The 141,402-nt window shown below is 51.7% G+C and overlaps 3 protein-coding genes across 5 annotated transcripts in view; 2 read left to right on the top strand and 1 right to left on the bottom strand.

Moving 5' to 3' along the window:
- Positions 1-21,352, top strand: part of Vav2 (vav guanine nucleotide exchange factor 2) — a 185,033-nt gene extending 163,681 nt beyond the window's left edge. Inside the window, exons 16-27 of one of the 3 annotated variants that reach the window (XM_050154926.1) lie at positions 971-1,072; positions 1,443-1,531; positions 4,985-5,109; positions 5,677-5,698; positions 6,822-6,949; positions 8,144-8,218; positions 9,787-9,839; positions 11,532-11,648; positions 13,102-13,189; positions 14,264-14,387; positions 16,156-16,310; positions 19,355-21,352. In XM_050154926.1, the coding sequence (XP_050010883.1) occupies positions 971-1,072; positions 1,443-1,531; positions 4,985-5,109; positions 5,677-5,698; positions 6,822-6,949; positions 8,144-8,218; positions 9,787-9,839; positions 11,532-11,648; positions 13,102-13,189; positions 14,264-14,387; positions 16,156-16,310; positions 19,355-19,402 (1,126 nt within the window). In that variant the 3' untranslated portion in view covers positions 19,403-21,352. Of the gene's footprint in view, positions 1-970; positions 1,073-1,442; positions 1,532-4,984; positions 5,110-5,676; positions 5,699-6,821; positions 6,950-8,143; positions 8,219-9,786; positions 9,840-10,618; positions 11,344-11,531; positions 11,649-13,101; positions 13,190-14,263; positions 14,388-16,155; positions 16,311-19,354 lie in introns of those variants that run through there. The other 2 variants (XM_050154927.1, XM_050154928.1) reach the window with 2 other exon arrangements.
- A 20,706-nt stretch (positions 21,353-42,058) lies between these two features.
- Sardh (sarcosine dehydrogenase) lies at positions 42,059-101,104 on the top strand. Its single transcript, XM_050154924.1, has 21 exons — positions 42,059-42,676; positions 44,608-44,962; positions 46,180-46,358; positions 47,418-47,597; positions 48,987-49,110; positions 49,254-49,354; positions 52,933-53,037; positions 54,092-54,221; positions 58,293-58,379; positions 58,573-58,663; positions 60,670-60,811; positions 62,021-62,104; positions 63,092-63,205; positions 67,560-67,698; positions 69,305-69,418; positions 73,658-73,805; positions 78,208-78,301; positions 92,971-93,133; positions 93,900-94,068; positions 97,524-97,659; positions 99,771-101,104. The coding sequence occupies exons 2-21, from the start codon at positions 44,629-44,631 to the stop codon at positions 99,894-99,896; spliced, it is 2,760 nt and encodes a 919-aa protein (XP_050010881.1). The 5' UTR covers positions 42,059-42,676; positions 44,608-44,628; the 3' UTR covers positions 99,897-101,104.
- Positions 101,105-105,573: 4,469 nt separating this feature from the next.
- Dbh (dopamine beta-hydroxylase) lies at positions 105,574-124,161 on the bottom strand. Its single transcript, XM_050155423.1, is given in 12 exon segments — positions 105,574-106,783; positions 107,867-108,026; positions 108,415-108,542; positions 111,318-111,377; positions 111,845-111,883; positions 112,136-112,279; positions 114,817-114,983; positions 117,169-117,271; positions 118,305-118,481; positions 119,222-119,479; positions 121,376-121,522; positions 123,811-124,161. Coding segments are annotated over 12 exon segments (1,866 nt in total). The 3' UTR covers positions 105,574-106,651.
- Between the last annotated feature and the right edge of the window lie 17,241 nt (positions 124,162-141,402).

The raw sequence follows: 141,402 nt of genomic DNA, 5'->3' as shown, positions 1-141,402 counted from the left end.
GGGGAAGTATTGAAGCAGTCTCAAGTATTCACAGAAGTTGAAGAATGCCTCTTAGCACCCTCCTCGTGCACGCCTCTCCCTTCTTGTCTGTCTGTCTGTCCTGCCTTCTCAAGTCTGATGGTGGAGAGGATACAGTGAATGTGGCCTTGGGGTGTGATCATGAGCTAGTCATTAGTTCCACGTTTGTGCAAATAGGCACTTACACTGGGAAGTGTAAACCTGAGTGTATTTACCCTGCCATCCGTGGGGCACAGTCCAGGACCACCACCAAGTGCCTGAAACCAAAGTAGCACCAAGCCTTATGGGTACACAATGTTGTCGGTGTGCAGACCCATGGTAGGATGCATTGCGTACATCAGTACAGCTAAGAACTGAGAACCGGTTATTAGACCCTTATACACCCGGTTATAATGAAATCACTGTGCTTGCACAGGGACCAGTGGTGAGTAGAATACAGTGACTGCAAGTCCTGTGTGTTTGTGACAGTTGATTTGCTACCAGACGGTCACCAACTAACAGGTAGATAGCTCCCACGGCACGGATGCAGTGGCAGAGGATAGCCCATGTCCTGGGTTAGAGAGATTTTCTCATGTTACTCACAACAGGAGCAAAAACTCGTGAACTGCTTGGTTCTGGAATTTTCCATCTAAGGTTTTCAGTCCACATTGGATTGTGGGTAAAACCTCAGAGAGGAAAATAGTGGACAAGGAGGGCAGCGATGCAAGCTAAGTTTGACTCTCCAGGGCCATTTTCAATACCCTTCTGCCTCACCCGGCAGGCACTCTTGGGCCAGCATGGTGTAGTTAAGAGCCCCGCTCCCCACCCCCTCATACCTTCCTACCCTTTCCCCTGACGTGTGTGGGGAGACCCCGGCTGCTGGTGTGTGCAGCCTGGGTCCTCAAGTGGTTGTCCTTGTATTCATGGGCTCAGGCAGCCTGGGCATGGAGTGCCTACTCTCTCCTTCCACCAGGTCAAACATCAAGCCGGACAAAGCCAATGCCAATCACCACAGCTTCCAGATGTACACGTTTGATAAGACCACTAACTGCAAAGCCTGCAGGATGTTCCTCAGGTGGGTCTCTTCTGCCCATCTACCCACAGCCTCCCTGGCCTGCAGGGCACTCTGCTGAGCTGCCCCGTGACACCATGACACCTGACCGCTCCCCTTAGCCCCATAGGATGCCTCCAAGAACCAGGGAGGTAATCAGAAGGGGTCAGCAACCAGGGCTGTTGGAGTATTGGGTCCAGCAGAGGGTTTGCCCCTGCTGGGGACTGTGGAGCGAGGGGCCAGGCTGAGGTGGTCGGGGATAGCAGGTGCTTTGGGGATGTGGATGCTCCAGAGCAGATCTCCAGGTAGACTGATAGGTTTTGACCAGGGTGATGACTGGCTGAGGGAGCAGAGAGCTGCACCCCCACCTTACCTACCACCTTCCCCCACACAGGGGTACCTTCTACCAGGGTTACCTGTGCACCAGATGTGGCGTCGGCGCACACAAGGAGTGCCTGGAGGTGATGCCCCCCTGCAAGATCAGTGAGTATCCACCCATGCATGGGCACGTGCCCCACTGACAGTGCCCTGATCGCGGGGACCCCTTGCTCACACTGCCTTTCACCCTGTGACGGTTCTGTGCCTTAGGAGGGGGGGTCAAATGAGGCCAAGATGTGAAGCTACTTGGCTGGGGGGTGGTTATCAAAAGCCATAGCTGGGCGTGGTTCCTTTCCAAACCTCTTGTGACTTTTTCCCTGCACCTACTGCACCTCTGGTCCATCCCGGAAGTAAGTTCATGGTCCCTTTGACCCACATCCTCAAAAGGCACAGGACGTTCTCAGCAGGAATGTGGGGATTCCCACCATAAATCCCCATCATAACTGGCTCTCACTCCTGGTTCTTTCTCCGGGAGTGTCCTGGCCATCACAGCTTGGTTAGTGTACGGCTGAATACACGCCTCACCGAGCAGTGGGTCCAGATGGGACCAGCAAGCTTAGGCATTTGTTGTATTTTTCTCTGATGCTGGAGTGAAATCTGCCTTGGGGTCTCAGGCATGCTAGAAGTGTTCTCTGCCAACCCCCAAACTTCCTCTGGCAGGAAGTTGGCATGTTGGCAGCATGCCCCAGTGACAGCCCTGCACAGGTAGTGGCACCTGCTAAGTGCCAGGCTCCATCCTCTGTGCTTCACATGGGAGCCCCATCCTCGCCATTCGCAGGGGAGGTCCTGTTGTATCAGGCTGTGCAAACACAGGAACCACATACAGGAGGCTAACTTGCTCTCAGTCCCAGGGCTGAGAAGTGCCTGGATTTTCTTCTAGCGGGACAACCCTGCACCTGCCCTCCTTGTGGTGGAAAACCAATCCTCTTGTGTTTGACCGGGTCCTGGGGGTCACTGTCTTACTGAGCATGTCTCCTTGGTCTCTGGGTTAGTAGGTACCACCTCCAGATCAGCCCTAGAAAAGCCTTGGCAATGTCAATGTCGCCCTCTTGTGGCCATAAGCCCCTCATGCACGGCAACTGCCCTAATTATACAGTGTGTGTGTGTGTGTGTGTGTGTGTGTGTGTGTGTGTGTGTGTGAGATTCTATTCTAAAAGTTAATAAACTTAATTATAGAAAAAAATGGGGACACTAGGGCGGGCGGTGGTGGTGCACACCTTTAATCCCAGCACTCAGGAGGCAGAGACAGACGTATCTCTAAGAGGCCAGCCAAAACTACATCGTGAAATTCTGTCTCAACAAAAGAGAAGAAACATGGCTAATGAACTTACCAAGATAAAGGCGTGGGTTGTGTGTGTGTGTAGCTCAGTTGGTAAAGTACCCTCAGGAGAATCAGGACAAAAACATCCTTGGTTCTAGAGAGAATTTGGGGTCGGCCTGGGCTACATGAGACCCTGTCTCAACATAAACGAAAGCCCTAGAAAGAGCTGAAGACTATGTTTTCTCACATTTTAAGTTTTCCTTTTTTTGGAAACCCATTTTTAGAGTTACCCTCCCCCACCTCTTAATTATTAGATACTTGTTGCTTAGAAACGTTTAAAATGTAAAGAAGTGTGAAGAAAAGGAAAGAAAACCCCTAGTCCTAGTTCCTTCAGGCACCCGCAGCCCTGTGGGCGTTTCCTTCCTTTTGCATCCCTGGGTGCCAGGTCCTAGTCTCCCGGGGCTTTTGTTCTATCTGGCATCAGTGGGGTCCTTCCAGAGACCATATCCTGTCATCACGGCCCCTGGCTGGCATCTGACTCCCCTCGGGTGGAGCCCATGGTCCCCTCGCTCCTCTGCGAGGGGATGCTGCTTTCCCTCTGATTGGCTCTGATGCTTTGGTCAGTGCTCCTCTGGCATTGGTCAGTTTAACGAGCCATTTCCTGCCCCACCAGCCAGCTCCCAAATAACAACACGGAAACGGCTTATTAATTATGAAGGCCTGGCCGTTAGCTTAGGCTTGTCCCACCAGCTCTTATCACTTACATTAACCCATAATTTTATTAATCTACATCCTACCACGTGGCTTTTTTTTACTTTTATTGGGGTTCCACATATATTTATACCAAGATTTCATTGATTTATAATTTTTTAAAAATTTATTTATTTATTAAAGATTTCTGCCTCCTCCCCGCCACTGCCTCCCATTTCCCTCCCCCCTCCCCCACCCAAGCCCCCCCCCCCCCTCCAAGCCCCCTTCGCCTCATCCCCAAGAGCAATCAGGGTTCCCTGACCTGTGGGAAGTCCGAGGACCACCCACCTCAATCCAGGTCTAGTAAGGTGAGCATCCAAACTGCCTAGGCTCCCACAAAGCCAGTACATGCAATAGGATCAAAAACCCATTGCCATTGTTCTTGAGTTCTCAGTAGTCCTCATTGTCCACTATGTTCAGCAAGTCCGGTTTTATCCCATGCTTTTTCAGACCCGGGCCAGCTGGCCTTGATGAGTTCCCTACCACGTGGCTTTTACCTCTCTTCCATTCTGTGTGTTCTACGTCTCTATGGCATCCTCTCCGCGCCTGTTTTCTTCTTCCCCATTTCTCTCCCTCTGCCCGAAAGTTCCACCTATACCTCCTGCCTAGCTATTGACTGTTCAGCTTTTTATTACACCAATCACAACAATACACCTTTGCACCCTGTACAAATATCCCACAACAGGTCAGCTTTCCCCTGTGAGCAATGAGAGTACCACCACCAAAGGAGATGGACTTTGTAACCCGTGTGGGAGCCATGCTACTCCTAGGGAGATGCCAGCCCCTCCTGAGAGCCATGGAGATCCTCTCTGGGCAGGGCAGTAGCTGTGCTGCCCTCCTGTGGGACATGGCTACCCACTTTCGTGTTCCAAGGGTCTGTAAAAGAGTCAAACGTTCCCAGAGGAGTCTGTAGCCACCATAGTTGGGGGTATTGAGGTCCCATCAGCCGCACACCCTTGCTGTCATAGCCCTCGTTTTGACTCCTGCTGAGGTAGAAGCCCAGCCTAGCCATGGCTGGGTGATGTCCTCCCTCCCACGTGACGACTGCATGACCAGTGTCCGACTTCAGGGTCTTAGAGGAGGAGGGAAACAGGAGCCTTTGCACACCCACCTGTGTATCACACACCCATGGCCGGTATCACCAACCAGGTGTAGAAATTGCCCCCTGAGAGGGCTGCAGAGATGGCTCAGAGGTTAAGAACACTGACTGCTCTTCCAGAGGTCCTGAGTTCAATTCCCAGCAACCACATGGTGGCTCACAACCATCTGTAATGAGATCTGGCACCCTCTTTGGCCTGCAGGGATACACACAGACAGAACACTGTATAATAAAACAAACAAACAAATAAATAAATAGAAATTGCCCCCTGAACCCAGTTGCCACCATTCAGAGTTGGCCCAGGCAGAAAAGCCTAGGCTATCTCAGGTATGACTTCCAGTCTGAGTTCCCCACGGCTCCCTAGAGCCAGAACTCAGAGCTTGCTGTCAAGGTGACCTTCATGGATGTGAGGCTGAGTCTCTGTGCGCTCTGTACTTGGGCTCTGAAGGGAGCTCCTTGCAGTTCAGCCAGCCACTCCTGTGCTGTGAGCATGCACTGTGGAGGCCACCTTTCTGTCGAGACTTCCACTTTGACCCCTGCTTTGCTTCCTTTGCAGGTTCTTCTGCAGACTCGGTGAGTGCTCCCAACTCCTCCCACTCTTTGGGGCTGTGCCAGCACAGAAGTGTGTCTGTCCGCTCCCTCCTGGGGTGTATCCAACAGCTCACCTGCTCTAACTCCCTAGGGATCTCCAGCTGTAGCTACACCTCTGCAACACAGCATGCTTGCCCACAGGGACAGGTCACTAAAGTCATTATAGTGCATGAGCCATGTCTCCAGCAAGCTGTGAGTCCAGCCCTGTTATCCAACCTTGAATGGATGCTCACCAGGCCCTGCAAGGGGATAGAGCTGGCTCCATCACGTAGCACTTGGTTGTTTTTCCAAAGGCGTGTCCAGAACAGACACTGGAGGATAGTCAGGGAGGCTTGCAGGGGAGGCGGGAGTTGGTGGTATGTAACAGTGTTGGGGTGCACAGGATAGGGTATGGCTAATGTTGGGAGAGGAAATAGTGTTGCAGACCTTCACTGGAGGTTAGGACATGACCCTGTTCTCCTGCTTCCTGCCTTGACCCTCCTGTGGGTAGTGCTATGTGGGGACTAAGGGTGGAGCACCTTCCCTAACCCTCTGTCCTTGTCCTCACAGGATGCTTCTGGAGCCGCCCCAGGTGAGTGCGCTGGGCTCATCCGCCTTTGCAGTCTGTATGGGCGTGTGGTAGCTGCTTAGCACAGCCGTTCTTTTTCTTTCTTTCTTTCTTTCTTTCTTTCTTTCTTTCTTTCCTTCCTTCCTTCCTTCCTTCCTTCCTTCTTTCTTTCTTTCTTTCTTTTTTCTTTCTTTTCATTTTAATTTCAAGACAGGGTTTCTCTGTGTAACAGTCTTGGCTGTCCTGGAACTCACTCTGTAGACCAGATTGGCCTGGAACTCACAGAGATCTGCCTGCCTCTGCTTCCCAAGTGCTGGGATTAAAGGCATATGCCACTACCACCACCCAGCTAGCACAGTCATTCTTGGCCCTGGACTCTCTGGCTGCCTCCCCAGGATGACTTGGGTTCTGATAGGGTGGGAAAGGGTCAGCCTGCAGAGAGGCAAGGACCTTCCACCCCAGCTCAGAGAGCTGCCAAACTGCTGGCCCAGAACCTGAGTGGGCAGGAAGTCCAGGGACCACTGCCATTTTTCTCTGCCCCTGGTTTGGGCTGCCCAGGCTGTTAAAACAGGCGGGCCTGACGGCTTCACAACTTGGATGAAGTCTGAGCTTCCTTAGAGGAAACTTAATCCCTTCCCAGATGTTGCCAGTGCTGGGCCATGGTGACCTGGACCAGGCCCAGCAGGACAGTTCTGTGACATCTTTGAACATCTGGGGTGAGACTGGGGCACAACGGGACTCCATCTGAGGATAACCTCAGGCCCTTAGAGGCTCAGGCTCCATCTCCATTGCAGTCTCTCAGGCCTGCCTTTGACCAGTGCTGTGGCCCCCTCATCTCTAACATGGGATCCCACCCCAACTTTACACTGCAGATCCCAGTTCAGTGGTGTCTGGAGGAGACCATAAAACACCATCTAAAAATAAATATCGTTCATTGAACTCTTCTGGCATCTGTTTCATTGAGTAGATTATCTACTTAGGATGTTTCCCAAAAAGATGCGGGAGTAAAGGGGTAGTGAGGCGCCTCTGTGTTGGGGAGCGGTTTCACCATAGGGTTCCCCAGACCAGAAAGGGTCTGTGATGGGGTGAGCTGCTAGCAGACACAAGGTCACCAGTGAGCCATCCTCCTCTACCTTGTCATCCATAGGTCCCAAGATGGTTGCTGTGCAGAATTACCATGGTAACCCAGCCCCTCCGGGAAAGCCAGTGTTGACCTTCCAGACAGGGGACGTGATAGAGCTGCTCCGGGGTGACCCCGATTCTCCTTGGTGGGAGGTAAGTTCTGGGCCCTGGAGGGGAGTCATGCAGCATTTCTTCTCCCTGCCCATCCCCCAAGGCCAAAGCAGGGAGGTTTGGGGGTGACGCCATGCTACACAGGTAGGGGTGCGGCGTGTTTCCACAGAGACTCTTGTTTGCTCTGTCCTTCCTGCCTCAGTGGACCCCACAGGCCCCCACTGGGTTCTGTCCAAACCATGTTGTGCCTCGTCTCCAATGTCCCCATTCCGGTTGACAGCCCCTCACAGTGTTGGAGATTGGTCCCAGGGCCCTGTGTGGTAGGAGCAAGACAAACATGGTACCCATCTTGATATTCTTGTGGGCTAGTTTACAGTTCTGAGCTGGAGTGTATTACATCTTTAGCATCCTTTCTTTTGAGCCCCAACACCTAAGGAACCCTGAGACTCCATGGCCAGCTTGGAGTACGGAGTTTGAAGGTTGGTGATATCTGTACTCTCTTGCTTCCCCAAGGACACCATCAGTAGCTGAGTCCAGACCATTGAGCCAGACTAGACAGTCACATGACATGAGACTCAAGGATGCTCTGCATCCCAGGTGTTAACGGTTTCATTCTGTAGCTGCGACAAGATACCCCGACAGAAAGCAATCCGGGAGAAAGGGTTTATTTAGCTCATGTCTCCAGGTTCCAGTCCATCACTGCAGGGGAGTCAGGCAGGAGCTTGAAACTGTCTGTCACATCCACAGTCAAAAGCGGGGAGAAGGAAGGCACGCTTGGTGCTTAGCGCAGCTTCTCCCCCAAGACCCAGCCCAGAAAGTGGTACTGCCCCTTTAAGGCTGCCTCTTCTCACCTCACTTAACCCCCCACAAAGACCGACCAGCCAGATGTAATCAGTTCCTTACTGAAAATTTTAGGAGATGGGTCTGGATAAAGAGGAGGACACTGGTAACTGGCTCTCAATGTTAGCATTTTTCTCTGGTCCCCCCCCCCCCCCCCCCCCCCCCCCCCCCCCCGGTGTCACCCGTCTCTTAGGTGGACTTGCAGAAACACTTGGCTGTTGTGTTGTCGGTGTTTATCTGTAAAGTGGGACCATCCTCACCGCTCTGCTCCAAGTGGTGGTGAGGTGGACTAAGTCACAGCAGAGAGGTGACACTCTTGTCGGGCCTGGGGTTTGTGTCTGTCTAGAAACAGGCACCCAAGGGTCCTTCATGCCTCCTGGTTGCTTCTTTCTCCAGGGGCGACTGGTTCAAACCCGGAAGTCAGGGTATTTTCCCAGCTCCTCTGTGAAGCCCTGCCCAGTGGATGGAAGGGTGAGTCTTTTTTCCTGCAGCTTCTCCATCACAGGGTCCAAAATGCAGAGTTCTAGGGCCAAGGAGTCAGGTTGTCCTTGCTGGATGGCCACAGTAAGCCTTATCTGGGGCAGAGCAGTTCATCTCAGGGTGGGCAGGGGTGCTATTGCCTGTTGAAGTTTTGGGGGCTGAGCTTGAGCGACCTGTGGATGTCTTAATCTGTTGCTGTGAAGAGACCCATGACCAGGGAAACTCTTAGGAAAGAAAGCATTTCATTGGGGGCTTGCTTACAGATTCAGAGGCTTAGCCCGTTATCATCATGGTGGGGAGCATGGCGGGTGCATAGGGACGTGCATGGCTCTAGAACAGTAGCTGAGAGCTGCATCCTGCAGCAGACAGAAACAAGGGTCCTGGCGTGGGCTCTTTGAAACCTCTAGTCCCATCCCTAATGACACACTTAACTCCAACGGGGCCACACCTTCTATCCCTTCTCAAATAGTTCCCTTCTCTTTGAGCCTAGGGGTCCATTCTTATTCTAACGCCACAGTGGGCATCCACCCAGTTGAAACTGCCCTCCCCTGTGGAGAAGGCTCTTTATGCCTCCTCATAGCTGGGAGAAGAGGAAGCTTCCCAGACACAAGGCCTGAGAGCTGGATCTTGTTAGGAACAACAAACAAGGCTGTTCTTGGCTCTGAGGTCCAAAGCAGCAAGGAGCTGGCCTGGAATAACCTGACCCCTCTCCCCGCGAGGACAGCTGAAAGCGAAAGAGACACTTCCTTCTCCCTGAAAGAGCTGGGACAGGAAGCGTCCCCGCTCACCCCAGACCTATGGTTCCTCTGCTGCTTGAAGGAAATATTAAACACTAAGAACTCTTTGGATAGACCTGGGGAACCCATAGCAGAGGAGGACAGGGGTCAGGGATGGGGGACACAGTACCTCCTGAATGTGGTCACCTCTTGCCCACTGTTGGGGATTTCTTGTGGCCTCCAGCCTTTCCCTCCCAGGAATGAAGTTTGCTGTTGATTCCTTATTCATTCAGGCCTTGTGAAAATCATTTCATTCATTCAGGCCTTCCGGGCAAGTCAGTCAGTCATTTCATTCATTCAGGCCTTCTGGGAAAGTCAGTCATTTCATTCATTCATTCACACCTTCCGGGAAAGTCAGTCATTTCATTCATTCAGGCCTTCCGGGAAAGTCAGTCATTTCATTCATTCATTCACGCCTTCCGGGAAAGTCAGTCATTTCATTCATTCAGGCCTTCTGGGAAAGTCAGTCATTTCATTCATTCATTCACACCTTCCGGGAAAGTCAGTCATTTCATTCATTCAGGCCTTCTGGGAAAGTCAGTCATTTCATTCATTCATTCACGCCTTCCTGGAAAGTCAGTCATTCTCTCATTCAATGTCCTGAACGTCTACTCAGAGGAAACTGGAAGTGCCCCTGGGATGTCACAGTTCAGGGGTGCTGGGCTAAGTTCACCTGAAATTATTGCCCAGTATAGACTGCTGGTCCCAGGGTTGAATTTCTCATAAACTTCCCCTCTACTGCATGCCCCAGGGGACATTAATGCACCTGTGTTCTGTCCCTAGCCACCTATTGGCCGCCCGCCATCCCGGGAGATTGATTACACTGCATACCCCTGGTAAGTGGATTGTGGGCAGCAGACTCGGGCATTTGGAGGCCCCTGTGCCATAGGGTGTGGCCCTGTAAGCCTGTGAGCGGGGGGGAAACTGAGCCCTACCTTGGCTCTCTCCCTGTCTCTAAAGCAGACACGTAGGCTCCAGTGTTTGTGGTCATGAGCCCTTTCCTATGCAGGCTTCACTGGGCTTCTTTATGTAAGCTGTAGAGCTGATGTATCTGTGGTTTGTAATCATGCCTTTGGTGAGAAGAGAAGCTGGGTTACATGGGAGGATAAAGGTGGATGTTTGGGTATGGTCACAGGTCACGTGAGTCTTGGCCTATTGACTCTGTCCCTGCTGTGTCCAGTGCCTAGAACTACTCCTCAAAGACGCATAGCCCCGCATGGCAGCACACACTTCTAACCCCAGAAGGGGCTCATTCCCCATTCGGTCCTCTGTCCCCAGACCTCATGTGTCTGCACAGCTTCCTGTGTCTTTGTCCCCTCCCAGCCCCTCACTGTTGTCTGTCTATTGCATCTCTCTAGGAAGCCCACTGGGCCTGTGGGTGCATGCCCACCCTGCCCTGCCCTGCAGGTAGCGAATGATGGATGTCATAGAGATCATGGGGCTTTCCCTCGATGGAGTCTTTATTTGTTTTACTGTGCAAACTACCTGGCACAACCACTTAAGGAAGGAAAGGGTTATTTAGTTCCGGGGTACAGTACGCCATGGGGAAGCAGCCATGATCAGGAAGCAGAGCGATGAGCAAATGCTGGCTCAGCTTGCTTTTCTTTTTATTCAGCCTGAGAACCCATCCCCTGGGACTGTGCCCCACCCGCACGGAGCCTGGGGCTTCCCACCTCAATTAGCTTAATGGAGACCACCCCTGAGACCTCAGAGACTTGTTCCCACGGTGGTGACTCGCGCTGACACTCAAGAATATCCACCACAGTTGCTTCGGTGTCTGAGTTATGTTTTCATTCTCTGACAATCTCAGACGTGTCTGGTGAATTCTAGTCATGTTACCTCCCCCACTCCTCGGCTCCCCAGCGTCTCCCCAGCTGGCACCTCCCACTTTCATAGTGTGTGCGACCCTCGGAGTTTATAACCAGAGTGTGGGCAACCTTTCAGTGGCTACTACTAAAGAAAGTGACCCCTCTCCCCGACCCCCCCCAAGAGATTTGATTTATTAGCCGCAGATCTACCTTGGTTGTTCAGCATTGCTGAACACTAGGCGCATGGTGTCACATTGTGGGAGCATGGGATTGCTTTGCTGAGGTGACCAACCTGACCACCTTTTTTTGATGGTGGGAACGGCCTGGTTTTGCTCAGATCTCATTCTGCATGGACGCTGGCCGTCTCCAGAGTGTCTCCCCAAGATGCCACGTCATTACTTCAAGTAGTGAAAACAATTTAGAAAAAGGGGGTCTGGTAGAAGTTTGTGCTTCGAACAGTCCCCCTGCCTGGCTGTGGCACTTTTGTCTCTCTCCCCAGTGACATCTTTCTCAGATATCCTTGTATTCTTGACCTAAGGTGCTGTTCCCCACATTGTGCTCTGGTCAGGACATGGCCACAAACTCCTCATCAGTCGCGTATCTCCTCACCTCAAAGGTTAAAGTTCAGACAAGGAGTAAAGTCCGAGACAGGTGACAATGTACACACCAAGGCCACCACCTCCTCAGCAATGTGTCACAGCTCTGATTTCCCGACCCCAGGTTTGCTGGCAACATGGAACGGCAGCAGACGGACAACCTGCTCAAGTCTCATCCCAGCGGGACCTACCTCATCAGAGAGCGTCCAGCCGAGGCTGAGCGCTTCGCCATCAGCATCAAGTAAGCCTAGGACTGTCCGTCTGTCTCCCCCCCCCCCCCCCCCCCTGTTATTGAGGGGATGGAGTGGGTCTTCTCCAATGTTCAGGCTAGAAAATCTTGGGCGAGGGAGCGGCAGAGAACACATGCTAGCCGTCGGGACTCCTTGCATGTGCTGGCTACACTAGACACAACTCCATGGCCACGTGGGTCGCGGAGGGAGAGTTTTTCAGACACAGGCGAACTGGTGGGACACTAGGAGGTGTTGCCAAGGATGTACTGGCTGCCTGTCCAGGGAGTCTTAGGTAGGATGCATGTACCCATCATGTTCTTTTGTGGCATCTGGGGACCCTTGGAGAACTCCAGCAGTGACCATGACAGCCTTGTAGCTTAGACCACAGGCCCTTGTTCTGGGCATCTTTCCTCAGATAAACAAAATGAAATAAAAAAAAAACCTGGCAGTTCATTTTCCTCAGCACAGGACACCCAGGGGCACAAGTTATTAGGTGTTACAGGGTTAAGACATGCATAGCCAACCCCACGTAATGACCTGGTAGACGTCACACCCACCTCATAGGAGTGTCCACTGTGTCTTGTGTATGCCTGGCCTTCAGGACAGCACTGTGGGGATCCTATTGATGAGGCTCACAGCACACATTCAGTCCAGGTGACACAGCTAGGTGCCTGCAAAGGCCCGGTGGAGTGGGAGACTGGTTACCCGGCAGCTTGATTACTCATTAGTCAGTTTTTGCTCTAGCTGATTGCAGGGTATTGAACCAACCTTGTATTCCTAGACATTCCTGGAATGTTTCTTCAGCCCTCAGCCCTGGCCAAGGTGCCTAGTCCGTGTTACATGTTCCGTTTCTGAACAGATAGATATACACGGGATGGGGAGATGGGTTCTCTTGCTTCACTGACTGCCTTCCTACACCCACAGTCATCGGGATACTGGCTCCAGTTTTCTGTCCGTGTGATGTCTTTGGCCATGATGCCTGACATGGCTTGGGGTGACTTTCAGAAGAGCCTCCCCCAAGGCTCTCTAGGTTGGGAACACTTGAACTAAAGACAGTGATGGATGAGGGCGGGGTCCGCTGTCTTTGAGCCATAGTGGACTTGCACTCTGTGCTTCTGGAGCAGCCTGGAGGATGTTAGAGACTGAGATCAGGGCAGTGTGCGCTGCTTCCAGGGAGAAGGGGGATCTCCTGGTGTCCAAAGCCAGTGAGCCAAAGCCCTAGCCTGGAGGCAGCAGAAACCTGCAGAGGGTGGTGGGAAGGGAGGAGAGGAGTGAGTTGGTAGTGGGGACTCTGGAGTATGGACTTCAAGCAGTCAGGGAGAGCGCTGGGCTAGGTCCCAGATCTGCCCCGATGGAGTGCTGGAGAAACGGCTGGCCTGGAGTGACTGCAGAGGTGGCACAGAGGTTTGGGCCAGGATTCCCCTGGAACAGATCTGGAGTAACCACTGGGCCGTGTCCGTCCAGGTTCAATGACGAGGTGAAGCACATCAAGGTGGTGGAGAAGGACAACTGGATCCACATCACCGAAGCCAAGAAGTTTGAGAGCCTCCTGGTACGTGTGCCCGGCACTCCTGCTGCCCCGGCCCCTGGCCGCGGAGGCCACAACGCCTCTCCACTCCACAGCCGTTCTGCTCCCCTATGGCCCATTCTCTCTACCTAGGGAGGGATGATTCTCAGCAGCGTGGGGGCAAAATTTAGGGGAACTTGATCGGGTACCTTGGGACAGCTGGGAGAATGTTGTACCTGAGTCGGGACACTCCAAAGCCTTCCCTAGGTCACGTGACAGAGCAGAAACCAAGGCCCAGGGAGGCTTCTCACCCAACAGGAGACTATAAGCAACCTCAACCCTAGTCTCTCCACCTCTTTGAGCCCCGCCATAATGAAGTGGAAGGCGTAGTGTTCCTTACAGTGACATGATAATGTTTCTGGTATTCCTTCCCTCCACCCCATCCCCTTTTCGGTACCAATGTGGAGCCCAGGGCCTCACACACTTTAGGCAATTGCCCTACAATTGGGCCCAACCTCAACCTCAGCTCTTTCTCTTTGTTTTTGGAGGTAAGGCTGCCCTTAAACTCAAAGATCCGCCTGCCTCTGCCTTCCTAATGCTGGGATTAAAGGCCTGCGCCACCACACCTGGCCCTAGATTTCTTTTAATCAAAAACACTGTCCTCTGGTAGGACGCTGGAGCTTTCCTTTCCCCTCTGTGGCCCATGGGAAAACGCAAAGTTAAACAGAAGGTGCCTAAAATCCCATTCTCAACCCAAAGCCAACATGTACCGTCAGGTGAGGCTCTAGGTGCCTCTCCCGGGGCAGCCAGGCCACTGTTGATGGGACTCTTACAAAGGCACGATGCCTCTCTTCATGTGGCCATCATTCATGGTTGCCCAGTCCTCTCCCTGGTACTGTCCTCATAGCATTGACCTGCAGGTGTGCCTGCACTCAGCAGTTTGTCCTCCAACCTTGGCATTCCTTCCAGAGCATTTGGGATCACTAAAGCTGAGGGAGAAGTCTTTGAGGCACTGACCATCCTAGCTGGACTGGGCTGGAGTGAGGGGCTCTCTGAGGAGCCCAGGAGGTGGGAGGGCTCCTGATTCTCCAGCCGTTGGTGAGCGTGCACCCCCTGCAGGAGCTGGTGGAGTATTATCAGTGCCACTCACTCAAAGAAAGCTTCAAGCAGTTGGACACTACGCTCAAGTTCCCCTACAAGTCTCGGGAGCGCGCCACCACCAGGACCTCAAGCCGGTCTTCAGGTAATGTCTGGGCCCAGGGTTATTCAGCCAGGCCACTTCCCAGGGCCAAGATGCTCCCTGTCCATCTGGGTCGAGAGTTGTTGCCCCCATCCCTGAGCGTGGACCCGGCCTACCTCGTCTGTCACTGCTGCTGGCCCATGCCCCTTCCCATTTCGTGTAGCAGATGGGGCCTGCACTGCCCCTCTGGCTCCTGATGCCTGTGCTTGGAGCTGACAGTAGTGAGAAGCAGTAGGGTGGGATCTGAGCAGATCCCTCCCAGGGTGCCCTGGGGCCTGGGATGTGCGAGCCAGCTATCTGCCTAAAGTGGGGACTCCAAAGCAGAAGACAGGGGCACAACCTGGACCTTGGGACAGACAGAGGGCCAGAGCATTTGGCTTCCAGCTCAGAGCTCTTTGCCTTAAGTAAGCCAAGTCTCTGGTCTACAGGGACCTGCAGAGCCCTGAGACCTCTCCTCCCCTACTCCAGACAGAGCAGACAATCAGAGGGTTGCCAGCCTCTATGGCAGTGGGCCCCATTGTCTTTTCTTTTTTAAAGATTTATTTATTTATTATGTATACAACATTCTGCCTCCATGTATGCCCACATGCCAGAGGAGGGCGCTAGATCTCATTATAGATGGTTGTGAACCACCATGTGGTTGCTGGGAATTGAACTCAGGTCCTCTGGAAGAGCAGCCAGTGCTCTTAACCACTGAGCCATCTCTCCAGCCACCCCCCACCCCCCAATTGTCTTTTCAAGACATAGGTGAAGAGCAAGCAGTGGTCTAGCTGTGCCTATGCTAGGTCCCTGCCCTTCCTGGTGCCCTCCTGAGGTAGAGCCTGGCATCCCCTGTGCTCCGCGGCCATCAGCGTCCTGCCTTCTGTCTTATGCTTTCTCTTGCCTCTTTGCAGCTTCCTGCGCCTCCTACAACTTTTCTTTTCTCAGTCCTCAGGGCCTCAGCTTTGCCCCTCAGGGCCCCTCCGCTCCCTTCTGGTCAGGTACCTCTACTGCTCAGGGCCCAGCCTGATGGGTCCCCCTGGCTGTGCAGCCCGGTGCTGGGTGGGGAGGGGGCTGGGAATCAGGGCCACCGAGGCTGCTGCACAGGAGGACACTTTAGGCAGGGCTCTTTCCTGGTCACGCTGATAGCTACTTCCCTGCCTCCTCAGCTGTTACCCTTCACAGCCATTGGGAGCTTTGCCTCTGGTTGTGGGAAATAGGATGGGCGGAGCTGGCAACTGCTCTGTGTCCTTGACAGCTGCCGTAGGAATGGAATGGGTGCAGAAGAAGGGGCTGCGGTCAGCCTTGGTACAGCATGCGTTCTGCTGCCAGAGTCAAAGCCCTGCTGTGTGTGGCTGTGTCCCCTCACTCGCTGCCATTGTCAACCTGTTCCACGGGACTTTCTGGGTTCTGGGCCAAACCAGTTCAGGGGGCTTCCAGTCTAGTTTGGAGATCTAGGATGGGGGAACCACAGGCTGTAGTGGTCAAGATGTGGGTGCCTGCTCTGTTCAACAGTGACATGCCTGTTGCCTGTGATAGCTGCCCAGCATGGGTGGTGATAGCTCCAACCCTTTCTAGTGCATGCACGGGTGTCTATATACCCAAAGCCACCAAGGTTTGAAGGGCTCTGAACTGGAGGCTAATGTGTCCCTCCAAAGACCTTCTTCTGGCTGTGGGTACAAAGCCAGACTCTATGTACTTGGGACGAGACCTAGCTCGGTCCGAGGGCCTCTGAGCCCTGACTGAGCAGCTCCTGCGGTTGTGTGATGTCCCACCCTGTCTGCCCCAATAGTGTTCACGCCGCGGGTCATTGGCACAGCTGTGGCCAGGTACAACTTCGCTGCACGGGACATGCGGGAGCTGTCGCTGAGGGAAGGCGACGTGGTAAAGATCTACAGCCGAATCGGCGGGGACCAGGGCTGGTGGAAAGGCGAGACAAACGGACGGGTGAGTAACTTGCCTGGCCAGAGGGCTTCGTGAAGAGGCCCAGTGCCTCCTCTGACCCAGTTGGACTCAGACAAGCTATTCTAGAGCCTCGACCATGCTTAGCCTTGTTCTAGGCACACTGTGTCTGAGCTCTCTCCCTGATGTCACAGGGGTCGGGGGGAGGACTGCGAATCCAGATGTTCACTGTGATCCAGACCCCATAGACCCTGTACTATGTCTGACCCTGTTTCTCTGCCTTTATGGTCACTCAGGAACAGGTTTTATATACAGTCTTCTGGTCACTTGCAGGTAGAGAAGCAACAGGGACCCATCAGGTCCTATCCACCTTATCCCTTCCTCCTGTTGCCAATGACTGCCAGGTGGTTCCCTCAGACTCTTTCCCCTAGAGACCTGCAAAAAGCCCTCTCTATCCCAAGACCCATCTAGAGCCACTGGCTTTGACCCAGGTCTCTGAGCAACCTTTTGGAAAGGCAGAGAGTTCCATGTGCCACCAGTAGGAAAACTGAGTGTTTTTGGGATTGCAGGTACCCACAGACAAATGTACTTGTCTGCAGAGAGCTGGGCAGCCTCGGCTCCCCTGCTGAACGTTCTGCAGCTGGTAGCAGTAGCCATTCTGTTACCTCTGAGCTTGGCATCTGTGTTGCAGGCCCCAGATGTGTTCACTTATACCCAGTTGCCCTTCAAAAGAGTGAAGGCAATTAAGTCATAGCAGCGACTTTGAGGGCTGGCTCTGAAAGCAGGCCCATGCCGGTTGTCTTGGAAGCAGCTGGGGCCCTCACCAGGTCCAGGCAATTCCTTAGCACAATTTGAAAATAACTAGTTTGAGCTTTTGTGAGTAGCTCTTGTTGAGTTAACCTGCTGTCATTGTGGAATGCCCCTTTATTTCTGGCAGTTTTACTGCTGAACCTATCTTTTGACAGAGGAGGCAGCAGTTTTCCTTGAGTGGGTGCTTTTCTAACCACCTCCCCACACTCTTTCCTATTATGGTTGATTTTTCTCTTTCCTAGTACTTGAGATAAGTTTCTTTCTTTCTTTCTTTCTTTCTTTCTTTCTTTCTTTCTTTCTTTCTTTCTTTCTTTCTTTCTTTCTTGAGATAAGTTTCTTATAACCAGTTGGAATTCTCAAAGTGGATCTAATGTGGCAGTCTTTGCCCTTTAGTAGGCCTATGTAGTCCATTTACATTTAGTATAAATAGTGGGCTATTCATTTGTAAGACCAACATCTTGTTGCTTATTGTCGGTCAGTCGTTCCCCTCTCCTTTCTGAGCAACTTTTGGGTTAACCCATATATTTTCTATTTCATTTCCCCTCCTCATGATGGGTGTTTTAGTTATATACCCTTTTACCACATGCGCTAATATCCTGGTGGTTGCAGGTGCTCTTGGACTATATAGAGTCCCTGCGGTGATGACTTTTACCGCTGGGAAAGTGTGAATTTTTAATTCACAGCCTTGAATTATAAATTATTTTCCTCCCAGTTTTTGTATGGTGTTGTCATGTATCTTATACTTTTTAGTATTTGAAAGTAATTGCCCAAATGACATTTTTTTACTCATTAATATTTCCTGAAGTCAAGGCCTTTCTCCTTTGACATAATACAGTTCTCTGATCTGTAGTCAAATTTTCTAATTTCACTGAATTTCTCAATTACCTTTCTTCTTGCTGTTGTTTCCTGGATACATGGACTACTCGCCATGGCCATCATCTTAATTGAACCGTTCCTCAGTTTCTCTTGGTCATATATGGCTTGTAACATTTCTTGAAGAGAAGACAGTTACTTTACCCCATTGTTAGGTTTTCTGTTTCTACAGAGGCTGCACCTTCATGGTGGTGCACACAGGACTGTCATTCACCAATGTCAGTCACAGCACCTGTCCTGTGCTTCTGCAGCTGTGATAAAACACTGACCAAAACCAGCTTAGGGGAGGAAAGGGCTTCTTTGATCTTACCTGTCTCAGGATGCCCTGCCTAGGGGATGGTGTTGCCCACAGTGGGCGGAACTCTCCTACATCAACTAGCAATCCAGACAGTCCCGCGGACACATCTGTCTGGTCTGGAAACTGCCTTAACCAAGGCTTGTCCTCTGAGATCTAGCTAGGATGGGTTCTGATTGGAGTGTCCAGGTCCAGGTTCTCATTATCTGTGGAATTAACTTTGAACTTGATTGAGAGTCCATCTGCCAGGTTCCTCTCTTTCCTTTTCCATCTGCATTCTATCCTGGATTAACCTATTGTTAGTCCTGCTGCTCCCTGTCTAACCTGTTGTTACTCCTTTCAGAGTCTTTCTAGTCATTGTATCTTTTGATTCTAGGGTTTTTCCCCTCTTTTTCCCTTCTTCCTATTTTGTCTATTGGTTAGTTTTGTTTTATTTTTGAAGCCAGGGTCTCACTGAAAAGGCATGGCTGGCCTTGAACTCAGGGCGATCCTTAGTCTGAATGCTGGGGTTGTGGATGGGCGTCACCGCATCCAGCTTCTGGCCTAGGGCTTCTTTGTTGACTCCTGTTTTCTGGAAGGAATGTCTGCCCTCTCACCAGTTTCCTAACTATATGGGGTAGCTCTTACTAACTGTATGGGGTAGTTCTTACTAACTATATGGGGTAGTTCTTACTAACTATATGGGGTAGCTCTTACTAACTATACGGGGTAGCTCTTACTAACTATATGGGGTAGCTCTTACTAACTATACGGGGTAGCTCTTACTAACTATATGGGGTAGCTCTTTCCATTCTGGCCCAGGACTCCTATCTGCTACCTGTGTTTGTTTTTGATTTTCATAACACTCATGGCGGAAAGCCAGGTTGTGTCTCAAGAGATGTGGGGAGATTCAATGTTCTCAGTAGGGTCTGACATCTTTCTCATAGGTAGATCATGAATTAGGTCCAGGCTCTCAGTCTCTCTTCAAGGCTCACTGAGACCTGGTTAAGATCTCTGGCTTTTAGGGGGGGGGGTTCTCATCTCCCTAAGCACTTCCTGTCCCTGCCCTAACACACACCTTCTTGCCATGTGCACACACATGCAGACATGACATCACTGCCCTCTCTTTCAGATTGGTTGGTTTCCTTCGACATACGTGGAAGAGGAGGGCGTCCAGTGAGGGCAAGACCTGGCCAGGACTCACGGATGTTCTTGGGAATCACCCCAGCTCTGAAGTCCACCTCTGGCTTCTCCATGGTTCTGGGAACTGCCTGCTAAGCCTGCAGCTGTTATGGCCCACAGGGATGGGGAAGGTGTTCCACCGTCACCTGCCCGGGGTGGCCCGTCCCTGGGTACATTCCTTGTACATAGAGGAAACCTGTGCTGGCCACACCCAGAGCACCAAGGAGAGGGGAACTTGGGGCCGCTGTGGCCAGGTGGGTGTGGATGACAGCCAAGGTCAGAAGACACGGCCTGCCCCTCTGGTTTAGGTGTTCAGGTGTGCCAGGGAGAGCTGGGGACAGCAGAGGGGGCCCTTCCCAGCCCCGTCTGCTCGGCCCTGCACTGATCTGCCTGTCTTTGCTGCTGCTCTCTAGAGTGGGTGTCAGGTCTCAGGAGGCAGGCAGGACCAGACCATGCTGTAGCACACACTAGGCCCATCTGGGGTGCAGGGTCAGAGAGTTTGCACAGGGGCCACCGGGTCATGCTGGCTCTGCAGATTTCTCTGACTGCCTCCCTTCCCCACAAGTCAGGGTCCTGCTGGGTGCTATCTGGGCAGGGTCCCTCTTTCAGGAGGGGCCTTTGGAAAGATGACATTGCTGACCCACCCCCATCCCACCCCGAATCAGTGGTACTGCTCTTTGCTCCGAAGCCTCTTTCCTGAGGTCTTCCCTGCCCTGCTGCCAGGGGACACATCAGTGAACCCCAAAGGGCAGGGGAGAGAACCAGGATCTCCTCCTCCAACTGCCTCTTTTCTCTCCAGGAGGCACTCTTGCTTCTTCTGCATTCCAAACCATGGTCCCTAGGGGTCTGCTGGCCTTTGCACTAGCCCTCACCAGGTGTCCCCACAAAGATCCTGCAGCCCACACACTGGGCTTGAGGCCAACCCAAAATAAGTGCTCTTGGGGTGTCTCCACCCTTTTCCCCTCCTCTCTCCTGGTGCTTCCTAGCCATTGACTCCCGTTTTCTCCCTCCATCTTGCTGCACAATCCTGGATGAGGAGAACCAAGGCTAGGGTTTGAGACATTGTCTCTGCTGGAATGGGGCCGGGACCTGCACCTGGGGCTATTTTCCAGCGTTGGCCTCGTGGCCTCCAGCTTCGTGCCCACACACAGCTTGCTGGGATGTGGAGGGAGGCACCTAGGAACTCAGAAGACGGGGAGCAACAGAGAGTGAGACACCCTGGAAAGGCTCGGGCCATGAGAAGCTGGTGTGGGAGCAGGGGGCTTGCAGAGAGTCGGGGGCACAGGCCACTTTGCCCGGCTCCTCGGCCCAGCCTGCCCGGTGCCAGCGCAGGCTGTGGGGAGGACTCTGCCAGCCCCTTCCATATGAATGCCCTCAGAACACCCTTGTGCTTTAGTTTTTTTCTGGTTTTTGTTTGTTTGTTGTTGTTTTTGTCCTATTATGTTTTGTTTTGCCTGTTTGTGTTTTAAAGGGGAGGGGAAAGTTGTAATTATTTCATCGAAATCTCCCATTATATATCTGTGAATAAGAGATTCTATAATAGCAAAATGATGTATATTTTAGTTTGTCATGATATAAGTCATGATAATGAAGGACACTGAGAAAAAGAGTAATCTAGAGCCCTGGTTTTGTGAGTGTTTTGTGTTTGTTTTGACGTTTGTGTTTGGTTTAGTTTTTTTTTTGTTTTTGCGCCACACTGGGCAGGGTGATGGGAAGGCTGGGCAAGCTGGTACACAGGTGCCTCTGCAGGAGACTGGACACCATTTGAGGGCTGAGGGCTGGGGGCCTGAGATCAGCTGTGAACATTTGCAGTACAATGCATGCAAGTCAGGGATGAGGGGGTCCCACAGTCAGCAGCACCCCCAATGGAACAATTGTACATTTGCCAATGGGTTTTCCTCCCCAGACTACGGTTTTTACTACAAATAAACCTACGTTCTATTCTGCAGCCGTGGTTAAACTTTTGTGCCTGGGAGGGACTAGCTGGCGTCCTAAAGTTCAGCAGGGTTTATCCTACCCAAAGACTGACTGCCAGATGGTCCCTGCTGCCTGGCTGGTACAGCATCCAGCAAGGTCCAGCGGGTGGTCTTAGAGCAAGAGCCTCGGTCTTCAGCAATAAAAACAGCACTTTCTTCTCTAGGGTGAATCCTGTGTCCTTTGATATAGAAAACCTAAATGATCAAGTGTTGTCTGTCCCCATGAGTCCCTACAGACAAAAGCAGCCTTAGGATCCCAGTCTCCTATCCCCAGCCTATACTTTCCTCTTCATGGTCGCCTGGCCACCCAGTGTGACTCCTGAGGTTCCTAATGGTATAACTGGAAGGAAGCAGAGGCCCTGTCAGCTCTGTAGCCAGCACCTTGTTGCGGGGCCACTCGTGGCTACAGTGGTGCTTGGAAGCACACAGAGTGTTTGGCACATACTCACCTGGAGAATGTGGTGCCCTGTTACCAAGGAGATGGATCAATGCCAGCTGGCTGCCCTTGACATTGGTGCACTTTGTGGGTCCCTGTGAATGTTACACGAGACTAGGGAGCACTTGGCTAGTGTGGTTTCTTGTTACAATTGTGGCCTGAGGCTATGGTCACACTACTGAGAGTGGAGGAGCCCACACCACCCCATAATAGCCCTAGCACTCTGTGTGTCTAGGACTATGATTATGTGTCCTTCCCATGTGCCCAGGCCAGAAGCAGGTGGACATGAGGATTTATGTCATCCTGTCTTTATCATCCTGTGCACGCTCAGACCCTTGTCCCAACACGCCTCCACCGCAGTTGGGTGTTTGGACACGTTCTTACCAGCCTATGATAGCTTCGGCCACTGCAGTCTGCCATGGGTTTTGTAACCAGAAGCTATTGGGAAGTAGAGGACAGACCACAGGGACTTCAGCCACCCACCAGCTCCTCCTGATTATGTCCAGGCCTTGCCACCATCACCTCCTCTGGGTCTCTTGCCTTGGTGGCGTAAGTCCCCCCATGTGGGCAGCAGGTAGAAGAAGCAGCTCCCTCAACCCTGTAGCCCTTTCTGGGATATTCTTGGGTCCAACACTGTCCCCCTTGGGCCACAGTCCCCTGGTTCCCTGTGGGCTCTGTGCCTTTCTCTTCTTGGATGATCTCCCTCGCCTCTACTGTGAGAAAAGTGGAAGACCGAAGATATGGGTACGGAAGCAGCCCCCCCCCCCATATCCCTGTGGTCCCAGACCTCAAGGCCAAGGCCTGATGATTTTTTTTTTTCTGAAGATTTCCTCCTTGGCTTGCAGTGGAAGCCTCCTGCTATGGTCTCTGGTGGCCTTTCCTTGGCACACATGTTTCTTTCTTTTCTCATGAGACCCCTAGCTTTGTTGGGTTAGGAGCCAGCGAGGACCTTGCTAACTTTGCCTCTTATAATAAGACCCATCTCTGACAGGTCCCCGGAGCCCTGAGGTGCCCTGGGAACCAGAGCTCACAAGTTTCCATTACATGGCTCATCCCCAGCCCTATCCACATCACTGTTATTGAACATGCACGTCCTCTGGTTGCCTGTAGAAGGAAATGCAGTCATGACCCGGTGGCCAGCCTACTTGGCACACTGAAGCATAGCGCATCAAGCTCCCTGAATTCTGAAGTTGCGTGAGTAGCAGGTAGCTGGCCTGTGGATGAGTCTGCACACCTCTGCATCTCCTTTAATGCGCTTCTTCCACATAGGGTGTATTCACACCTGGTGGTGTGAGCATTTCGGTTTCCAGTCCGAGGTAACGTGCTAACCTATCACAGTTAGAGGTTTCTACTATGTAAGTGGTTGTTCACGTGCCTTAAAGCAGACGCTGTTCCCTGACTGTCTCTGGAGTGGTTTATCTCCAAGCCCTTTACCGATCCACACACATTGCTATTCTATCAGGGGATGCTGGGGTCACAGCGGCAGTCACCCACTGTCCTTTCGCTGGGTGACGTGCCTTCCAGGATGACAGAGCCCAACCTCCCTGTGCTGGCTTTATGTCAATTTGACACAAGCTACAGTCATTCTGGAAGAAGGAACCTCAGTTGAGAAAATTCCCTCACCAGATTTACCTGTGGGCAACTTAGCGGTACATTTTCTTGATTGATGAAGGATGTGGAAGAGCCCAGCTTGCTGTGAGCGGTGCTGCCCTGGGTTGGTGGTCCCGAGCGCTGGTGGAAGGCAGCTGAGCAAGCCACTAAGCAGCGCCCTCCTGGGCCTCTGCATCAGTTCTTGCCTTGAGGTTTCGGAGCTGTATCAGTTCCTGTCCCGACGTCCCTCAGTGATGGATTGTGCTGTGGAAGTGTAAATTGAAATAAACCCCTTCCTCCCCAAGTTGTGTCTGTTGTGGTCTTTTATCACAGCAATAGAAGCCCTAACTAAGAGAGCCTCATTCCAGATAGTTCCATAGAGAGAGACTTTGTCCTCTCTTGCTGGGGACAGTAGCTGTCTCTCTGCCCCCTAAGCTGGTGTGTCGACAAATGGTGTGTCCACCTACATCCATGAACTGGAAAGAAGATTGTGGCCCGGGATGGGCTGGGAGCCACAGGTGAGGCAGGCCCCAGGACCACCTAGAAATGCTGTCCCTTGAGCTGAGTTGGAAGTGATAATGGCCCAGGAGTGAGTGAACCATACAGAATGAAACAGGCCAGAGGAACCCCTCTGTGGTGTGGCTTACTGCCCTGCGCCAGGCCTGCCAGGGTCCACCCTGGCCCTCTTGTTCTGTGTGACTCATTGATACTTCCCCTTTCTGGGCCAGCTGGAGGTACCTGGCTCCTGAGTCTTGCTGAAGGAGTTGTATTTGAATTAAGGAAGGTCTCAGAGGCCAGCAGAAAATCCACTAACTCTACAGGTACTAGTAAGCACTCAACATGTTTTAGACCCTAGAATGTGCTGGGGCGTGGCAGAAAGTCAGAGGAAAATGCCGCTATGGTTCTTTCCCCTCCCTCCACCTCAGGGTGGGATACAACTTCCCATAGGAATAAAAATTCCTTCTAGCTGCCCTTTAGGGGTGTTCTTCAAAACCTGTTACTTTGTATATAATTGGATATCCCTGTATACAGTATCAAAACTATACTGTGGATAGACAGATACATTTTGATCAATTAGACCTCAGTAAAGCTAAATGATATAAAGTTACAATGTAGAATAGCATTGTATCTACAACACACCTTTCCCCCCCTTGCCCTCGTGTTTCTGCAAACTCATATTTACACAGGGGCGCTCTATGGGGCAGTACTCATCCGGGCTCCTGATACTAGCCCACACCTCACATGCTGTCCTGATGGGGGTTGTCCCCCTTCAGCTCCATATGAAGGCCAATCTGGTTGGTTGGGATTATTGTCCTATTGAGAAGGGCCACAGACAACCCAGCAGACAAGAACTGCATTACTTATGACCAAGGTAGCATCTAGGGCTAGGTCTGGGCTCTGTGATGCAGGGAATTGTCTCTTTCTTATTGTTTGGTTCTCAGGGTGCCCTCCTGTCAATGCTAGTTATCACCTTGATGGGATCTAGAGTCACTTAGGAGACAAACCCTAGGGCGTGTCTGGGAGGGAGTTTCTAGACTGGGTTAACTGGGATGGGAGTACCTGCCTCGAGTGTGGGCAATACCATCCCATGGGTTGGGATCCTACACAGAGGAAGTAAGCTGAGCACCAGGATTCATCTCGGAGTCTCCACTTCCTGACTGAACACAATGTGGCCAGCTCCTGCTGCCATGCCTTCTCACCGTGGTGAACTATGAGCCCAAATAAACTTCCTTCAGTGGCCTTTGTCAGGTATTCTGTCATAGCGCTGAGAGAGGAGCTCATCTACCTCAGGAATGAGGGTCTCTTTAGGGCAACTTTCCGGAAGTCTCACCCACCACCTTTCATAGTCTAAACTTGGTCATCTAGGGAGACCGGGTCTTGTTGCCATAGACGATGAAAGAATGGATGGGGTGGGGGACATGAGCCACAAGACTAGGTGACCTGGTGGGGTCCACAGGACAGAATGGGGGAACAATCTCGTGGAGTCATGTCTCGAGACAGAGAGCCTTAGCCCTCTGAGAACATGTGTCTTGTTGGGCTGTCTCTCCAAGATCCAGCCTGCTTCATATATGAAAGCTGTGCCCGTGAGTGGCCGTGGTTCCCTCTCACCATGCCCCTTAGTCTGACTAGCTTTTGATTCAAACCAGGGAGTAGCATCGTTTTTTCTTTTTCTTTTCTTTTTTTTCAAGCCAGCTGTTCTTGTTGGGAGGACAGGTTTTAACAGACCCAGTCAGTGCCTTTTGAGCCTGGGGTTTTGTGGAAGAGGTCAGTCAGCTTGGTGGCCTCGTTTCTAAGCCCCAGGTTCTTATCCCAGCATGCCTAAGCGCACACAGCCACTTTTGTTCATCCCTTTGATGAGTTGACTGTATTTACTAGAAGAGTCACAAATCAATGTCATCCCAGGGATGAGACAGGTGTCAAAGACAGGTGGGCCAGAGGGATGATAAGCCTCCAGTTCTATTCAGCCAACCTATGTGGGGAGCTTTTATCACTAACCATAGAAGACCTCAGCGGAGTACCACACTTAAATATGGGCACGAGACCTGGTACCACAGAGGCACTGAAAGCAGATGTGTGGAAAGAAAACTCAGCAGGCAGGTGTCAATAGGAGTTGGTACTGTATCAGCAGGTAGCCACTGTGGCTGTGCCCCAGGACAAAGTATTCTACAGGGACACAAAGAATTGCTCAGGCTAGCCCACAGAACTGTGTCCTTGCATCCACAGTCAGCCGTGGCCTGTCCTCCCCCCGCTGTAAAGTTGACTTCAAGTGGGAAGATTTACACTGTGGAAATAGAATCAGGTCAGAGCCTGAGGCAGGCAGCAGCCCTCACCTCCTACTGGATTCAGAAGTTCGTTATTAAATATGAACAAAGGCTGAGAGAACAATAGATAGTGATAACTCAGGACCGTAGTACATACCACACCCTAGCCTGGAATGTGTGCAGTACAACAGAGGGAATTCTGGCATACTGGACGAGTCTCCAGTGGTCCAGGGGTGTCTGACTTTTCTCTCCCTCTGGTAGAACTGAGGGAGGTGAGCAAGGAGATGGGCCCCCTGCTTTCCCTCTCCCCTCCCATTGGTCCTTTCTCTGTTTTGTTTGGTGGACAGGACTTCTTAAAGTGGTGACTGGTAGGTAGAGTCTGCAGGGCTATATGAAAGGCCAGGCTAACAGTCCAGTGGACGGTCAGTCCTGTCTACCCGTGGCTCCAGTTCCCTGGCCAGGGTTCAGCTCTCTCAGGATGTAGAACTCACAAACAACCACCAGGGTGCAGTATTTCCTGCTGCAATGGTTGACCCCTGGGGTGACCAGAGCCCTAACCCTTTGTGCCTCTGACCTTTTCTAGGAACCCGGGGGCATTTGAACCTAGCACAGAAAGAACTTTATGTTTCTGTTTCTGCTCTTCCTTCCCTGTGAGGTAGTTTCCTGTCTGCCTGGGCCCCCAAGGGATGTTCAGAGGTATCTATGCCCTGGGGATGTTCTTCAGAGGTACTTATGCCCTGGGTGCTTATTGAGAAAGCAGCCCCAGAATCCCGGGCAACAGTTGAGAAGGCAAAGCTCCCCAGGCTTGTGGAAAATGTAAGAGGACAAAATGATGGGTGGCTGTGGTAGTCAGGGTGACGATTGTGATACAGCATGACCAAAGCAACTTGGAGAGGAAAGGGTTTATTCAGCTTGTTTCCACATCATAGTTAATCACCAAAGGAATTCAAACAGGGCTTCCCTGGAAACTGATACAGAAGCCATAGAAGGGTGCTGCTTATTGACTTAATCTTCTTGACTTGCATAGTCTGTTTTCTTATAGAACCCAAGACACAGCTGGGTTCTCCTCCATCAATCACTAATTAAGAAATGTCCTGCGAGCCGGGCAGTGGTGGTGCACGCCTTTAATCCCAGCACTCGGGAGGCAAAGGCAGGTGGATCTCTGGGAGTTCGAGGCCTGCCTGATCTACAAGAGCTAGTTCCAGGACAGGCACCAAAGCTACAGAGAAACCCTGTCTCGAAAAACCAAAAAAAAGAAAGAAAGAAAGAAATGTCCTGCAGTGTGTGGTGGTGGAGCACACCTTTAATACCAATACTCAGGAGGCAGAGGCAGGTGGATCTCTGTGAGTTCAAGGCCAACCTGGTCTACAAAGATCCAGGACAGCTAGGACTGTTCCACACAGAAACCCTGACAAAAACAAAAAGAAAAACAAAACAAACAAAAAAAAAAAGTCCTACAGGCTTGCCTACAATCTGATCTTAGAGAGGCATTTCTCAACTGAAGCTCCCTCTTCTCTGACGAATCTAACTTGTGTCAAGTTGACTTAAAACTAGTCAGTACAGGGACTCTGGCCAGCTGGACTAAATATACCCATCTAAATGTGTCTGACAGGCACATGGGGGTGGGGTTGGGGGGGCAGAGTGGCTACTGTTAGATCTTAAAGAAACCTGGCACCAATAGCTAACTGAGGTGCTATATTAACTTATCAAAGTAGCCTGGCGGTCAGTCTCTTTCCACATCTCAAGTACCTGTTACAGAGTCTCGGCTCTTCTCAGCACTCAAGCCCACCCCTGCTCCCTACCCTAAATCTCTTCATCCCCTGAGTTTTGCTTCCTTTCCCCCAGCTTCTGATCCCTATATGACCCAGCCATTTTGGCCATGTGCTGTATTGGTTCTCTTTGCCCTCTTGATCTTTTGGTTTCTCTCCCTCTCCTGGTCCCCTCTCTTGCCCCTCTCTCTTTTTTTTCCTCTCTCACTGTCTCTCACCTCCTCTCTTATGGCCTGATCTATTCTGCTGGCCATGTTCAGTCTGGACCCCCTCAGATACCTCTGACTGTTCCTTCCCTCATATCTACAATAAAAACCTTCTCTTCAACCACACCTGGGAGCAGCCAATGTCCTCATTCTCCCTCAGCTACCGTGTCCCAGCTTTTCAAGGGAAGTTTGGGAATTTGTTTGTAAGGAATCTTCAAGAAACACAGGAAGGTGTGAAGCCCAATGTCAGTCACACCAGGAGCTGCTCCTGTCCTGTTTTCTGTCCTGAGAAGCCACTGTGAGCATACTGGATGGTTTGGCTGAGTATCCAAGGGGTCTGGGCAGTGCTCGTAGGGTCTCATGCCTTGCTGAGACCACATTTTACCTGTAACTATTCTTTCTTCCAAACATCAACAAAGAGAGGGGTCTTGGCCAGGGCCTGAGGCTAGCCCTCAGCCAACCCACCACCTCCATAGCATGGGACATGCTAGCACTTTTACGATCTGGCGGGGTGGTAGAAGCAATTTGCAAAGTGAGTACAGTGCTTGCCTGACATAGGCTCAACCACAGGGAGGAACTATCTCTCCACCATGTTTATTTCACAAATTGCCGAGAAGCCATGGATCCTCTGGGAGGTGCAGTGCTCACACCCACTGTGGCAAGGCCAGGGAAATGCTCAGCATCCTTCTCTGGAATGCCTGGACCGTGAGGGGCTTCGGCTGTCCTGGGAGAGCTGCCACTTGCTCCTTGGGAAGTTCTGATGTTAGGGCTTTGCAGGGATCAGAGGGCCAAGGAGTGCCACCAAGATCACACCATCCAACAGACCTCACTCAAGAGGTTTATTGGTGTGTGTGTGTGTGTGTGTGTGTGTGTGTGTGTGTGTGTAAGGCTGCCTTTGAGTAGGGATAAGAGAGCAAGGGAGAGAGAGAGATACAGAAAGAGAAAGAGAAAAAGAGTCATGGTAGTGAGGGCTTTTTAATGGGTATGTTTTGAAGTCTAGAGAGGGAAAGAAATCTGAAACATTTTTCATTTTTACATATTTACATTTAAAGCAAGCTTCAGGTAGAGTTTGTCTGTGCCCCATCATCTTCTTTGGAGACCTTGGGGTCACTGCGAGGAGTTGGGGTCTCCATCATACTGTCATAGTAAGTTTTTTCCACTAAACTTTTTTTTTTTGAGGCAGTGTTTCTCTGTAGCTTTGGTGCTTGTCCTGGTACTAGCTCTGTAGACCAGGCTGGCCTCAAACCCACAGCGATCCACCTGCCTCTGCCTCCCAAGTACTGGAATTAAAGGCATGTGCCACTGACACCCAGCCCATGAAACATCACTTTAAATGCTGTATACCCCAGATCTCTAAATAATTTTGAGAACCATTATTTATTGAGTATATCTAAACTAAGCAAACGTTACTAGTTTTAGATACTTGTTTTAGGCTTAGCTTTGGAAGCATATATAGGAGGCTAAATAAATCTTATTCCTGTACTTAATAACATTTGTACTTAGCATGGCTACAAGTACAGTTCTGAACGCATTAAAGACTTTGATCATTTATCAGGTGACTGAGTGTTAACTTGTTGTCTTAATTATCTTCAACAGTTTACAATAAGTTAATAGTTTACAGTAAGATTAGGATTTTATAGCTCTATACTTGTTATATTTGAGCCTTAAATTTTTGAGTTGAAGATCCATTAACATCAAAATAAACCATCAGTTCAACAAAGAGACTGAAACTTTACTGATCTTATGTAGTGTACTTGTTAGGAATTTTTCCCAATGTGAGCTCTCTGCCGATGCAAAAATCCCAATCAAGCCAAATCACAACAAGCCAAATTAAGAAATATCCAAGTTTAATGGGATTCATGTGCTCTAGGGTGGCCCCATGGGGGGGGGACGGAAAGAAAAAGACCACATGTTCCTCTTCTGGGAGCTCTTAAATACCCTGTGGGAGTGGTCCTGACCCTTCCCTGGCATAGACTTGCATGCTGGGATTTGGAGTCCAGACCAATACAATTCTCAGGCCTACAGGCTGCGATAGATGCGAGGGGCAGGGGTCTACGCTCCCAACTTAACGTTCCAGACTCTTTGGATATAGGGATGACAGGAAATTGAAGTGATAATTGTGACCAACAATTTGGGCTCTCTAGGAAAAGGGGGCATTGACTGAAGTTTGGCTACTTCCTGCGGGTATGGGGTGACGTGGGGAAGAAGAGAGCAAGGTGTCCATGTTCAGCGAGAGGTGTGGCTGGAGAGGCATCTCATGTACTGTCGTTCCAGAGACACCAGGCATCTATTCCTTGGGGGAGATGAGAAGGCAGGTGTCTAGGAAGAAAATATTGTTATTACCAAAGATGAGTGTGCCAGGATGAGGAGCAGGTAGGCCCTTCATTGTGGCATCCTGGAAAACCGGAGGGTGGAAGGTCCTGTCTGCTAGACAGACCAAGCGTCCTGAGTAAGTGCCCGCTTGAGCCTGGAGAGATGGTACCCAGCATGGGTGTTCCAGCTGAGGGGGTGGTGAGGATTACCGTTTGAGGTCCTCTCCATTGAGGTTTGAGAGATCTAGGAGTTAACTGTTTGAGGAGTACTCTGTCCCCTGGGGAGAGTGGGGCAGGTTTAGGGGCATTAGGGTCCACTGGTGTGGTGTTAGAGAGACAACTGTCAGCGTGTGAATGGAGAAGGGACCTTAAAGGGGAGAGGTAGGCTAGGTACCCCACCAGTGGAGAAGTTTGGACTGGGAGGTGATGGTTAAGGAGAAAGGGCCTGCCGTGCATAAAGCAGCTCAAAAGGGCTCAGGCCCATAGGGGAGCGTGGGGTGGCCCTGAGGCAAGTAAAGTCAATGGGGAGAAGGGAGGGCCAAGATAACCTGAGATCAATGGAGAGCTTGGTTAGTTGTTGTTTGATGAGTCCATTGGCCCTCTCCACCTTTCCCGAGGATTGTGGATGGTAGGAGGTATGGAATTTCTGACATGAACTCCGTGACCCTGAGCCACCACATCTGCTGTTTCCCTGGAGACCGGGAAGGCTTCTATCCCTCCTGCAAAAGTTTCCACAAGTGTTAAGAGATAAGGGAGTTTTTCATGAGTAGGCATATAAGTGAAATCAACCTGCCAATCTTAGCCCGGTTGGTGTCCGCCAAACTGGTGTAGAGACTGACATATGTGGAGAGCCCCTTGTGGGGTGACCTGGGCACACGTCTGGCAAGAGGAGTGAACCTGTAAAATATGATCTTTGAGATGGGTGGGGTCAAAAGGGGGCTCTAAGAAGCAGAACAAAGCTTTGGGGGAAGTGGCTAAGGATATCTTGATCCAGTAAAGATGCCGGGCAAGCAGGTATCACTAAGAAAGAGTGAGAGAAAAATTGTCCTGCAAGAATGCAGGGCAGTGGCAATGTTTTAAGTGGGGAGGAATGTGTTCTGTCTACCCCCATAACTGAAATTGGTGAGGGAAACTTAAGGCCCAAGTGAGTACAAGTAATGGACTTACCCGCCATCTGCAGCTTTTCCCTAGGCTCAGATAGGGTTACAGGATAAACCAAGTCTGTGCAGCGTCAATCCTCTGCAAGGCCGAGACGTTTGAAGACTGGCACAGTTTCACTTGCCGATGTTGGTGAAGCTGGACCTCTGAGCATGGCATAGAGGACAAGTCTGCATGGGGGCATTGTGATTTCCAGTGTCCAGGTTGCTGGCAGATAGGGCATAACCTCGAAGGAGTCATAGTGCAATATCATGCCACATGACCATTTAGGCCACACTTGAAACAGCTTATCTGTGAGGTTGACTTAGGCTGGGCTCCACCAGGATAGAGCCTTGTGGTTGGCTTCCCTTGTCCCTATTCCTGTGACCATAGTGCAGCTGCTAAGACCTGGGCCTGTAGATTGTTGTAACTTTGTCTGTCGGGAAGACTCAGCTTCTTGGGCATTAAAACTTTAAAGGCCATTTTCACCAATTCTCGTATAGGAGTTTGGGGGACCCTCCTCAACCTTTCTTAACTTTTTCCTAATATCTGGTGCTGACTGAGAAATAAAATTGGTAAGCAGAAGGATTAGTAGAAAAGGAACCTAGCCGCTTTTCCATCTGAGAGAGATCTGGAAGAGAAATGGGAACATGACCTTTCATAAGGCCATTGACTCCCATCACCTCCTGGAGAAGACAGAGAAGGGCAGAGCTATAGTGGGATCTGGTATGGGAGGAGACGGGAGGGACTAGCCCAGTGCACAGAGGGGGCCCAAGGGTGTGGAGATGAGGTAGGAGGGGAGGAGGAGAGGAAGGTGAGTAAGGTAGAAGTTGATCTTGAACCTCTGGATTGGGAAGGAAGGGGGTAGATGGGGAAGGAGAGGAATGTGGAGAACGTTGCTCCGCAGGAGGTGGTTGGGTAGTGTGGGCTTGAGGGAGTGGGGGAGGGCCAGTGCCTCTGGCTGCATGGTGCTGGGAGACCCTGGCTACTAAGGGAAGGGAGGGAGTGCAGAGCCCAAAAACCATGGACATATGTAAGCTCTGTCCATTTGTCTTCATGGCGGCAAAAAGTTTCTAGGTCCCAGAGGATGGTAAGCTCAAGACTTCCTTCTGGTGGCCATCACATCCCATTGTCAAGATCGTATTGAGGCCAAATCTTAGTGCATAGGGAAATTAGCTGTCCAGGACAGATTGTGTCAGACAAACCCGATTTATAAAGATTTTGTAAGAGGCATCCCAGGGGAGACAGCGGATCTGACTTTGAACTGTAAGTGCCCATTTTAAAGTTTATGCCCAACCAAAGGGCCTAAGTCTATTACAGCTCTTAGTCCTAACGGGGTTGTGGGAGATTGAATGCTAGGCATCCTTGGAGCAAACTAAGTTCACCTAAGCTAGGCCCTGTCTTGCCGGTCTAGTCACTGCTGAGATCAAACTCTTGGTATGAGCTCATGGCTTCAACAAGAGTCAGATAATCAACAAAAATAAGTATGAATGGGTCCCCCCAAAACCCTATAGCATCGACAAGGAAAAGGGACTCACCAAGATGCAGCCACTATAGCCCAGGAGCCGGTTTTAGTGTGGTGTGGAGAGCTCAGATTGTAGACTTGGGGGCTTTCGATGCCACACGGAAAGACCACCCTATCTCGGTGGAACCTCCAGATATTAGGAATTTTCCCTAATGTGAGCTCTCTGCTGATGCAAAAATCCCAATCAAGCCAAATCACAAGCCAAATTAAGAACTATCCAAGTTTAATGGGAATTCTGCACTCTTGGGTGGCCCCAAGGGGGAACCAGGAGGCCACGAGTGTGACCATGGGTGGGGGGGTCAGGACCTGGCATGCTGGGATTTGGAGTCCAGACCAAAGCAACTCCCAGGTCAGGGAGCCTGGGATGGATGCTAGGGGCTGGAGACTATGCCCCCAACTTAACAGTACTATTATAGAATATCATATTTTTTGTATGACTCAGTTTATCCAAATAGATAAAGCTTAACAAAGTTACCAAGACAAAGAAGCTAGACAAATATTACTTGAACCTTAGTAGACTTAGGAATTTGTAAATCTAATTTACCAAATATGTCACTTATTTATCAAACATGTTGTTACTTATCTAAATTTTCTAGAAGCTTGGTGTTGAACAATTAGCAAAGACATAAGTAGTTACACAGACATCTTAAATCAGTTTTTGTTAGTGGGGCAGTGGTGGGGCACACCTTTAATCCCAGCACTCAGGAGGCAAAGACAGGAGGATCTCTGTAAATTCAAGGCCATCCTGGTCTACAGAGTAAGTTCCAGGACAGCCAGGGCTGCACAGAGAAACCCTGTCTTCTTGAAAAACAAACAAACAAACAAAATCAGCTTTTGTTAATCTGAGTAGACTTTTGTAACCTTAAATTTTTATCATTATATACAGTATGTTCTAAACCAGGGCTGAATCATATATATAGTATGTTGTAGCAAATATAACCTTAAATTTTTATCATACAGAAATCCATACTAATCCAAAATATTTTGGAGACTTGTTGCTTCCTTAATTAAAAGGAGATACAAAGATAAGCAGAGAGTTCATTAGGACTAAGAAGTCTATGCAGGCTCTAAGTGTGCAACTTGTGACAACGAGTCACACTGGGTTGCTTGTGATGACGTGGCTGCTGGTGCCAGATCACTGAGGGCAGGCTGGGGGAGCACCTAGTTCTGGAATGTGGGTTTACCAACACCTGATTTACCCTGCACCTTCTTTTCTGAAACAGGGTCTTATTGGCCTTGAACTCACCAAATACGTGAGGCAGACTGGCTAGCAACCTCTGGTCTCCACCTGTGCAGTGCTGGGATTACAAGCATGCACGACTGTGTCTAGTTTTTGGTGTTTCATTTTGTTTTACATGGATATTGGGGATCAAACTCTGGGGCTTGTGTTGGAATTACAAGCACATGCCACTGCACCTGGCCTCTTTTTTTTTCCTTTTACATGAAATTTGGGGACCAGACTCAGAGGCTTAAGCAAGGGCACTCTGCTGATTGAGTCCTCCTTCAGGCCTTTTGCTTTATGTTCTTGAAAAAACTAAATATCGGGGACACAAACAAAGCATCTAACAATGTCCTAGAAATGTCTTGGGGGCCTGTGACCATCTGGCACCCAGAGCTGTGTTCTGCCTCGGACAGAGGCTATTGCTTGCCTCTGAGTGAAGAGTCCGAGAATAAGAAAATAGAAATGTAGATTCCAGAAATAGGAATGAATGTAGAAATAAAGAAATATAAAGTTGTAAGCCTAGAAGAATGAGAGCAGACTGTCATCGGCTTTCTCAGTAGCTCAAGGATTAACTATTAACAGTGGGCTACTCTGCTTTACAACCGATAGCTCTATTCACAAGGCGAAGCATCTCTCTGCAAACTGAGAGCTAGCCTACGGGTATGAGCTGAGTCAACATTTAGGAAATAGATATATGACCTCTGGGTTATGCATTATGCCTGCTATGTGAAACTGGCAGCATCAAAGGGGAGAGCACATGGCTTCAGTAAACACTGCCTGAAAGTACCAGGGAAGACAATAGATTAAGTGCAAACACTAGTTTAACTGAGAAACTCTGTTAATGGAAATTAAGCAAGGCAATCTGTATCTGAGATTTACCTTGAGATTGTAAAAACTCCTTTGTTCAGAACTAATGCTTGGTGCCCCTACTATAAAAAGATGAGTTCAGAAACTGGCCTCTGACACAGCCTAATAAAATCCATCTCTGGCTGTGGTCTCAGCTAGCTGACAAGCTCTTTGTGCTCCCATGGATATCTTTTATTTTATTTTCCTGGATTCTAGTTTCTGGAATAAAGTTTGCTTCTGAAGGTTTATTAGACTTTAGTGGTCTGTCCCCATCTTTGCGTGACCCCCCCTGGACCCAACACTCAGATGTCAAATATACAGTTGCATGCTGACTGGCCCCTGTTGGTCCTCCACACCATCACTGCCCAGAGTGACTGCAGCTGAGCACCCAGGCTCCTGTGCACCTGTTCCTTGTCGGGTCCAAAGAAGACTCCATTTCCCCAAATTTCAAAAGCCAGAAGGGTCAAATTTTGGTGTTCATTAGCGTATCAAAGTTCATGCTGGCCTCCAGGCTCCTTCAGTATCACAAGAACCAGTTACACATTTCAAACTCCTTACCTTGTCCCTACCCTAAACTTTCCTCCCGCTCATGGGCTTCTCTTCCGTCAGTGACTCATTCTCCATAGAACTCTGCTACGTGTCCTCCACTCCCCCCTCCATTTTCCTGCTCCTCTCATGGCCAGGTCCAGTCTGCTGGCCATGTTCAGTCTTTCTCTCTCTGCTCTGGATTCTCCCAGGGCCACACGTGGAGCTTGGCAGGAGACCCTCCCTCCAACACCTTCCTGCTAGGGGACTTCTACCCAGATGGGGTGGTATCCACCCTTCTGCCCTGGAAAGCTGACCAGCAGTGGGAACCCACCCCGGTTTGAAGGAAAGTCTTAGGGTCTTGAGGACGGGGAAGGCCAGTCTGCCACAGTTCTTGTTTGAGCTTGTGCAGGGGAAGAGTCATGGCCTGGAGATAATCCCCCACCCCAGGGAAGGGGATCAACAGTGACCCCTGCTTGTACTGTGGTCTCCTTCATAGTGTGCTAGTGTAAGGTCCAATGGAAACCCCAATTCCCCAAGTTCAAATGCAGTTCAAATGTCCAGAAATGTGTTCAACTTGGAGTATAGGAGGATTTCTGGTGGGTAAAAGCCAGCATTCCTAGGGGAACTTGTGAAACTGCTCCCCACTTCCCATTTCTCTATCTCTGGCAAAAGGGATGTGTGGTTCTCCCAGTAACATAAGTGTGCCTGTGCTACCTATCAGCTTATCAAAGTCCATTCCAGCCTCAGGCTCCCTCTGCCCCTACTCACAAATACACAAATACTCCTTACACACTTCAAAGCCCTTCTCCAGCTCCTAGACTCCTCTTCTTCCAGAAACCCATTCTTATTACCTTCCAGATTTTTCCCTCTTGCTTCTCTCTACTCTCTCCAAGACAGCTTTGGCAGTTTGGAATAAACCTTGCCCTTTTCTACCCATGGGGCTACTATTTTGTTTTACCATGCCCCTTGCATATACCAGGAGAGTCAAAATACTCAGAGAAATTTCTAAGGCTGCTGTGAAGTTGGCAGCCTGGTGTGGGTGGAGTAAGGAGGAATGAGGTGTAGGGGTGGGGTGGGATGGAGGTTGGATAGGGTAGGGGTAGACCACAATTCTGCTTGGTGGTGGGAGACGTGAGGAGAGCAGCCTGTGTGGCGTGTGTCATCAGGACCCTTGCCCTTGAGTCCCTGCTGTGAGCTATGCTCTCCAGCACTTGGACACAGCCTTGACCTGAGCGGTGCCGTGCTGGGGTCAACAACAACTCCTACAATGCTGACCAGCCACCAGGCCCAGACTCCAGCCACCACCCCTATCCAAAGTCCAGGAGAATACTTTGTCCTCTTGCCTCAGGACAGCTTTGAAACTGCCAGTGCCAGTCTAGAGTGTGAGCCTGGCCCAGCCACCGCCCCCAGGGCTGTATTAACCAGGTGTTCCTCCTTCACACACCACTGGGGCTGGGACTCAAAGAGACTTGGGCCACTTTCCTGCTTCCTTCTCTTCACCCGGTCTGTCACCCTGTCTAGTGAACACAGCCTGGCTTCAGTTTTTTAGGACAAGCTACATCTGGAAGGACCAGGTGGTAGCTCTCTTCCCTGTCTCAGTATCCCATAGTGTCGCAGAGAAGCCTCAAGCTGGTGGGGCCAACCAGCCCTCAAGGCATAGACTGAGACCTGAGGCTAGTCAGAGAGTCCCTGCCACCTCCTCTGGAATGTTCTGCTTCAAAGCAACTTTCCAGTCAGTCGTGTGGGGGCCTCTCCCCTTCCTGTTTGCTTCCTGTATCCCAAGTCCCTCTAAGCCAGGCTTGGGACTTAGGTATTTCTGGGTCCCCAGCAATTTCTTTGTATGCAGTAGGGGCTCAGTAAACGTACCTGAGAGACAAGCTGGCTGCAAGGCAGATAGTTGATCAGTTTCATGTGAGTAAGAATACAAGGGTCCAGTTGTGAATTCCAGCACCCAACACCCTGTCCCTTCCTCTGTGCTGAGTGTTAAGTTGGGAGCATAGACCCAAGCCCCTAGGCCTGAAAGTTGTATTGGTCTGGACTCTAAATCCCAGCATGCCAGGTCCTAACTCCTCCCTTGGGGGGTCAGGACCACTCCCAGGAGGAAAGAGAGGAGAGTCTCTTTCCTCTCCCGCCAATGGTTGCATTTGCGACCTCCCAGTTCCCCCTTGGGACCACCTGAGAGCACAGGAATCCCATTAAACCTGGATATTTCTTAATTTGGCTTGTTGTGATTTGGCTTGATTGGGATTTTGTGTGAGCAGAGAGCTCACGTTAGGAAAAATTCCTAACATCTGGAGGTCCCACCAGGTAGGGCCGCCTTTCCGTGTGGCCCTAGGCCACGTGTTGAAAGCCCCCTAGTCTACAATCTGAGCTCTCCACACCACGCTAAAACTGGCTCCTGTGCTATGGTTTCTTGTTGATGCTATAGGGTTTTGGGGGAACCCATTCATATTTATTTTTGTCCATTATCAAACTCTTGTTGAAGCCACAAGCTCATGCCAAGAGTTTGATCTCAGCACCGGCTAGACCAGCAAGACCAGGCTTGGCTGAGGTGGGATTTGTTTGCTTTGGGATGCCAAGCATTCAATTTCAACAACCCCGTTAGGCCTAAAAGTTATTTTAGCAGACACGATGTAATAGACTTAGGCAACTTGGTTGGGCATAGACTTTAAAATGGGCACTTGCAGTTCAAAGCCACATCTGCTGTCTCCCCATGGTTGCATCTTACAAAACTTTATAAATTGAGACTCTCTGATACAATCTGTCCCAAATGGTTAATTTCCCTATGCACTAAGATTTGGCCTCAACCGTCCTCTGGGAACTAGAAAATTTTTGTCGCCATGAAGACAAATGGACAGAGCTTACATATGTCCATGGTTTTTGGGCTCTGCACTCCCTCCCTTCCCTTAGTAGCCAGTGTCTCTCATGCAGCAGAGGCCCTGGCCCCTCTCCCACTCCCTCAAGCCCACACTACCCAACCACCTCCTGTGGATCAACATTTTCCATATTCCTCTCCTTCCCTGTCTACCCCCTTCCTTCCCAATCCAGAGGTTCAAGGTCAACTTCCACCTTACCCACCTTCCTCTCCCCCTCCCCTCCCACCTCATCTCCCCACCCTTGGGCCCCCTCTGTGCACTGGTCTAGTCCCTCCCGTCTCCTCCCATACCAGATCCCACCATAGCTCTGCCCTTCTCTGTTCTCTCTGGGAAGTGGCGGGAGCCGATAGCATTATAAAAAGTTCACGTTCCCTTTTCTCTTCCAGATCTCTCTCAGATAGAAAAGTGGCTAGGTTCCTTTTCTACTAATCCTTCTGCTTAAAGTTAAGAAAGGACGAGGAGGGTCCCCAAACTCCTATACAAGAATTGGTGAAAATGGCCTTTACATGGTTACAACAGGCAGCTACCTTATAGGTCAAGGCCTTAGCAGCCACCCTAAGGTCACAGGAAGGGGGACAAGGGAAGCCAACCACAAAGCTCTACCCTGATGGAGCCCAGCCTAAGTCAACCTCACAGACAAGCTGTTTCAAGTGTGGTCTAAATGGTCATGTGTCACAATATTGCACTATGTCTCCTTCGAGGTTATGCCCTATCTGCCAGCAACCTGGACACTGGAAATCACAATGACCCCGAGTGGGCTTGTCCTCTATATCACGCTTGGAGGTCCAGCTTCACCAACATTGGCAAGTGAAACTGTGCCAGCCTTTGAACTTCTCAGCCTTATAGAGGATTGATGCTACCCAGATTTGGTACGTCCCATACCCTATCCAAGCCTAGGGTAAAGTTGCAGGTAGTGGGTAAGTCCATTACTTTTATTCTCACTTTGGCCTTACAATCTCCTCACCAATTTTAGTTATGGGGGTAGACGGGATTCGTTCTTCCCCACTTAAAATTTTGCCACTGCCCTGCATTCTTGCAGGACAATTTTTCTCTCACTCTTTCTTAGCGATACCTGCTTGCCCAGCACCTTTACTGGGTCAAGATATCCTTAGCCACTTCCCCAAAGCTTTGTTCTGCTTCGAGCCCCCTTTTGACCCCACCCATCTCCAAGATCATATTTTACAGGTTCACTCCTCTTGCCAGACGTGTGCCCAGGTCACCCCATAAGGGGCTCTCCACATATGTCAGTCTCTACACCAGTTTGGCGGACACCAACCGGGCTAAGATTGGCAGGTTGATTTCACTTATATGCCTACTCATGAAAAACTCCCTTATCTCTTAACACTTGTGGACACTTTTACAGGATGGATAGAAGCGTTTCCGGTCTCCAGGGAAACAGCAGATGTGGTGGCTCAGATACTCCTGGACCACATCATTCCTCAGTTTGGTGTCCCACGAACCATCCAGATGGACAATGGGCCATCCTTCACTTCCAGGGTCATGGAGCTTGTGTCAGAAGCTCTCAACAGCTCCTGGAAATTCCACACCCCCTACCATCCACAATCCTCGGGAAAGGTGGAGAGGGCCAATGGACTCATCAAACAACAACTAACCAAGCTCTCCATTGAACTCAGGTTATCTTAGCCTTCCCTTCTCCCCATTGACTTTACTTGCCTCATGGCCACCCCATGCTCCCCTATGGGCCTGAGCCCCTTTGAGCTGCTTTATGGCAAGCCCTTTCTCCTTAGCCATCACCTCCCAGTTCAAACTCCTCCACTGGTGAGGCACCTACCCTACCTCTCCCTTTTAAGGTCCCTTCTCCATTCACACGCTGACAGTTCTCTCCCTGTCCCCACACCAGTGGACCCTAATGCCCCTAAACTTGCCCCGCTCTCCCCAGGGGACAGAGTACTCCTCAAAAGTTAACTTTTAGGTCTCTCAAACCTTGATGGACAGGACCTCACATGGTAATCCTCACCACCCCCTTCAGCTGCCAAGCTCCTGGAACACCCATGCTGGTACCATCTCTCCAGGCTCAAGGGGGCACCTACTCAGGACACTTGGTCTGTCTAGCAGACAGGACCTTCCACCCTCCGGTTTTCCAGGATGCCACAATGAAGGGTCTACCTGCTCCTCATCCTGGCCACACTCATTTTTGGTAATAACAATATTTTCTTCCTAGATACCTGCTTTCTCATCTCCCCCAAGGAACAAAGCCTGACATCTCCAGGATGACAGTACATGGGATACAGTTCCAGCCACACCTCTCGCTGAGTGTGGACCTACCAACACCTAGCTCTCTCCTTCTCCATGTTGCCCTATAGCCACAGGAAGTAGCCAGACTTGAGTCAACGCCCCTTTTCCTAGAGTACCCAAATTGTTGGTCACAATTATTACTTTAATTTTCTGTCACCCCTATATCCAAGTCTGGAATGTAAAGTTGGGAGTGTAGACCCCAGCCCCTCTCTACTATCCTAGCCCCCAGGCTTGAGAGTTGTATTGGTCTGGGCTCCAAATCCCAACATGTGGTCAGGACCACTTCCACAGGATATTTAAATGAACTCCCGAAGAGGAACATGTGGTCTCTTTCCTCTCCCACCTGTGGTCGCATTCGCGGCCTCCTGTTTTTTCCCTCAGGGCCACCCAAGAGCGCAGAATCCCATTAAACCTGGATATTTTTAATTTGGCTTGTTTTGATTTGGCTTGATTGGGATTTTTGTGTCGGCAAAGAGCTCGCATTAGGAAAAATTCCTAACACTTAGTAGGGTGTCACATCAATATCCGTCCCTCTTCTCCAACTGGAGCAGAAGTGGGGGCCATTTGGTACCAGCACCTCCTTTGATTCTTTGGACATCCAGAGGTTTTGAAACATATTGGTTCTTCCTGGGTTCACTCTGGGCATCTTCTGTCTGAGATGGACACAAATGTCTGGGATGCAGGCCGACTGTGGGATACAAGGACAGCCCCTGCGATGTCAGCACAGACTCCTTGCTGGCTTCTTTGGAGTAAACTTTTTGTCTAGTCCCAGGAGTTAGCAAGCTGAGACTGGAGAGACATACTTGTGCCAAGATGACCTCATCAGAGGCCTCATTTCGAGGAAGAATGGTCTACCCATACAGCCGCCTGGTTCAGGGGATGGGGAACCAGGGTGGGCAAGTATGGGAAGACAGAATGCCCAGGGCCACCACAGCAATATGGAGACTCCCGAGTTAGTGATGAGGAAGGAAACGTGAGAGGCGGAGGTCACCCCAGAAAGCTAGGTTCAAGTTTCATAGCCCTGTTCTGCTGGCTTGCTGGGAGAACTGTCCACTTGGCAGCTGCCCCAGCTGGGCTGGCCAGGAAGCTGGGGTAGTGGGAGGTTCACTCCTGCCCCAGTTGTAGGCGGAGACTTTGAGCCAGCAGCAATGGAGTGGGTGGCCTTTTCAGCTAGACCCAGATGCAGCTTGGGTAAGAAGGGAGGGGTGGTGTCCTGGCAGCCCCTTCACCGGCAGGGTTGGGACAGGCTGCTGGCTAGCTGGGACCTCCCTCTGCCTCTGGCTGAAGGGACCATGGACTAGACAGGAAGACCGTGGGTAACTGAGGTTGCAGGAGAGGGCTCCCATATGGGAGGGTTCTGCAGAGTGCCTTCCCCGCTTACGCCCCCTTCTACCCTGTTGCAGCCTTCAAAGAAGGCCCTGTCTCTGAGACCTCAGGCCTGTGACTGAGCTTTTATTCCACGTGTCCCCTGCCCTGATCCTTGGGAAGCTGAGGGCGGGAGCTGCAGGGGCCAGAGGGCAGGTTCATGAAACAGCTGTTCTGAAGCAGGAGGAGCAGTCTGGGGGCCTGGCCGCCCCATCCTCCAACCCTGCTGTGACTGGCTGGGAGGCAAGGGGCACGTGGCAGATCCCCAGGCCAGCAGTATCGGCACTGGGCATAGTCTGGAGAGGAAGGAGGTGTTTCTGGCAGGTGTGTGGTGCCTGGTGCAGTATCTTAAGGAAGAGCCACTACCTGGTCCTGCAGAGCCTCGACTGGGTCCATATTCTGCTTACTTGCCCTTGCTAGGACCCTCTCCAGAGCTTCTGGAGAACTAAGGACATTCAAGACTAAGGTACGTATAGACTCCCACTAAGGGGAATGCCTTGTCTCATCCACGGAAGCCACAGAGACTGGCAGCTGTCACTGTAGGGACTGTAAGCCAAGGACAGCTCCTGCCTGCAAGTCCACCCACTCTCCACTCCCAAGGCCTCTCAGCATAGACTCCGGGCCCTACCCCTGGAGTGGGGTGCTGAGTGGGCGGCTTGGCTCTGACCTGCTCTGTCTCCTGCTGCGTCCAGTGAGGGCTCAGGAGTGCAAACAGGTGGAATATGGGGCCACAGTGGGTCCAAGTCCCCAGACTGGGGTGGTGATGGGGAATCAGGGGAACATTTGGCTTTTGGATCACAGTGCCCTTTGCTCAGTGCGGCTGATCAGAGGCCTGTGACCTTGGCCACCCTAGGAAGCCTGTCGGCCGCCTCAGTCTCTTTCTCTGAACTAGAGGTAAGAGCCGCAGGCGGCCTCTGATCGTTCTGTAGCAGTGAGCTGTCGTCTACACCTGATGGGGGAAGTTAACTGGCCTCATGGTAACAGGCACAGTTCTAAGGACTCAGCACTCTGGGTCATAACCAAAGCCTTTGGTTTTCCTGCTGATCCCAGGAACGAGCACAGGAAACCCCTTGGAGACATCCTTCCTTCCCTGTGCTGGGCGGGATCCACTCCTTGGGAGATATCCTGGGTACCACTATTCCTGGTACACTTTTATCATTACATGTTGGTGGATAGGGTGATGGGGGTGTCCTGGAGGAGGGTCTCTTGGTGAGCCCTTAAGGGTAACTGGAAGAACTGTGGACGGGACAGAGAAAAGTGAGGTCTCTTAAGCCAGTGTCTGAGCCCCACCTGAAATCCAGATTCCTGGAGGGGAGTGTGTGTCTAGACGCCATGGCCTCCATTGGCTTCTGCTTGGAGCCATTGAAGGAGCAATAGCTTATGTAGGGTTGAGTGGGGACTGTCCTGGGGGATCATACTAGGGCCCTGTCTGGGTCTACTGCCAGCTCCTACTTGGGGCTATTGCCCCTTGCCTCCTCCACATGGCCACCCACCTCGGCCTGGCTCTCCCTGTGTGCAGGTGACCTCACACATTCCTATCAACTCAGTCATGGCTCCTCTGGGCCCGCAGTCTTTCTTCCCAAGTCTAGTCCAGCAGCCCTAGTGCCCTTCTCTAGCTCAGACCAGGACAGGGCCCTCAACACTCAGACTAGTCAGGCCCTGGGTGTTCTCACCTCTGTATCATGCTGTCCGGGTGCCCTGTGCTCCTGTGAGGACATCAGTGCCCCTCTGAGGCACTTTCTTATGCCTAGCCCACACAATGTAAAGGAATATTCCATATCAGTCCTCACGTGCCTGTCCTCTCTGGATACTGCTCTTCCTTAGGCCTCATTTGGGTGCCACTTCTCTGACACTCACACCCTACCCAGAGCTGTCTCCCCTGAGCTCAGCTAGAGCCTGCTGGGTATCCATCCAGCCTTGAGACATCAATGCTGAATGGGTGAGGGAGTGAGTGAATGGGTGAGTGAGTGGATGAATGAGTGAGTGAGTAAATGGGTGAGTGAGTGGATGAATGAGTGAGTGAGTGAATGGGTGAGTGAGTGGATGAATGAGTGAGTGAGTGAGTGAGTGAATGGGTGAGTGAGTGAGTGAATGGGTGAGTGAGTGGATGAATGAGTGAGTGAGTGAATGGGTGAGTGAGTGAGTGAATGGGTGAGTGAATGAGTGAATGGGTGAGTGAATGGGTGAGTGAGTGGATGAGTGAGTGAATGGGTGAGTGGATGACTGAATATATGGGCGAGTGAATGAATGAATGACTGAGTGAGTACATACCACGGGGAAGCAGCAGAAAGAAGGCCAAGTATGGGAGCTCCAGGTACATGGACATGCACATAGTCCAGCCCCTACAGTGTCTGCACTGCACCCCATCCGGCCTGACTCTCTTGTTGGCTCCCTAAGGTACAGAAGCATTAAGTCCCCATGGCTTCGCTGAGCCGAGCCCTACGCGTGGCTGCCACCTGTCCTCAAGGGAGATCTGTTCGGAACCTGGGGCTGCAGCCCCTAGCCAGGGATGCCCGGCCCACTACTGAGAAGAATGTTCCATACCAGCGGACCCTGAAGGAGGAGGCACAAGGTTCCTCGGTAGTGACCCAAGGACCAAGCCAGCCCCTGCCTAGCTCGGCCGATGTTGTAGTCATTGGCGGGGGCAGCTTGGGCTGCCAGACTCTGTACCACTTGGCCAAACTGGGTGTAGGCCTAGCAGTGCTGCTGGAGAGAGAGCGACTGACCTCCGGGACCACCTGGCACACAGCAGGTGGGAGCCTGGGTGCTGGGGGATAGGCGGGACACAGCTGGGGTCAGTCTGGGAGGGGCCGCAGAGTATGGTTGGGGTGGCAGGCCAGCCAGACTCTCTCCTCTGAAGAGCTGTGCCAGGGAGAGCATAGGCACTGCCTGTGGCCCTCAGGGTCGGGGTGAAGCTTGGTCCAGGCAGCTGTCTGTACCAAGAACAGGAGCCCCTCCCCCAGAGAAAGGCACCAGGTGGAGGCATGCCTGCTGGAGAATGGCTGGACCCGCATGGCAGGGACGGCATTTTCTGTGGAACTTTCTTACTGACCCTGTGAAAACCTGAGCACCCGCAGTTTGCATGCCCTCAACCCCTTTAACCAGTGGCGTGCTGGTGCACAGCTGCCAATTTGGTGTGGTGGTGACACTTGTACCTCGGCTGCTGTCAAGAGGCCCACTGCTCTGAGCCCTCAGCCCATTTCCCAAGGCCAGGTCCAGCTGGGCTGTCACCTCTGCCCGTCCATGTCACACCAGCCTCGTTTCTGGCATATACAGCCCCTGCTGTTGAAAATAGTAGTCATAGTGTTAGGAAAACTGGGTTATCTGGGTCCAATCAGTTTTCTTTCTTTCTTCCTTCCTTCCTTTCTTCCTTCTTTTTTTTCTTTTTATTGATTTTTATTGAGCTCTACATTTTTCTCTGTTCCCCTCCCTGCCTCTCCCCTCCCCTTCAACCCTCTCCCATGGTCCCCATGCTCCCAATTTACTCAGGAGATCTTGTCTTTTCCTACTTCCCTCCAGTCAGTTTTCTGTCTCGCATTCACCTGCTCTGTGACCTTGAACTCAACTATTGGCTGCCTATGAAGTTGACCTGTAACCTCTCAAAGTCAGGTTTGGTAGCTTAGGCCTATCATGTCCGTTCTTGGGAGCAAGAGACAGGAAGAATTCAAGTTTGTTCTTGGCTACATAGCAAGTTTGAGGCTAGCCCTATGCTTCTCAGGAGCAGCTGAGGACTCTTGAGGTCACCCTAGGCTAGACTCTGCACCAGGCCTGGCACGCAGATGACACTTGTTAATGGGAGGCTTGGATATTGTTGCTTGGAGCTGTCCCAGAATAGCCCTAACCTCTGGCTGTGGCAGGCTCTGTCCTACTCAGCCTCCCTGGGTTCCTCGTTTCTGCCCATTATTTGTGTGGCAGAAGTGGATGTGATGCCACCCTGCAGGGGACTGATGGTGCCCTTTTCTGGGTCAGGTTTATTGTGGCAGCTGCGGCCCAGCGATGTGGAGGTAGAGCTTCTAGCCCACACACGGCAAGTGGTGAGCCATGATCTGGAGGAGGAGACTGGGATGCACACAGGCTGGATCCAGAACGGTGGTCTCTTCATCGCCTCCAACCGGCAGCGCCTGGATGAGTACAAGAGGCTCATGTCGGTGGGTATGCTCCTAGGGGGAGTGTACCTTTTGGGAGCTCACATGGATGCTGTATTCTTTGTGGGGGTACAGCAAGGGGGAGGAGGCCCCGGCAGTGAGTGCATGTAATAATCCCTTAACACTGGAGACAAGTGCCTGCAGATCTGGGTTCAAACCCTATCACTGCTCTTTGCTGGCTGGGCTACCTGAGTGGAGAGGTGTGACCACACTCCTCATTCAAGATTCCTGGGGAGTGTGGGGTAAGGGGCTCAGCTTGCTTAGTGTGCACACCCACAACTCTGAATAAAATGATGGGGCGGCTCACCTGCTCTCGGATCTTGAATTTAGAGCCATGCAGAGTTACTGAGTTTTACCTATGAAGTAATCCGAAGCCTGGGATAGGGCGGCATGCCTCTTACCTCAGCAGAAAGACCGGGAGTTTAAGGTCATCCTTGGCTATATTGTTTGTGACCAGCCTGGGCTACATGAGACCCTGTCTCAAAAAGAAAAATATTCTTAGAGAATCTCATCACCAGTCAGGTGGAGCCCTGTTAAATAGGTCATCACCTCCTTTTGATTGGCTGCCGTTGGTTAGTTGAATATGAGGCATGGTCTGTTTGACAGTGCCACCAAGGCGGGATCTTGCTGGTGTTTCTTGGGGAGGAAACTTGGAAACCTAATTCTCAAACCTGAAATATGAGACTGAGGGTCACTTTAATTTTATTATGTCACACCAAGCAATTTGTAGCTTGCCTTGTTCTTGTCTAAGCTCTGAATCAAGTGCCTTAATTTCTTCTAGCCCATTTTTGGGAGTAGATGTTCAGTCTCTCCAAACCCGTCACAAAGCTGCACTCCAGCAGATACTAGAGCCAAAGGGATGTGGCTTCAGACCCTGCCTGTGCACTGGCTCCACCCCTTCACCCTCTTGCTGGAGCAGACCCAAAGGGTCCTCTGGGCGTGGAGACCTGCTCAGATTTCTAGAGGCAGCAGAGTTGGGGTTGAATCTGGTCCCAGCCTGGATGAGTGGCCTAAAGACCTGCTTTTCATGAGCTCGGGGTATTTTCTTCTGCGTCCCTCTAGTTAGGCAAGGCCTATGGGGTAGAGTCCCATGTGCTGAGCCCAGCAGAGACGAAGGATCTGTATCCACTGATGAACGTGGACGACCTCTATGGGACCCTGTATGTGCCAAAGGACGGTACCATGGACCCTGCTGGCACCTGCACCACCCTCACCAGGGCAGCAGTGGCTCGAGGAGCTCAGGTACCCATCACTACCAATTCTGGGTCTTTGCTTTGAGCCCACCCCCTTTCCCTCCAAATCCCGAGACCTGGAACAGGCTCCATCCTTGGCCTGATCCGTGGTCCTGGGCCTGTTGGAAGCTCTCAGCCTTGGGGTCCATTCTGTCCAGACAGCTGCATTTCCACCCCCTTCACTCAAGGATCCTACTCTGTCACAGGAAATCTCTGGGTCCATTTTTACCATTTTGTCTTCATTTGCCCAAACTACACTTACGATAGAGAAACTCAGAATGATGATGAGGGATATGCTCACCAGATAAAAGTATTTGATCTTGAGCTTGAGGGCTTTGCTTGTACTTCCCGCATTCATGTGATAGGTGACTGTAACCTCAGCACTGGGGAGGGTAGTTAGGAAGATTGATGGGTTTCCTGTCTGCTGTCCTAGTGGACACAGAGAGCCCCAGGTTCAGCGAGAGGTTCTGTCCCAACTTGGGGGAGGAAAGGGTTGACTGGACTTACAGCCGGGTTATGGTCTATCACTGAGGAGTAAAGGTGGGAACTCAAGCCGTTAGCCTCATCCTATCCCACCGTTAGGAGCAGAGAAGGATGGGCATACCTGTGTTACCTGCTAACTAGCCCAGCTATCTTTCTTCACTCATGTGGTCCAGACTTAGCCCAGGGAATGGGGCTGCCTTCAGTGGGCTTGGTCAATTGATAATCAACACATTTCTCCACAGACGCATTCATAGGCCAACGTGATCTAGATAATTCCTCAGTTAAGATTCTTCCACGGTGATTCTAGATTAGTTCAAGTTGACAGTTAAAAATAACTAACACAGTGCATGCACCCGTGTACAGGCATGCACACCCAGACATCACACATGACATATGTATGCACACCCAGACACCACACAGAACACACACATACAACACCACATATAACACATGCACACACAACCACACACCACACACAAAGATAAATAAGCAAAAAAAAGCAGTAAAAATGTCAGGCAGGTCTGTGGGCATTTTGGTGTGTTTCTCTTCAAGTGTTTCCATGAAGGCATAAACAGACACATCATTTTATGACTTAAAAAAATTCAGAGTGATGTACAAACATATTCCCATTTCTCAAATGAATCTTACCTACTGCAAAACAGCCTGCTACTATCTTATTCCGAACGAGTGCCCTCACCCCTCCTATATCTGCACAAGTTAGGTTCCAATCAAGGAAGGACGTGGGTTCTGCTTTTTTTGTGATGTGGCTTCCGTTTCTCTGACCAAATGAGGGAAATAGAATCGGGAAGCGTCCCTCCCAGAAGCAGCATTCCTGGTCCCATCCAGCAGGTCGGGGATGGAGGTCAGGTCTTCAGGAATCTCCACATGGCTTTAGGCGCTGTTTCCCCCACCTCAGGTCATCGAAAACTGCCCAGTGACTGGCATCCGCACGCGGGTGGATGACTTTGGAGTGCGGCGGGTGGCAGCCGTGGAGACCGAGCATGGCTCCATCCAGACACCCTGCGTGGTCAACTGTGCAGGTGGGATGGTGTGCCTTGGGTCCCCCCCCCCCCAGCTCTGGTCCCACCCCTTTCTGGGCTGGGAGGTCAGGACAGGCAGGAATGGTGAGGAATGTCCTGTGCCCACTCGGGTGGCAGCTGAGTCTGTTCCATTCTGTTCCCAGGAGTGTGGGCGAGCACCGTGGGCCAGATGGCTGGCGTGAAGGTACCACTGGTGGCCATGCACCATGCCTACGTTGTTACTGAGCGCATTGAGGGCATCCAGGTAATCAACGGTGCCGGGTTCTCTGCAGTGGGAGGGCGGGTGAGGTCAAGGACTTTGCCCTAAAACCTACCTAGCTGGGGTGCAGACAAATGACGTGGTCCTCAGGCTTAGGCCCCTCTTCTGTGCAAGGGAGACCTCTGGGTGCTGGCAGACTTACATGAGTTGGCACAGTTGGCACAGTGGATTTGATGGTGTGGCCTATCTTGGATGCCAGGGCTTGGTTTGTCTTTGACATCTCGTCTGATAGCCAGGACTTTGTTCAGAGGACGCTGGTTCCTGGCACTTAGTACCTCTCGGAGGGCCTCTGCTGAGGGAAGCCCAGACCTGGTGCGCCTGCAGGCACCTGGAGTTAATAGCCTCCCATTCTCTCCTCTCTTAGTCTGCTCTGCTCTTCTTCCTATGCTGGTGGCTGGTAGTTTTCTGACACCTTGTCACTGACTGTCCTGCTTCCCCCCCACCAATCCTCTGAGTTTGTCTGCCCCCGCCCTGCATCACTCCTTCTAAACCCACTGCATCCTCCTCCTCTCCTCTTCCTATACCCTGTGTTCCCCATGCATCCATCCTTCTTTTTCCATCCCTTTATCCTTACTGACCGCTTGTTTTATCTATTTATCTTTCCATTTATTCACTTCCCTCTCTCCTTTTTACTACTCCCACCTTATATTCTTCCTTAATGTCTTCTTCCATCTCCCCAGCCATTTACCAGTCTAGTTATGCTCCATCCATCCATCCATCCATCCATCCATCCATCCATCCATCCAGTCATTTTTCTATCAGTTCTTTTTTAAAGGTTTATGTATTTATTGTGTTTATAGTGTTCTTCCTGCATCTTGCCTGCACACTGGAAGAGAGCATCAGATGGTTGCGAGCCACCATGTGGGTCTGGGAATTGAACTCGGGATCTCCGGAAGAGCAGTCAGTGCTCTTAACCTCTGAGCCATCTTGTCAGCCCCCATTCCTTCTTCTTTAACGCCTTCCATCCATTCCCCAACCCATGCTCCATCCCTCCTTCTCTCCATTCACCTTTCCCTCCCTCTATTCTTCCTTTGTCCATCCACTTGCTAATTCTTCTTTACAACAGGAATCTAATCCTCTCTGCAGCCAACACTGACTGGAGGGACTTCATCTTTCTACTCCAGGAGGTGGAACAAAACAGAGAAAGGCCCAGTTTTTGCATGAAGAGTAAAGGGGGATCATGCAGACAAGCAAAGGAGAACCCCCAAAGAAATGCAAAGGGTTCTGGAAGGGAACCTCCCAGGGGTTCTAGGGCTCTGAATAGATCCTGTTTCAATGGACCATACTCAATTGACTTCATTTAGGTCAATCAAATGTGGCTGGACATGGTATGCCTGATGTCTCTAACAAATATTGGAGGACCAGCTTGATTTTTGGGGGGCTACTTGAAGAGGGAGGAGGCCATACCTCAGTGGGGGTTTGAGGGTGATGGAGAAGGTCCATCACAAAGGGCATGGCATTTGGTTTTGACTGACAGTTCAGGGAACTGAGCCATAGGCTTTGGGGTGAGGAGAGTGTGAAAGGCCAGACTGTTCTGTTTTATGGACCAATGATGAGAGTCTTGGACACCTGGACACCCCCTTTTCTCCATACTAGAAGCCTCACCCCTGGGGCCTGCCTCCCCCACCCTACATGAGTTTGGTTGCCCTCCTGCCTCCAAGACGCCAAGCCTGGCTGTTTTACAGTGTGAATGTAGGAGACAGTATAGCAAAAGCCTGGGTCTGGTGGGTTCCTGCCACAAACCCAGGGTGACTCCTCCAAACACACAGTAGGTCCTTATTCACAGAGACACCTACTTTGTACCGTATTAGGTGAGCAAGAAAGAATAGCCATGCTGACCCCTGAAGCTCAGAACTGTGGGGAGAACCCACTCCCCAGGTAGCCACCAGGGGTCACTCTCTGACCATGAAGGGATCCAGAAGGGCCACGTAAAGGCGGGCAGAGGGTATGTCATAGACAGAGATTGCAGAGAGGGTAGCCACAGGGTGTCCACTGGGGGGCACCACTCCTCAGTCCTAGCTGGTTTCTCTTGGTACCTGACAAAGTCCTCCTTTTGGGAAGTAGTAGGATGGACTGCAGTTGGCCATCCCCCTCCCAGGAATGTCAAAGTCAGGGGAAGCTGCAGGTATTATATATAGTCACTCAGGGTCCCTGTGTGCCTCTAGGTATAAGAGCACATGGATAGGACCATTAGCTCCCAGAGTTCAAGACTGTGCCTGGTACAGTCTGGTATGGTAAGACAATTCCCAGGCCCTATCCCTCCTTGTGGAGGCTGTGGGTCTGAAACCAGACTCTCCCCTTCTTCCCATCTCCAGCCTAGAAGAGTGGTCATTATTCTGATTCATTACATATGTGTGTGTGCGTGTGCGCATGTGTGTGTGTGTGTGTGTGTGAGCGTGTATACTATAGGGAACAGTTTATGGAGTTCTACCATGTGGGTACCTAATATCAAACTCAGGTCACCAGGCTTGGTGGCAAGTCCCTTCATTCAGTGAGCCACCTCAACGGACCATCTTTCTTTCCTCTCCTCCTCTTATTTCTGCTCATCCTCTGTGTCCGCCTTCTTCCTGTTTTCCTATTCCCCTCCCATCCCCTCTCTTTGTAGCTCAGGCTCCTTTTGTACTGATTTTGTAGCCGAGGACAACCTGGAACTCCCGACCATTCTGTGTTCCACCACACCTAGTTGGTGCAGTGCTGGGCACGGAATCCAGGATCTCAGACTTGCTGACAAGCGCTGTACCCACTGAGCCACATTATCAACCCTTTCTTTCCTTTTCTTCATCAAGGGTAATAGTTGTGCATGGGGTTGTGCTGAGACAGAGCAAGCAGTGAATGGAGCAAGGTCTGGCAGGAGCTCATGAGGCAGTTGTGACCATGGTGACAGAGGAGCCTGGAGTCACCTAGCCAGCTGCTGCCTCAGAGGGACTAAGAAGAACAGGAGCAATCAGGCCAGCTTTCAAGAGGAAGCAGCCAGCAGGGTTTGAAGCAGCTGGGGGAGAATAAATTGAGGTCAGAAGTTGGGATAAAATGGGAGTAGGGCCATACTGCCCACTAAGAGCAGGGTGGACTCCCGTATGTAGAGAGAGGTGGAGTTGCCGGGTGGACATGTGTGTGCTGAGCTGAGCACTTGCTGTATCCTCAGAGTTGTAGGGACCTATGGGGAGAGTCAGTACTGAGGTGGGAACTGTCTTGCTGGGACAGGAACATGGACATCCCTGGCCACCAGGGGTCTCCACGATCCTGTGCTATAGTGCTCTGAGCGCGTTAGTGTTGGAGGTGGTCCTGGCAGAGCTAACCAGTGCTATTTTAAAGCAGTATTCGGTGACTGAAAGCATCACCGAGCTTCCAAAAGTGGTCCTTAACTTGGCCGTTTTGATTACTGCTCATGGCTCACAAATGAACAGGGCCGCTGCAAAGGGTTCCTGCCTGTCTCTGCCTGTTTCCTTCCCTGCTCGTCTCCAGTGCGGGAGAAGGTGCCACAGGACTCCCCAGAGCAGGGCCTGCCTCAGGGCATGGGAGTCAGGCCCGCTTGACGCCTGGGGCTTTTCTGCTCTGCCTTCCAGAACATGCCCAATGTCCGAGATCACGATGCTTCTGTCTACCTCCGCCTGCAGGGCGATGCCTTATCTGTGGGTGGTTACGAGGCCAACCCCATCTTCTGGGAGGAGGTAAGACCCCCCCAAGGGCCCCATGGTGGAGAAACAGAGGTGCTTCTGAGAGCTGGCACTCAGGAACACAGAAGCTAGGGTGGGATGGCTGCCCACCTCAGCATGAGGAGCTTGCAAAGATCCCAGTGTTTGGTCTGCCAGTAGCAAGGATACAGGTCTCCCCAGGGCCACAGTGGTGCCTCTGGGCTGGAGGAGAGTTCAGGGTATCACACAGCTGTGTCATCCACATGGCCATAAACGATGATCAGATGGCCACTCTGCACCACATGCCCCTTTATTTCTGGAAAGTGCTGGGGAGACTAAGACAATAGCCCTTGTCTCAAGATGTCTGGAGGTGGGAAGTCACAAACAAAACGCTAAGAGGTAAGTAATGCAATGTGGGTGGTGCCTGCACCCCCAAATATAGTTAGCAGTCTATGAATCATCCATAGATACTGGGGATCAGATTGTAGGTACAGGTGGATAGGATGGCCCATTGCCCAGGCTGTGTTGGAGGCCTAGGAGCAGCTCCAGCTTACCCCACCCCCTCTTTAAAAAGGGTCTCACTGTATAGCTCTGGCTGTTCTGGAACTCACTCTGTGGACCAGGCTGGACTTGAACTCTGAGATCCTCCTGCCTCTGCCTTTCGAGTGCTGGGATTAAAGGGGTGTGCCACCATGACTAGCTTAGCTTGCCCTTCTTAAAAGCAGAAGGGAAGTCAAAAGGCCAAACACAGGGGAACAGTAGGGAGGACAGGTGTATGGAGTGTTTTGGGGGTTGTGGTTGGTAATTGGGAGCCATGGGAAGCTCCTGCATGGTTTGAGAGAACAGGTTAGAGGTTAGTGCCCAACTGAGACCACAGGAACAGTCTAGGGAAGCTAGGTGAGGGTGGGACGAGGAAGGAAGGGGCACCAGAGAGCCCACAGGGGAGTCCTGTCATCCGTCTCATGTGACCTGGTGAAATCAGTCACTTGCCCTACCTGCTTCAGGGCTGGAGCTGTGTCAGAGGTGAACCTGGAATGGATGGGCACTTTTCTCATGGTGGATTGATGGATTTCTCCTGATGCCTTTGCAGGTATCAGACAAATTTGCCTTTGGCCTCTTTGACCTGGACTGGGATGTGTTCACCCAGCACATCGAAGGTGCCATTAACCGTGTCCCTGTGCTGGAGAAGACGGGGATCAAGTCCACTGTCTGTGGCCCTGGTGAGTGGGGACACTAAGGCTGGAACAGAGGCATCCTTGAGTCCCTCTGGATGACTGCCTTCCTGAGGGTGACCTGCCTCGTGTTACCTGAACTTAGCTTTTCTTTATTTCATCTCGGGGAGAAAACCCAAGCTAGCAAGGGCAGCAATGTATCCCTGGGCAGGCAGCCCATGAGGCCCCTGACCCCAGCACTGAGACTCTAGACCCCTTTTATCCCCAGTTCGCAGGGTTTCCATCTGTAAAATGGGAATGTGGTACCCATCCTGGCACCGTGTGAGGCAGAGTGAGCACAGAAAGACGGACCGTCTCTAGCACAGTGATCACCTGGTGGGGCACCCAGCTTTGCACCCACCCCAATTCTCACTTCCCTGGTCAGGGTCCCCAACCACCGGCTTCTCCCCTTGTTCTTGGGTGGCCAGAATGCTGTAGGGTTAGAGATGAGCTGGGCATGGAGAGATTCTTGGCCAGGGGTTCCGAAGCACCTGCCTCCTCTCTGTTCTCCAGGAGGCTAAGAAGAGTGAGTTTAGCTCCCAGGCCCTCTCCCTGTAGGTTATCTGCAGAGTAGCCACTGTTCACAGGGAACCCAGGCTCCGCCCCAGAATGAGGGTGTAGGGCTCCCAGCAGAGGATCCTAGGAAAGAGGCCAGGCTAGAAAGTAGGTCCATGTTGATTGACTCTGATAGTGTGAGATTCAGGCAGCTGCGCCTTGGAGATAAGTGTGGAACAGCCCAGCAGCCCCGCACACCTAAGGCTTGCGTACTCACTGGCCAAAGTCCACCCTTTTCTTGGGTGAGGATTGCCAACCTGGCAGGGGAGACACAGGCTGGGCTGCTGAGGGGAAGGAGCCTCTCTTAGTTACTTTTCTCATTACTGTGGCAAAATATCCTGACAAGAGAAAGGGTTTATTTTTGGCTCGCATTTCAAGGGCACAGCCCATCATGGCTGAGAAGTCCTGGATGGGGAGCTTGGATCAGATGGTCACATTGCATCCGCAGTCAGGAAGCAGAGAGATGAATGCCGGGGCTTAGTGTAGGGCCGAGCCTAGGGAATGGTGTCACCCACTTCGAGCATGGATCTTCCTGCCTTAGTTAGCCTAAGTCTGCTCCCAGCATGCCTCAAGGCTGACCTAATCTAGAAGATTCTTCGCAGTTGAGGCTAACCTCCTGGGTGATTCTAGATCCTGCCAAGTTGAAGGTCAGCATCAGCCATCAGAGCCAGCCAGCGCTGGGCTAAGATAAAAACCACACACGGCAGGGTGGAAACGTGGTCTTGGCAGAATCTCAGGGTGTGTTTCCTGCTTTCTACAGGGCAAACATTCCTCCAGTTCAGGTTCCTTGAGATTCAAGCTCAGAAAGATACAGGATAGCCCAGAAGGAGACTGTCTTCAGCTTCACAGACTGAGTAGTAGGCTGGGAGACGCTGGGCACCACAGCGTGTGTCCTGGGAGGTAGAAACAGAACACCAGTCAGCAGAGGTGGCATGGGACTGAGAAGTCACAGGCTGGGGCCAAGCCAGTCACTGACAGTGAAGCCTTATGGATGGAAGGGGACATCAGGGAGCCAGGAGGCTAAGGGTCTTCCATGGGACAGGAGAGACGGAGGGTGCTCTGGCCCTCTGTGGAGGCCGGCTCTCACTGTCTGGGCATGCTTGGTGGCTACAGAGCAGCCGACTCAGTCTGTGTGCATATGTGTGGCTGACGAGGAAGGCTGTGGCACAGGGTGCAGTCCCAGGGAGGCCAGATGGAGTCAGCTGCTAGCCTCTGTGAGCAGACCGAGAGCATGCCTGATCTGGGACGTGGGCGAGGGCTGTGACTCACGTCCCTGCTCAGCCAGAGTGGGGACTGATGGTGAGAAACACAGGAAGACTCCCAAGGGCATGAATGTCCCCGGCGGCTCTCTTTGTCTAATTAGCCTGGAAGCTGTCACTCCCCATGGGGCCCTATTTTGGGGAAAGTATCCTTGGGAAGATGGCTTGGGTCTGGTCTCTTAGCAGTGGGGGTAGGTTTGGGGATAGGGGTTGGGGGTGGATAGCTTTTCTCCTTGCCAGACAGCTCAGAGGTTTGGGCCTCCAAAATTTAGAGATGTCCCAACCCCAGACTTTGGCTAGGGTCAGACAGAGCTCATAGACCTAGGCTGGCTGAGAGCTCAGAGCCAAGGTGGGGTGACAAATTCAAGTCCTTCCATTCATGTTGCTAGGAGCTCCAGTGTCCTTTAGTTTCTTAGTCTTGTTTATGTTCAAAATCTAAGGGACCCTGTATTCTACACCTGCCTCCTTACCTAAGTTCCATCCCCAGCTCTGACAAATCTGCTTAAGACCCCTTTTATCTTTTTAGACCTGGACATGGCTCCTGTTGCCTTCTCCAGCCGCTCTGGTCCTATCCAGATGACTGCCCCCACCCTCACTCATACAGCCTAGCCTCACACAGGACCCTGGAGAGTCACCTGAGCTCCATCCCAGGCCTTCTTCCCCTCTGTGAGGTCTTCTAGTAGAAGGGTAAAAGGCAGTTGGCCCTGCAGGCCAAATTCTTCCCCTTCCCCATTGGTTCTCCAGAGTAGCATCACCGTGAGCTTGACCATACTCGGCTGCTCCAGGTCTGCCAGCTTCGAGCCCTCCCTCAGGATACTCATTCCATTGCCAAGTCCCTCTGAGCACCCAGGGCTACTGTGGAATCATGAGAAAAGGCTGAGCTCCTATTTGGCCATTGTGTGTGGTGTGGTGGATCAGGAGAGCCTCTGTTTAAGCCTCTCACAGCCTCTTTCAGGACTGTTTCTTGTTGTTCAATACAATATCTGGCCTAGGTCTTACAGGCTTTGGCACTGATATTGGGGATGGGTGGTGGATCAGGAGACCTTCTGTTTCGGCCTCTCCCAGCCTGTTTCAGGACTGTTTCTTGTTGTTCAACACAATATCTGGCTTTAGCCTTACACACTTTGGCACTGATACTGGGGATGGGCCTTCCTGTGGGACAAGTGGGGGTGCGCCCTTCTAAGGGACAAGTGCTCGGTCGCTTGGCCCTGTCTCCTCTGCCATTGCCCTCTGATGTGCCAGCAGCTTCCTACTGTTTGAAAGCTTCCTCTTGTTCCCCAGTTAGTTGCCCCTAAGCTCAGACACTGTGCCCACCAGCAGGTTGGTCTCTAATCACCCTCTGGGGAGAGGATGGACATGCAACTTCTCTACCTGGGATTGGATGAATCCGGGCAGTTTTGCCGAGTGACTGGCACACAGCAGACTCCAGCTAGACATTTTCCTCTCCTGTGATAAAACACTGGGTGGTAACGGTTCATGCCATGCAAGACTGTGGGAACATTGAGGTTACTTTGGGGGCACCTTCTATGAGACACCTTCATTTTTGCTTATTTGGCTGTTTGGATTCTGTCTGTCTTGCTGTCCTACCAGTTCTGCTGGGCAGACTGAGTTCTGTTCTGTCTTGACTGTTGAGACAGTTCTGGTGAAATACAAATGTTTGTATGATAACCCAGCCCTATGGCGTCAGTACTGGAATCCTGATTGACCAACAGAGGAAACTGTCACAGAGAGGCAGAATGACTCGCCTGAGGAGTCAAGCAGGGATGAATCCGTGACTGTGACCGCAATGTCCCCTGATCTCCGAGGCACCCTGGCTGCAAGGAAAATGTGATCACTAATTAAGAGCACACATTGAGAACCTGGCTAACCGCTATGCTGAGCCTGTGTCCATGGCCTTTAGCAAGGCTGGTCCTTGCCCTTAATATCCAGCAGGCAATGACACGGAAAGATGGTGGCTCAGTGAGGGGCGTTGCAGCACTGTGCTGGTCAAAGAAGTCCCCTTGTTGGTGGAGCAATGACGATGTTCTTGAGATGAATCTGGGCCCATGGGGCAGGGCTGGTAGGCCCCAGGGGAAGTGCTTAGGAGAACAAGGACAGGAGCAACCAGGGAGGCTCTCTGGAGGAAACAGTATTGTCTTGGGTCATAAGGATAAAGGATTTCAACAAAAGAGGCATCCAAGGACCACTTTCCTGTCCCTGCTGTCCTAGGATACCCTACCCCAAGGGCCTGAGGTCTGAAGGAGTCTGAGGCCTTCCTTCTTTTCAGAATCCTTCACGCCAGACCATAAGCCCCTGATGGGGGAGGCTCCTGAGCTCCGTGGATTCTTCCTTGGCTGTGGTTTCAACAGTGCAGGTGAGGAGGGACCTGACAGGTGGTGTGGAGATGGGGAGGCCTGTGGTGCAGGCTTCAGTCCTGCCGGAAGGCCCGTCACCTTCTACACCCAGGTGTGCGAACAGGACGGGGGGATTCCATGGAGATGGGTGTGTAAAGCTGGGTGTGGAGGGTGTGTGGAGAAGACTGTAGCCCTGCATTCCCACCTCGCCAGGCATGATGCTGGGTGGTGGCTGTGGGCACGAGCTGGCCAACTGGATTGTCCACGGGCGCCCGGAGAAGGACATGTACAGCTATGACATCAGGCAAGTGTGGTGGCTGGAGCTAGAGAGAAGGCAGTGGGGAGACAGGGGTGAGCGCTATTTTAGCAAGGAACCTTTCTTGAAATCCAGATGATCTCTTGGAAATGGGGCAGCAATGGTGGGAGGAAGAAGGCAGTGGTTGGTGGGAGGTGTCAGGAGGAGCACCTAGGTTTGGCAGGCCACAGCCTCTGCGGAGTCCAGGATCTCCTGGCCTAGGTCCTGCCTGAGCCACTGTCCTCATCAGCAGAATCCCATCGTTCTCCTGCACAGATGGGGAGACTGAGGCTACGGAAAAGAGCTCAGCTGGGACCATTGTTAGGACCGAGCTGGGCTCTTTGTCTGGTGGCCAGACATGAGTCGGGCTCAGTCAACACTGAGCAGGCTCTGCCCCATGATGCAGGACAGTCAGCATGGATGGGCTGGTGTGGGTACAGGAAGTGACTTGAGTCTGTGGGAAAGATCTGGGGACTGAACCATGTAACTTGGGCCAAATGCCAATGACAGGAGCCTAAAGGCATCCTAGCACTCCACAGCCTGCTACAAAGGTTCCCAGGCAAGGAGCAGGAAACTCTTTAGTCCTTGTCTGACCTAGGCTCCATATCCCACTCTTAGAATAGCCACATTGACCTGTGCGGTGTGGCCCATTGCTGGGGCCATATCGGGCCCTGCAGGGGCAGCACAGGGACTGAGCAGCCAGGAAAGAAGCTGCTTCTCGGTGTGTTCCGTCTGCAGTCAGTGTGTGTTCCTGGCCAATAGTCTCCAGGAGGGATCCAGTTGCCCTGCTGGCCTGACATAGGGACAGAGTTGGGTGGAGGGGCTGTTTGCTCAGTGCAGGATGTCCCACAGCCCTGCCAGCTTGTCTCTTCTTGGCTGGATGAGAACATTGCACCCATGGGGGAGGTGGCGTCTGCCATCACGAAGACAGATGGCTGACTTTGAGAACCTCAGAGTGCCACCCCCTACCCGGCTTCTGGTGCTGTGAGGTCTGCTCTATCCCCTCAGAGACTGTGTAGCCACGCCTATATTTTCCTATCAGAGAATGTTTTAGAAATGGTGCAGCTGCAAGGGGCCTCAGGGAAGGGCCTGTTCATACTCCTTCTATGCAAATAGAGCAGGGCAGCCTGACCTCCTTCAGCTGTGTTGTCAGAGCCACAGAACCATCCTCAGTGCCTCTCTTCCAGTGTCATCAGGGCTCCATTCAGCCTGGACCAGAATAGCCGGGGTCAGCTGTACCTTTGCAGACACCTGAGTACCCACTGTGGACTCCAGGCTTGTGAGTGTGCATGTTTGTGTGTGTGTATGTGTGTGTGAGAGAGACAGAGACAGAGACAAAGAGGCAGGCAGACAGAGACAGAGAGAGACAGACACAGAGAGAGACACAGAGAGACAGAGACAGAGAGATGCAGAGGAAGACAGACACAGAAAGAATCACCGGGCAGGGGCTGCGCAAACCAGAGCCTCTTTTCTGTGTCCATTTCCCCCTTGTGGGTCACCTGTTTATAATTTGATCAAGGACAGGATGCACGCCTTCACCTTCACCCTCAGTAGGGTACATGTGTGGGTAGGGCAGCCAGTCACTGGGTCCTGGGCATGTCTAGACCCCAGCTGCAAGGGACGATCCCAGGGCTTACTCAGCACTAGGTGCCTCCAGACGATAGCAGATGCTTCTCTCACAGCCGAACAGATGGGTCTCAGTTGCCCACCCAACACCCCCAACTGTGTGGCCCTGGGCTAGTCCTTCCTCTTCTCTGAGGCATAATTTTTGGATCTGTGAAATGGGAAGATGGACCACCCACCACCCGTGGCTATCTTGGGCCATATGTATGGTTGCTTTACCCAACTTGGCAGGAATCTACTGTGTACTGGTCTCCTCATGACACCCTTAGCTGGGTTAGCTGTGAGAGGAGTGGTTCATGACCAGGTGAAGAGGCTAACCCAGGCTCAGACTGCAGGCTGGATCCCTGACAGGTTGTCCGCAAACAGTGATCCATCTCCTTCAATGGTGGCAGGCGTTTCCATCACTCGCTTACGGACCACTCCCGTTGGATCCGTGAGCGCAGCCATGAATCCTATGCCAAGAACTACTCAGTTGTCTTCCCCCACGACGAGCCACTGGCGGGACGCAACATGAGGAAAGATCCCCTGCACGAGGTATACCAGATATATGCAAGTTAAGGCTCCTGGATGGCCTTGGGATGTTAGGGTAACAGACACATGTGGGGTACTCTATTGTAGGCCTGTGCTCCAGGAATTCTGTATAGGGTGCTGTGCTAGGGTTGGAGTGGGGGAGACTAGCTCCGGCAGGGGCTTTAGACCAAATGGAGAGGCAGATGCCCTGAAAACCAGACTCAGGGGTGGGATAGCTCAGTTGGTAAAGTATTTGCATGTAAGCACAAAGGAAGACCTGAGTTCAATTCCCAGAACCCACATATAAAAAAGCTGGGCATGGTGGCTCATGTTTATGATCCCAGTACTGGGAAAGCAGATGCAAGAGGCTCCCCGGCCTACTTAGCCTAGTCAGTGAGCTTCAGGTTCAATGAGAGATCTTGTCTCATAAAACAAGGTGGATGGCACCTGAAGAATAACTTCCAAGGTTGTCTTCTGTCCTTCGCACACATGCACACATGCACGCACACACACAACACACATGCACACATGCGCACACATGCACACATGCACGCACACACACAACACACATACACACATGCACACACACACACACACACACACACACACACACACACACACGGGAGTCTGTCCCATGCTGCAGCAGGCAGGTGGGGTCTGGGTGGTAGAGGGCATGGTAAGTATGTCCAGGTACATGTCAGAGGAACAGCCAGGCTGTGCATGAGAAGAGACAGACTTCTCATCACAGTCTTCTTGGGATACAGTCTCTGTGTTCTGGGAGACTGAAGACCAACTTGCCCCTGAGCTTGTTCCTGACCAAGGCCCTGACCAAGGCTGAGGACAACCACTGTCTTGCTATGTCCTCCCAGAGCAGAGAGCATCCTGGGAGCTCTTCTTCTTGGAAGGCCACCAGCTCTCTGGGATCGGCATTTACTATGTGACCTTATTCAGTCCTAATGCTTTCCTCATAGGCTCTGTCTCTAGACTGTCATGCAGTGGTCTGGGCTTCAGCATATGTCCTGATTGGTGGGGGTTGGGGGGACACAATTCATAGCAGGTCATTCTCTAGATGAGGGACTATTGTGGTGAGGTGAAGGTGCTGAGGGGACTCTGGGGGAAGAGCTGGGCACCCTGCTTCCCTTAGCATTCTTGGGTCTGGGTGGTGGGTGCCCTGGCTCTGCACCTCAAGCGGTGTCTGGCCTTATGTGATGGGCCCTCTCTGTCTCCATCCAGGAGTTGCTTGGAAAAGGCTGTGTGTTTCAAGAACGACATGGCTGGGAACGGCCGGGATGGTTCAACACCCAAGAAACAGCTCCGGTGAGTGACGATGCCTGGGCACTGGTCTGTGTGACCCTGGGCCTCTCATACCCATTCTCATCCCGGCATCCTCCCAGCCACCCGAGTTAGGCCAATCCAGTGTGCCTCAGGCTATGGTGACAGGTCAGCTGTCCACACTCAGGAAACAGAGTACCAATCTGAGAAAGAGTTCTCGGCATCCCAGCAGTGAGGCATTCGCAAAGGCTTGGCTCTCAGTTTGCTTGCAGTGACCAGGCTTCCCGGACCCAATGGGCAAGCACTGGGTACCAGCACAGACCCACAGTGTGGACAGAATGGCAGATTCCTGGTTCTAGGAGGAAAGCAGCCCAGTTTTACGCACCCTTCAGAATGTATATTTGGCAACACCAGCTGCTCGTTGCTGTCAGTGGGAGGAATTGTGCCTCTGTGTGTCAGTTTACCCACTGAACGGTCCCATATGTTGGCTTCTGGGATGCCTTAGGGGCCTCCCCCAGAGCATCCTAGGAACAGCCCCTGGGAGCAGGCCACAGAGGCTTTGAGACCCACATCTAGGTGTATGTAGACCATGTGATGCTTTTCTTTCCCTCTCTCTCTTCTGCACCAGCAGTCAGGGCTGCGGGTCCCTCAGTATTGCTGCTGGAGGGCGGCAAGAGGCAGGATTGAGGCAGCTGGCCTGGGTGGCTGTCTTAGTAGAGGATGTGGCATTGTAGCAGGGAAGGCATGGTGGTAGAAACACAGGGCGGTCAGCTACATTGTATCTTTAGTCAGGAAGCAGAGAGCAGAGAGCAAGTGGGACTGAGCTACAAAGTCTCCGCCCCCTCTTCTCCCTTGACCCAATTACTTCAACAAGGCTCCACCTCCTAAACAGTCCACAGCCTCTGGAACAGCACCTCCAGATGAGGACCAAGTGCTAAACACCGGAGCCCCCGGGGGACATTTTACCTTCAAGCCACAACAAGGAGGGAAGAGGAAGGGAGAGTGAGAGATGGCCTCACTTTTCTGTAACAGGTCCTTGACTACGACTACTATGGAGCCTACGGAAAGCAGGCACACGGGAACTACGCCTACAGCAGGCTGCTGGGGGATGAGTACACTTTCGACTTCCCACCCCACCACCACGTGGTAAGCAGCTTGAGCTGGGTCTGAGTCCCCGGCTGCTTTCTCTTCCTCATGTAGAATCCACTGCTCAGCTGCCCGAGGGGCCCTTGGCTTTCCGGGTAGGGGGCGCCAGGCTCGCCCCTTTCTTGCTACTACAGTTTTGTGCAAACCAAATGTGATGTTTTCCTTTCCCTCTCTCTTCTGCTCTGGCGGTCAGGGCTGCGGGTCCCTCAGTATTGCTGCTGGAGGGCAGCAAGAGGCAGGATTGAGCCAGTTGGCCTGGGTGGCTGTCTTAGTCGAGGTTTCTATAGCTGTGATAAAACACAATGTCCAAAAGCAGCCTGCGGAGGAAACGGTTTGTTTCAGCTTACAGCTTGTAGTCCATCATGAAGGACAAGAACTTGAGGCAGGAACCTGGGGGCAGGAACTGAAGCAGAGACCACGGAGGAGTGAAACTTACTGGCTCCCTCCTCACATCTTCCATGGTCTGCGTCTCTTACAGTTCAGGATCACCTGCCCAGGGCAACACAGTCCTCAGTGAGCTAGGCTTATCTACATCGGTTGTCAATCAAGAAAATGCCCTACAGATTTTCCTATAGGCAATCTGAATGGAGGTGCTGTATCAGCTAAGGTTCCTCTTCCCACATAATTCTAGCTTGTGTTGAGCTGACAAACAAACAACAATAACAAACAAACAAAACAAGGACTGTGAGCTTGAGATAAGACTGTACCCTCTCTTCGTCCTCTGGTCCTGAGGCTGTGCAGATCCATGAGGGATGGGGCTTCCTCTTCTTGGGGAACCACAGAGGCTTCCAACCTCCACTTACAGTGGAGTGGGTCTAGAACAAGGTGGGCTTGCTGGCCTTGTGCCCAAGGCCACTGGATGGCACCTCCAAATAAAGCAGAAGAGGCCAGGGTCGGGGTGGCTGCACCATTAGAGTTGTTCACGGACTCAAAGGTGGGCAGGTGAGACTCTGCGGGCAGCTTGTGGTCCCTCCCCAATGTGCCTGTTTCTCCACTGTATGAGGGATGAGGTGCTGAGTTCCGGGGGCCAGGGATTCCTGCAGCAGCCTGTATCCCACAGGCACCTCACACAGAATGAACAATGATGATAGCCACACCACACCTAGCTCTTCTAAGAACTAGAGCTGTCTCTGGCCTTGTCACTATGCCCGAGGCACCTGCAATGTCCCTTGTGCATCTGAGGTAGGTACAGAGCTAAGTCCTCAGCCCGGGCCCTAGACTGTGGGCAGAGCAACAGGGAGGCATCATGGTATCCAGGGTAGGACTTGACAGGCAGGGACTGCCATCACTCAGCCTCATAATCAATGTCAGTGGTATCTGTGCCTTCCCAAACTCCTGAACCAGAGCTCTCATTTTCATGGCATATTGTGGCCAGTCCTGAAGACAAGGGCTCATTTGTTCCCAGTGTTTTCCCTAACGCTTGTTTGAGAAGGAAATTACTAAGGCAGGTCAGGGCTTTCTGGGGTGGTAACCGGAGTCAGGAGCTCTGTAAAATGCGACAGTTGCAGGGCCGGCTTGGTGCCCAGTCCATACAGCCTCCTCAAGGGAGAGCCTGGCTGCGTCTGGCACCTCAGCACCTGCAGCTTCTACAGCCTGTGGGACTCCTGGCCCTGGAGGGTGTGGAAGCTCGGGGGAGATGCCAATTTGGCTTAGCAGCTCCATCCAGCCTCCGCAAATGCACCAGAGACGGTCCCTGAGCATGAGACACACACTTGTTCTCATTGGCAGCTTCCCCAGCCAGGCAGACAGCGAGTGTCAGCCCAGGAAGCTGTTTGGGTTTGGGTCGGCAGCTCTAACAGTGCCAGCGAAGGCACCTCAAAGCCTGGCAGACAACAAGTGGTCCTTAATGATGTCTGGAGGGAGGCAGAGGAGCCAAGGCCTCAGGAGGCAGTGTTGGTATGCCAACCTGCTGACTGAAGGCTAAACCAGGTCTGATGCTTACCCGGAAGCCTACTACAAGGTCTAAAAGGCCGATTGCTCAGCTCTGGGGGTGGCATCGGAGACCCCCACTACTGCCCTTATGCTGCTCTGTGCTGCTCTGGACTCCAGAGCCCTAGGGATACCGAGAGTTGGTGGCAGTCATCTCACTGGGTGATGAGTTGAGGAGGGTGTGGACCAGCTTCCAGAGACTCACGTTGGCTGTCCAGCCAGTGGCAGTGCCTCTCACCATCATTTTACCCTCAGTAATGAAAGTAAGGTTGGCGCAGCTGATCAGTGGCCAGGAGGAGGCTTTTCGTTGTTAACACCTTTATCGAGATGCAATTCCCTCGGCACACACTCCATCCACTGAACGCTTTCATTGTTAACACCTTTACTGAGACGCAATTCCCAATTCCCCCGGCACACAGTCCATCCATTGAAAACTTTCCATTCCCCGTGCCTCGGCAAGTTCTTGGGCTTTATCTCTCCACTCAGGAAACCCCACAGCTACCAGGAGTCACTCCCATTCCCCACTCTGTTCCCTCCACACGATCAGTGAGGGACCCTGACTCAAGAGAAAAAGATGGAATCTGATCAGATCAGGACACCGAATGTCCTGTGGCTCCTGCAGCCATATATTGGCATGCACAGTCTATGCACATGCACCACACATACATAGGAAGCCTAAAATAAATACATATCCTGGACACAAGTCCCTGGTTCGATGTATAATATACAAGTCTCTTCCATTCCCTTTTCACTCTCATTATGGAATCATTGACAATACAAACTCTAATCCTTTTGTATAAATGCCTGAAGTTCTGATGACGTCCAGTTCATCTCTCTTACCCTGTATTACTGGTGTCTTCAACATCGTGTCTAAGAGACTGGCTGGGACACAAACTCATACTTCCATGTTTTCTATGAAGAGTTTGTCACTTTAGCCCTTGTGTCTACAACCTGTGTTTGTCTGGAGTCTTGTGTGTGGTATGAGGAAGTGTTCAGGCATCTTTCTTTTGCTGTGAGTATCTAATTGCTGAGACCCCGTGGAGTTCTCCTGGGGCCCTTGTTGAAAACCAGTCTCCATTAACGTGAGGGTGATTTCCAGATTCTGGCTCTACCCCATTAGTCCACGTATCCATCACTAGCGCAACCCAACACTTTTTTGTCTACTGTAGCTTTCCTCTTCCCAGCAAGTGTTGGAAATTTTGTCTGCTGTAGCCCCACCCCATACCAGCAAGTGTTGGAATCAGGAAGTGTGAACACATCGACTCTTCTTTTTCAAGATTGTTTAGGATCCTCTGGCCCCTTGGAATTCCATGTGGATTTTAGGGTGAGCTTGTCACCTTCGAGAATGATCCAGCTGAGGTTGTGATAGGGACCGAGTCAGATATATAGATCAGCTTGAGTGTGTTGTTGCCTTACCAACAGCATATCTTCTGCCTTGTGAACTTTGGTGTCTTTCCATTGGTTTTGGTCATTATTTTTCCTCAAAAACATTTCTTCAGGGTCTGAGGAGATCCCCAGGCTGGACAGAAAAAGCCAGGTATTGCTGGATGGTGGTGGTGCACACCTTTAATCCCAGCACTTGGGGGGCAGAAACAGGTGGATCTCTGCAAGTTCGAGGCCACCCTGATCTACAGAGCAAGTTCCAGGACAGCCAGGGCTACACAAAGAAACCTTGTTTGAAAAACAAAAACAAAAACCAACCAAACAAACAAAAATACCCAAAGACAACTGCAGAAAAAGCCAAGCCAGTCAAGCAAATCAGTGAGCTTCAGGGTCAGTGAGAGATCCTGCTTCAAAGGTAACACAAAGAGCAATTGAGGAAGACACCAGATATCAACTCCTGATCTCCGTACACACTTGCTCATGTGTCCGCACACATGTGCACACATATATTAACTTTTTATAAGAACTTTGCATTTCTATTGTCAAATTTACTTCTAGATATTTTTATGGCTTTGGGGGCTATGGAAATGATGTTGTTTTCTTGGATTCTTTTTAGATTGCTCTGTGCTTATGCCCAGAAATGGAGTAGGCTTTATATATTGACCGTTTTTCTTTCTGCTTGTTGTCCATTTAGCTAACATTCTCTCTAGTTTCTCAGAGAGAAAGGCAGGGTAACTAGCTTAAACCTCTGGTCTTCCTGCTTCTACCTTCCCAGTGCTGGAATGACATGCCTGTGTCACCATGCCTAGCTTGTATGGCAATTCTTTTGAATGACAGAGCCTGTTTATGACTTGGTGCCCAATGTCCCCTGTGTGCTCCCCTCTTAGAGAAGAATGTATAATGGTGGGTTCCTGAGTTAGGATGACTGAGAGGCTGGGGGGGGCAGGAGTTGGGGGGCTCTGAGCATGTGTATCAGGAAAGGCCCAGTCCCATGTCTCCAGGGCCAGCACCTCAAAAAGTCTTCCTCCACTGGGCCTTTCAGATCCGGGAGGAATGTCTGGCCTGCCGACGGGCTGCTGCCGTGTTCAACATGTCTTACTTTGGGAAGTTCTACCTGCTGGGGGTGGACGCCAGGAAGGCCGCTGACTGGCTCTTCTCAGCAGATGTCAACCGACCCCCAGGTACTGGGCCCAGGGTGGGCAAGATCCATTCCTCTCCCACTTTGGTTTCAGATGTGCATAGTCTTGGGCACAGACAGGGAGCCTATTGTTCTCCTGGGTCTGCCCAGTCTGTTATCTGGGCTTCTGTGTCCTGTCACCGTTCCTCCTCCATCTCTTTCCTCAATGTTTCTTCTTTCCCCTTTCTGGATCCTGTCTTTCTTTGCTTACAAAAGGATACATGGCCATAGTACTCAGCGGTACCTCCTGTCCCTTGAGGCCAGTCACTTCTCCCCACCATTGGGTTGCTTTCCCTCTGCGTACTTGCCAGAATTAAAAATCCATAATGCTTAGTTACATTTTGATCGCGAGTAAATAATGAACCATTTTTGTTATGGTGTATCCCATGAGATATTTGGGATAATCATCTTTTTGTCACCCACCTACCACCATCTTACTCATCCACCCACCCATCCTCATCTTTATTCCTTTTCCGTAGCTGTTGTAACAAGTCGCACAAAGCTGTGTGGTTTAGAATAAGAGATGGATTGTCTCCTGGTCCTGCAAGCCAGAGGCCAGAATCAGGGTGCTGGCTAAGCCCCTTTGCTCCACGATTATGAGTGGGCTCTCTCTTGCCTCCTCCAACTTGGTGGAAGCCTGGAGCACTGGCCTTGCTTGGGCTGCAACCTCTTCGCCCATCTCTGCTTCTGATGCTGCATGCTGAGGCCCCCATCTTTTCTTTGTGTGTGGTGTGTTCATATGTATGCACGTGCATGTGGAGGTCAGAGCACATTTCTTGGGTGTCATTCCTCAGGAACCATCCACCTTGTTATTTTGGAGACAGGGTTTCTCACTGACCTTAAGCTCACCAAGGAGGCTAGGCTGGCGAGCCGTGGAGTCCCAGGAATCGTCCTATCTCTGCCTCTCCAGCATCACGTTTGACATGGGTCCCATAGATTGAACACACTGAGTCAACTCCCCAGGCCTTAACTTTCTCCTTTCTGTAAACAATCCTTCTGGATGGGAGTCTGTCTGAATGACTGTCCCTCACACAGCATTATGAAGACCTTACCTCTAAGCAGGCCTCACCTGCAAACCCTTGGTGTTAAAACTCTAATATGTCTATTTGTGGGGTGTGATTCAACCTAAGACATCCCGTGTGCAGCCAGTCAGCGGCCATCAGCCCCATGTGCAGCTGGCCTTTCTCCTGCGGATCTGCCAATGGCTCCACCCACCTGCTCAGCCCCTACTACCTCCAGCTGTCTTTCAGCCCTTTCTACCACCCTGTTCTCTGTCCATCCACTGTCCAGGGTGCCCACCCTTCCGTCCACCCCACTCACCTCACTCGTTTCTCTGTCTGCCCACTGTTCACGTACATGACCACTTACACCACACCACAGATACTGATTCAAGCATGCTGCTGAGGGTGATTAGGAAGGGATGAGGGAGGAGTCGGGTGAGCATTTTCGAAGAACGCCCCTCCCCACGTGGCAACCATGGGTGACCTCATCAACAGTCTAGTTGGTTGGAATAGAGTTACATGTCTTATGAGGAAGACCTGCCATGGGGTCCTCTAGGCCTTGAGGAAGAGCAGGCTTTGTGGAACTCACACCTCGGTCCTTGTTGCCAGGCTCAACTGTGTACACGTGTATGCTGAACCACCGGGGAGGCACAGAGAGTGACCTGACCGTCAGTCGCCTGGCCCCTGGCACCCAGGCCAGTGCCCTGGCCCCTGCCTTTGAAGGTAAGGCTGCCGTGAGAAGCCTTGGCATGGATGTGACCTGATCAGGGGACTGGCAGTCACTGGTAGCCGGAAGGCCAAGGAGCGTTGTCCAGGCCGACTATATAATCACCTGTCATGTCCACTTGTGGTTAGGACCTGGAGATTGGCTGTCTCACTTCAGGCTAAATGCTGGCTGTGTCTGGGCAGCCGTGTTGCTGCTCCGAGCACTCCGTCATTACGTCTTTGAACCTGCTGGTGCTGTGGTATGTTGGAGCAGCCATGGTGTGGCTGACTCAGCCCAGCTGTCCAGCATCAGCCCAGGGGATGGGCACATCTCTCACTCAGAGCTCACCCTCTTTCCTCCCTGACATCTGAGCTGGTCTTGCTTCCTTAGCCACTGCCATCCTCAGGTCCAGACTGGTCCCGTAATACTTGGCTCAGCACCCACCTGACACCTGGGTGACCTCTCTGTGTCCCTCCACTTCTCCTTGCACACCCCTGGTGACAAGCAGATCAGCACTTTAGTCCTGCTTGCACAGTTTTTTTTTTTTTAAAGATTTATTTATTTATTTATTTATTTATTTATTTATTTATTTATTTATTTATTTATGTATACAGTGTTCTGTCTGCATGCATGCCTGCAGGCCAGAAGAGGGCATCAGATCTCATTATAGGTGTTTGTGAACTACCATGTGGTTGCTGGGAATTGAACTCAGGACCTTTGGAAGAATAGGCAGTGCTCTTAACCACTGAGCCATCTCTCCAGCCCCTTGCACAGTTTTTGCTGTTACATCTAGGCAAATGGCCTCCCGTCACCTGAGTCTTGGAGCCTACCTGTCGCTTTCCACAGGGGCAGCTCCGCGCCCCCCCCTCCTGTGGCCTATGTCCACCAGGAGAAGAGAGGGAACAAAGTGGGTGTGGCTTTTCTCCAAGAAGGCATTGATGCTTCAAAAGGAGTGGCTTACAGGGGGTAGAAACCAACTGTGTGACTCTCTGGGCTGCCATCCAAGAGAGTGGCAATGGGCAGTGCTGGCCCATATGGACCCTGGCTACTTCCTATCTCTTTCCCCTGTTCCTGAAGCCTCCTGGGGCTAAGCCCCAGTCTGGGCATTGGTAGAGGGGGAGGGGAGGATACTCACTAAGGAGTCAGTTCCCTTATCTATGTGTGATACAGCCACAGTTCTGATCTTTTTGTACTGTGGTGCTGCTGGGGGGCAGGAGTTGAACCCAACCTGCATCCTCACCACCATTTTCTGTAATTTTAATTTTTTAAAAAGATTTATTTACTTATTATGTATACAACATTCTGCCTCCATGTATGCCCACAAGGGCACCAGATCTTATTACAGATGGTTGTGAGCCACCATGTGGTTGCTGGGAATTGAACGCACGACCTCTGGAAGAGCAGCTAGTGCTCTTAACCACTGAGCCATCTCTCCAGCCCTGTAATTTTAAAATTCTGAGACCTTAACTTTCTGAGCTTCAGTTTCCCTATTTGTGAAATGGGGACAGAAGAACCCACTTCCTCCAGCTGCTACCGGGATGAATAAGAGCTAAAATGAGCTAGATTAGACGCAGCCTCCCAAGCTCCAGTTTCCCCATCTCGGCAATAACGACCTTGCTGGAAGCTATCAAGAAAGTGCTTTGTGTTGTATTCTCTTGTACCTCCTACCCTGTGCACAGTTGCTGGGGTTGAGTGCTTGGGGGAGGCCTGCACCCAGGGGGCATGGCCAGATGATCCAGTGAGCCCCATGCCCTGACGGTCGTGGATTCCAGGACACCACAAAGCAGTAGAGAAACATCTCCCGCACTGACACAGGTCCTGGGCTGCATACACAATCGCATTATGTGTATATTAAATAAGCACGTTAATTCTGCATGTGACTCAGAGCTCCAGGGTGTCAAGAGAATGTGGCAATTTACATGTGATCAAGGCTGTGTACTAAGCAGCTGTCAATCTCGGAAGCAATTTTAAATTATCTTTATTCATCTTTCTTAATATTATAAAAGGTGTACTTGCTTGAGAGAAACACACCGACATAATGAAAACGGCATGTGAGATCTGCCACCCACAATGCTCGCCCCACACCCAGAGGTGGTGGAGAGGTGTCTGGGCGAGACCCTACCTCTTGGCTCCTGTGGATCTGCCTTTCGCCATGTCCCAGGCCCTGCGTTGTCTCTGTAGGGTGACTGAGTGGGGATGGCTGCTCAGGGCAAACAGGCACATTCCTCTCAAGCCAGCTGGTACTTACTGAGTCTCTTACTCAGGCTGGTAACAGAATGGGGGCTGAAGTATGCATGGGGGGGATTGGTGATGGCTGAGGATCTTGTTCAGAATTCAAACATCTTCTAATAACTTCAGCCAGGGATCAGGGAGCCTTCTGTCCCCCTATCTTTCTCCTTCCCCCTTTCCTACCCTCTCTTTCTTTTATATTCATGAGGAGGAAGGGAAGAGACTTTGGTGGGCCCTAAGTGGTTCTCTGCTATCATTTTGCCCCCTAAGTAGCCCTGTGCTGGAGGCAGACTCATTGTACAGGAGAAAACGGAGAGGCTCAGAAAGATGGACACAGGCCAGTACGCTGCAGAGAGTGCACGGGACAGGCTGGTCAAAGCTTGTGAGCCTCCCAAGACTGCATCCTTCCATGGAGGCGTGTGTTCCTATGAGGGAGTGGTCTCAGGCCTTCTGCTACCCATGGCTCCTCGGATGCTCCTCGGGATGCCTCAGTAGTGTGAGGAGACTGGATGGAGGGACAGGCGCTGTGCTTAGGTCTGGTTGTCACAGACTCAGATTGTTTTACAGAACTCTGCAAGGTTAGGGGTGAGAGGGCTTCCAGGAGGAGGTGACAATGCCTGGGGGGGGGGAGGTGGAGAAGCAGTAAGCAAGGGAGTGGACTGGTCAGGGTCAAGACACCCCTCAATAGAAACAAGTCTCGTACGGAGGGGCTGCAAGCCTGGTTTGGGAAAGCTTGGCCAGGAAGGGGCCTTTGAAGGGAAGGGAAGCAGGGCATGTAAATGGTGCCATTCTTCTTGTGCCTGTTGTGGCTTTGCCTCCTCCCAGCAGCCCTCTAAGGTGCTTCCAGTTGCATCCTGCTGCCTAAGCAAGTGATCAGGACCCAGAAACTCAGGGGCTTCTAGGGCCTTCACTGAAGGACAGAGGGACCTTATGGGAGTCAGCAAGGAAGGAGGTTGGAAAGATGGGGGCCACAATAGAAGCCTCCCACCCTGCCTCCTTTGTACCAGGTTTGTTAAACCGGTCCAGGGGTGGTAAAGGCAATGGCTCATGGGTACCTGACTGCCACAGGTCATAACATCCTTTCCAATGACAACTTTGTCAACCCTGAATCACAGATGGGGCCACTGAGATTGGTGGGCTTGTTTACTGGGGCCAAGGCCACTATACTCTGAGTCTGTGGTTTCCCCAAATGCCTGGCCGAGCGAGCTGGTGTCCAAGGGTGGAGGCCCAGGGCCTGTGCAACTCTGTGGATGCCCAATGGCCATAGGGACAGTGGGTTCCACCTATTCCCAACACATCTCCCTGAACTTCTGGGGAAGTTGACGTGTTAACACCTGGGGTGATCCGGGTTATATTAAGAGTGGCTCATCAGCTCACATCCAAGGGCACAGAAGGGAGAACATGGCAGCAGGACCTGGAGATAACTGGTCACGTTGCATCCACAGTTAGGAAGCGGAGAGACGGATGCTGGTGCTCAGCTCACTTTCTCCTGTTTGTTTAGTCTAGTACCCTAGCCCAAGGTACCACCCACAGTCAGGGTGGGGCTTCTTACCTGAATACATTGAATCTAGAACCCCTTCTGCAGACATGCTCACCAGCCTGTCTTCTAGGTGATTTTAGATCTTGTCAAATCGACCATCAAGGTAACCCATCATGAGGGAACTGTCACCTCTAACTCTCCCATTTCTAAGCCCGGCCCAGTGAACTTCCGGATGGCAGAGGCCGGGAGTCCAGGGGCATGGGGGAAGTAATGACGGGAACTAGTAAGGACATTGAAACCTAAAGAAGTGGAAATATTTGTCTGAGGCCTCTTAGCCCTAGTTCTAGGCTGGGCTAGAACCCCTCAGGACCTGAAGGCACCAGAGTCTTAAGCCTTTTTTCTGAGAAGCAGGCAGAAGCCTTTGACACTTGTCCTTGCAGAATCAAATTATACCCTTTCTGCAGTAAGAGTCTGGGGTCCCTTAGACTCATCCTCACCGTGTTCCCTGTCCCAAGGTCCTGTTCTAAACCTGGTGCTTCTCCTCTAGGGGATGGCTACTACCTGGCTGTGGGTGGAGCTGTGGCCCAACAAAACTGGTCCCACATAACAACGGTTCTACAGGACCAGAAGTTCCGGTGCCAGCTTATGGATAGTTCTGAAGATCTGGGCCTGCTCAGTATCCAAGGCCCAGCCAGGTGAGAGAAGACAGGAACCCGATACCTGGGTTATCTGGTGCACCTAGGCCCCAGGTCCTTCAGTGGAGCCCACGGGCAGAACCACTCATCTGAACAATGGGTGCTCTGATACCTTGGGATGCTACTTGGGCTGAGCGATTTTCAAAGTAACAGGTTTGGGTCAACCCTGGACCAGTGTCAGCTTAGCTTTGCAGCCTTGTGTTCCATGACGAGCCCTTGGAGTCTCTGGCTGCTATGATTCTTCATCTCCTGAGGTGGGCAGAGCCAGGCCAGGGGTGGACCCACTCCCATCTGTAAAGAGAGCTGAGGAGAGGCCTCCGGACCCTCGCTGTGTGCCAGACAAGGCCATCCACCATTCAAGATCTATAATCCTCAACTGAGCCTAGGTCCTGATGGAGGAGGAATCAGGAACCCATGAGGATTCCCTGGGTGCTACTGAGGGTCTTAGACACAAGGATGTGGCAAAGCTGTGCACCCTGGAAAGCCCACTCTGGGGAAGGGGCAGGATAGGGGAAACAGAAGAGGAAGAACAAATGTGTTGTGAACAGCCACCAACCAAGTGCAGCCAGTGGGAGCCCAAGGTGGCCTGGCCTTTACTCCTGACGCTACTGGGAGACCTGTGTGTGTATGTGTGTGTGTGTGTGTGTGTGTGTGTGTATGTGGTGTGTTGGGCTGTGTGTGGGTGTGTTGGGGTGTGTTGGAGTGTGTGGAGGTGTGTTGGGGTGTATTGGGGTGTGTGGGGTGTGCAGGGATTGTTGGCGTGTGTGTGGTGTGTTGGGATGTATTGGAGTGTGTGGGGTGTGCAGGGGTTGTTGGGGTGTGTGTTGTGTTGGGGTGTGTGGGGGTATGTTGGGGTGTGTGGGGTGTGTTGGTGTAGGTGTTTTGTTGCTGTGTTGAATATCTGTAGAACAGTGACCTAAGGGAGGAAGGGCTTATTTTTGTCACAGGTTCAAAGATTGTGGGGGGAGGGAAAAGATAGGGGAAGAAAGAAGAGAGAAAAGAGAGAGGGGAGGTGAATAGAGAGAGAGGAAAGTGGAAGAGAATGAGGAGAAAGGAGAGAGGAGAGGGGGAAAGAGAGGGAGGGAGGGAGGGAGAGTGGGAGAGAGAGAGAAAGAGAGATCACACTACAAGGGCTTATTCCTTTTTCTTTTTTATTGTCTGGTGTCCATGTCACCTGCATTCAGAGCAGGTCTCTGAAATGCCCCGTGATAACTCCTGGAGGCTCTCCCTCCTAATCTAGGAGGCTTCCCTCAGTCCAAACAAGTTGACAAGGTCAGCCATCCCAGGTGGTTGTGATCGCTCTTTTCTTATTGATGAAACAGAGGAAGAAACATTTTCCAGGGTCACACAGTTCCTGGGAGCCAAGGCAGAGGGAGATGGGGACCCCCTGGACCTATCAGGTGCTCTCATACCCTCATCACCACCCCAGCCAGGAAGTCAAAAGTCCTCATGAGAAGCTGCACCTGGACTAGACGGTACTCCTTGGTGATCAGCAAGGTGCCATGTGTTGGGTCCAGAGATGCAGGCCTGTGCTAGGTGGATCCCCTGGGCCTAGACTGGAAATGAGGCATGAAACAGCATGAAGCATGGGGAGACAGGACAGGTGGGAGCCGCTTCTTGAGGGAAGGGCAAAGGAAAGATGCATTCCTGAGAAATGGCTGCTAGGACCCCTAGGGGCTCAGTATTATGCTGTGGTGACATCTGTTCCACCCTGGGTGTCCTGCTGGGACCCTGACTACTGTGCTCAGACTTTGCTGTGGTGTCCATTTTCCCTGGCACCTTGGGCTTGACCAAACTAGCAACTCCTGGCTGAGTCTAGACCCTGGTCCCCACTCTAAGAACAGGAGGGGCACCAGGTTGTAGTCTTTGCTGAGCGCCTTTCAGGGACAGCTGGCTGAAGGTAAGTCTTGACGGGCCAGGAAGAGGGACAGGTGGTGAGGACTGCCACATTGGGGACATTGAAGCCATTTATTTGAGTGTTTAGAGCATTTGATTAGCATCTGGCTGCAGGGTCTGGGGTGCTGTGAGTGTGGCATCCAGCCCCCCTCCCCAGGAGACTGAAGCCCATCTATCAGCTTGAAGGAGTATTATCCCACCTGCTGCACCACAGGGCCCATTCTGACCTTCAGGAGACTCCAGTTTCAGCGCCTGGTGACCTTGGACAGGGCTGAGCTATTTAGAGAGTGAGGGAGGAGAGAGAGGAGGGAGCGATACCAGACAGTTAGATCAAGGTGAAGCCTCAGGGGACAGCAAGGTGGCAGCCTCCAGGCTGGCAGCTCTCCTCCCCGCCTCTTCCAGAAGATTCTCCTTCCATATGAGTAGTAATGTCACCAGTACAAACAGGCCTGGTTACTAAGTTGTGTGGGGAGCACTTAGCCTAGCACCTGGGGTCATGGTAGGTGCTATGGGAACTTGCTACTTGGAAGGATTTCTGGAAGTTGGCTATCTCTGAGCCAGCCAATATGGCAGCTGCTGAGCCTTTTCCTGGCTCTTGACCTTTTTTTTTTTTTTTTTTTGGCAGCTGAATTTTTCAATTTAATGAGCTTCATTCAGTTCAAACAGCTTCCTGAGGTTGCTGGGGACACACTGAGCTATGTGGGATGGTCACAGTTGTCAGTACTGGACTTGTGCTTTTGTGGTTCTGTGAGGGTTGTTTAGGTCTCCATTTGGCAGCCCAGGCTGAGGCATGCAAGGGGCTGGGACTGGCCCCTAGGACTCTCTAGGTAACCTCTTTCCTCAGGCCACCTGTTCTTCTCCAAAGAAGGACAGCAGCCTTGGCAGACCTGGGTGTCTGTCCTCTGGAACTGACACCTAGGTCACAATCTTCCAAGCCCCACTGTACGGGCCATCTGTATCACCTATGCCCCATGAGGAAGACAGCGCAAGCCCTATCTATTCTGCCAGGCTACCTCTGTGTTGTGTGGTTGCCCCAGGGCTGTGGGAGCCCGGATTCTAGGAGGTCTGGATGCAGCAGAGCTGAGTTGAATCTCTAGGACTGGTGCCACGTGGGGCTGGGGTTACATAAGGATCTTGGCACAAGGCAGCGCTGAGCACCTCAGGCGGGCGTGGGTGGTAGCTCCCAGCTCTGTGCGGTAGGGATTTGGGCTGACTGTACTTCTGAGCAGTTGCTCCAGCCCTCTGGGACCCCTGATAGGTAGAAGTGAGGGTGTTTCCAGCCCTAGGGTACATGCCCTGCTGCCCGGTCGAGCCCAGATGCTCATAACAGGTACCGCTCACCAGATAGCTGTGTGCCAAGCAGAGAGTGGTGTAGGGTCCTGTTGGCGAGGAGCCCCTGGCTTAGAGGACTGGGTACAGCAAGGGGAAAGAGAAAAATGGCAGAGGCCTCTGTAGTCACACAGGGACACCTGTGGGACCCCTGGGGAGGGAACCTGACTCAGACAGTAAGTCTGGGGCATTTCCAAGAGCAGATGACTGCTGGCTGAGTCAAGAGCTGCTGGGTGACAGGCTAAGTGACAGACAGCAGGGCGGGAGTGTGCAGGGATACAGGAGAGGTGACCTGGGAGGAGGCGCGTGGCTTGGTGGTGGGCTAGCTTGGAGCAAGAGCCTGCAAGATTTGTGTATTCAGCAGAGGGAGAGCCTGAGGTAGGCTGTAGAGGGGTGGGGAGGTGGGAAGGGGAGCCTGCAGGGCTGAGACCGATGAGGAACGCGGTAGACTACGCTTCTGTGACCTCTGTGACACAGCTTCGAGCAGCGGTGTCATGAGTGTAAACCATGTTGTGGCTTAGGAAAGCAATGAACTTGGCAGTAGAGGTCGCTGTAACAGGACCCAGTTTGGGGAGGATGAGTCTAATGCTTCAGGGATATCCTAGCTGGGTACGGCCCCTGTCTTTACGAAGGTGATGGCCACCAGGAAGGAGGCTGAGACCCTCTGAGGATGGGACACTTGGGCCTGGTTGGAGGATGCACGGGATGGTGGTGGTGGCCGTGTTGGTGGTAGCCGTGGCATGGTGGCAGAGGCGGCTGCGGTGGCAGTAGTCCACTATAGTGTCCTTGTGCTCTCCTGCTGGCTTCTGACTCCTCAGTACAACTTGAACTTCAACTTTCCTGTATAAAACAGAGACCACCATTGCCATCTTCTCTCGGTGACCACCATGGTGCCTCAGGTGAGATCCAGAGTGCCTGGCGGTTGGATAACTGTTTTAGTTTATCCGCCTAAGGCCAGAGCTCATCCGTAGTCTGGTCTTCCTGACTCTCCTGGGCCTTGACAGCACGTAGGAAGATGGCTTTCTCACAGTGGCACTTGTGGATTACCCACCAGAATATCTACATACATGTCACATGCTGTCCTCCCTTGTGCACAGCCCCCACTGCCTTCCTGGCCCTGGCCAGGGATCCCTGAGGTGAGTGGTTCGCGGACTGACCGTTCTGTGCTTGTTCACAGCCGTGCCGTTCTCCAGGATGTGGTCGATGCTGACCTGAGCAACGAGGCCTTCCCCTTCTCCACCCACCAGCTGGTGAAAGCTGCAGGGCACCTGGTAGGTAGCCATGGCCACCAGCCTCTAGGGTGTGGGCGGCAGCAACTTTTAGCAAAGGTGGGGTGGACCTGGGAGTCTGGGATTTAAGGCAAGGCTCTATCTCCTGGGCCTCAGCCCCAGTGTCAGAGACTATGGCAGTCAGCCTGACCCTGGAGGGACTCAGAGAGGGGAGATAGGGGCCACAGGGCTGTGTTATCTGTCCACTGCTTGGTATCTCTCCTGTGCCAGGCTCATCCGGGAAGAACCTTCATTGCTTGTGCAGATGATGTTGCGCCCTCTCCTCAGAGCTGCGTAGCATGTTCCTCTAAGCCAGGTTAACTACTACCTCCCTCTGAGAGTTCTCTGCAGGCTCCCGCATCTCCTAGGGAGCCTACTCCTTCCTTGTGATCGTCCTAGTATTGTAGATGTGGGGGAGCCTGGCCAGACCCCCAATACTCTTTCACGCCAATTTCTAGAAGTTTAAGGCTAAGCGACAAAGCCAGGCTCTTTCAAGGTTATCGAAGTTATCTTCCCCCAGGGTCCCCTGGACTTCATAGGACTCTCTAGGGGACTCTGGGTAGGGAGTCTTGGCCCTAGCTCCAGGCTGGACCCTTCATTTCCTGGGCCTCAGTCTCCTGGTTAAAAAAGGACACATTGTGATTTCCACCTGGGATTCTCAAGGCTGAGGGAGAAGCTGATGGCCCATATTCACCAAGTGCCTCCACCCCCTCCCGTGGGAGACCAGAGACCCTGGCCTCTGCTCCCGGACACAGCAGTACCCCACTAGAGGTGACTACGGGTGTCCTGACAAGGCTGGCTTGCCCTCTGAGGTCCTCCTGGACCACTTATTCCCTGCTGCTTCACAGTGACCTCAGGCCTTGCTGAGTGAGGGTTGCTTCCCTAAACTGAGCTCAGAGACTCTGGGTGTCTTGTCCAGGCTGCCCAGATAGGAAATCCCCGAAGAACAAAGAACTATGCTGGTGACACACATGTTGCCTGCCTGCAGGAGGGCAGGGCCCCATTTGGACGTATCCCGTCCTTTCCTCTTGGCCATCTCTGTGTTCTTGTGGGGCGAGTGTGGAGGAGCATCAGTTGGAGAGTGAGATTCCTGCCCACAGAGGGGCCAGACATCCTGGGACCAGGCTGGGACCTGTCAGCAATAAACAAAGTGGCGCTGAGTGCTAGGGAGGCCGCTGCCAGAGAGACCGGGGTGATAAAGGCAGCCACGCAGGCTGCACTCCTCCTCCCCCCTGGAGGCTGCACCGGGCTTCAGGAAGTGGGGTGGGGGTTCTCTGTCTAGCTTGTTTCCTGCCTCATTAGTGCAAAGCCGTTTGCTGGGACCAGAGAGGGTAGGGTCTGAGAGAACGGCACAGTAGGATCCAAAGATACGGCAGCTTCCAGATCTCAAGCACTCTAGCTTAGGTTGTCCGTGGGGTCATCCTGGGGTCATTACATAGTCTAGTCAGCGTCCAGAGTCTAGCTTTGGTTAGGGTCGGAGGAGAGAAGAGCCGCATCTCTCCTCCACTGTGCCGAGGCTTGGCGTGGCCTCAGTCTGTGTGTGGTTTGGATGTTCATGGAAGGCAGACCAGGTGGGAGCATATCCCCTCCTGTCAAGATCAGCATCCTCTCCCCCTCCCCTCCGTCAGCAGGACCACCGTGGGGGGAGCCGCATGGGATTTCCAACTCCAGCTGCTCCCTCCTGCGGGACCCTATTCTGGCCATGGACGCCTCCCCAGCCCTCCCAGGCTGCCTGGGAATCTTCACCTGGGGCCCGGGAGTTAGGCCAGAGCTCAGGCTGAGCTGACACAGAGCTCACACTGCCCAGGGTCATGGGCAGGCCAAGCCCAAAGTAGGTGTCTGGTTTGGGGGATGTCCTCACTGGCTATGCCTGTCTTCTGCCAGGCTGAATACAGTGACATAAAATATGTATGAAATAATGTCCATAGCCCAGCCAGATGACATAGGCCCATTATCCCAGCTATGCAGGAGACTAGGTGGCAGAACTGAAAGTTCAAGGCCAGCCGGGTCAACTTAAAAAGATCCTTTCTCAAAATAACAAGTAAAAAGAGAGCTGAGAATAGCTCTGTTGTAGAATGTTGGATTAGTATGTGTAAAACCCTGTGTTGAATTCACAACACTGTAAAAAAAAAAAAATAAAAAAAAAAAAAAGAAAAAAAAAACGCATCTCAAACTCTCTCATTCTGCTTCCAACCATGGCTGTGCAGCAAATACTGGGTACTGAGCCCAAGTCAGACTCCACTTCCACAGAACAATCTTTTTTTTTTTAAATATTTATTTATTTATTTATTTATTTCTTTATTTATTTATTATGTATACAGTGTTCTGTCTGTATGCCTGCAGGCCAGAAGAGGGCACCAGACCCCATTACAGATGGTTGTGAGCCACCATGTGGTTGCTGGGAATTGAACTCAGGACCTTTGGAAGAGCAGGCAATGCTCTTAACCACTGAGCCATCTCTCCAGCCCCTCCACAGAACAATCTTGGACCACGATCTTGGCCAGCCCTGGGACAGGGTCATGGTCCAGAACTCATGACACGATTACATAATGATGGCCTTCCCCATGTGGCAAGGATATGCTGACAGGCACGTGTCACCCGACTCTTAGGCGTGTTGTAAAACATGAGAAAATTCAAGAAAGCTGGTCTATCCGCCCGTAGAGGTTAGTGTGTCTATCCCATTATCACATCTGCCTGTTTGTAACCATGCCAGGCCTGGTTTCTGCAGAGTGGCCTTGGTCTGCACACTGTATCCTTCCCTAGTTGTTTGCAATATGCAAGAACCTGTGTCTACTCTCCTGCCTCAGTGGCACCCATGCTCAAACACCATGGGATCTTGAGATGCTCTTGGGAGCAGTCTGCTGGCAGATATAACCTTGCACACGGTGCTATGACTTCTGTCCTAAGAAAGGAACTACTAAATGAACCTACTGATTCAGAGATACAGCTTGCGCTACCCACTTATTCTTGGCTGCATCCCCTTCAGTGATGCCCTAGATCTGGTAGGATAGGGGAAGACAGTACTCTCAAGACCAGAGGCCTAGTCTTGAGGAAACTAGATGTGCAGTGAGCTGGAAAGCCCAGAGTCCTGCGGAGCCCTGAGCTCTGCCTAGAAGATGGTGCATGAGAGAACATTTAGCATGGGAAGTCTTCATGTCCATTTTAACTTTCTGGTCACACAATGGGGTTATTAGATAGGCCTGTGTCTTTGAGACCAGACCAGCAATGCCTTATCAAAGCTGGCCCCATGGCATTTATTGCCAATTTATTGACACCTCCTGGTGTCATGTCCCTATGGCACCATTGTGGACTGTCAGGGAGTTCCAGTGTTCCAGTCTGAACCCCTGGTTTTATTCTTTATTGTACAGCTTATTTCCCCTGCTCCCCCCAACAGCCCTTCCCCTGGCTTTAGAATGATCTCCAGATGTGTTGGCTAGGAGCACCTGTGGGACTGGGCCAGATCTAGTGCCGAGAAGGCAGGTGCAGCCCCCACCCTCTGTGAGTGAATCTCCACCCATGGGCTCAAGGGAGCCTGCAGCTGTGGTCCAGGACAGTGGAGAATGGCTGCCACTGCCCAGGAGCTGATGGACTGAGAGTCCCCGGGAGATGCACACAGGGAGAACTGGGTCTCGGTAAGAGGAGTTTGACATGGAGATGCTAGACTCAAAGTAATGCCTTTACTGCAGGCACCCCTGCCTGAGGATGGCCCATGAGGCCAGCAGTTGCCTTTGTACTTCCTATCCCCTTGACAGTTCCAGCCTACACTCACCCTCTGTGGCCCACCGTACCATGAGAAGGACAGTCACCATGGGATAGCAACAGGAGACATTCCCTTGTCACCCCACTGAGTCTGGGGCCTGGCTCCTTGAGCCAGTGTGTTACAGTGATTCACTGTGACAAGAAAAGTCTGCCATGGTGTGGTTCAGTCTCCGCCCAGAAACATTTGATGCTTGTCCCCAAGCACAGCCAGCTATCCTCTCTTGTTCTACTTGCTCAGAGGTCTTGGCCACACAGATTGGGAGGATCTCCAAGGACTGAGCTCGTCAGGTAGCTGATGAACACAGCTCCCAGGACATGTAGGCTGGGGTGGCAGTGCAGGCACAGGCTGCAGCGGAGGTTGTCTAAGACTGTACCACACCTGGGACTCCTGTCCTGGTGGCCCCACCTTCTCCCAAGGGCCCCAAAGAGGGTTAGGCCAAAGAGATCAAGATTGTCCCCGGGGTGCCCATGCTAACCTGTAAAGTTGTCCCTCATTGTGGCTCAGGACACACATCCAAGGTGGCTTAAGCCCTCCTATTTCTTGGCCAGAGATAGAGTGCCAGTTCAGCCTCTGGTGGTACTTCAAGCTGCAGAGGCTGACTGACCACAGCCCTGGCCCCAGGCAAGCGGGAGGAGGGAGCAGGGATCTGGGCCACACATATGAAGGGGTAATATAGACCAATGCTTCTGTATTACACTGACTTTCAGAGCTGGGAGGCAGACACTGGCTTCCAGCCTTGAACCAGCCTTCCTGGGCCTCAGTTTCCCCAGCTGTAGTGCAAAGTCTAGACAATGTTGAAAGTCCTTTCTAGAGCATCACGTCTATCTGTCCCAATACTGAATCCTCTTGGAATCCAGGGGGAAATTTCATATTCTAAGTGATATCTTGTTCTGGCTTAAAACTATGTTGACGAACCCATCAGCAAGTGGAGGCTCTGGGGCCAGAACGTGGAGGCAGGCCACGTATTTATAGATCCATTGGCATTGAGCCCGCCAGCTGCAGGAGAGGAATGTGTGCATCTGCAGAGTCAGCAAACCCCAGGTCGAGCAGAGACACGAGCAATGACATCGGTGCATGCCACGTTCTGCAGACCCAGGCCCGGTGACAGAGGCCCAGGACCCCACTGGGGTTGCCAAGCTCCACTCATGACAGGACTTGGTCACAGATGCCCAGCCAGACGTCACTGACTTTTGCAATAGTGCTTCTCTGAGATGCTTGTGCCTGGGCCAGGCAGCTACAGTCTTTGGATTCCTAGAGGAAGAAGGGGGCTGGGGAAAGCGAATGTCCACTCAGCAGCCAACAGACCAGCTGTCTTTGCTCCTCAAATATTTGTGTCAAGGCCAGCGAGATTCCCCGGTGGGGAAGAGCTTTCCCGGAGAGTCTCCCAGAGCTCAGCTCAGTCAGTACTGGGTCAGACACGGTGTTCTCAGCGCCTCGGCTGAGGACACCCCTCCACACACACACACCCAGCTGAGACCAGGTCCCCCTTAACAAAGCAGCAAGCCCCAGGCTGGCCATCTTCATGAGGCAGAACAGTAAAGCAATTTCTCTCTCAAAATTAATATCAAATCAGAAGGAAATTGGATTTCTCTCCTGGCGGTGAAGAAATCCTAGCCTTTAACTGCTGTGATTCCATTTGCTCAGGATAGATCAGGCTCATACCGCGTGCGTTTGATTAACTACCAAGTACCACCGAGGACGCATTCACACAGAGTGCAGCTGCCTAGAAACGTGTACTGGGAAGCCGGCACAGCTCTTCAGAGCCCTCAGACAGCCGTAGTATGTTATACTCCAGTTCTGTGACACAGCCAAGAAAGATACGGCATCCGCAGTCTGGGCATGTGTTCCCTGCCACTATTCAAGCTGTCAGTGGGGGCAAAACTGCTTGCCAGGAAAATGTAGGAACAAGGCCTGGCTGGAACGAGGTCAGGTCGCCCTGTGTGACCCCAGTATGAACTGAGTGGGAGTGGAATATGTTTTTTCTTTCCAGGTTTCTGTGACCCGCTGCTCTTGTCTGCGGGCTCAGACATCTTTATCTTCTGCTTGAATTCTGGGATCTCAGGTTAGAGATGCTCGGACAGCAATTTCCCCAGGGGAGGGGCTGGAAGACTATCAATCATTGACAGATCTAGCCTGCCTAAGGCCAGAGGGGTAGACCCCAGGGCCAGCAGCTCTAGGAGAGATTTCAAGCAGTATTGGTTAAGAACTGGATGCTTATGCCTATCTTTAGAAGATGGATTCTACTCATTGTACCTATCACCACCACTATACCATCACTATCGCCGTTACTACTGTTATCACCACCACCAAAATCATCATCACTTTCATCATCACCATTACCACCAACACTACACTACTACCACCCCACTACTAACACCATTATGATAGTGTTGGCTATTACGATGACCATCATCTTTCTCACCCCGACCACCATCATCCACCTTATCATTTCTATCACTATTACCACTGCCACTATCTTTATCACCTCCGCCATCACTACCGTCATTACCATTACCACCATCAGCACCGCCACCGCCTTCATCATTTCCAACACCATCATCACCATCACCTTTATCACATCACCACCAGCACCATCACCTTTGCTACTTTTACCACCATCACCACCACTGCCACCATCACCGTGACTTTCATCATTATCCTCACCATTACCACCATCACTACCACAAACATCACAGTCGTCATTACCATCCACTATCATCACCAGGGCCCCCATAACTTTCACCGTTACTACCATCACCAGCATTAGCACCCTGGTGATGTCATCATGAGATTCACCGCTATCCTCACCTTCCACCCTCCTAGCCTCCAAGCCAGACAAGTATGCAAGAGGGAGTACCCGCCAAGGTGATGTTTTTAGAACTGGAGTATCTTGGCAATCTCTTGAGGCTTTGAATGGAATTTCCTCCAGTCTCACCCCAACTTCCTTACCTTCTCCCATAGGTTTGGGCCCAGGCTATACCTGCTCAGGTGTCTGTGCACCCTTCCTTCTGTCCTCTGGTGGGTCCTCGTTTGTTTAAGGATGACTGAACTTGGAGGATGCCCCCAGTGTGCTGGAAACCTTATGAGACTGCTGGGGGATAGTGTGATAGCAAAGGCTTTGGCTGTCTTCTCGAGGCCCTACCCTACAGGTGGCACATATCCAGGGCATCCCCCAGGAATGGATTGGCTTCTCCTGTCCTGGCACCAGCATGGCCTTCAATCTACAGCTAAGGCTGGTCTGAGTGCCTTCCTGGAGTCTTAACCCCTCCCTGCACAGCTGGTGGGAAGCTAGGCAATGTGCATGAAGTGAGATAGAATCTCCTTGCCCTTTGAATGAAATCCCAGCTCCTTCTCTCAAATCAATACTCAAGAGTGGAGTTGTCTTTCAGAGTTGAGCTCAGTATTTTGGATCTGGGAGTAGAAGGCCAAACCCTGCTCTGCCACTGAAGTCTTCAAGGCCTCTTTGGAGCTTACCCAACTTGAAGGACCAGTGTTATTAATAATATGTCTGCTCAATCATTGGTCATCTGAAAGCAGCCATGCTGGCTAACATTGACACCAGGGGAACTGGTAGGGGTTATGGGACAGTTCTGCCTCCATCATCTCCCAGTCACATCTTCGTAGATGTCACCGGGTCTTGAACAATGACCTGCCCTCCCTGGGTCCCTTACTTGACTGTATTTCAGGGTGATTGTCTTGTGGCATGCTTATGTGAGTTCCAGGAGCCAAAGACTGTGACTGTGCAGTTTCACTGAAGCAGAAGCTGCGATTCAAAGGCAAGGTCTGTTGCCAGGGAGAAGCATTCAGTCTCCAGTTCAAAGCTCTGTCCTTGACTATCCTATGACCTTGGCCCTTACGGCATCTGCCCTGGTTGGGTGGCTGACTCCTCATCTATCCTGCATCAGTTGGCTGCCAGGAGGGCTGGACAGTGTACTCTGGACTGCCAAAGGTTAGGATCCTGGGACTGTGTCTTAGACCCGAAGGGGTGCTTGAAGGTGGATGACTGTGGAATGGGGGCTCAGAGCCTTGTCTTGCCCTGGGCTTGACACTTGTGTCTGTGTTAGTGATCTTGTCTAGAATGGAATAGTATGACCAAACCTCCATTGTGAAAAGCCCTGGGCTGGGGCCTGGAAGCTTTGCTAGGAAATTTTGGTTTCTCATCTTGCGCGTCCTGGGCTGAGCCTGAGTCTGCTGATCATTATAGTGGTGGCTGCTGGCTGTCTAGCAGGGACCTGGTGCTGGGTGGTGGGATAAGATGAGGTCTCCTGAGCCTGCTGTAATGAGCAATGGTTAGCAATGCCCTGAATAACACAGGTAATGAGCAGAAGAACTCTGCTCTTTTCCTGGGGGACCAATGGAACCCTGCAGAATTCCAGAGTTGGGCATCCAGGACCTTCCAGGAGAAGAATGTCCTGGACTGGTTCGGATTGGTGATGATATTGACCAAGGTGTGCAGGTTTCCAAGGCTTCAGCCCTTTAACTGGCCTCTATAGAGACATTCTTGACCTGCTACTTTCTGCCATCCACGGCTCCGAGGCCAGAAGTCACTGGGGCTCTGCTTGCTCTGGTCCTGACAGGCCTTTGGCATCAGGAACATTGGCTAAACCATGGATCCTGAGTCCTTGTCCTAGCCGGGGCCAGGCAGGGCAGTGTCCCCTCCTAGTGGGACCCCTGAGTTGTAAAGGTGCTCCTTTATTTGTAACTAATAATCTATACCCTGATACCAGATGCCTAACTCTAGGGTACAATCTCCTCTACAGGGACTTCTCTGTAGCCTTACCCTTGTGGTCTAATTCCAGGTGCCCATTTCCAGACAGGAGGCAGAGCTGGTCTCAGACAGGATGTTTTATCCCAATACTCCCAGTGTGGTCTGCCTGGCCAAGGGTCTGAGCTTCACAAAAAGTCGAAGTCAGAGCCAGCTCTACTGTTCTGGGCATAGCAATGTATCCTCTCGGATAACCCAAGTCTTAAACCTGTGGTCCACTGGAAATGTCTTCAGGCACTTAGGGGTGGGCTTCTGGATGACAGTTACACTGGAGATGTTCCTTGGGGTGGTGGTGTAGATTCTGTGCTAACATACAAAATTTGCATGTTAATGAAGCTCCATGTAATGATGGGGTACTGTGTGGTAGTGGGGTACTCTGTGGCAGATGGGTACTATGTAGTGTAGAGGTTCCATGTGGTGGTGGGGGTACCATGTCATGGTGTGGGGTGCTGCGTGGTGAAGGAGTATTGTGTGGTGGGGGGCACCCACCATGTACTGGGATGTAAGGGTGTGATAATGGGTACCACTGATGGTGGGGTACTATGTGGTGGGGAGTACTGTGTGGCAGAGAGGTACCATGTGGTGGTTTTGTGCTGTATGGTGGTGAGGTTCCACATGATGGTGGGATACCATGTAATGGCAGGGAATCATGTGGTAGTGGGGTACCGTGAATTAGTGTAATGCAGTTAGTGCCAGGGTATCTGTTGCTATTTTGATGCATGGACACAAGCTAAACTGTTTACATCAGGTTACACACATCTGTTACCTATATTTCTTTGTGTGTGTAGTGTGTTTGAGTGTTCATATTTGTGTACGTGCATGCAGGTGTATGAGTATGTATGTACATGCATGTGGAGGCCAGAGGAGAATACGGGGTGTCTTTTTCAATTGCTCTCTAGTTTTGAGACAGGGTCTCTCACTGAACCTCAGGCTCACAGCTGGATTAGGCTGGCTGCCAGTGAGCCCCAGGCATCCTCGAATCTCAGCTTCCCCAGCACTGAGATTACAGACGTGAGCCACCAAGCCTGGCTTTTACATGGAGGGTGGGGATCGAACTCATGTTCTTATGCCTACATCGCAAGCCCCTTTGCCAATGACCCGTCTCCCCACTTATTCATTTACTTTCCTGTCTGTCTATCTATCTATCTATCTATCTATCTATCTATCTATCTATCTCCTATCTATCTATCTATCTATCTATCTATCTATCTATCTATCTCCTATCTATCTATCTATCTATCTATCTATCTACCTATCTCTATCATCTATCTATCTATTCATCTATCTATATCTGTCTATTGGCTGATTGTGTGTGTGTGTGTGTTTACTAGCGCATAGACATATGTCACGAAGGGAGATCCCATGGGAGTAGGTTTTCTCCTTCTGCTATGTGAACTCTGGTTACAGAACTCAGGTCTGAGGTTGAGTGGCAGGCACTATCCACCTTCGCTGAATAATCCATCTCATTGGATTATCCTCATCTCATCTCATGCCCTGAGACCAACTTGTTTTGATGTATGTTATCTCACATACAAGTGAGATAACACAACACTTACTGTCAGGGGCTATCTTATTACACTTAACAAATGACAAGGGCTAACTTTTTGCTTGTCTTTTTTTTTTTTTTTTTTTTAGACAGGGTTTCTCTCTCCTGCCCTGGTTATCCTGGAGTCTCTGTAGACCACACTGGCCTCAAACTCAGAGATCTGTCTGCTTCTGCTTCCTGAGTGCTGGGGTTAAAGGTGTGTGCCACCACTGCCTAGTTTTAGGACTAGCCTTTTTAATGTCTGGATATTATTCCATTGGGTACATGAAGTACATTTATGTTGAGTGACATCATGCAATGAACCTGGGAGTGTAGGCTTATCGTCAGCATACAGCTCTCATTTCATAAGGCACAGAGGCTCTGCTTCTCTCTCTTCCCTCCAGGACCTGCTTCATCTTCATCTTCATCACCTGTCACTGGCCACAGCACGGAGCTCCTCCCGGCTCCACTCCCTGGGTTTGCTCTCCCGCCTTCATCTGTCCCCCCCCCCCTCAAGCAATTGAGACACAGACAAAATGCACCTTATCCAGGTCCTCAGGCCTCAGTTTTATCTCCCTGGAAGGGAGTTGTTGGATTTTACCATCTTAATTCTTTGGGGGGGCGGGAACGCATAGCCTCCTGAATACTGGGTTTACGCCCAGCTTCAGCCATTTTAACCCTCCTCTCCAGTAGTGTGAGGATCTTCACTCTGTTGGGAGACAGCTTCAGAATGTTTTATTTTGGTCAGCGAGTACTCAAACATATTAGACAGAGTGTTTCTCAACCCTGGTCCTGGAAAGGACCTCCCATGGATCTCTGCCGCATAGACCCTCTGTGACTGGCTTGTGTCGCTCGGCACAGCCTTGGGGTTCGTCCTCATCTCAGCAGGGGTCAGGGCATCCTTCCTAACACACAGGTGACTGCTGTCCTGTGTCGGTGAACCCAGGCTGCTTCTGCCTCCAGCTGCTGTGGCGGAGGTGTGAAAATTCCTCTTTGAGCTCTGCCTCCCCTATTGGGGGGATGCTTACCCATAAAACTGGGCCACGCCACCTCATTTACTTTAAAATTTCTAGAGGGTGTCCCTTTTCCATGGTGACAGCACCATTGTATGTCCGTGCCAGCTTGTGCAAAGGTCTGGCTTCTCTACACCCTCACCAGCATCTGGTATTTTTTTTGTTTTGTTTTGCTTTTTGTAAAATTTGCAATACATTTATTTACTTGTACATGAGGACACATGTGTCGTGGCATGCCTGTGGATGTCAGAGAACAATGTAAGAGCCAGGTCTGTCCTTCTGCCACGTTGGTCCTAGGGGTGGGACCTGGGTCCTCAGGCTTGGCAGCAGGCACCTTTACCCACTGAGTCCTTGTTTTGGCCCTGTTTTGTTTTTTTTTTTTTTTTTTTTTTTTTTTTTTTTTTTCCGAGACAGGGTTTCTCTGTAACTTTGGTGCCTGTCCCAGAACTAGCTCTTGTAGACCAGGCTGGCCTCGAACTCCCAGAGATCCACCTGCCTCTGCCTCCCGAGTGCTGGGATTAAAGGTGTGCGCCACCACCGCCCGCCCGACTAAATGCAGAGGACTTCATGTGTTGGCTTTGTGTCTCAAAACTGCTGGATTTGCTTATTGTGGACTCTGGAGGGTGAGAAAAGGGTTTTAACAAAACCTGGTTCAAGGCCCTTCCTGCCAACCTTGCACAATTCTGGACCAGTCCATTGCCAACAGCATCTTTCAAGGAGCTCTGCCTCCTCTCAGGCTTTCTTTATTTTGTATTTTTTGTGTGTGTGTGTGTGGTGCTGGGAATCAAACCCAAGGCCTTCCACATGCTGGGCAAGAGCCCTATCACTGGGCTTTATCCTCAGCCCTCTTGTGAGCCATTTGAAGCCACGTGAGCCAGTAAATTGTTGCTTCCCAGAGACTGGGATTCCTCAATTAGCATAGTATTTTCCACTTCTGTTCATTTTCCTAAACAATTCATAATTTTATTTTTTTATAAGTAAAATCCCATGGTTACTGTCCATTCATCCAGTGATGGGCATCTAGGCTAGTTCCATTTCCTTGCAAGTGTGACTTGAGCAGCAATGGGTACGGTTGTGCAAGTGTCTGAGCCAGCATTTGATGACAGGTGAATATATATCAGGCCTGGAGCTTTCTGGAATCCTGCTGCTCAGGAACCCTGTCTGAAGCACATTCCTTAGGTAGAGCACAGAGCCTGAGCCCTCGAGGTGGCCCGGAGATGTCTGACCCACAGGATTGGGGACAATGAGTTCCCGATGTCTTTGTTCTCAGTCTTGTCCCATCTTTGTGTGTCAATACTGGGAAGCAATGAGCCTTTACTTTACTGCTTCTAGGGGAAAAAATGTAAGGCACCCAGGTAGCAAGGATCTACGAACCTGGAAAGTGTGTGGCCATCTCCAAATTCTTACCTTGCCAGGAGGGAGAAGAACCTACTGTCCCCTCTCAGGAGTTCTTGGCACCTGGCGTGGGACACATTGGTATGCCATAGAGACCCAGAAGTGGCCACCCTGTATCCCACTGAGGTCAGAAGGCCTCAAGCACCCCTGGACATCACCCTACCTCTGTGTGTGGTTAGGTGAGGAGTGCCTGAACATGGAGGCAAGGTTGGGTGCACTTTATAAAAATGACTTTCCTTGCTTCAAAACGAAGCTGGCTTTGAGCCCCAAGCTCCTTCGGGGGCTGTCTAAAATTAGTACCCTGGTGACAAGGCAGTCTTTGTCACGGGCCTGCAGCTTGCACTGGGAAGCGGGGAAATGTCAACAGCACAATTTCTGCATTAGTTTGGGTTTTTTTTTTTTTCTCATGGCCAGGCAAGTGGTATGGCTTCAAAGGTGTTTAGGATCCAGGCCCGCGATGGTTGTGTGATTAGACTGGTCGGGTTCATAAGGTGCTAGCTTTGTGGTCAGACAGCAGGGTCGCTCCCTCCCCCGACCGGCATGGGGGTGGCAGCACAGGTCCGGCCACCTGCCTCTTTATTTGTGAGGTGTTTTGAGGCTCCCATATTCCACAGATGAGATGAATGGTGAGGTTGGACTGCACCCTTGGGGGCATTCATTCACACATCCCAGAACTTGCCCAAAGGCTGGCGAGGTGGGCATCAGTTGCTGGGTGTGTTGACTATGGCTGTGTACCTAAGCCAAACGTCTAGAAAGATTGCATCTTCTGGGAAAGGTAGCCTTCGTATTGGCTGTGTGGGTGTGGACCCCAGACCAAGCTGAACTCTCCCCACTGGGCCTCAGTGCCCTTCTTGCACGGTTGTGATTAGGTGGTGTGTGTGTGTGTGTGTGTGTGTGTGTGTGTGAAGTTCTCAGCCTAGGGACAGCAGATAAATGCTGCCACCATTCATGTGTTTGTGAGCCACAGTTTTGGGAACCCACAATGCTTATTTGTGTGGCTTCTAGAATGATGGATTTGGCATGTAGTCACCCAGAATTGGCGCAGGCAGGGAACTAACTATGCCTATGATTTCTCACCTGCTTCCCATGAATGGGAGAGGCTTTGGGCTTTTCCAAATGAGAGCCCAGGTTCAGGATGGCAGAAGCTGTGGCTGTGGCTTGAATTGGGAATAAGATCGTGGCAGATGGGACTAATTGATGTTTTGTTTATATATATATATATATTCATCTTATTGCTGTCACAAAACACCCAACAAAGGCTTCCTGAAGAAGGAAGGGCTGTCTGGTGGTGGTGGCGGCGGCGCACGCCTTTAATCCCAGCACTCAGAGGCAGAGGCAGGCGGATCTCTGTGAGTTCAAGGCTAGCCTGGTCTACAGAGCAAGTTCCAGGACAGCCAGAGCTACACAGAAACCATCTTGAAAACAAAAATAAACGAGGAAGGAAGGGTTTATTTGAGCTCACAATTTGAGGGTCAGATCCATCATGGCGGGGAAGGTATGATGGCAGGAACTTGGGGCAGCTGTCATAGTGAATCCAAGGTCAGGAGCAGAGAGAGGGACTGATGTGGGCACCAGCTCACTTTCTCGTTAACTCAGTCTAGAGCCTCCCTCAGCATGGCTGGAGGTTTGTCTCCTGGGTGACTCCAGACCCTATCATGCTGATGGTCCGTGTCAACTGCCCCAGGGGTCGGGATGTGATTCTTCAGGGTTAGCACAGGACCAAAGTCCTGGTAAGAGGCAGGAACGACCCAGAGATTGGCAGCTGGAGGAGGCGGCAGGTGCTGAGTGTGGCAGTTATAGTCAGAGCATTACTTGAGTCCTTGCTTTGGGAGAAAACAGAAAGGTGTTTCCTGATTCTCCAGGCCTGGCTCTGCCTTGCCTTGAGTTGAGGCCGTGAACCCCCAGAATAGACATGGAGATCATTTCTATTGGTTTAAGCTGCCCAGCTTCTGGTCATCTCCTTGACCATAGGGAACCAGCTGGTCTGTCACTCCTGAGGTGTGAGGTCCGGAGGTGGAGACTGTCTCCTACTCTCTAAGTTAAATCTTCTTCCCTCGCTTCAAGATTCCCAGATCAGCTCGTGTGAACTTTCCTCAAAAAACCCCATTTCTTGTTGACAGTCTGACCAGGCCTAGGCCTGGCTGGTAAGTGGCAGTCTGCCTGGATCTCATCACCTGAGGCAGCTATATCTGATTCACACCCTTGTCTCCCCAGGTCCGGGCCATACGGCTATCCTTTGTGGGGGAGCTGGGCTGGGAGCTACATGTCCCCCGTGAATCCTGCATACCAGTGTATCGGGCTCTGATGGCTGCAGGTGCCAAGCATGGCCTCGTCAATGCAGGCTACCGTGCCATTGACTCCCTGAGCATTGAGAAAGGTGAGTCCTGGGAGGCCACCCAAGCTACCAGAAAGAAGCTGGGGATGTTTCTGTCATTGGTGTCCAGATTTTCACATCATGAATCCCTCTATCTCCCAGCCTTGTATATTTTCTCAAAACCTCCTCACTGCCTATGCATGGGGTCTTCCAATCAGGGCTTCAGAAGTGATTCTGGGGTCTCCAGGCACACACCTGGACTCAGAGAGGTGAGAGGTGAGGCACTCCCTAGAATCCTGAGAGAGTATGTCTCAGTGGGGAGGGGTTGAATTCCTCACTGTGGGATCTTTTAGAGGTTTTTTTTTTTTTGAGTTTTTTAAAGAACTGGGTGCTGGAGGCTTCATGTTTGCCTATATGAGGATTATACTACTAGCGACACCCAGATATCTCCTGAGAGGTGAAGACTCAGAGCAAGTTGGGCTGCCGACTGGTGGCTACCTCACCTCCTTTAAAAGGTGATAGTTTAGAATGGGATCTGCCCTTCCGCAAGGGTGATTCACTCCACTTTCCAGGTCCACTAAGGACCCCATCCTGATGGTACAAAGGACTGGAAAGCTCATGGGACTAGTCTGCTCTAGGAGCTCATATAGGGAACCTTCTGGAGTCCAGGATTCTACCCCATCTCCCTGGCTGTCCAGGTTGCTAAGCAACAGTGAAGGTAGAATTTGGGGACTGGATAGTGTGGATTTGGGAAGCACCCCCATGTATTTCCTAAAGACTTGATGCCCACCTCAGCTGGACACTCACCCCTGCCCCCCTTGTCCCACAGGCTATCGACACTGGCATGCAGACCTGAGGCCTGATGACAGCCCCCTGGAGGCAGGATTGGCATTCACCTGTAAGCTCAAGTCCTCAGTGCCCTTCCTCGGCCGTGAAGCCTTGGAGAAGCAGCGTGCCACAGGCCTCTACCGGCGCCTAGTATGCCTCACTGTGGAAGAGTGAGTATTCTGGCCCATCAAGTGATCGTCCATGCTGGAGAGGTGGTACTTATGTTTCCAGTGATAGCCCCTGGGACTGGCATTTCCTCAGATCAGCCTCCCTTTCACGATGGCCCATTACAGATGGGAAAAGTGAGGCCCAGGAGATCCAGATCCAGAACACAAGATCTACATCATATGTTGGTAAAAGCAGGACTGGTATACAAATTCTGAGTGGGCCAAGAGTGGGTCAGAGGTAGGGGTGTCAGCAGGATCCCAGGGACATAGAGAACACACAACACTCTCTAATGAAGACATTTAAAAGGGAAAAGGTGCCACAGCTGAACTGTGGTGAGTAGAGCCAGGCATGGTGACTTGGGAGGGTGAACCCTACTTACAAGCTGGTGCCCCTGTCTCTTTGGAACCACCTCCCATCCTGTTCCAGTTAAATCCCGACTAGGCAGAATTGTTCTCCGTGTATAAATGAGGACCACGGAGTGTCAGAGACACAGAGGAGAAAGGAGAAAACCATTCTGAGGAACTCGGCCCTCTAGTCTGATCACCAAGAAGCAGCTTGCTCCGAGTCACCAGGAGAGTTTGAATCCTGGAGGCCTGGGTTCTACACGGTGGTTCCCATAGGAATTCTCATAGCAACTGTCTCCAGGACCGGGAGGTGGCTTTGGGCGTTGCTGTGCAGCTGACAGCCAGCCACAGATGCTGTCACTGTGCTTGGAGCGTCAAGTGTGATAAGAGGCAATGGGCAGAGCTAGGGTCTGTCATCATACTGTGGCCTTTTCCTGAGATGTCACCTACTCCCCTGAGGCTGCCCAGCTTGGGTGGCAGGAGCCTCTCAGGTGGGGTGGAGCTGTCATACCCTCCCCCCAGCCTCTACAAAGCTCCTGAGGCCAGTGTTTAGCTCCAGAGCAGAGGACGGACACCTGTCCTGCTCAGGGGCTTCCTTTCTGTCCCTGCATCTCTTGGCTGCAAGGCACACGATGATGTGTGCCTGCTGGTTTGAGGGGACTTGGGTGTGTTGGGAGCCACCATGATACCACTTTGTCCATTGGAGAGTGACTGGAGAGGATGTGGGGGAGGAGGTGTTCCCCAGCCTTCCTTCATCCTGGCCCCCATCCCAGATGGTGTGGCTCTGAGCTGCAGACCTAAGAGAGCACCCAAACCTGGCCTGACTCTTGTCATTTGGGGAAGGTTTCACGCCACTGTGGCTCTGATGACAGCCAAGAGGAGCAGATCACAGATGGCACCAAATGGTACCATGATCCAGGCATTGATGTTTCTAGATTTTAGTGGGCTTCTTTTTCTTTTTGTCTACCATTTTGAATCTTGAATCAAAAACATTAGTATTAATATAGTACATTGATGAAGAAAATCCTTTAGTATAGTATACAAAGTAGATAACCAGAACACTGTAAAATAAGCCCACTCGACAGTTAAATAAACTAGATTCAGCATACTCTCTGTCAAAATTCTAATGGAATTCTTCACTGAACTAGAAAAAAATTCTGAAATTTACATGGAGGCAAAAGATGCAGAACAACCAAAGCAATGAGGAAGGCAGCATCAAGCCCGACCTCAAATTATATTGCAGAGCCATAGTGACAAAACCAGCATGGTCTTGGCCCAAACACGGACGTGGAGACCCATGGAACAAATAGAGGGCCCAGAAGCAAACCACACAACCCTTACAGTGGCTCCAAAACCACTTTAGAGAGAAGCAGCCTCTCATGATGGTGCTAACAACCCTGCAGATGTGTGAACTAGACCCCTGCTTTCCATCCTATCCGAAGATAATCCCAAAGCAGATGAGATCCAAATCTGAACTGGTGAGACTTCAAGAGGAACCCCGAGGGAATGTGCTTCAAGATACAAACGGGGCAAGGCCTTTCAGAGTGAGCCTCCAGAGCTCAGGAAGTCAGTGTGAAGAATGGGATCGCATGAAGTAAACGTGACTCTTCACAGCCCAGGGAACAAATCACCAGAGTGAAGAAGCAGCCTGCGGAATGGGAGAAATCCATTTGACGGGATGAATCATCGGAATAGGCAAAGAACAGCCAGAGAATTAAACAACAACCCCACAAATAACCCAGGGAGTAAGTAAGCAGGCAACGCACTGAACAGACATCTGGAAGAGAAGAGAAGCGACCGGTCAGTTTATGGAAGATTACTCAGTGTCTTCAGCTATGAGGGAAATGCACACCCGAGCTATGCTGAGATTCCAGCTAGCCCCAGCCAGAGAGGCTGACACCAAGGAAAGGAATGGCAGCAAACGCTGTGTGGATTCAGGGAAAGAGGAACCTTTGTCCCCTACTGCTGGTAATGTAAGTCATTCTAGCCACCATGGCCAATGGACTTCCATATGAGTCAGCTATGCCCTCCTGGTGTATACCAAAGGGCTCTGAGTCAGCATGCCACGGAAGCTTTGACAGCCATGGTTACGGCAGCAGGGTTCATAAGAACCAAGATACACAACCAGCCCAGATGCCCACCAATGGATGGATTTTATTATTTTATTTTATTTTATTTTGAGGCAGGGTGCACTATGTAGACTTGGCTAGCCAGAAACTCACTGTGTAGACCAGACTAGCCTTGAATTCACATTGGTCTGCCTGTCTCGGCCTCCTGAGTTCTGGAATTAAAGTGTGCGCCACCATGCACAGTGCAGTGGATGGATTTTAGAAAAATGTGGTACATACACGGTGGTGTATGACTGACCCATTATTTACCCAGAGATAAGAGTGGAATTGTATTTTGTGTGGGGGGGGGTTGTTTATATATTATTTTATTATTTAAAAACTTTATGTGTGTGTGTGTGTTGTGTGTGTGTGTGAGTGTGACATGAAAGTAGAAGGGGAGGGACTATGGGTAGAAAGAGGGGACAAGAGGAGCTGGATGTGAGCAGAGCAAATATGTACATGCACGATGATTTCACAATAGAGTATTTTCTTTTTAAAAGATTTTATATGGATGCATGTGTGTTTGCCCGTATTAGTGGATGCCATATGTGCACGGGTGCCCACAGAGGTCAGAGGAGGGCACAGGATCCCTTAGAGGTGGTGAATACCTGGCATGGGTGCCGAGACTGAACTACAGTCCTTGACAAGAGCAACAAGTGCTCTTAACTGCTGAGCCATCTCTCTAGCCCCTCCTCATTACTTCCTATAATTAACACAGACTTTTAAGAAGGAAGTTAAATGAAAAGGGATGGAGTGGGGCCTTTCTAAATTGCTGGGGCTCTGTTCGGTTTTACAGTTAAATTTCATTTCCCCATTCGTTTCCATCCTGCACCCTGTCATTCTAGGTCAGGAGTCGGGCTACTGGGGGCTTGCAAGGTCCTGGCAGGGTACCTTTACCCATGTGGCATAGGCTCTTATATGAACAGTCAAGTCCAGCTGCCTCACTTCCCCAGGCTGTGTTCCCACCACAGTCTGGGGTTCTAGCCTTCTTTTTGCTTCTTTCAGGGAGGTGCCTATGTTTGGCCTGGAGGCCATCTGGAGAAACGGCCAAGTGGTGGGCCATGTCCGGAGGGCTGACTTTGGGTTTGCCGTGAACAAAACCATCGCCTATGGCTACATCCGAGATCCCAGTGGTGGGCCGGTGAGCTCTGTTCCCTGTCCCTCTCTAGATCCTCAGGACCATCCCTGCGCATGCTGGGAATGCAGGAGGAAGCCAGGAAGGGTGGAGGAGTGCCAGCCCTGGTCTCCAGCCGAGTTTTGCCGGGTTTTCTCTTATATCTCTAAAAGAATCTGACTAGGGCAGCCCCAGGATCTTCTTGATCAAAAAGACTTGCAGGGTCTGGGATAACATTCTCTGGTCCCAGAGACTAGCGGACCATCTCTGCCCTTCCTCCTCACCCCCAGATACCTCAACCCCAACGTGAGTCAAACCCAGGCTGCAGATGCTGGGGCAGCCCGGACAGCCACAGGAGGGTACCAGCTATGTCCCCTGGAGGAAAGGGGTGGCCTTTACCGCTTCCTGTTTCCCAACAATGGTGTAGAGGTGTAACAAGTGGCTCCATTTATTTTCACACCACCTAAGCATACCTTTGTCAAGTCTCACTGAGGTCTCCTGTGTCCCAGCTCCAGTCCCAGAGGTGCTGACCTGGCTCTGCCTTCTAGCCAGACACCAAGACAAGCTGGGCCACAGTGTCTGGCTGAATGGAGGGCTGGAACATCAGGCTAGGGAAGAGGCAAGGACAAGTGGTTCCCACGGGGTCTGGGGTTACCTGGACTTCTGGAGTACAGGTTAGGGTGGGGTGGGGTGGCTGAAAGTGGAGAGAAACCCTGTACTAGAGCGGGAGGCTCGCCATACAGGCTTAACTCGAGGCTGTGACTTTGTCTTGCTCTGTGACCACAGACCAGGGGTTTCTCCAAGATCCCAAGCTTTCCCTATAAAAAGGGTCCAGGCTTCCCCCCCTCCTCATGGATTCCAGTATGGACAACCACACTGAGTGGAAATCGATTGACAGTCATCAAACATTGCAAAGCAGCCTGGGATCTTTGGTGCTTACACAGGACTTTCTTAACACTGAGAGTCCACAACCAGGGTCCCAGGCAAGGCAAAATTAGAAGTTCGTTTACTGGTGCCCAGGCTTGGTAGGCAGGGGAGAATCCACAGCCTTTTCTTTCAAAGATCAGCGTCACCCACCCTTCCTACCCATTTATTGGGCTTCAAGAGGCCCAGCATAAATCCCATCCAGACAAGGAGTCCCGCCCTGAAGGTGAGCAAAGGAAGGAGAGGCTCATGTCCTGCGGATGTGATCAAGTTTCTTGAATATTCATGCCATGAGAGTGGGCAGCTGGGGCAAGCCAACCCTCTCTCCTTCCATCAGTGCTCTGGTGGGATAACCCACATTGCTAAGTAAGACTAAGGAGTTTTGGGGTGGAAATTCTGTGGCTCGTGGGTGTTTATCAGCTGGACTGGGCTAGTCCCAGGACACCTGCCTCTCCACTGCTGAAATCTCCTGATTTCTACTCACATAGTGCTTGGTGCAGAGGGCTCGCCCTAAACATCCCACGACTTAAAAAGGTTTGTTGTCTCTTCTTTTTTCTTTTCTTTACTTTTCCTTTCTTTATCCAGTCCTGATCCACCTGGAATGAGGGGAGATCAAGCCCCAGACTGCTCCAGCCTGGGCCTGGAATCCTCACTGTACACAAAGAAGCATGTCCTTGGGTGGCCTAGGAGTGTTCCTCCCTCCAGAACAGTACAGTGTCAGGTTACAGCACTCTCCCCTGTCGGACAGGCCAGCACCTGCTCCCAGGGCTAACAGCTCCAGAGGGCTTGCTAAGAAGACAGAGCCAGATGTGGGTCAGAGGGAGGAGGGTCCCGGGGCCATGATGTCCAGAAGGCTGTTCCATCCACCCTGTCCCTCAGGATAACAAGGACCCCTTGTTATAATGCTGTGTTTGGCTGACTCCAAAATCCATCCAAGCTCCTGCCTGACCCCCATCTTCCCAGGGATCTTGGAACAGGTCACGGGAACAGATCATCCTGAGGGAGAAGTCTTGCTGGCTACTGGATCTGAGCTTTGATGGACTCAGCTATTCCTGTTTAGCTCATGGGCACAGGGCACATGATCTGCTGTTCTAGGGAACCCCCTCTCAGAGAAGGGGCTTGGTACAGGGCTTGGCTTATCAGAGAGTTAGGTCCGGGGAACCCTAAGCCACCCCCAGAAACAACTGAGTGACCCTGACTCTCTCTGCTCCCAGGTCTCTCTGGACTTTGTGAAGAGTGGAGAGTATGCCTTGGAGAGAATGGGGGTCACCTATCCTGCCCAGGTTCACCTGAAGTCTCCCTTTGACCCTGACAACAAGAGGGTGAAGGGCAGCTACTGAGCTGCAGGGTGGAGACCACAGCTGCTCAGGCCATCGGAAACTGCCACACCTCAGCGCTGCCTGCCAACTCCCGCACTTCACAAATGGCCCTGTGTCCTGAGACCCAGGACATGGGCAAAACATAGCCTTCCCTACCCTTAGCCTCCATGTGGTCCTGCTAGCCATCCCAGCCCCTAACCAGGACTGTATGGACCACGATGTTGCTCCTGCTCACAGACCATACAGTGGTCTCCAATCCACCCTAGTCCTCCCCAAAATGCACCCTGCACATGTCTTAGTGAGTATCTCAGAATATCCCCAAGATAGGAGCCAGAAGCCAGAAGCCTCCCCTCCTGTTCCACACTCAGCTGACTGGTATAAGTAGTCCAGGCACTTGAAGACTAGTGAATCAGGGGACAGTAAGCAGGGATTGATGAATAATGTCTGCCAAGGGTGTAGGATGGCAAGGAGAGAGATTCGCTGGACTGGTGCAGTCCTTTATCAGTATGGCTGCCTTTAAGACCAGAGAGGAGCGGGTATTAGAAAGTTCTTGCCTTAACCTTCCGGGTCTGCAGGAGAGAAAGCCCTTCGGAGAGTCACCAGCCCGTGACATGGGGGCACATGGCATGGACTTCAGATCAGGAACCTCCATCACTTACACAGAAGTACAGGCTTCTGTCTCTGTTTCCCCGGAAGCTATTGCTCATAGGTCCAGGGACACCAAGCTTGCTGTTATGCACGGACCTTCTGCAAGGCTCATTTCCAAGGACTTTTGCCTTACAGATGCATCCTGCTCACCCCGCCTCCGGAGAGGGCACTGCTCTAGCTCTGCCCTGCGGGTCAGAGCGACTCCTCTCACCTTGTGTGACCAGCTACACCTGCCCGCATATCAGAAGTGACCCTGTTTCTCTTCCTGAGGTGAACGTCTGTCACTTTTTTATAGACCCAGCCTTCCTCCTCTGCCTCACACCCTGACTTCGAAACTAGGGTTCTGTGACTGCTCAAACAAAGGTCACCATGTAGTCTTATAGTCCATGCCTTGTAGTCTAGGAGAGCAGGGGGCAAAGGCTAGGGCAGTGTGGAGCTGGGCTCTCCTAAACCCAAAGAAGGCAGCAGAGGGGAGATCTGGGCACGGTTGTCCTGGGTGGGCTCTGAATCTTCCCAGGCTCACACACCACACACTGAGCTGCAAAAGGTCAAGCTAATAAAATTGAAGCCATGGAAAGATGTGTGGGGTAGAGTTGGCCTTTCAAACGCGGATCTGGTCCCCTGAGCCTGGGGAAGGGCTGGAGGCGGGAGAGTGTGGAAGAACCTCTGGATGGCTGAAGGAACACCTGTGGTCTCTCGGGACCACAGGGCTGGCTCTTGGATGACATGGGTTTTGTGAAGCCAGAGGAAAGAAGAGGGGAGGAGGGAGGAGAAGAGAAGGGAAAGAGGGAGGAGGGGAGGATGGGGGGGGGAAGATGTGGGGGAAGGTAAGGGGAGCAGAGAGGGGAGGGGAGAAGGAGAAAGGAGGAAAGAAGAAGGAAGGCAGCAGCCCAGATTGCCCAGCTTCCTGGCCCCCAATTCTGTGTTCTGGCCAAGACACCCCGCACCCCACCACGTTGGGCCGATGAGCACATGCAGCTCCCAACTGTCCTTGGGGATAGCTCAGGACAAGGGAGGTCTGAGTGCTTTCCCAGCCTAACTGGGTTTTCCCAGACTTCTCATGCCTTTCCCATGCCTGCTTGCCTGCCTCCCCCATCCTTGGAAGGATGCTGGATCCCTGAGCGAGAGCAGCTGTCAAGAATCACCTCCCAAGTTCGCCTGGAAAGTTCCAGGGCACCCTATCCTGAATGGATCGCAGAGACCTCAGGCCCGGCTTCCGATACTGTCAATCTAGACGTGCATCCGTTGCTATATCTATATCTATATCTATATCTATCTATCTATCTATCTATCTATATATATATATATATATATACCAAAAAAACAACTTTTTTGTTTTTCTGGAAAATCAAGCACATGGCCCCCACTGTGACTAAGCATTGCCTATCAGAAATCACTGAAAACCCAATGTGAAAATGCCCCAAGTGTGGAGAGCAGAGTGTAGCGGGTAGTGGAGGGAGAGGACTGAGGTCTTGGTACCCTTAGAAGCCCCAGTGAGATACAACAGTGTTGGGGTTCAGAGGTTTCTGGGTGGAGCTGTCCCTGCAGAGGACAGGGGGACAGGTCCCCCTTTGCCTGCTATCTTCAGGCACACACACAGGCTTGCTTGCTGCCCCATCCTGGTCTCTGTTACACTGAGCAATAATGTTTTCACCAGAGCTAGAGAGATGACCGTGGGTAAGGTGCTTGGTATATAAGCTTGAGGACCTGAGTTTGGATCCCTAGGACCCAAGTAAAGCCCAGGTGTGGTGGCACAGCTTTGGAACTCTAGCCCTGGGAGTGAGGGAGGACTCAGAGACAGGCGGATCCCCAGAGCTTGCTGGCCACCCAGCCTACCAGTCAGTGAGACTCAGGTTTATCGAGACACCCTATCTCAAGCAATAAGGACAAAGGTGGCGGGAAGGCTGATGACACTAACTTCTGGTCTCTGTATGTGTGAGTACATGCGCTTGCATACCAACACATATAAGTTCACACATGTAGAGAGAAAACGCTTGCTTTAGAGCCAGACCAGCGGTACCACGCCACATGCCTTCCAGGAGGAGACGGGGAAAGGTGAGACACCAGGTGGCAGGGTGAGTTGCCCATTTCCCTGGTAAGGACTGAGGCCCTAATAGCAAAATGTCTAGGTCACTTCCAGCTTCTTCCCTCCCACCCATCCCAGAGGCCTCCTATGCACCGTGCTAGCACAGGGCCATGTCCCTTTAGCCTGTGTGGAAGACAGCAGAAACACTGGGCAAAGGAGAGGAGGGACACACAGACAGGCAGCAGACAGCAAGCTGCTCGGGTGTCACAGCCCGGAGGTAGGCTTGGCCAGCATGCTCCATGCCCTGGTGGTATCTCAACCACCCAGCCTGCATAGGGGGGCTGATAGGTGGGGCTGTCTCACTCTGCCTCAGCTTCAGGACTCTGCCCAGAGGACCAACCAAGCCCCCTGGAGCTCCATCCAGCCTGGCTGAGCCTATACATTCATCTTAACCTTCACCTCATGGGAACTCAGAGGCCAGAAGGATTGCCAGGGCCAGCCCAAGTGACAGGGTAGGGGAGAGCGGGCTGGCAAGCCGTTCTGGGTCTCTGGGAAGTGAGCTGGAAAAAGCTCACAGATGGAGCTGAGGTCTTTTGAGTCCCTCCAGGCCCAAACTGTGTGGGCAGAGGGAACCAGGCTGCTCTTGTGGTGGGTGAGAGGCAGACAGTGGTGGGCATCTGTGAAGGGCATCCGAGGGTGGCTGACTCAGCTGTCAGACACATTCATCAGGTGACCATCCTGTCAAGCTGCAAAATGGCCAGCATGCTCCCTGACTTCCCGCTGGCCCAGTCACTCCTGGCCAGTTGTGGATTCAGTCAGGTGAAATAGCCCTGAATTCCCCAGCATGTGGCCCCCTCTGCCTTTAGTCCCCCTGCCCCCCACTTTCTTCCTTATTCTCCATGCAGTCTTCAATAAAGTAGCCCCCTATGTAGACCTGCTGAGCATCTAAACACCAAGCTTGGGCTGCTGGGGCACTGAGACTTGCAGTTTCTTCCACTGAAGACCTGATGGTGCCACTACCTGTGAGTAGGCATTTTGTATGGGTGCCCAGGTTCTTAGGTTCCCACTGCTAAGCAAGCTGCAGCGGCAGTCAACTCAGGGAGCTTTGGACGGCTGGCGAGTCCAGGAGCCTCTATATGCAAGCTCATGGAAGCACCTTGGAGGTCATTAATTCTGCACTGGGTGAGGAGTCTCCACCTGCATCACAGGTAGTGGGTGTCCTGTAGCTCCAAAGACAGGTCCTGCCTCAAGTGCCCCACGGGAGATCCCTGCAGCTGTATAGGTGGCTCTGCCCAGAGCCCCTGATCATTGGCTTACTGACGGGTACCTAGATGGGATTTTCAACCCTTGGTGCCCCTCCGGAGTTCACTTGGTGCCACAGTCCCAAGCAGCTCCCCACAATGATAGGATGCTCTGTGGATGCCCCATCGAATGTGGCAGCCATGAGTTACACACTCTTGCTAATCCTTGATGTGAAAGAATGGGACTGTAAATACTTTACATTGGTGTGTGTGTGTGTGTGTGTGTGTGTGTGTGTGTGTGTGTGGTGTTTCTGTATATGCACCCATGAGCATACACATACAAGTGTATAGAGGCCAGAGGTCAACCTTGGGTTTTGTTCTTCAGTTGTCCTCCGTTTTCTGAGACAAGGCCTCACCCTGGGTCAGGTTAGGCTGATGTGGCAGCAAGCCTCAGGGATCCTCCTGTCCCCTGCCGCATACCCAGGGCTAGGATTATAAACACGCACCTTCGCATGGGTTCCAGGGTTTGAACTCGGGCCCTTATGCTTGCCAAGTATTTTACTGCAGAGTTCTGTCCCTGGCCAGCTTCCGTCTCAGCTTTGAGACAGAGTATCCGGTAGACCAAGCTGGTCTTGAACTCTCTTGTGTAGCCAGGATTCACCTTGAATTTCCGATCCTCCTGCCTCCTCTTCCCAAGTGCTGGGATGACAGGTGTATTCATGTAACTGTGTCCAATTTAATGTGGCTCTGGGGATAGAAGCCAGGGCTTGTGCGTGTTAGGGTGAGTGTTCTCCCAACCGAGCTACATCCTTAGCCCTGGTGCTTATCATTTTTTTTAAATTAATCTAAATAAAAATTAAATAGCCATCTGAGACTGTGGGCTACCAGATAGCAATGCCTAGAATTATTTCAGGACCAGCTTCTTGTCCTTAAGACCCTTCTTGTACTTAAGACCCTCATCACACTGCTAAAGAGTAGCAGCCGTTAGCCTCTGGTACTTCCTAAACGCCCAGGCATCTGGGAGGCGGGAGAGTCCTCTGCTCCAAACCCAGCAAGGAAAAGCATTATACCCAGTGAGTTGGGAATGGCTCACACTCAGATCCTTGCTATCAGCCAAATTCAGAAGAGGGGTAGTTCTGGAGACTTGTTTTGGCTTAGAGGATATGGAGGGGAGGTGATCTCAGTAGCCCGTGTTACCCTTAACATTCTACAGGGGCCTTGCCACCTAACTAACCTTAGATCTCTGAGTCTCTGTCATCTCATCTGTCTAGGGAAGATACACAGCAAGTTCTGAAAGGTTTGGGGAGCTGGTGGAGATGCCATAGGCCTCAACTGGTAGTCATAACAACACCCTGGTCACCTGGTGAGGCCGTGTCGCAACAGAAGCAGCAGCGGGTGCAGATGGCTTCCCTGGAGAAAGATCAGGACAGCTCAGAGGGGAAGCAGGGTGTGAGGGTCCGGACATGTCCCTGGGCAAGGTACTGACCCACGAGCCTCAGGTTCCCTGTCTGTGAGTTGGCACACCGCTAGAGTGAAGTGACTGAGTCAAAGGTCAAGCTCCAGAGCCCCGCGAGTCTTTCTGGTACCTCTGGCTCTAGGCTGCTCAGGCAGGCAGCCATGGAGGGAAAGCACAGCTACGGGGACAGCTTGCCTCCCCCATCTCTGAGGCTGTAAAGATGACGGAGGGCTGAGCATTGCTCTGGGCTGTCGGACTTGGCATTTCACACCGATTACACCCATGACTTATGGGCGCCCGGAGCCATGATTCATACTACACAGCGCAGAGTCTGGGCACCTTCGCTCTGCAGTAAGAAAGTGCCTCGCTGAAGGGGAAGGCAGCACTTAGCTGATGCCTGTGGCAGTGGGGGGACACAAAGCTCATCCATCACCTTCCCTGCCTGGGGAACCTGGCCTGCGTTTTGCTGAAATAGCTGAAAAGAGCCCAGTCTCCTTCTCCCTTCCAAAGCCATCAAAGAGCTGAGCTGGCCCTTAAATGGGAGATGAGAAAGAGAAGGATTCAGGGCGGGTGGCGTGACTAGAATTACAAAAGCAGGCCTCGGTCACGCAGGGCAATGGGTGTGACACCACGGGGCTCAGAAAGGTTCAGCATAGGGGAGGGAGCATCAGCCCTTCCTGTGTGTCCACAGTTAGTGCTGGGTGAGGGTGAGTCCCATTTTACAGACTAGAAGACTGAGTCACTCCTTCATTAAAGGGTTAAGCCAAACTTTCAGCCACCTGTTCCAGAACCTGATCTGTGACCAGCAGAAGCAACCGGCTCTAACCTCCACAGAGCCTGGCTTTAGCCATCTCGGCTCTCCGTGTTGGAACTACTTGTTGGGGCTTCCCTCTAGGTGGGCGAAAATATCTATTTACTCTGCCATGAAGTGAGCTCCCCTGGTGAGTCTCTAACTAGCTAAATGCCTTGTCCTGTCTTGTCGCAGGGAAGCCACCCACTGGGAAACATGAGCCACTCGGCAAAGAGTTGTTTAAACGGGGCTGTCATGGTAAACACCAACACAAGTCACCATTGGAGGACCAACAGGGTGGGGACTGGGGGCTTAGGGAGTCTGCACCCAGCCTGGCAAGGCTGTTCTTGAGGCAAGGTAGGTCTGCAGTGCTGAATCTGGACCCCCATAGCAAGTCATCTCTACACGGAGACAGCCCTGGTGTGGCCAGGTTTGTTCTGCCCAGTTAGACTTCATGGGATGGTCTCAGTCACGTAGGTGTCTCCAGGGTGACATGCCCCTTCCTCCTAGGCGTACGGCACTATTCTATGAAGGGGAGTCTTCAAAAGGGGGTACACAGAACTGGTGTGAGCCCACAGGGACATCATGAGGAGGGTCTGAAGAACAAGCCCCTTCTTAGTCTCTGCCCCAGTGGATGCTGACCGTGGTGGAGTTAGTGCAGCTCACAGCTTGGTGGGTGGGGCAGTTCGGGGTGGGTTCTTTCAGTGTGCTTGTGATTTCAGGCAGAGGCTTCAGATTCCACTCACCCTGTAAGGAAGGGACCAGAAGGTAAACTGAGGTTGGAGGGGCCAATCAGGGTGCGGTCTCCCTAGCTGGTTGGATTCTTCTTAAATTTGTGTATCCTATGCTGAACACTCCCCACCTCCTCCAAGTCACCCTTTGAGGGTTACCACCCGAGGATCCATGTCCCTCTTCCATGCTACTGTGTTCTCTGGTCAAGAACCTGAAACCCTCCAGGCTTCTCCACCTCCATGCCCGCCTCTTCACTCAGTTGTGTACCTGAGGAAGGGATCAGAATCCATGGAGGCAGGCTGCAGTGTTAGCTGCTGTCCTCCAGCAAGGCTTTTACAAAAGCTAAGATCCAGCCACATCCCACAGTGCTCCAAACTGCTCTGGGGTGAGCAAGCCTCCCCATGGGCTGGGTGTTTGGGTTAGTAATGAACCTAGCATCCAAATGCTGCCAGGAAAGGACCATTCACCCCCTCCCGCCCCCCGCCGCAGTGCCTGACTCCCCTGCCTAATGCAGCAGGCTGGTCTGCTGACCTGCGCTCTGGGCTGGCAGGGCTGGCACTGCCGCTGCTGGCTGGCTCTGCTGGGAAATAAATTAGGCACCTTTGAATCCCAGCAGGACCCAGAGAAAGAGGGAGACGCTGGGCTGTGGGGCTGTGGGGCTGTGGGGCTGTGGGGCTGTGGGGCTGTGGAGCTGCTGTCACAGAATGCTGGTTTCTTTCCTCCCCTTGGCCAGAGCTCTATTTTTATGCCCTGGGCAGATTGCTGGCACTCACTCACACACCATTCAGATAAGACTGAGGTTAGTCTCCTGTTTTACTGTGCCCAGGAGAAGTGGCCTCCTTGTCCTTCCTGGCAGTATTGCTGACCTGTCCCCTCACCATCCATCTGTCTGTCACTATCTGGTTATTTTTTCCATCACATGTGGGTGCTGCTTGTGTGTGGCTCAGGATCCCTTGCCAACGCCCCTGGGGTCCTCCTCAGGATCTGGGCAGACCTGGGATTGAAGATTCAGGCAGCAGTGGGGCTTGTTGGGCATTGGATAGGGGATGAGCGAGTGCTGCATTGGTGCCGTGACCCACGGCTCCCCTGCTGTCTTACCTGGAAGCTGAGAGCTGAGGTCTTGTTGCAGTGCATGGAGATGGGGGCAAAGCTGTACAGCGCCTTGAGCATTTTGCGGTTGTAAGAGTTCCAGGGCACGGAGCTGAACCGCTCGGGGACAGAGGCCTGAGGGCAGGTGCAGACCTCCCCATTGCTGAAACTGGAAGGCAAGGCAGTTACTCAGCTTAAAGACAGAGCAGAGGGTCTCCCCGCAGCTGCTCTTGCGTCACCTTCCTCTCCAGCCTCGCCCCCTTTATCCACTGCCTAAGATGCTGTCCTGGCTCTGCTTCTGTCTCTGATGTCACTTTTGGTGCTTGACAGTGGCTGTTCTGGGGATCGCTTGTAAGTCAGGAGACTGGTGATATCTGCCACAGGCACTCCCAGGGACACATAGGTCTGACGGCAGGCACGCTAACTTTCTCCAAGAACTTAGCTTACATTCCCTATGTTTGGCCACCCAGCCTCCTAAGAGGAGAGAGCATGGGGTAGGTGCGGAGATTTTCTGTGCAGGGTTTCCCAGGGGCAGCAAGCAAGAAGCCGCACATCACCTGTTCACCTGGTCGAAGTATTTCTGGAGGTAGCGTTCGTTGATGGCACTCTTGCAGAGCTCCAGGTCTGTCTGGGGGTAGTAATGTACATAGTTGACTCACATCTCCTCCAAGATTCCAAACCCCCCCTGCAGGCGAGAGAAAACCCCGTCAGCCCTCAGCACGTCACTCAACCGCAGTCTGCCTGTAGCCTTCTCATGGCGACTTGTTACCCAGCGTGCTCATCCGCTTGCAGCAGCGTGGCATCCAAGTCCCCAGGATAGAGCCAGGAGGGAGGTCACCCTCTCGTGGCATCTGCTAGCAGCAGGAGAGACAGACCCAGTGAATGAGCATCAGATGGGTGAGAAGAAAACAGAAACGGAGACAGCGCTTTGCTGTTCTTGCCTTATGGGTTACAACAACCGAGTCTTAGGGGACAAGGGACAAGTCCTGTGGTCTCCAGTGGGAGCTGACTTCCCTTCACCTTGCAGACCTCGCTGGTCACCAGTCACGTTGGCACTTCAGAGGCGCTAGGATCTGGAATAGTCTCCAGCCCCCCCCCCCCCGGCCACCCATCCACAAAAAGGGAGGGACTGAGTGGATGACATCCCCACCACTTCCTGCTCACAGATGTAGTGAACTGGCCCTGATGAGAGGAGAAAGAATCCTACAATAGGGTCAGGAACCAGGCAGGGAGCCCAGCCCAAGACTGTCTCAGCCTCCCTCGAGGATCCTGGCTCTTCGTCAACATGATATGGGGAGGGAGGTTTTATTTGACTGATCAGAACAGTTGAGGGGAGAAAGGCCTTCGCTGCTTCATGACAGACCACATGGGTGGTATAGAACTCAGCTGGCCCCTCCTTGAGTGCAGAGAGCCTGGGGTAGCTCTCTGGAGGTGCGGGAGAAGGAAGTTTACCAATAAGAAGTTGGACTGGCCCCCTTGTGCCATATGGGTCTTCCTGTAGTGTTTGCTTGTCCTAAGCCGTGGGCATGAGACACCCCCCCATCTCCCCTCTCCCACCTAGCTCTGCCACTTCAGAGATCAAGAATGAGAACAGGGCCTGGATTGCTTTCCGCTCCTGTCTCACTTTGGGACGGAAGCTGCCTTCAAAGGCCACCACCATCTCTTTAGATCCTCCGGTTGTCAGAACCAGGAAGCTCATGTCTGCCTCCTGGGAGCTCCCATTCCCTCAGATCCCAGATGGAGCCACCCTAAGAAGTCACCAGAAGGTATCTCATCTTTTAAGGATCTGAGATCTTAGGTGCTTGCTGGACCACGGCCACGAACATCCTGGGACAAGCGAGGCACTAGTTCTTAGCCATGAAGCTGGCAAGACAGGAACACAGCCCTGGCAGAAACACCTGTGGCAGAGCAGGCCCGGGGCCTCCCCGCCCCCACCCGCAGCAGATGTACTTGCAGGGAGGAGATGATGCCTATGAAAGCGCAGGGGGAAAACGCTTGCCTTTGAGGCCGACATGAATCTAAGATGGATTAAACACACGGAAAACAACCCCGTCACAGAAGGCTGCATATCATGCAAATCCAGCAATGAGAAATGTCCGGGACAGAGCAAGCGGATCTGTTTGTTGGGCTGGGCGAGGGGATGGGGGGAGGGTGACAGCTGTGGGTTGATGGTGTGCATGGATCTGTGCATGTGCTTCCAGGCAACGAGCTGCACACTTCACACACTTCAGCTGTGCGGTGTGGGAATCATCTCACAATAAAGCTATTTAAAGAGCACATGGGAAACAGAACGGGGGTGGGGGGACCCTGGACCTTGGCAGAAGGCGTGGGTCACTGTGCAGACATTAGTGTTAGAGTATCGATGGGAGATTCTGGGGTGCGGGGGTGCCAGGGTGGGATGTAGCCCGAGGTCTGGCCCACTATGAACATCACAGTTGATGTGTTAATTGTTGGGTGCTCGGGGATCAGTTAAAAGGTCAGTGGGAGGGGCTGGAGAGATGGCTTAGTGGTTAAGAGCACTGACTGCCCTTCCAGAGGATCTGGGTTCAGTTCCTAGTACCCACATGGCAGCCCACAACTGTCTGTAAGTCCAGTTCCAGGGAATCTGACACCTTCAGAACAATGCACATAAAATAAAGTTAATGTTTGAAAAAAGGTCAGTGGGACGAATGGCTGGGAATAGTGGTGACCCAAGACAGCTCTGGAAAGTGTCCCTCTCCCTGCCCAACGGGTCCCAAATGGATGAGACACTTCCTGTACACCTCACATTTGAAAATAGTCCTCCCTCGAGGTGCTCCTCCTCCTTGGATTGTCCACAGTCCAGCCAAAAGAAGACCCCTGTCACTTCTCTGGAGTGGCCAGCCACACCCACCTGCCTGGTGCTACCCACATCTCCACCCTGCCGTAACTGAACATCGCCCCATCCCGAGAACTGTTATCCTCTGGGGCCTCTGGCACTTGCCCCTGTGTAGAGCTCTTTTCTGTCTCTCCCTGGCTCTACCCTTGAGCTCACACCCCTCTTGTCATCTCTGGGTGATGTCTTGGCTCTGGTGAAGTTTCTGTGTCCCCGTCACTTTGCTTCTCCTGTAGCAGACGTGTCCTGTCTCCCCAGATGGACTTGGAGCTCCACAGTGCTTCTTGCCATGCCGGAGAAAGAGAACTCACTGTAGTGGCTCTGAGAGGAGGCCCTGAAGCCCTACTGACAGCATCGCTTCCTTGTGGGGCCAGTGTAGAGCCCCAGCATGCATGCTGCTTGGATAAAAAGCACTGGGGATCTGGGGGAGGAGGATTGCTCGAGACAGGGATCCAGAAGCATGGCCTGAGAGTATCCGGTCCATTCGGGGAATGCGAGAGGAACAGGTCTGCCTCTGGCAGCCTACACTCAACTACAGGAGAGGTTAGAAATCTTTACTCAGACTCTTTCTGGGGGGTGGGGGCTGGACAAGCCAGTGTGACTTACCACGGTGGCCAGCTTCCTGCCTTCCGTGTTGTATGTGCAAGAAGTGATGAGTACGTCCCCCTGAAGAGTGAGGTGGCAGACACATTAGCACCTGCCCACTCAGGGCTGACAGGTGTGCTCAGCTCATCCTCCTGGTGACCAAGTCACCGGGATGTGTGATCTCCCGCGAGGAACCCAGAACCCTCCCCAATGAGGCTCACATCTAAGTATCCCTGGGATGTCTCTCTATTAGAGGCCTGGCTGACTATATCAGAGCTCCAGCCTCTGCATGGGTAAGGACTGCATCTTGGCACCCCCATCTCTCTCTAGCATTCTCAGGGGGTGAGACTCTTAGGAACTGTAGTTCAGCTGAAGCTAGAAGGCAATGTCCCTTCTGTTCCACGAAATCCACATGAACTTCACCCAGGCCTGCTGTGCCTGCCCAGAGACTTTCTCCTGGCCTACTTCTTTCCCTTTCTCTCTTTAGGCACAGTGTTCTCCAAATATCCCCGGCCCCGGGCAACTGTCCCTGTTGGATATTCACTCACCGGCAAGACAGACACAACCTTCTTCAGCATTCTGATATCCTGGAGTGGGGAAGACAGGAGGTGAGAGAGCTGTGGGCCCTCGTCCAGACACCCCGGGTTATCAGTTCTGTCTCAATCTCTCCGGGGAGTCGGGACTAAGTATGGGCTCCAATCAGGAGGAGACAAGATCAATCAAGTTGTCACCAAGACATTGCTGACACCCAGCGGCTTGGCCAGGCTCCCCCACCAAATGTCAGAGGACAGCCCTGGGAAACGGAAGGTCTGAGAGGCTGATGACAGGCAGGTCCCCACCTGGAAGAAGGGGCTGTAGTGGTTGTCTCTGTTCACGATCTCACTCTCTTGGCCACCCCGGGCGAGCACAGTGATCACCTTCCTGCCGGTCAGGTGTGTATGGAGCTGTGAGGCGAAGATGTGGATTCCAGTGTTCGGCAGCGCCTGTGGGAGGGGCAGAGTCAGGCCTAGAGCAGAGCAGCAACCCTTGGCTTGCCAGAACAGTTGCTTTTTCTAGATGGTTCTTACTGATCTCTATTATAAACCTGCCGGAGAGTGGCTTGTGTTTTTTTTTTTTTTGTTTTGTTTTGTTTGTTTTTTTGTTGTTGTTTTTTGTTTCTCTGTAGTTTTAGAGCCTGGCATGGAACTAGCTCTTGTAGACCAGGCTGGCCTCAAACTCACAGAGATCCGCCTGCCTCTGCCTCCCGAGTGCTGGGATTAAAGGTGTGCTCCACCACTGCCTGGCGAGAGTGGTTTCTTTAAAAGAGGGCTATGGCCAGAAGCTCAAGACTTTGAAGCAAGAAGCCCCAACCAGCAGCCAGACGTGAATGCATTCAGGGCCAATGACACCCCTGTCCTTGGGCCTCCTTGGGGTGCCTGAAGACTGAATTCTCTTTCTCCTCAGCCAGAAGATGCCTGTTCCCTGTTGACTGGACAGGACTTCCCTTCTTTGTGGGTTTTCTGTCAGTTATGTGCTGCAATTCCCATCATGTTCAAGGTCCCCAGCAGGCCTCGGAGTGCCCTGTTCACAAAAGGAGACCACATGGTCTCTGAGGTCAACGTGACCCTGGTCAAGAGCAATGATGCTCATCTCTAAGCCAGTGGGGAAAAGATACCAGCCCTCCTGTGAGAAGTCCTCCTTTCCTCATCAACACACGAGGACATCTTCCAGCGGTTTTCCTAATCTGTGCTCATGTCTTTCGATACTAAGTTTTCTCAGATGTATCAAGCATGACGACTCTCCCACCTCTCTGCCGCCCTGCCATGGTCCTCTGCTCCTTTGATGCTGCCAGCCAGAGCTGAAGACCTTGGTGCTGACAGTTGGCAGTGGATGACCCTGGACAGCTGAGCTTTCTACGTCTTTACTTCTGAACCTTCTGTCTTGCTTGTCAGCTACTGGCCCTGCCCTTCACATTGTGGATATCATTATCCCTCTTGCAATGAAAACCAGGGACCTTGGTGACTACATCTGTGATAACATGTATGCTGGGCCCGGGATCACTACTACGGAACGTGGGATGCAGGCGTGTGCTGGGATGTGGACACAGGTCTCAGAAGCCAGCATCACCTGTCTGACCTGTCTGTTTTGACTGGGGAGGGAGGTTGATTTCTCATCCTGGTCTCAGGCTAGTCTTTGATTGAGAATAAGAACTGATGTGTCCAGCGTTTTAGCCTGAGAGCACTGGGCCAAGCTAATACTTGAAAGATCAGGTGCTCAGGTAGGGAGGACTCAAGAACAGGTGTCAACCCATGAATATGCTGGGGAGGGGAATTCACTATGGGCTCTGTAACAAAGCAACCTGGTTCCGCGGTGCAGCTTTGGGATCTGTGTCCTCCCTTGGCCGACCTGTGTCTCCCTGTCTGTGATCCAGGTCTAGCTACACTTTCCTGACAAGCCATTATAAGAAGCGGCAGCCAGCAGAGAACACAAGTCACATAGCAGACAGTGAAGTCACATCTGTGATAGTAAAAGAGCTCTAGACAGCAAGGCCCATGGCAGCCAGCCTGAGATCTTTACAAGGGGCAAGAGCAGATGTTGGCAGAAATGAGCAGAGACTACAAACAAGGGAGAGCTACAGGTCTGTGTACTTGCCTGCCTCCCAAACCACGGAGGAACGCCACAACTTCCTGCCTGTAGTATGAGTGGGGAGGCACTGCAGACAAGACAGTCTAGAGAGTTCTGTGAGACCCCCCACTGAGGGCTGTCCCTACCCTTACTGAGACCTGTGGATCCTCTAGACCTCCATGGCAGGACACGTCTCACACCAGATCCATTGCAACTTCTTGCTATGGGAGAGGTGAGCCCAGTTATGACAGCGTCGCAGCTGAGGATCAGAGCTCCCTGGCACAGCCTAGGAGCCATGCTTACTTACTGCAGAAGCCAGGGTCCCATCAGCTTTACCCTGCTGTATCACCCTGTACTTGTACAGCCTCAGGGATGCACTAGGCACTTTGCTGACTCCTCTAGTCCCTGTCTGGTACTGAAGCATGGCATGATGGGGGCTGGGTAGCCTGTAAAAGATGAGTCCCATTTGGAAGTTTTGATACTCCCATAACAAAACCAGTTAACAATGTGCTGTATGGGGTTCACTGAAGAGATGGCTCAGCAAGTAAGAATGCTTGCTGCTCTTCCAGAGAGAGGACTTGGGTTCCTTTCCCAGTGCCCTGGTCTGGAGGCTCACAACCACCTAACTCCAGCTCCAGGGGATCCACTGCCCTCTTCTGGTCTCTGCAGAGATACACACACACACACACACACACACACACATACACACACACACACACACACGGTATATAATCACACACATAAATACAAATTTTAAAAGTGGCACACGGAAGTGTGGGTGCATGGGCATGGCCCAGTTCTTGCTGGAGAAGGGGGTGCAGCGACTCAGACAGTCTTGATTCCAGGTTAGGGGTCCGAAACATCTCGTGTTGCCCTCCCCTGGTCAGCGCAAGTGTCAGGGAACCAATCCACTCACCACCCTGGTGCACTCATCTGTGCAGTAGCCAGTCAAGACAAACGCAGTCTCCTGAGGAGGGATGGCCATCACGGGCGTGTACACCAGGCCCAGCTCCATGATGCCTGCATTGTATTTCCGGAGAGTGGCTGTGTAGTATAGGCGGATGCCAGAGGAGTCATGCCGGCCTGGGGAAGGGACAGGTAGTGAGCTGCAGCCCCTGAGCCACCCCTTAGGGGACCCTGTGCTTGGTTACGCTTTCTGATTCAAGAGAGCAAGGAAGAGTGGAGCCAGAGCTGCTCTCAGGTCACCTGTCACCTCGATGTGAGTTTTTCCGTTGTTCCCATCTACAGTGGAGAAACCAAAGCTGGAGGCTGAGTGGAAGACTCCGCCTAAAACCAAAGTTCTGGGAACAGTTGAACTGGGCCCCCACACCAGGACCAACTGGCTGGAATGCAGGATGTTGCTGGCAGGCTCTGGAAATCTTCTCATTGAATCTGAGGGCACCTCCCTTTTGCTGTCTTCACCTCCCTTCTTCCTCAAGCCAACAACATCCAAACTCAAACAGCCCCTTGTATCTCTGGGCTGATGACATCAGAGGCAAATAATAAAAAGAAGCCGCAATTGGTTAAAATTTAGATGGGATTAAATAATGAGATAACCGTGGATTTTGATATTAATAGAAAAGCAGCCCGTCTCAGAATTCACCAACTGACAGGCGCACCCTTATATTTGGCAAAAGATCCATAAATACATGCAGATGACGAGGGGAGACAGACTTTCCTGATGCCCAGGGAGTTTTCAAAAATCCATTTGCTCTCCTCTTTTAAATGAGCAATAAATCCCCCATGGTGCTCAGGCCCAGCCATCTCACCTCCCCTGCATGCTGTAGATAATTCCTGCGGCAGCAGCGGCATTGCTTATACAGCCTGGAGGGAAAGTCGCTCGCATCATTAAACTTGCACAGGCAGTGTCCACACCCAGCTGGGAGCGGGATGCAGGGGCTGCTCCTGTCTTACTATGGCCGCTGTCTATGTCTATCAGGCCCTTTCTGCTCCTCACGTACATAGATGAAGACATGTCTCACTCAAAAGGAAGAAGTGAGGAAGAGGAAGAGGAAGAGGGAGGGGGAGAGGAAGGAAGTGAGGACGTTTGATGGAAAATGGGGTACAAGAGCAAAGAAATATTTAGTTTCTGATGTAGTGTCCTCTGTCAACTCCCTTAATGACCCCTCAAGCTGCTCACCTTCAGGCATGGGGTGATCTAGCCATAATGATGGCTTCCCTTGTCCTTAACTGAGAATGCGCTGTGCCTTCAAGATCCCTACTAAATACTACCAAAATTCCAATCCCATCATGTGGATGCTTTCACGAGTCCTTGCCTTTCCCTTATATTCAAATATGAACACAGACACACACACAGATGCACACATACAAACATACACATAAACACACAGACATACACATAGACACATAGATACACATAGACACACACACAGACACACAGATACACAGACACACAGACAGACACATAGACACACAGATACACACATAGACACACAGATACACTCATAGACACACAGATACACACACACAGACACACAGATACACACATAGACACATAGATACACAGATACACACATAGACACACAGATACACACGCACAGACACACATATACACAGACACACAGATACACACATAGACACAGATACACACAGACAGATCACACACACACCTTGTCTCTCTTCTAGAAGCTCTTTGCAGCATGATTGTGTCTAGATTCCCTTGCCTAACAGAGTATTCTCAGGCCTAGCAAGCTGCCGGCTGCTTTTTTCCAACTCCACGCATGCAGGGGATTAGGAGCAGGTGGGCAGGTGTGGTCCTGCCCTGGGCATTTCTAAGCTAACTGGACAGCTTGGTCTGTCTACACACATGCCATGAACTGGGGAAAGAACCTGGTCCTGAGCAGTCAGCACCTGGCTGGACTGGCCACAGATCCTTGGCCTTCAGGATCTAAGGTCTGCTTGGCAACCCTGGGAAGAGGTAGACTTGACATCTTGCCCACCACATGGGATCTGTGGAGCTCTGTCTTCACTGGGTGTTCAGGAGCTCAATAGCACAGCACCAAGCACTGGGGCCAGTGTCTATGGCAGACATCACTAGTCAATCAGAGCCCTGACTTGAGGGGCCACCCATAAGCCGGCCTGGGAACTCATTAGGTTGCTGACCACAATAACGTAGACAAAGGGCAAAACGCTTGTGTTGTCTCTGGCATGCACACACACCCCGTGTTCTCTCTGTCTGGACAAGCTGCACCCAAGCGTCTCTGAGGAGACCAAGTGGGGTGGGAAGATGTACTCTCCACACTCTTACCGTGTATGTGCCTTGGATTGTGATAGTGAACCTCCAGTCGGAGATACGGGGAAGAGTTCGGGCCCCCAAAGGCGACACCAGCTTCCTCTGGGTAGTAAAATGCCTGCGTGGGACAGGGGTATAAGACAGAGGTCTGTAGGGGAGCCTGGAACAAACCTGCCCAGCTTCTGGAGCCTGAGCAGAAGTTGGTGATATCAGCAAGTGACTGGATTAGAAGGAAGCTCTCCTGGAGCTAACAGTCTTTGCTGTCACACATAGACGGCCCTACCAGGAGGGCACTGAGACTGGACTGAGCTCCTCCCAGATCCTCCGCTCCTGCCCTCACCATCGTCTGGTGTAGGCCAGGGAAGGGTTGGGTGAGACTCTTGGGCAGAGTTTGCCGACAGCTTGCCCTGCCGCAGGAAGATCATGCTGTGCACAGGCCCCAGATCTCTGCAGCAGCGGCGGTGCCTGTGAGAGGTATACACTCAAGGTCACGTGCGTTTTCCCAGAAGGCTGGAAGGAGCCTTTGTGGCTCCAATGAACAGTGAAGCTCAAGAATCCTAGAGGCTACTGGGGCTGTTGAGGGCCTTGCACGCCCCCCTTTCCATCTCTCTCGGGTCCTTTTAGGATGTGGGTGCAGGGAGTTAAAGTCCTAAGGACGTCAAAGGAGGCCTGGGGATGACGTAATGCCATCTTAAGTAACTTTAAACTGTCCAATTGACAAGGCCTAGAATCATCCCAAGAGAATATCAGCTGTGGAATTACCTACATCGGATTGGCCTGTGGGCATACTCATGAAATTTATCTTGATTCTTTCTTGATATAGGAGGGGCAGCCTATGGGCTTGTCTATGAGGTTTGTTTTGATTCTTAACTGACATAGGAGGGTCAAGCCCACTATGGGCAATGCCATTCTCTGGACGGTGTAAGAAAGCTATCTGAGTATAAACTGGTCTGCAAACCCACTTGTAAACAGTATCCTCCAAGGATCCCTGCTATACTTCCTTGGCTATGAGTTCCTCTGTCAGAGGGATCAAGCAGGCCTGCCTTGAGTTCCTGCCTTGACTTCCCTCTATGATGGACTGTGACCTGGCAATGCAAGCCAAAGTGTGACAGAAAGCAAACTAGAGCAGGCATGTAGCAATATATACATACCTTGGCCCCCAGGGCCCACGCGGCCAGCACGTGGCGACAGTAATTGAGTTGATTAGGCTTCATTTTGGAGTCACAGGGTGCGTTGTAGCTGGGGATGGTCTCAAACTCAGATGCACATTGGAAGACTTCCATGTGGTGCACCAGGGCCTCATTGCCCTCGGTGACAATGGCCTCATACTGCAGGAGAACAGAACACCCTGAGCCGGGAGCCCAGTACCTGCCCAATCACCACCCCCCTCTGCTGGACCAGCTGGTCCTCATCTGCTCAGCTGTATATAAATGAGAAGGGTAAGTAAGACAACTTCAGGTGCTGAGGACTGCCAATCCAGAGACAGGAAGTTCCACAACCCATGAAGAGCTCTGGGGAAGGAGGGAGGGGCCCACATAGACTACCCCCGGTAAGGTGGAACTAGGAAGGCAGCTGTCCTTGTATGAATGGGGTGACTCTGTGTTCCTGGGAAGCAAGCTCCATTGGGAAGCAAGAGAAGCCTCAAGGTTAAAGCTTGGGACCTCAAGCATAGCTATACAACCAGACTACTCGTTGCTGTGTGACCCTGGGTACTCACAAGACCTTTCTGAGTTATTCTTCCTCTTCTAGAATAGGGACAGTATCTGGTTCTGGGCAGCACTTTGAGGAAGTCCCTAGTTGCAACTTTGGAGCAGTTGCAATGAGCCACTTTAACAGGAAGGGAGGTTGCTGGAAAAATTGACAGCACTTCGTCTCAAGGGCAATCTTAGAAATTAAAAAAAAATATATTGCTTTGGTCCAGGCAGGTAAGACAGGAATACAGGGGCCCTGAGGCAGACAGTGACAGGGTCACAGAGGACCAGGGCAATACTGCAGATTCATGCGCTAAGAGGACTACAATAGGTCTTGGGCCCCTGGTGGGAAGCAGAGCAGCTGGGCCCCTGCGTACCATGATGATGTGGTGTCGAGAGAAGTTTGGGGGCAGCTTAGTGACATAGCACCAGTATGTGGTCTCATTGTCAGGGATGACAACGTTCGCGGTCCGGATCTCCATGGTCTGTACATCCGCAGGCATGTCTGGAGTGGGGACCTCAGTCCTTAGAAGTTGCACGCGCTGCAATCCCGTATACAGGCCTGAGGTGTTGATGGCCTCCAGCGACTGGAATGGCCCCTCCAGGATCCCATACACGAGGTGGACAGTGTCATCCTGCAGCCCAGACAGAACCACTCAGAGCCAGCATAAGCTCAGTGATGAGCGAAGGAAGCCATGCCCCTGCCCATCCACTCACTCCTCCCAGGTAAAGTTCCTCACTCTCTGTCAGCTTTGCAAATGAGAAGATTAGAAGCTCTGCCTGGCCCAGGCTGCTTCTGGAATCCTGTCCCTGCCCATCGAACATTTTTCGTCTTTCTTACACACTCTTTGCTTTTGCTTAGCATCCATTCATGCATCAACCTCTGGGCCCTGTTGGGACACTTACTTCCTCTATAAATGAACCTCAGGGTGACTGGGGGCAGGGAAGAAGTATTTCTTCTAGTTGGTTCAACACCTAAGGGGTGTCAGTGACCACTTTGGGAGTGATAAAAAACAGTCTTGGGAGCCTAGAGTTTGGCAGTGGACTGTGTGACTTAGTTCCCCCCAAGCCTCAGGAGCTAGACAAGGTCTGTAGGACATTACCTTGCTGGAGGGCCCACCCAGACTACATAGATGGGGCTGGCTTGGTTGCTATGGATGGAGATTGGTAGCTTTGGGTGGATACATTGCTGGAAACACCTTTGGATGCTTTCTGGGTACCAATGGATGCACATTCGTGGTGGGCAACCAGTGTGCTCTGGTTGGTAGGATCCCCATGGTCTGCTCTTGGAGAGGACACCATGCAAGTTCTATCCCCAGAACATGCAAACATCAGCCTGCTTATAGCGTATTCTTGGAGTTTACTGGCTTTTCTGGCTGCTCTAGCCTTGCCTGTGGGAGGGTGGGGACCCAGATGACCCATTTCCAAGGCCTTGCTCTAGCCTCTTTGTGCCAAGAGCTCATAGGTTAGTCTAGCCTTTCCCTGGCCTCAATTCTTCATCTGTTTCCATGGATTCTGGATTTGTCTGTTTGATGTCCATTAATCAATCGCAGATCTAAGCAAATGGCTGAAGTTACTTACTTCATTCCTGAGATCCAGCCTTAGAATGGGTATATACCACTTCCCAAATTCTGTAGCCCAGGTAAGTCCAAATCACTAACCAACTCTTTGTTCAAACCTCTGCTCCGAGCTAGCATCTCCCCTGCCCTAAATTGCCTCAGGGCCAGGAAGGGCAAACAGAGAGCTCTCTGTAACCTGGAAGGGTCACAATTATCCAGCCTGGTGCTTCCCAGGCCCCTCTTAGCCTTTGCCCTGTAAAACACATTGCTGGGGATCTGCCCTTGCTTCTACCTAGTAATTGAGCCTAGTGCTTCCCACGTGCTGTGGGGGCCTTTCCCTGGGACTGTGAGTAGTGAGTCTCTTCCGTGGCACCAGCATCTCCTCCACTCTGTCTTTCAGCCCTAAATTAAGACAGGGGCACAAACTGCCAGCCCCTGCCAGTATGGTCAGGAAAGATTAACCAAGATAACAAGAATGCCAGGGTCCCATCAGAGAAAAGACGGACTGGCTTTTCCTAACTGTGGACCAGATAAGAAGCCCAGGTGTTTTGGCCTTCCATGATTGGAATCCAGTTGCTCCTGGTCTTATTTTATAGACAGCAGACTGAGGTTTCGGGAGAAAGGGACTGGTCCTGAGCTTCACAGCAAGTTAGCAATGGGGTAGAGTAGAAATCCAGGTATGCTGGGCTACTGACACAGTAATGGGATCCAGCTAGAACTACATCCCAGAGCAAGAGGGCTCCGAACACCACTCACATTTGGAAAGAACACTGACTACATGTCCACAGGGAGCTGCTTCTTTGGGAGACTCATGCTGCTGGCAGAGCTACAGCCTCTCAAAACAGCTTCCATAGGCCTCGAGGGCTTTCTTTCCCTGTGTGTAGGCCCCACCTCGGGCTTCCCAAGTTGAGAGAGCCCTGTAGGATGCAGGGACAGTTCAGGCAAACTGTGCTCCTGGACTGGACAGCCTACCTCAATGAAGTAATCCTTGGGGTCACAGGTGACAAAGGGTCTCTTGAAGAGCAAGGATAGGCCGTCAGGAGTTCTCTTCACCTGGAGCAGCTGGTAGTCCTGCTGGGCATCCAGATGGAGCTGCCCCTTCTGGTCACTCCAGGCATCCTGCAGAGACAGGCTCAGGGTCCGAGCAGTAAGGGGCACATGCACGGTAGAGTATGGTTGTTCTTTAGTAAAGATCACTTCTATACTCCTCATGAGTCACCAGCTCCGTGGGAACACACAGTGGGGCTAGGGAGCTGCTGAACCTCACTCCTGTCGGATCTTAACGGTTTCATTCCTTTTCTATGCTGGGGTTCAAACCCAGGGCCGGGTGTATGTATGCCAGGTGATCAGTCCACCCTTTAGCCATGTTTTCTAGCCCCCATATTACCCATGTTGCCCCTCCTGTCTGAACTTCAGCCCAACCTAGTTTACTTCCGATCTGTCACACATGAGACAGGTGCCCAAGAATTCCAGGGACAGTCAGACAGAACTGAGTCTCAGGCTTTAAAGGGACATGTGCAGAACTGTACAGCATTGTTAAGGTGGCCCAGGCTCCTGACAGGAGTGCACACCAGGGTTAAAAATTTGAGGCTAGAGCCCTGGAGCCAGACTGATGATGATGAAGCCAGAGTGGAAAGAGGCAGGCCAGCATTTAACGCGACACTCACTCCCAGGTACCGACCCCACACTTGTATAACATTGAGAGCAAAAGCTGCCTTAAGTACTGCTCCCTGGGCATCTCTTACTTCACTCTAGTGCCACCCTTGCCTGGAGAGAGTAAACTGAGGCCTGGGCTGGGGAGGCTGCCCTTAGCCACACTTGGCAGCTGGAGTATTTCTCCCGGGGTATTTCCTAGAGCCTAGATCACTGGTCCAGTCTCCCTGCCTTCCCCTGCAGGGCTCCTGGCCAGTGCAAAGGATGCAGGCTGTGGGATGGCACCCAGTGAGTAGGTCTCTCTCTGGGCTCATGAACCTCATGGGTCTCTGCTGTGAGGATTGTTTGGGCTGTTTCTCTTTAGTCCTACCTCCAGGGCTAGCGTAACAGCTCAAGGAAAGCAAAGGCAAGGAGTTGGCAAAAATTTCCCCTGAGGACAACAGTGTGATCCTCCTGCTGGGTACCCTGCCAATTTGCATAGAACCTAACAGGCAGCTGGGAGTTTAGTGTGCTCCTGAGAATACCATTGCCCAAGGAGCCCCAATTCCCAAATCTGACGTATGTGTTCAAGGGAATTTGCTGTGCAAATGAACCTGGCAGGCAGGGGTGGAAAAGTGAAACACCAGGCTCCCAGGACTGTGGGAGCTGTAGCCTGGAGAAGTTGCCTGGAAAGAGGGGAAAGGAGCAGCAAGCCCTCTGGGACCCAGGAAGCCTCTTCTGTGACTCCAGAGTCACTGTACGGTCACCCCCGTCACCCTGCCTGACAGCTCTGAGCAAAGGACTCTATGAAATAGGCAGAGTGGCTGCCCCGCTCGGGTCAAGAAGGCATCTCCTAGTCAGGTGTAGTAATTCATGTGTAATCCCAACGTTGGGGAAGCAGAGCAGGAGGACTAATACAAAGTTGAGGCTAGCCTGTTATGAAGAAGGTACATCCTGGTTTGATAAGGGAAATCTCCAGTCATCCTTTTCCTGTGGGTGTAGAGTTGAATCCCATCCCCAAAGAGGCCATGATGGTCAGTCCCTCCTGCAGAGGAAGGGCAAGCAGGGACCCAGAGGAAGTCTGTGGGGGCTCTTCCCCCTCTGCTGACCCCTGTAGCTTGTTGGTGTCCCTGAAGGCTGCTCCAGCATATAGGAGACTTCCTTTGCCATCCTTGCAAGCAGGCATTCAGGTCGATTTTGAATAGAAGGAACAAGATGCCTCCTCTTGGCCTAGGCTCAGCTTGTGTGGTGAGGGTGGAGCTGTCCTACACCTGAGCATGCCGTATCTGCATTCTACCGCTGTCGAGTATAGCACAGAAGGCCTGTGTGTGCTGTGCCCCACTTTAGCGTGCATTCTGCCTGCTCTACTAAACCCCATGCTACCACCTGGCCCACAGCAGGTGTGCGTGTACTGGCAGTGTGGCATGGAACTGCTATTTGCAAAACTGGTGGATAGGGAGGGTCTGTGCTCACGTGATGGGGGGTGCTGCCTGGCATGTGGGACCTCCATATGTGCTTATCCTTCCTGGGATGCTGCGTTTATTATTTGGAGGTGCAGTCAAGGACTGTAGGAAGAGCCCCCCCCAGCATTTCATCATCTAGTGAGTGCGCCTCTGATGCTGATGGGGGTACACAGGCTTAATTCAGATCAGTGACACCATGCACAGAAGCAGCAGGCAAGCTTCCACTGTGGGTTGTGGCCCACGGCTGTGTGAAGATAGCCAGCAAGGGGGTATGGGCACGAGGGCAGGATAGCGAGGTGGGAGAGGACTCACCGCGAAGTAGGATCTGTTGCCGTCAGTCCAGAGGATGATGAGGTCAGCATTCTCCATCTCGCCTCGGTCTGACATTCCAAACAGAACCCCAGCCCTCGGCCCTCGCACCTCGAGCTGGAAGTGGATGATCTCCTGGTCGTAGCTGATGTTCCACGAGAGCTCTAGGATCCCTTCGGGGTCCAGGGGGATGTGGTAGGGGAAGGGGTGTTCCGGAGGCTCGGAGCTCTGCAGTGCAGCCACCAGGATGACCAGGAAGATGGCCACAGCTGTACTATACATGGAGGCAGCCTCACGAACACTGGGGCTGGGGAGGCTGCTCCAGCAGCGCTGGTGGGTGCGGTGAGCCGGCATGACTGGGGTGAGTGCGCCAGCCCCACCGGGGCATTTATGCCTGTCCGGTGGGGTTGGGCCAGGCTGCACCTAATCACATTTGTCTGGTGGGGAATTCAATTGTCCTGGTGGCCCTCCCACCAGCCCGTGCCCTGGGGCAAACACTTTGCTCCCATCCTCCCCTAATTGGCCCTAATGACACATGGACATCATCAGGACAATCAAAGCAGAACAGCTGATGTCCTCCAACAATGCTCTGACGCCTGTTGGAAACAGTTACTCTGCAGCCATCGGTCCTATGGATGCCTCCAGCCAGGCCCCAGTGGCCGCCTCACAGGCAGCCAGGTGCCAGGTCCCCTATACACGATCCATCTGAGATCTGAGGATCTCTTCCAGGTAACAGTGACTGGTGGGCTTCTGGCTCCTGTTTTTTTTTTTTTTTTTTTTTTTTTTACAATACTGGAGGGTGGACAAATTTCAAACTGAAAATAAAAGGCAGTCCCCAAATAGTCCATGTTTAGACACTTTCTCCCAGGCCTGCTGTTCCCACTTTTTCTCCTGTTTCCCCACGGGCTCCAGCTGGCGCCACGGCTGCTACAGAAGGAGTGGGTGCAGCGCCGGGGTACAGATTGGCATGGGGTGCCACCGGAGAAGATGGAACAGGGCAGGCAGACAGGGAGCTGAATGGAGAGACGGCCCCCCAGCGAGGTGACTGGTTGTGGGGACCATCCTCAGGGAACAGGAGGGTGGGGCACACCTGTTCCTCTCTAAAGTTCTCAAAGGTACTACTTCCTCTTGCCTCTCAGGCCATCTGGTCCCCACCCTATTTCTCCCATAATTACCACAGGGCCTTTGCACCATTTGACCACCAATCTGAAGTGTGGAACTTCCCATTGCTCGGTTCTGTCCCTTTCAGGATGAGAAACAGTTGGACATGTACTACTGCCCCCCCACCCCCACTGCCCCTACCACTCCCTGCCCCCAAATTCTACTTTCCCCTCCTGCTTTTATCCAAAGCCACCCTCCTCTGCACCTGAGCTGTGAGTCCTTCCCCCCTTCCTTCTCTCACTCTTTTTCCTCCTGCTTTCTCAGAAACACAGTCGTTCAGCCTGAGCCGGCAGCAAGGCCTATTTTGCGCTGAGCTCTGTCCCACCAAGGAAAAGGGACCCCTGTCCTGCACACAGGTGGCATTTCCAGGGAATCCCAGCCTTGCCCCTGGGAAGCTGAGAGTCAGAGGTCCAGGGCTAAGTAGGTGCATCGCACATCTCTCTGCAAAGCCAAGACAAGATCACAGGCCCTGAGGTGGGGGTGTGCTTTGCTCAGCCACGGCCTGGTGTTCAGTGAGCCCTGGGGTCACCTGGGGTAGTGAGGCTCCTAAGGGCCTCAGTCTCCTAAGAAGGCAGGAACCTGACTGCAGCGAGCTGAGTCTCTCTCCTGGATCCAGGGTGAGAGCAACAGTTGCGCTCGCTCGGCGCTCAGAGGAGGAGAAGCACGGTCCTTAGTAAACAGCAGAGTGCCGCACACACTGTTATTTTTAACAGATTCAGAGAGCACTCCCGTTCTACAGCTCGGAACAAGGCTGGGAGGCTGGCAGAAGTGATTCAGCCAACTGCAGAAGTAACAATTACCCAGTCCTGGTAGTTAGCAGGAGAGGGAAGTGGGCCTGCCTGCTTTGCTGGCTTTGAGAAACTGGCCTGAAGTTGTCCCCAGCGGACACACAAGGGGATAAAGCCACAAAGAGGGGGAGATGGGTACCCAGGGTGACGGAGCCTCCATGAGCAGGACAGCAGGGCAGAGCAGGGTAGGGCAGCATTAAGGGATCCCAAAATGGGTTCTTTTAGCAGAATAAAGGGTAGGGATGCACCCTGACAATCAAGGTCAGGACAGTCACCACAGGAGTCATGAGGATGTGCTGGCCAGTATCGATAGAGAGCCCTCCTCTTCATCTCTCTCTCTCTCTCTCTCTCTCTCTCTCTCTCTCTCTCTCTCTCTCCTATCTATCATCTATCTACTATCTATCATCTATCTACCATCTATCTATCATCTATATATCTATCTATCATCTATCTATCTATTTATAGATAGGTACTTACTAAGTAGACCAGGCTGGCCTTGAACTCACATAGGGCTGTCTGCTTTGCCTCTGCCTCCTGTGTGCTGGAATTTAAAGTGTGTGCCACCGCGCCCAGGCCTGGCTTTTTCAGATGGGAGCTGGGATTTGAGCTCAAGCCCTTATACCTTTGAGGCAATCGTTTTACCGACTGAGCCATCTCCCCAGCCCTTACATTTCAATCTTGGTTGGCTTTAGTTTTATTTATTATTGTTATCAATATTTGCCCTTCCTCTTATTCATCTTGTAAAGGAGAGATCTGACCCTGGAGAGGTCAGATGGGAACCATGTTCACTCATCTCACCTGTATCGCAGGTCCTTTGAACGCCTATAAACACTGAACTGTCTAGAAGCAATTTATCATGGTGTCTGGGAGGTCCAATGATAGGGGAGAGCCCTCTCTCCCACTCTTCCTGCACCCCGACCCTGCTGATTCTGCTAGGGATTGACTGTGTCAGCTGCCCTCCCAAGGTGGGGGTGGGCTGGGGGTGGCACCCGGGATGTCACTGTCATCGCGTCAGGAAATAGGCTCCGTGTTCTGCTCAGTGCCTGGCTTTGCTCCAAGGCTCATGGACGATGGCTGACCTCATTTAGAACCAATTTCAGCGTTTTAATAAGCCCCGTGCCTTCCCGAATTTCTCTGATGCTGGAGGCCTTCAGGAGCTGTAATTCCCCACTGGCTCTGCCACGTGAGGCCAGCTGCAGCTACGTCCTAACCGTGGGCGGTGACAACCAGCAGCGCAGCTACTGGAGCAGGGGGGCATGGAAGTGGCCCAGAGATCTGCTCCTGACTAGTCAGGGCAAGCAGCTCCTGAGCAGTAAGATGGGCTACAGGACCACATAGGACCCCTAGCCTGAAGCTGAGTCCCTAGGGATTTCCTTGTGGCAGATCAACACGCAAGGTTGTGACAGACAGCATGTCTGTCTTAGAGAGCTGACTTCTGTCTCCTTATCCAACCACAGTGCCTGTGACTGAAGGCTGAAGGGGCATGTTCTCCCAGGATGAGCCCATGGGACATCTGTGCCTTGAGATATCCAGCAACCAGAACAGTGGCCACAAACGGATCAGCAGGATAGATACATAGGAGTCCATCCCAGCAGTGCTGGAACTCATGGCAGGATCCAGGAGCCCCCAGCTCCCCGCCAGGCCAGGAGTGCAAAGCCCTGTGTGTGGGATGCCCAGCAACCCCATGTATACCTGACCAGCCCACCATAAGCAAACCTTCAAGAGTGAGTGACTTGGACCCTTGATGTCCCTGTCATGTTCCATCTCTCCTGAGTATGCTGGGCAAAGAGAGGGTGAAGATGAAGGCTCCACACACACACACACACACACACACACACACACACACACACTCTCTCTCACACACACACACACATACACTCACACACACTCACACTGTCTCTCTCAAATACACACACTCTCTCTCTTTCTCTCTCTCTCTCTCTCTCTCTCTCTCTCTCTCTCTCACACACACACACACACACACACACACAAGCACCTCTAACAAACAGTTTTGCATCTTTGTGAGACCACATAGCACATGGAGGTCAACAGCCTGGCCGTCTCAGAGATCATCAATCAGCTCTCCAGGAATCTTTCACGCACTGCTGACCCAAATCTGCCGATCTAAAGAGGTGAAGCCTGTCCGCCAAGGAGTTCCCTGTTGCAGCTATACTGCCTTACACCACAGTAGCTGGATGGCCAGGGTTCCAAGCCCAGGAGAGTACCAGAGAGACATGTGATTGGCATTCCTACCTACAGGGTGCTTCCTGGTTCTCAGGGTGTGGTGAAATTGATACAATTGTGTCCCAATGTCTGTGTTCAATCTTGGGGGGTAGGTAAGGTCACAGGACAGAGGGATCCTGTAGGTGCTATTTAGTTGTAGGAGAAAGCTGCTTATTGGTTCCCACATCATTTAGTAGAGAATTTTTGTGTGCACATTCTTGTCTGTATGTGCTTGCATGACTTGGGGTGCATATGCATGGGTATGTGGAAGCCAGGGACTAACTTCAGATATCTTTTTGAGTGCAGCCACCAATCGTGTGTGTGCATGTGCCTCTCTTTCTGTGTGTGTGAGAGAGCCTGAGGGATCCTGCCTGCTTCTGCTTGAACCCCAGCACTTGGGGGTACAAGCCACCATGCCACATGACAGTGGGTTCCAGGGATTGAACCCCTCTCCTTAAGCTTATACAGAAAAGACTTAACCAACCACGCCATCCCCCAGACTCAGTAGAGGATCTTGAAGTGAGAGATGGTGCTAGGTTATCCCAGTGAGCCCAGAAGAGCCAGGGCATCCCTGGAATAAGGTAACAGGAAGGTAGGGATCAGAGTGGATATAACAACAGGCATGAAGTCTGCGGAAGAGACATCGCTGGCTTGATACTGAAAAAATAGCCAAGCCAGCAAATGTGGCAACCTCTGGATGAGGACATGGCAGCAATGGACTCTTAAGCCCCAGGAAGAGCCTGTCCTCAGACCTCAGAACTGCGTGTTTGAGGGCTCACTGCAGCGGCCAGAGGGGTCATGTGTACTCCATCCTGGCCCCACTTTCCCAGCCTTTGCTCCTCTTCCAACCCATCCAGCTGGTTCAGCACTGAGCACCTTCAGGTCAGGCTAGAAATGGACACTGAGGTAAGGACTGCTATAGAATGTGGCTAAATGAAAGACAATCCCAGGGTGCACAGGGAGAAGGAAAGAAGTGAGTAAGCAGAGTTTCGGTGAGCAGCTTCCAAGGGCAACTTGACGAGACTGGAGTGCACCTCAAACCATCACCCAGATGACAAAGAGCCAGTCTCCTCTCCCCGACCCCATTACCATCACCAGTGAAGGAAGCTACCAGGCATTGGTGCTCAGAGGTGGGCCAAGCCCGTCCACAGGCTAGTCTGGGAGAGGGCTGGGTACCAGGGATGACCCTGGAGCAGACCGGTGAGAGATATGAGTGAGGATGCCCTGGGCACTTGCTTGGCACACAGAAGGAGCCTACTTGAGAATGCCGTCACAGCTATCACTGCAAGTCCCCCATGCTCTCTGTTCAGGTCTATCTGCAGCATCGTGTCTCCCCAGATGACAACGTATGAGCTGGGTGTCCTTGTGTGCTGACCCTTGCTCTTCTTTCTGGTCAAGGCCACATGAAGGTCTGTTCATGGCAGTGCAGACTGTCTACTGGGCAGGACGGATTTCTGTATTCACGAGAGGAGGAGGAAGAAGAGGAGGAAAAGGGGACCTTGTTGGCCTCAGCTGCACCTCAAAGGACTGATGACTGCATTGGGGCCACAGAGACTATGAATGGTGGCTAAAGCCCGAGATGCAGGCCAGTAATTGTCCTTTAGACTCCTTCCTAGGTCTCTGTGGCCACATCACCTCTGCTCCAAGTATCAGGGCTGCCACATCCCATATTACACCAAGGATAGCTGCCGTTAGCTGCTGCCTGGCGTCATGGACACAACCTGCTGCTACCCAGTCCCAGGGCCCCCAACTCATCCAACTGCTTAAGCTGAGACAAGCAGATTCAGGTCCCAAGGTCTGAGAAGTCACCTGCCTTAACTTCCACTCCCACTAACTCTGGGGCACATCGGGCCAGGAAACCTGATCGGGGCAAAGCAGAAAGGGGAACCTCTCAGTGTTAGCAGGTCTCAGACTCTAAGCCCGGGGACAGTGGCAGCTGAGGTCTCCTGCAGGACATCGCCTCCAGCTTCGTGCTCAGCACTTGGCCACTTAGAAGCAAAGATGACCCCTGATGCTTGACAGTGAACCAAGTGTTGCTGTGAGGGGCAGAAGGAGGCAGGACCACATGCTGTGGCCTCTGGTTCTGGTCTCCTCCTCTTCCAGGGCATCGATGCAGCAATGTGACAGGTTCTGGGGTGGGCAGGGGGGCGGCGATGTAGCAGGTGCGCTAGGTGAGGGTGGCTCTGAGTTGTCACGGGCAGACCCCAGAAAGTTAGCAATCTCTGCTGTTACAAACGCTCCTGAAATCACAAAACAGAACTCTAGAATGTTGTACTTAGGAGTGACTGCCATTAAACACACACACTCATCTTGCAGAGTGGCCTTCATCGTCTGTGTCCAGAGAGCTTTCCTCAGCACATGGACACCTCTCACCTTTCACTCCTCCTCCCCAGGCCTGGCACCCACTAGTCTACTCTCTGTTGATATCACCTCCGTCACTGGAGGGACTTCACACATGTGGAATGACACATACATCATGTGTATGTTCTGCGTTGAGCTATTTCACACAGCACAGTGTTCTCAGGATTTAGCCATGTTGCAACAGGTGTCAGACTTAAGACTAAACGATGTTCTATTGGGGGTGGACAGCACATTGCTTATCCACCACCTGTGGGAGGACATTAGTGTGCACGAGTGTCTGTGTGCACTTGTGAATGTGGACCCCAGAGGTTGATGTCTTCACTCAATCCTTTCTCCACCTCATCGTTTGAGACAAGTGTTCTCATTGCACCTAGAACTCAAAAGTAGGCTTGACTTGATGGCCAGGGAGCCTTGGGGATTCTCCCGTCTCTACCTTCCCAGCACTGAGATTACTGGGTGCCAACACACCTGGCTTTTATGGGGGTGTTGGGGATCAAATTCACTTCCTCCTGCTTGCATGGTGTCCTAGTTTCATTTCTGTTGCTGTGATAAAATGTCCTGGAAAAAAAAAAAGAAACTCAGGGAGAAAGTGTTGATTTTAGCTCCTAATTCTAGGTCCATCATTATGGACACTCAAGGCAGCAGGTGTTCGAGGCAGCTGCTCATGGAGCACCAAGAGCAACGAGAGAACCAACGTGAGCATGCATATGCTCAGCTCGATTCTTCCACTCTGATACAACGCAGCACCCAACCCCAAGGAATGGTGCTGCCCACTTTCAGTGTTAGTCTTTGTAGTGGTTTAAATGAAGATGCTCCTATAGGCTCATGTAGTTGAGTAATTGGTGGAATTGTTTGGGAAGGATTAGTAGGTGTGGCCTTGCTGAAGGAGAATCATCACTGGGGTCAGCTTCCTCCGCCATTCACGGTTAACCCCCTCCCTCTCTTTCCACTGCCTCCTCCTACTTCACGGTCGTGTCTCAAGGTATAAGCTCTCAGCTACTGCTCCAAAGCCCCGCCTGCCTGCTGCCATGCTCCCCATCATGATGCTAATGCACTAACCCCCTGAAACTGGAAGCAAGCCCCCTATTAAATGCTTTCTCTTGAAGCCATCTTGGTCACAGCAACTGAACAGTGACTAAGACAGCAGGAACAGCTGCAAGAGCAGAAAGCTGAGCGCTCACATCTGGAACCAGAAGCCAGAAGCAGGGAGAGCCAGGCAGAAACACTGTGAGGATTTAAACTCTTCAAGCTTACCCCCAGTGACCTACTTCCTCCAGCAAGTCCATACCCGCTAAGCCTCCCCAAACAGCGCCACCAACTGGGGACCAAGTGCTAAAACACTGCCACCAGACAGGTTCCCGGGACCATCACTTGTCCTTACTGACTTGTCGCCAACTTTCCTATATCCACTTGCATACGGATAGAGCACCGGCACAAGAAAGCTGTGTCTCAGCTCTCCCCAAAAGACAGCCTCCAGGGTCACAAGGCAAGGAGAACATTTAGTCTCTGACTCTTGTGGCACCAGCCAGAAGATCTAGCTGTCCCCACGGAGCACATGGCCTTCCTAAAGGTAAGTAGATTTAAGCCTCATAGATAGGCCACATTAGCTTCTGGCTTAGACTGCTTCCCTCCAGCGATAATCGGACGCATCATTTCCTTAAAGACAAATTAAATAAGGCCCTCCGAGTTTCGCCATCTGCCTGTCAAAGACGAAGCTTTAGAAAAGAACAGGTCTCTGAGCCCAGGGGCCTCTGACATCCATACAGCAGGAGTGGCCTTGATCTGCACACCCTGATCCAATTTCCCTGCTGCTGATCAAGTTAGCAGAGACTTTAGCCTAAGGCACCAGGGAAAAGGCAGATTAAAATGACCAGGGCGGAGGAACTGCGCTGAGGTGGAGAGGAGGCGTGTGAGCCTGGGTGCTGCTGAGGACTCGCTTCTGGGTAACGACTTGTCAGTGTCTGGAGGGGTGGGATCTTTTAGAAGGGCAGGTGCTGTTGGATGTCGCTGCCAGAGGCCCACTTATTGGAACAGGAATCTTTGAATCACAGCTCTCGGCACTGGGGATGGCTGAGGCCACCATATGTTCACTGCTAGGAATTTCCTGGTCCGCTGCACCTGAAGAGGGTGGATCACTCACAGCATCCCCAGCATCCGTATCCCAGTCTGTGCAATTGTCCCCACGACTAAAACATCTTTCCTTCTCCAGTCCTCCTTGGAATGGAAGGGTGTACCAGCTATTCTCCCCAAAACTGGACAGAGGTGTGGGATGTGATAGTTTGGATGAATATGCCCCCCCATAGGCTCATAGGGAGTGGCACTATTAGGAGGTGTGGCCTTGTTGGAGTAGGTGTGACCTTGTTGGAGGAAGTTTGTCACTGGGGTGGGCTTTGAGGTTTCAGATGTACAAACCAGACTCTCTCTCTCTCTCTCTCTCTCTCTCTCTCTCTTTCTCTCCTTGCTGCCTGTGGATCCAGATGTGGAACTCTCAGCTCCTTCTGCAGCACCATATCTGCCTGTGTGCTGCCATGCTTCCTGCCATGATGACAATGGACTAAACCTCTGTTCGGTAAGCCAGCCCCAGCTAAATGCTTTGCCATGATCAGCTGTCTCTTTGCAGCAATAGAAACCCTAATTAAGACACGGGTCAAGACAGACCTCAGGTGGCTCTGCATTGTCATGGATCGTGCTTAGGGTATGAGCCTTGTGTCTCATTTCTGGTGGTCTTGGGTGGTCTCTGGTGGTTGAGGAGATTCTATTTTTTTTCTTGTCAATGCTCAGGTATCACCCAAACAGCAGGTGCAGGATCCAGAGGACCCACCAGAGCTGCGCCACCCTGGAGAGGGGCTGTCTTTGAATGTTACCTTTGTGGGGGGGGGGCTAAGGATCTAGCTCAGGGTGGAGCTAACTGTAGGAGGTGCTGGGCTCAGCAACCAGGAGCATACAAAAAAGAATTCAGCAGATCAGACACCTGTAAGATTCATACAGTAAGAGAGAGGCAGAAACCTGGAAGATAAGGGAATGGATGCAGAGTCATGGCAACCATGGCCTGAACAGTGGTGAGGGTGGGGAAGAGAGTGGCTGTGGAGAGTAGTGGACAATGCCCATAATGTGGACAGTGGCAATGGAGTGGAGGAGACAGTGGTCATGGGGGGAGTGGACAATGGCCGTGGGCTAAGACGGGCAGTGTCCATGGGTGAGGTGAACAGTGGCAATGGAGTGGAATAGACGGTGGTCATGGAATGTAATAGACATTGGCCATAGTATGGAGTGGACAGTGGTCACTGGGTGGAGTGGACAGTGGCCATAAGGTGGAGTAGACTGTAGCTATTGGGTAGAGTGGACATTGGGGGTGGAGTGGGCAGTGGGGTGGAGTGGACAGTGAGGATGGGGTAGACAGTGGGGTGGAGTGGACAGTGGAGTGGAGTGGACAGTGGGGTGGAGTGGACGGTGAGGTGGAGTGAACAGTGGAGTGGAGTGGACAGTGGTTATGGTATAGCATGGACAGCAGTCATGGGATAGAGGGGAAGGGACCTTGGGATATGGTAGAGAGTGGACCTTGGCCATAGTGTGGGGAGGATGATGGTCATGGTGTGAAGTGGGCAGTGGTCATGGTGTGAAGTGGTCAGTGGTTATGGTGTGAAGGGGGCAGTGGTCATGGTGTGAAGTAGGCGGTGGTCATGGCGTGAAGTGGGTGGTGGTTGTGGTGTGAAGTGGGCGGTGGTCGTGGTGTGAAGTGGGCAGTGGTCATGGTGTGAGTAGAATAGTGGTCGGCAGTAGCCATGGGGTTATTGCAGAGAGTGTGGTAGGGTCACCCAGCTTTTGCTTTTGTCCCAGCAGCTTGGTTACTTGCTTAGTTGCTCCTGACTGTTATTTGTAGTCCTTGACCCCAGGCTGAGGCCCAGAGAGGCTACCGTGGCAGATGAGTGGTCAGCTAGCTGCTGACCTCAAGGCCAGATAACAACTTTAGTGGGAGGAGAGCAGCTCTTCACCATTTCACAGCAGCTCCTGTGTGTACTGGGGGAGCCCTGTGTGGCTACACACGCCTAGGACCAAACTTCATTTATAAGTCAAATATAGGAAGAGTCCAGTTGCAATTCAGAGTGACTCAACCATATTCTTGATTAAAGGCATTGCTGCTTATGGGTGTTTATTTCTTGAATCTTCCCTTGAATGCTTTTTTTTTTTGATCAGGTTGACCTCTGGGTAGCTAAAATAAAAAAATGAAAAAGCCATAAAATAGAACCTAAGGTAAGGGGCTATACTTCTCTGACTTCTGTTAGAAACGCAGAAACAGATACCCCGGTGGCAGACAGATAAATGGTGAATCTCAACTGCAGAGCTGGGCGCGCTGCCCGCACAACCAAACGTGTGAGCTGAAACCACAAGGAAAGAGGCAGAAATGCCGATGCCTGAGGAAGCAACGTTGATCAAATCAACAGAAGGAGACTCTAAAATAAGTATAATTACTATCCTTAAAGAGATATGCGGTTATCGTATTCATGAAGCAAGAATGGGCTTTTATATAAAAGAACTAATTAGAGATCATGGAGATTTAAAATAGACGGTCTGAAAAGCAGAGAGAGACATCTGAGGAGCAAATTAGTGAGCTGGAGGCTCAGGCAGGTGCCGCCCGAGGAATTCAGTGCAAAGGGCAGAAGGGGAAAGGTGGGGGACTTGGACCAGCTCCAGAGGCCCCCCATGCGGGTGGCAGACATTCTTAGAGGGAGGGTGGGAAGGAAAGGATGGAGAAAATGGCCAGCCATTCTCAAAGCACAGGACAATACTGTCTTCAAAGCTGAACTTATTGCTGAGAAGACCATAGAAAGCAGGCCCGCGACAGGCCAATAATAGGACAAGGAGTCTGATATCCAGAGAAAATTCAAGAGAGAACGATTGGGAGCAAGAGTCTGGAGGAGTGGGCTAGAGGAACACCGTAGCTGGCAAAAAAGCTTGCCAAGCAAGAGTGGGGACCTGAGTCTGATCCCCAGCACCCACATACAAACCCAACAGCAGAGCTCTACGGTGACCGCATTCTTAGTGGGAGCACAGCTGGGAGGATCCCGTGATCTCCTTGGCCAGACAACCTTATCGAATCCATGAACCCCAGGCTCGATGAGAAGCCCTGTCTCAAAAAACAAGATGAAGTTTGGAGCTGGAGAGATAGCTCAACAGTTAAGAGCACTTGCCGCTCTTTCCAGGGACCCAAGTTGGGTTCCCAGCATCCATGCCAGTTGGTCCTTAGTCAACTGCAATTCCAGTTCCAGAGAATTAGACGCCACTGGCCCCACAGGCCCCTGCACACATGTGCACATACCCACATGCTAACAGACACACCTACACATGATTAAAACTAACAAAAATAAACCTTTAAGGAAAACCAAGGTGGAGAGTGGGTGAAGGCTCTGACATTGGCCTCTGACCTTTGCACCCTCCTCTTCACTCTGACAGTTATGCACATACACACACCAATAAAAAATAACAAGAGTCTAGACATACAAGGAGATACCCTACAGGGGAGAGGCCTACACCAGCTTCTTCCTGGCAACTCCTAAACTCAGCTTTCTCACTGTAGAAGGAAATAGAAACCAGCCACAGTGGATTTACAATACCCTCCTTTCCGAGTTACTCCAGGGTGTATTCCGATGAAACAAAAACGCTAACACAGGGAAGATGCAGCCAAGGGCAGAGAGAATGAGGGGCTAGTCAAAACCCAGGGGGATATAGTGTCAAGCCTAAGGAGTCTTGCAGCTGCCAGAGGTGGAATCCGTTGCTTTCTTTGTTTCGTGAAAGACTTTAAATGTAAGAAAGATGCAATGAGCCATGCCACAAATGCCCTTTTGTTCACCACCATCCAAATGATGCATATGTCCACTGAGATGTGTCTGCGTCAGGAGCCAATAAAACCTCCTTTAGACTTCTTATATGCAATCCGTTTTCTAAGTCACATAGTGCTGGGTTATGGAAAATTAGAGATAATACACTAATTACGTTCACATTTGTTATGTACATGATTATTTTTGTACTAGTTATTTGAGGGTGGTGGTTGCCGTGGCTTGTGTGTAAAGATAGGAGGACAATCTGTAGGACTTAATTTTAGTTCTTTAATCCTGTGGGTTGTGGGTACCAAACTCAGGACAACAGGCCCGGCAGCAAGTGTCTTTAACTGCTGAACCATCTCAACAGCCCAAAACTGCCGCGCACCACAGCCCCGATCTGCGCTCTATGTGCTAGACCCCAGTTCGCGAGCTTCAGGCAAGGGGCTGGAGGTTGAGAACACAGACGCAGAGACAGACCCACACGCAGACCTTTAAACACTGATCCCAAAGCCCCTCTTTAACAGCACCATGTAGGCTTAAATACACTGCAGTCAATGGCCAACAGGTGAAAATCCCATCCTCTGATCCTCTAAGCTAGGCACAGCTTCTAGTAACTTCAATTAGAAGGTTCTAGCAGGGAAGAGCAGCTGAAGGCCAGTACTCATTAATCCCAACACCCATCTAAATGCCAGGACTCATTAGTCCCAACACAACAACATTAATCTTTAAAAAGTGTTTATCTTGTATCTGTCAGTTTGCTAAAGTTAAAATTTATCCCACTAAAGCTTCAATACATTCATTCAAATTTATCAAGTGGAATTTTCCGCATGTCAGGAAAGGTCAGAACCCGGCTTCTTTCGGGTCGATATTTATGACTTTTCCTTTCTGCCTCTGTCTTTTCAGGTTCCTTGCCCTCCTCAGGGGTGAGGATGCAGAGCTCAGCTTGTTTCCAGGTTTTCTTCCGGCTGGGTATCCTTTCCCAGATGGCCAGTTTGCATCACAGAAAGTGTCAACCTTGACAAACTGCTCCCTCAGCATCCTTAAAGACCGGATGAAGGACTCGGGTTCCTGGCCCTCGTTCTCCAGCGTCTTGTGTTGCAGATCCCTTCACCTTCCTAAGAAGTCACGGACGACCCTCAGAATTAGTGTGGAGGCTGCTGTAAAGTCTTAGTTACAGATGAAGAAAAGGCATGTCAATAAAAATAATGGCTTCTCTCTGTGCAGGGCTGACACGGCACAGCTATAAAGTTAACAGGCACAGGAGTCACCCCATAAAAGTCTTGAGCACGTGCACATCCCTGAAATGGATTCACTTTGCACCCAAGGATGCACCAGAGCTCTCTTACCCCATTTTCTTCCTTTTCTGGTAGTAAACACAACAATGACTTACCTTAAGAGAGACATTGATTTGATATGCACCAGGATAGCATTAGCCGAGTGGCTCTTCTGTGTCAGGCCTACATCTGCATAGTGTTAGCCTATTTTATAGATGAAGGAGCCATGACACAGACAAGTCAATCAGCTTGCACAAGATAACAGTGAGTGAGAAGCGGAGAACTCAGACCAGCTCCTTTGAGCCTCTGCTGCTTGGGTTTCCCCTTGCTGATTTCTTCCACCTAATCTAAAATTGAACCCAACCTTAATTAAAGTCCACAGAGTACCAGACCTCATAGGTTGGTTTATAAAAAGTCATTCAGCTGATCACTAAGGGGAAATAACAGAAAAAGGAAAGGTCTTTGGTGTGGGAACACCGGCTTCTCAGCGACACTGCCCTGCAGAGCTAAGATTAATGGCATTTTTTGTCTATCCATGAAGTGGACGGCATAGGAAACAAGAATGGAGCCCTGCTTGTGTAGTAGAGAAGAACGCAGCCAGCTCCTATGCATGCAAGACAAAGGAGAAAGGTTAAATTTCTACTTTGTATTTGGCTCTCAAGATCTTGAATGGGTTGAAAACTATGAGGCCAGCAAGACGAATCAGCAGCTAAGGGCTGCCAGACCTGCTGACCTGAGTTCCGTTTTGGAACCCACATGACGGAAGGAAAGAACTTCCATGAGTTTTCTCCTGACCTCCATAATGAGCCTTATACCTAGATAAATAAATAAACGTGATTAAAATTGTTTTAAAAGAAAGATAAATACAAAAATTCTATAAAGGCTGTGAGACCCGCAGCCATAGCTGTCCTGGGCCGACGAGGAGGAAGAGGCCGTGAAGAACCATTCCATTCCTATCAGGAAGTCTTCCAGTTCAGAATGTATGAACAACATCCAGGATCAAGATGGAGCTAAGACACAGAGCAGGAACCCTGGTCAGCGAAGGTGTGACAAAGAGTCCCAGCTTCAGCTGCCAGGTGACAGAGATTGGGAGCTGTGCAACAGGCAGGGTCCAAACAAGGGCGGAGGAGGGAGGTGCCACCCGAGGCTAGGAGGGGGTACATCTCTGTGGAGGAGAAGGCCCGTTGCTCAGCCTTGGGGTGTCGGGAGATCTTAATGAGAGGTGGGCCGGGCAGCTAATGGCACAGGTGAGCAACAGTTGCCACGACTGGGGAAGGGAGAGAGTGGGGCCTCACCAGAGACACCTGTAACGGTGGTGATGGCAGTGGGTTAGGGGACCGCTGAGTTTTTTCCCTGGCACCAGCAAATAAGGGAACAGATACCAGGGAAGGCAGCCAGCCAAGCAGCAGAGAAAAGAAAGAAAAGTAATAACTTACTCATTCAGGATGTGAGAAACCTGAGGCTGGGCACTTGCTTGGGTGTTTTATAAGATCCTGGAGTCCTCCCACTTCCAACCCATGGACCTTCCTGCTCTTTCTTCCTGGGAATGGGACGAGCCACCATCAGGAAGCCTGCCTCAGCTCTCTCTGCTTACCTATGTTCCTTGAACCACACTTCACACTGGAAGAAGTGGAAGAAGAGAGATATGGGCCCAATAGATGGGGTCCCACTAGGAGGTTGTGAGAACTCCCTTGTCTCTTTTCTTCCCTCTTACTTCATACCTCCAGGGAGTTTGGAAGTCTCTGCAGCCTCAATGGAGCCCAGCGTGCACATGGGCAAAGGTGACTGTTTTCACTTCGTTATATGGGTGGCCCATAGACCCCTTTCTAGGAGATTCTCTCCTAAGGGTTCATAAGCTAAACCCTGTTAAGGAAGCCGAGTGGAGTCCTCAGTCAATGGTTTCGAGGGGAAATGGAAACAGACTAAGTAAGCCATCTTGTCCCAAGCTCTCAAGACCATTCCCAGATGGGTCCTAGCTACCAAGGCCAGCAGGCAGTCTGCTCAGTAGTAGTGACATGCAGGCCACTGTGCAGTTGATTTCATGGTGTCACATCTACCCCATTCCTCTCACCACAACAAAATGAAAGCAAATACAGGAGAGGCTGGGTAGGTGTGGGGAAAGATGCTGTTCCGGATGGGAGGGCAGGGCCAGAGCTCCCTCCCTGGCCAGGAGAATCAGGACCAGGTACTGACAGGGCTCACTCATGGACCAGATCCACCCCTCTGGAAGGTGCTGATGCTACGTCAGGGTTGAGGAAGGGCCAGGGTAGGACTGGGTATTTCTTATGGAATTCCCTTGGGAGGGAAAGAAAAAGCAGCAACTCTACATCTGGGCCAGCGTTTTTCATGCTGGTGCTCCTGGGCTCTGCATGCTGGTCCTCCATGGTTCTGCGTGCAGGTGTTTTTAGAATCTGCATGCTGGTGCTGCAGAGTTCTGCATGCAGGTGCTCCTGGGATCTGCATGCTGGTGCTGCAGGGCTCTGCATGCAGGTGTTCCTGGGATCTGCATGCTGGTTGGTGCTGCAGGGCTCTGCATGCTGGTGCTATGGGACTCTGCATGCAGGTGTTCCAGGGCTTTGCTGTTTGCAGCTCCCCACCCCCAGCCTCCCAGGAACCAGAGCGTTGCCAAGGGAAAAAATGCAAAGCCTTCTTCAGCCCTGCAGCCCTGCGGAGGAGGGACAACCCCTAGGGGTTTGGAGCCCACAAGACAGTAGTGATGAAGCCAGGAGCAGAGAATGCCAGCCTGAGCAGTTTTGAGTCTTCTACGCTCCTACTTTTATGAGAGGCACCAAGACCCTTGGGGTCTTCTCTTGCTCCACCCCTAACCACATCACTGAACTCCTCAGCATGAGGCCACAAGATTGAGGACCCAGAGCCATCACTGGTAGGAGAAAACAGATTCCGTAAGGGAACGCAAGGATGCCTGTGGACCCTAACTATGGGTCTCTCTTCCTATTGTTTAGTCAGCAGAGCTCCTGGGCTGGTCAAGCCCAGTGAGCCAGCAAGCCTGAGGGTCACCCCACCCTCCAATCTAGAAAAAAAGATGATTGTAGTTCCAGGCTGCTTGTGGGCAAACTGAGGTCTAAACTAGGCCCAATTGAAGAGGCCCTAGTGAGAAAGAGGTGGGCTGGAGTTCCATTCTTTCCCTGCAAGTCTGAGTCATCCAATACCTGACTCAGAGCAGGAGGGACTTTGTCCTGCAGCTACTGGCAGACTCTGAGTGCAGGCCTGAGTCTCGCCTTGAGCTTAGAAGACAAGGGCTCCTGGGAGAGCAAGACAAACAACCCTGCTTAGTCTGCTTCCTAGCGCCCTACAGTGTATATGCATGTAGTAGGCATTCAATGAATGTGTGAGCCAGTCTGTGTTGGACACTTGGCTTCAGACTTCCAGCTCAAATAGTGTGAAGCCAGCAACTGTAGAAAAGGTAACTTTAGAAAGTGCAGCATGGGGGCTAGAAGATGCTTCGGTGGTTAAAGTGGCTGCTGAACAAGCGTGAGGACCTGAGTTTCAACTCCAGCCACCACACAAGGGCCAGGTGTGATGGTGTACATTTGTAATCCCAGTTCTGAACCTGTGGAGCCAGTTGGATCTGTCAGCTGGCACTGCCAGGCTGCCTGCTATGCCGCCTCTATGCCCAGCCTGTCTCCTGTCCCTTGCCAATCCCACATGAAGCATCTCCACGGCTGGTGGTCTCTAATGACTAGGAGAACATCTGCTGCTCGTCTTTGCTTGTCTGGTGTCTAAAATCTAGAGTCAATGGTGCTTGCTGGAGACAGGGCTCATGACACCGCAGAGCCTCGGGTCAGGGCTTTCTCCTGTGAAGGTTTACCGTTCATTCAGACAATGGCCACAGAGGTGGTACAGCCAGCAGAATGCAAGAGGCAGAGAGTTCCATCTTAACTGTTCTGCCATCCATGTCAGAGGCTGGGAATGGCATCCCAGGAAGCCTTGGGGTGTGGTAAAACTCAC

This window comes from Alexandromys fortis, unplaced genomic scaffold (assembly GCF_014885135.2).
Source record: "Alexandromys fortis isolate MF-2015 unplaced genomic scaffold, M_Fortis_MF-2015_v1.1 scaffold_72, whole genome shotgun sequence".
Classification (NCBI taxonomy): Eukaryota; Metazoa; Chordata; class Mammalia; order Rodentia; family Cricetidae; genus Alexandromys; species Alexandromys fortis.
This window is presented reverse-complemented; position numbering and strand designations above follow the sequence as displayed.

What these genes read in the sequence shown, in the direction of transcription:
- Sardh (XM_050154924.1), top strand. Translation starts at nt 44,629, where the DNA reads ATGGCTTCGCTGAGCCGAGCCCTACGCGTGGCTGCCACCTGTCCTCAA. An exon ending in GGAAAGATCCCCTGCACGAG is followed by an intron (nt 60,812 to 62,020) that starts GTATACCAGATA and finishes GTCTCCATCCAG; the next exon opens with GAGTTGCTTGGAAAAGGCTG. An exon ending in GTATGCCTCACTGTGGAAGA is followed by an intron (nt 94,069 to 97,523) that starts GTGAGTATTCTG and finishes TGCTTCTTTCAG; the next exon opens with GGAGGTGCCTATGTTTGGCC.